Genomic DNA, 113,932 nt, shown 5'->3' with positions numbered 1-113,932 from the left:
GTAAGCAGGCTCCATGACTTATCTCTTGGATGTATACCTGCATGTTCACCTTGAAATCCCGCCTTTTTTCCTCACTGAGGTGAGATGGCACGGAGGACAGAAAGAAATAGACGCCATACGACAGTAAAGGGAGATATGAGACATAGGTTATAGGGGGGGAAAAGTGTTGACTGCTCTGAGACTTTTTTCAATAGGGTGTATTGAGAGCCTTTTAGATCGAGCGGGGTTAAAGCGACTCCCAGCTCTCTCACAGCTTAATTTTGCAGTGATGCTGGAGTGTGGAGATTAGAGTCTGGGGGCAAGGAGGGGCACATGGAGGCTTGGGTGAGGGATGCCAGGGTTACTATGGGGGACTATAATCTTGTATTAGGTGCCTGGAAACAGCAAATGAAAGACTGGGTTTAAAAAGGGAAAGTTCATGTGAATTGCAAGGAGAAATAAAATTGTCTTACCCTATTGACATCTGTACTAAAAAAAAAATCCATTTCAGAAGAGTATAATGCTTCGGAGAAGCAGAATATGGCGAACAATGGAGTCTGTCAAAGGGATACATTCTTCTCTCTGTAACAATCTTCTGCTAAGCGCTCTACTTACCCATCCAGGTTATTAGGCAATCATGCGATCTGTCGGTGTAAGCTGATTGTAGGAATGTGGAATCCCTTCGGTGAAGATCAGACACCCGGGCTCAGGTACATAATGTATCCTGGAATAATTATGGGATTTAAGGAGATGTTAGGCTTTGTAAGTGCTTTCTTTGTTACGTTTTCAAGAGGTTGACACCGCAGAGTTTCTAAAACATAATAATAACAGCCAAAGGAGGGGGCAGGGGGGTCTCGTGGTGAAATTCTTCAGACATGTTTTAATCAGTCTGTACCTCATGGCATGTTCTTACCTCAAAATAACAACGTGTGAGTGACCCAAAATACTCATTATCATGAAAGAACCACATCCCAGAAATTCTTTAAAAACTCCCTCAGTTGGATAGTCAATTCTTTCATAGATATTGGCCATTTATTTAGTCATTATGTAATTAATTATTTTCTTGTTGCAAATTATTTTAGATATCAGATTTATCAGTTTTTGTTCACAATAATATTGGGAAAATCTGGTCCCACTTTATATTAAGTGGCTTTAACTACTATGTACTAACATTGAAATTAATAATTTGATACAATGGACTAATTGTGTACATACATGTTTTTACATTGAACTTGTATTTTAAAAATACCTGCATGTAATTACAGCTGTAATTAATTTATGTAATTACATTTGTAATTACACCGTTGCCCCTTCCTTTACACCTTAACCCACCCTTAAACCTACCCAATCCACCACACCTGTCCCTAACCTTACCCGTGTCACACCTCAATAGCAGCAAAAGTGTTTTACAATGCAACATGAACACAAAAAGTACATTGTACTTATTTTTAGATGTAAGTACATAGTACTTAAAGCCACTTAATATAAAGTGGGACCGAAAATCTCTCTCTCTTTCTCTCTCTCTCTCTCTATATATAATTTTAGACATCAAGTACTGATCAGATTATCTGCAAAAATATAAATATACTGTAGTCCAAATTTATCAATAAATGTTCTGTCTTCTGTATTTTAAGGTCTTTATAGTTAAATAAAAATAGATTAATAGAATAGAATAAATATAATATAATATGATATTAAAAAAATAATCATGACCATCCAAAAAGCAAGTTTCAGATCATCCGAGCAGCTGCTCCCATAATAGTAATATTGGAAATATCTGAAATGACATTTTATGACATCACATTACATTGAGGACAGCTGAATCATAAAGAGGATTCCTCAGTGCAAAATCACATTCCAGAGACATTCCCTCGCTGTGTGAATCCTTTAAGTGAACCCAGATGGCCACACTCAAACTTGTTTACAATGAATATCCCTTTAAAATTCTTAATTAAACACAAGAGTTTAAAATCCATCATCAGAGAGGAGCTCATTCGGATTGGAGGTGCAACTCATCTTCCCCATCTTGAGGCATTAATGCCGTTACACATTGGCTGGTATTGAGTGCCCAGCCTGTGCCCCCAGAAGAAGTGCAGTAAATTCCCTCAGGCCCTGCAGCTCTTCTGTGAATGCACAGCTCTGAGAGTCTCTGTCGTGACACTGTCTGCAACACTTCACTCTATTCACTCCCAGCGCAACTCAATTACTGGAAACTGATATTTTTAGTATCTTAAATCACCACAACTGTCATGATGCTCTTGACTTCAAAGTGGCTATAAAAATACAGCATTGTTAAGATGGGGATTAAATCATGATTATAGCTGACAGCGACATCAAAGCAATGAAAAGAGTGTATATGATAAATGCCAATAGATTTTCATGTTTTAAGTATTACAGAAAATGAACATTACAGATTAAAAAGCTCTACATAAATTTAGTAGATGGTAAAGCAAGTGTACAAGATACTTCTTGCCATATATATCATCATTGAGTGAACTAAATGCTTTAAATAAGTGTTTTAAATAAAATAAAAAACATTAACAGATATTGTGAGCATATATTTGACTATTGTATGATACATTTAGTGAGTGATGAAAAAGAAAGAAGCAGTCTGTGTTTCTTTGTCCACTTTTTTGAGCTTTAATCCATAACAGATATGCCAGTGCTACAGTAAAGACACCAACAGGCTGAAGGTAGTAAATGCCAATACAAGTTCCCACTACGCTAGTATTTCATACAGCTGAATAAATTATGCCATGATAATATACACACATGCTGAACGGAAATATATCAAAGGAAAATACATATGAGCAAAAAGGTAAACAACGAAAGAATAAAGAGCAACTGAGTTTGAAACGATTTGGAAATGTGTATCGCCTAGTCAGATAGTGCTTTATATATCCCAAAGATAGATTAATGATTGCAGTAGAAATGAGTGCTACACACTAAAAACATGATTTTTTTTTCACATTTCTTTTTTGTCTTTTTTATTTACTAAAAATATTTTAAGTGTTAAAATGGAAATGTCCTGTTGGCACATGGTCATGTGTTCATGTTTCAGTTATCCTCCTGAAATATATATGGCATTTTAGGGCACGTCTGTAGTGACACTGGAGCACAGTTCAGTTTCAGTTCATCTTTGCCACAGAAATCGTCTCTGAGGTTTAAAACACAGCTGAGAAAAGGTGGAATAAGGAGCCATTGTGGCAAACATTAAATGTAAACACAGATCCATAAATGTGGTCATATATTCCATCTCTCAATATAATAGCTTGGAAATTTTTAAGACAGTTATTCAGAGACCATCACACTTTTGAAATGTAACCTGGCATAAGACTCAAAAAAATCAGATTCCCATTGTAGTTTCAGTCCATTCTTTTACAGTGACCACAGAGACAAATGAAGTTCCTCGTGAATTAAAAAAAAAAGTGCTACCAATTTAGTACATCCCCCTTCAAAATATCCGAGACATGAATTTACAAATCGCCCTTCAGCCTTTAGATGGCTAATATCAGATTGCTTTTAAGTTCTTTGATAAGTTGCAAGCTATATCAATACTTTCCATGAATAGCCAAGAAGCATATGGGAAAGTATATAAAAAGCCATAAAATGCTAAAAATGGCATTTGCCCATCAGGGCTCATTATAATGGTAATTATAGTGACCACAGAGAATAATTTAGTCTGTGTTCATTGCAAAAATTAATCAAAACCATGTAGCCTATTTTTGTCATTTGGTCATCATATTCCAGAACAATGTATGTTTTTAAGATGAAATGATCATAAATAACACTGATAATTTACCCATATAGAGCAGGTCACAGACTGCTGTTTAACCCTGTATCAAGGCTCCTCCAACCCAGATGCCCAGGTTTTGTGGAATGTAAGGTTTAAGATCTAAATAAACCAATCGTAGACGTTCGTTGTAGCTTTGCAAACAGCCTGCCTGTGTATATCCATCAGAAATGTAATGTTGCAGAGCAAGGCCTTGTGGTTAAAATAGAAACAGGAACTAAACATGAGAAAAAATAAAAATGAAACATGTAAACAAAGAGTAATTAATTACAATAGTAAATGCAACAGCAATAGGAACAACCACATTTATAATAACAAATATAATTATAATACCATCATTTTTCAGTTCTATAAACAACATGGTCCGAACAGTTTGGAATGGGCAAGCAGTAACCTATGTGTGCTAACACTGGATGCCGACAGGCAGGGCTTTAGTGATTTGGGATCAGACAATTGATGCTCATTTTTCCCTCAGCTTCTTTCTGAAGCCCTGAAAGGGTCTCTTTGTTGTGAAAGAGAGAAAGGATCGGGACGAATAAGGAGATGCGGCACAATAGTGTCTTTTTTTTCAATGTGGAATGGCTTTTGTATTCACACTGCTATAGGTAGAAAGTCTAGGACTGCCTGTGTTTTTATAATTTCTCTTGGTCTCGTTCACTCCTAGTCAGATGGTCCACGTGTGGGCGCTGCAGAAAGAATGGAGGGATGCTGGTGAAGCACATGGGTGGATGTTCAGTTCGAGAGCCATCAATACGCCTGTCCCGTCTCCACCTGTAGCAGTCCGAGCACAGCCGAGTGCTCTCCGAGCTTCATCCTTCTCTGCGTGGACAAGCTCACATTCTTAGCCAGGTAATCCACCGCAGCTGCACACAGAGACCAAAACAACACATTCATTTCTCAGAGATATGAAACTCATGAAGTGACAGTTTTTGCCTGGATCTGTAAGTGCACGCAATTCATACAGATAATTACCTGAATACACGTTCTGAGATGAACAGATTAAAATTCTGTTTATTTTTTGTGACTTATATAATATAAAATGTGTAAGTTATTAAAATGTCTGATCTCATTAAAAGGCTAAAAGTCTTGATTTTTTTGTTGTTGCCATAAACATTCAGTCAATCAAATCGATCTAAAGTACACACAATTTATACAGTCAAATACTTGAATACACCTGTTAAAATTCAGTTTTGTTTGTGGCGCATCTAAAATTGTTATGAATTTATATAATATTATATATATTTAAAAAAAAAATCCATATATTATTCTTTTTTTTACTTGAAAAATGTTAGTGTGGTATAGGCAACATGACAGGAAAACCATAAAATGGAGAGATGAAGTTGGAATGGACGTTTAGTTGAAAGTCAAATGGAGTAAATCAGAGAAAACAATTATATTAATATAAATAGATTTCTTTTTTTTTTAATAGATATATTTTTATTTTTCACCTTTTAAAATTTTAATGAATAAAAAATATTATGATTAAGGTTAAGAAAATATTATATTACTGTTAAATGTAGGGTTGTACCACTGGACATTTTTTAGAGCCTTTGAATCTAAATTAAAATTAAACCATGAAAACAAATGTTGCATTAATTTTGGACATCATTATTTGTCAGTGTTTCATATGAGCAAACTAATATTTTTATTTTTACATCTTTTAAAAACATTTTTGAAAATAATGATTACATTTAGGAAAATATTATAGGCCTACCACTTTTACTTCAGGGTTACACCACTTCACATTTTAGTGTCTCTGAATCTTACCCAAAATGTATTAAATCCAAATAGAAAGGGGACATTTTAAAATTTTAATCTTGGACACTTTATTTGTCACTGATCCATATAAGCAAACTAGGATGGGTTTAGTTTTGGGGTTGAGTTTCAGAGCAGACATTTCGCATCACTGAGCTCTCATGAATACACTGCTGGTTCCAGAGCACCTGTTCCCCACTGTCACTCATTCCTGTCATAGTGAGTATTCATCAGCACATTCCTCATTATGTCTGTCATCCCTGTTCTCAGAATTCCACACTTTCTATCATATAACATCATATTGTGACATGCCAGTCTATTCCATCTATCTATCTTTCTTTTAAAAATGCCACCCAAAACACCATAAACAAATGCAAAAAAAAAAAAAAAAAAGCCATTTCAAAGTTTTGTTTAGTTGATGTAGCTAAAACTTTTTCAGCTGTACTGAGTAGATTTAGATAATAAGTCCACTCGATTTTCTACGCCTGTGAAAACGGTTTCTGTTGATCAAGATTAGTATCTGTACGGCTACGCAAAATGCAATAGAGAGGGGAGAGACGGCAGAAAAAGTGAAGAGATTCCCACCAGATAGGTGTAGCACACAAAATGGTGTGACTAACATATCACCTGAGGGCATGACTCTCATTGGATTGATCTGGAGTCTGGCTTTACTGGGAGATCTTTATCAGGAGCACGTGTCGACTCTATCCCGCGGGCTAATCCAGGGTCAGAGGGCACCCCGAGTCCCGCTCGCAACCCAGGACCTCAGCATTGATCTGCCTCCCATCTCACACTGCTTCAATTTAAATACACAAGCTAAAGACATTAGGGACATTTGATTGGTGGAAAAAGACAAGTGAATTGGGTTTGGGGTTGCGAGGACATACCAAGGACAGGATGGAAGTGGTGCGGCGCAAAAACCGAGGAAGCTCCAATTATCCCCTCTAGCCACTTCCCTTTTAAAACAGAAAAGCAACCCTCGCTGAGTCCAACTGGAATTGGCTAACTTATTAAGTTAGCACAGCGCAAGCTGTAACCTTCAGGTAATTATTTGCATAGACGTTTCCCACCTACATCCTCAAAGCTGAAATGGAAAAAAATGAAAAGTGGAAACCGTCGAGCGGAGGAGGTTAAACCTGAGGGCTTTGCATTTTGAAACTGACAGGATTGACTTTTCACTACTTTTTTTGTTTTTTTGGAGTTGGCATTGCGAACACAGCCACTCCTTTTCCGACAAGCGGTAAACACAGTGATCATTTGATCAAAATGTCAACAACAATGACAAAATGCATCACGACAGAGACGTCTATGACTAATGGATATAAAAAGGCTTCTGAAGGTGAGCATTAGCTCACTGGCATTAGCTTCTGGGATGTCAAGTCTCTCTGATGTTTTTTGGTCGGAGGCCCTTTGATTACCCCAGTCGAGGAGGTGTTATTTGAACCTCTACTTCCTTTATTCATCATTAGCAGAAGTGTCAAGGCGGGGCAGAGCGAGGGGTGCGTGCGGACGGTGCCAGACATCTGTCAGTGTGACAGTAAGCGCCGCACGTTAGCGTCTGTAAGCAAGAGCAAAAAAGGAAGCTGTCAGGGAACGGCGGCGCGTACGGTAGCTGCCGCATACCTGTGGGTGGGCTAGCTGTCTGTACTGGAGACACTGGTGCTGACAGCTAGCAGAGAGAGTAATCACAGCTCATTTAACCTCTCTCCCTCAGGAAGCCTTTCTTTCCTGTCAGCACCGTTTACTGCTTAAATCCCGCTCAGACTGAATCTTTACCTTCCCTAAGAGAAGCACAGAATCTGCTCTCTGACACTCACGGTCACAGCGAACACACGCAAACACGCGCCTCTACAAAGTGCGCCCCTAAGCTGTCTCACGAATTTCAATGAAATATTAGACAGGTTGGGCTAAATCAGTGATTTCGCACCCCATGGAGCATTTAAAGGAACAGTTAAACCAAATTTCTGTACTTGACTCAAATAAATTGTATAACTGAATATAAAATAACTGATTGTAAATGATTTAATGAATAACTTACTAGGTACACTTTTCCATGTAATAGAAAGTGAAACCATAAAAGTGGTTCATGACACATTATACTGCAAGTCTTCTTATTTTAAATGTTAGCTTTGTCTATAGGAACAGACCTAAATTTTAAGTCAGTGAGTTGAACTCGAGAACCAGATCTGCTTATTTAATGAACGAATCATTCATGTCAGTTTCGATCTGATCAACTGATTCATTGAAAAAATCTGTTACTTTTCTCATGAACTCTCATGATTTCATTTGACTTAAAGTTCAGTCTATTTCTCAAACAAAGCTATTGTTTGGCTTTAAAATACTTAAGATATAGTACACTATAGTGCACAAGTTGTATGGACCACTTTTATTTAGATTTTTTTATTGTTTTTTTTTTGTTGTTTTTTTTTTTTTGATTTTGGAGCTTTACAGCTAAGATATTTAACAAAAAATTGTCCTTTAGCTTCCCGTAGAAGAAAGAAAGTCATACGGTTTGGAACAACTCAGGGAAGAAATGAATGAACTATTTCTTAAAAATGGTCCCGGGGTCAAAAGTTTATACACTGTAAAAAATTTCTAACCCTCCCAAATCAAAAATTTCAAGTGACCGATAACATCTAAATTTTTCAATTGGCCCAAGTGAAAATCTGTAAATTATAAAATTAAATTTACAGATTTTCACTTGGGCCAATTGAAATTTACAGAATTTCACTTGGCCCAAGTGAAAAATTTAGATGTTATCGGTCACTTGAAATTTTTGATTTGGGAGGGTTAGAAATTTTTTACAGTGTAATAATTATTTTCAATTTCTTTCTTCTTTCTTTCTTGTTTAACCTTAACACATTCAGTTCTTTTATGGAAGTAAATCCAGTATAACTGCAGTTCTCAACCTTTTTGACGTCCACTGTCAAAGACAATATTCAAAATACCCCAAGATATTCTTGGTACTTATGCTTTTTCAAATATTTGTATTTACAGAAACTAAAAGTACCGAAAATAACTGCATGTTATTCAGGGTACACACTTTTTATAACCAATGAATTAACATAACGTTTCTAGTAATTCGTAACTGTTTTTTTTCCCTAATTATTTTTTTATAGACAAACTATTCGAAAAATTATTTTGAGCTTGAAGTGACTAGAAAAAGGTATATTTATTATAAAGATTTCCATGACTTTTACAGGAAATCACACTTTTAAAATTCCCTCATACTGTATATCCAGCTTATATCCAAGACCTGCAAAAAATACTTTCATTATTCTTTTTTCTTTTGTCAAATCAACTTAAATGAACTAATATTTTTCATATAACATAATTTTTTGAGTTTTTGTTGATTAAATCAATCTCTGTCTTTGTATTAACATTTTGAGTTCACTGAAACGAAACATTTTAAGGCAACCAATTAACTTTCTTTTTAAGTTAAACCAACCAAAATAAATTTAATCCCAATTGTTAAAGGAACAACAATATAATTTCATAATTTCATCTTGATTTTTAGATGTTGTCTTGATCAAGTCATCTTAAAACCCATTTAGAAGTTTGCCTTGGCCCGATAGTGGGTCTCGGCACCCTGGTTGAGAAATCACTGCAGTATAATATTAAAAAGAAGTTACTACTTTAGGTTTGGTGTCAATGAAGGGGTAATTTACATTTATTCATTTAGCTGATGCTTATTTTATCTAAAGCGACTTACAAATGAGGACTACAAGTCCTACCGATGGAGCTGTGGTGGTAAATATGACAAAAAAAGCAATTTAAGTAAAGAGTAGAGAGGCACTTACTCTGGCCGTACTGACTGTATTGGTAGCCTGCAGTGACGGGGTCCACGCTGTAGCTGGTGGTGCTGTACGTAGGGTGGCAGTAGGACTGGGTGGAGGTGAGGCTGTCGGCGGTCTTGATAGGCTCGGAGCGCTGGCTACAGCTGGCTGAGATGGGGTTGGAGGCCTCCAGGCCGCTGTGCAGGGGGGATATGGAGAACTCATGCTGGGACTGAGGGGCCACAGCACTGGGGTTGCTGAGGATGCTCATCACCTGGTGGGGAGAAAGGAACGAGAGGCAGGATCAGCAAAAACACATGGAAAACACTTCATATAGGCAGTAAATCTGTGCCACAAATCATTGTTGGTCACTGCATGTCACTCAAAGTTCAAGGCCTCATCCCTGATAGGGGTTAAACATCTTCACAACGACCCTTTTCCTGCATCCCAAGGGAGCATTTACCAGCCTGAAAACAGTGTCAGTCTAAATAACAGAGACAGAAGGGACCAGTGTAGGGCTGGGTGGTAGAGGGGGGTGTTCAGAGAGTGCCAGGATTGTCTGTCCTTAGGCTTTTCTTTATAACAAGCTCCCAGGGTGAGTTTAATCTGAAGCCTTCAGCCATCCCACAGTCTCAACCCTCATGAATGATTAAAATAATAAACACTCATATTACAGTAGATGCCCCCAGAGATTGGGAGATTAGACACTTGACAAGGTCTGTCCTTGTTTCATGTAATATTGTTTACAGTAAATGTAACCCAGTAAACTGTGCAATAGTACTGTATAATAACTATAGTAATATTTTAATATATTCTACCACCATCCCAAATTTTGGAATCATTAAGGTTTTCCTTTTAAGAAGCCTCTTATGCTCACCAAGGCTGCATTTATTTGATACAAAATATAGTAAAAACAGTCATATTTTCAAATATTATTACAATTTAAAATTATTTCTCTATTTTAATATATTTTAAAATGTAATTTCCTGTGATGGCAAAGCTGAATTTTCAGCAACACATTCTCACTCCTAACTCGTCACATGTTGACGCTTGGCCTTAACTATTGGTGATCCAAAACATATTCTTTATAAGGAGTATGAGCTGATGCCCTTGATATACAGTACCAACCTGTTAGTTGAATGGGTATAAATTCTCTCTTATCCCATTATCAATTAAATGATTGTGCAATAAGTAAATATTGGTGTGTGTGGGTAGATGTGTAATGTGTTGGGCATTGTGTAATGTCTTATTTGTAGGTATAGTGCAATATTAAAATTGTGAAATGACTGATATGCCATTTGGAAATGTTATGTGTGTTGTATGGATGAAGTGTGACTGTATTGTGGATTGTTGGGTGTTGACCTGCTCTCTCGATTGTCCTGCTCTCTGGTGTTTGAGACAAATTTCTCCTAAGGGATACAATAAAGGATAAACTGACTAACTAACTAACCAACTAAACTAACTAAACTACATATATCACATTTATATATTCATACATACAAACACACACCGACACACACACACCTATTCACAGAAGAAAAAAAAAAACTGAAAACCAATGTGAAACAACCGGATAGAAGGGGTGGAGACAGAGGGGGAAAAAAGTGTGTGAAAGGAGGTTGCTCTGCCTGCCACATGCTCCCCATCCGCAGACTGAAACAAAGCATCCTCCTGAACATCAGGTTCACGTTGTGGCTCGCTACGCCCCGCTGCCCTTTGGCCGTCTCAGGACCCAACCTGCTAAACCAATTAGCCCATCACAGAGCTGCTGCGAGCGAAATCAAGCCCACATGCACCGCTCAAAACAACATCCATGGGCTATTTGTTGAAGTCTGATACAACCCAGGAGTTGACAGAGGACTCCAGAATAGTCAGCTGCACATTGGGAAATAAACCAATGTACTAACGCAAGGAAACAACCCACCAGTGTGCATACATGCTCAGACGCATGGCCTAAACAGATAAGTGAATTTAGACTAATATCCTCCCAAAGCTTCCAGGAAAATATGGAGCACTTGAAACATATTAAATACATAAAAGGGCACTTGAAACAGTGCATGTTGGGCTATTTGAGTGCGGAAAGTCCCTCTTCTCAGTTGTGGCGCATGTGATATATGATATGAGCTGGCCAAGAAGACTTCCTGTGATTAAGGTAGTGGAGAGAGAGAGGGAAATGTGTTAATTAACGGGGCAGCACATGGCTGGCTGTCACACCGCTGAGCGCTGGTGTTTGACCCTGGACACGGGGCGATGGGTCAGGGGCAAACCGCCTGCCCGACAGGGGGCTGAATGGGCAGATGGAGGGGAGACAGACTTAACAGGCGCTTAATTGAGGTCTGATTATATTCAGCTCTAGCCGTTAAATGAAATGCTCAGGTCTGAATGCAGCACTATTGTGTTGGATGCAGTTTTAAAAGTCGGTATGAAATTAAATTCAACCTGTATATTTTCTATATGCATGCTTTTGATCTTATTGTGAACATTTCATCAATGCAGGTTTCTTATATTTTTCAAATTTTTCTCGTCATTTTTAGTCAAAATGTCATAGATCTTACAGTAAACCAATTGTTTAAACCCGCCCCTTTCTTACAGCCAACTGCAAGCTCGCTTTCAGATCTGCCTCCATCCAATCAACAACCGATGGATTGAACCATGTCACCACATTTTTCACTTTTCTTTTAATCCATTTCATTCAGATATACATCACAATACGAAAGAAAAGATCTGTCTCTACTTCTGTTTTATCACGACTTTAAATAACAGAGTAATGTCTTATTTGTCTTAATAATATGTCATCTAACATCAATGACATTTAATCATTAGACGAGCACTGACATCCAACCTTCAACCTTCAAATTATCACAAATTGTGTTCATCACAAAAAGTTATTAAATGACTTGGGACATGGACATATTATGCTTTTGGAGCTTCCAAAAAAAGAAAAGAAAAAACACCACAAAAGCATCATAAAGGTGTTCATATGACTCAGACACTATATTCCAAGTCTTTTGAAGTCATATAATAGCTTTTAAATTGTGAAATTTAAATGTGATGAACACAGTCTGATTGACAGATGTGGTCACTTTAAACACACTGGGGTGGTCACACTACACATTTTGTTCCACCGACTTCCATTCATTCACATGCGAATGCGTCAGATTGGAAACGCAAGCTCCCGCAAAAAGTGTCGCAATTTGCTGCATTCCAAAGTTCAAGTTTGGCGAACTCTGACCTGTGAATTCGCATCACAAGAAGACGTGTGACCAGTAGAAGATCGATACTTCACGGCGTGACCTCTTGGCTGAATTAAAAATCGAGTAGATTGAATATATTTATACATTTTGAATATATTACTATTTGTTTATGTTGAATTCATGTTTATAAAAAAAGTGTGACATCATATCACGACCGTTACCGTGTCCATAGAAATGTTGTGTGCTTAAAGTCTAGTGTGACTGTAGCTGTATGGGAAAGTGCTGCATGAAGATTCTTCATTTTGTGTTTTGATGGGGAAAATAACAGCAAATGGGTTTTGAAAGAGATTAGATCAAGAAAATAGAGTAAAAATGACATTTATTATGTGAAATACTCTTAATATTTTATACCTCTGCTCATTTAAACTAGGAATAACAAGAATTTCCAGCAATCCGCAATGAAGTCGTGAAATTCTGTAATCCTCTATATTCCCCAAATACTGACGTTTCACTGTAATATGAGGTAATTTGAGCTAATAGTAAAGCTTGAGCCTATGTAAGTTCAGCATCTCCCCAGGAGTGGAGTTTTAATCAGATGAGCGGGGGACGCTAACACAAGGGGTGTCAGCCCAGAATGTGGGCAGAGAGGTGGGAGAGCGCCGGGTGCCTGACACCTCCATTCAGCCCTTCGCTTAAGCAGCCTGTAGCCTGGGTGATGCCATTATTGTGCTGGAAGACAAATTATTCAAATCTTCAAATTTAGCATAACCTTATTGACATCAATTAAAGTGGCAAACGGAGAATATTCCAGCCCGGTGAGAGGTAGAGCCTGGCTTTTATCACGAGAGGCAGCACGTGGTGAGGCTATTGTCAGCTCAATCCTCTCGCCGCACAGTGCACCGCGGAGAGAGGCCTGCCTTAAACCGCTGCGCCCAGCCAGCTGTAATTAGGACATTCAACTTAAAGTGCACATGGAGCCACAACACAAACACTAACAAACAGCAGGACTGCCTGTGAACTCTTTACATGGGCTACTGCACTCACAGTGGGACAACTGCAAAACAGAAGGGCTAGAAACGACAGAGTCTGGCTCTGTTTTAGAAAGGGCTCATTTCTCAGCCACGATTCTGTCACGGGAATCGTTGTGCTCAATTAAAAGACAGCTTTTTTTCAGGGTTTGTACAGATACTGTAAAATGAAATTCCAGGACTTTCAAGGGCTTTTCAAGCACTGCTTTTTTGGTTTTCAAGGACTAAAATCAGAGATCGCACTTATCAAACAATATCTTTAGTATTTTTTAAAACTCAAATTACAGATTTATGGTATCCAAAATACAACTTACAACGCATTTAATAATATATTTTAAATACAAAGTTTATAATGGCTATTATTGTTCATTAAATAATATTTTATATTATAATGTTGGCATACAGTACTCCGTATCGGGGGCCGCAGTGTTAGTTTTGCGCGTAAAGATTGTATTTGTGTTTTTCGAAAAAATTTAAATTTCATATATCTTGTATTTAGATAAGTCAAGCACTTTTCAAGTACCTCTTCATGAATGTGGCTGTTTTCAAGGGTTTTCCAGGACTTCATTTTCAAACAGTCAAATTCAAGTAGGCTACTTTAAGCACCTTGTACGAACCCTGTTTTTTAGAAGTGGATGAAATTAAATGTTCCAGGCTAAATACAAGTTAGATGATTAGCATATATAGAAAACAACGTTGGCCCTCAGTTTGAAAATAAAATAAAATTATGAAATGTATATAAAATATATAAAATAGTACATTTGTCCCCATAGACATTTTTATGTATTTGGGATACCATGTGTATCAGGGTTTTGGAAAATGATAAATATGCAAAATGTGGTATTCATTTGTCATATTTATCTGTATTCATTTTTTATATTGTGTAAATAAACTGAGTATCAGTCGAAGATTCTGTTAAAGGGCAAAAATTATAAATAATAACTTGGATGACCTTGCCTGCAGTTAGAACCTATAACCGAGTGGAGTCGACAGCCCAGCCAGATGCAGAGTTGTAATCTATTATTTCCTGCCATACTACCATTGCTAAGTAAAAATCAATATCCTTTCCACATGTGTAACCTTTTTTGTATCTGATAGGGCTGGTGGGAGGAAGCTGGAATATTTGCCAATCAATCTGGCTGACAAACAACATCCCCAGGCAGTGCGACTCTCCAGGCCAACAAACACCAGAGGACAAATCCAGCCCGGCACACACAAGCACACAGTACGTACACCCTGGCTGAGACACACTTAACTTTCTTGAGCCCTTTCAAAGGAACCCCTCACCCCCACAACCCTCAACCCCCCCACCCCACCCAACTATTTCCTCTTTCTCTCACTCGTGCGCTCTCTTTCATTCTGTGAAGCATCCCCCCAGTAGCTAGGCTTTCATTTGTTGTCGGTCTGTGTGAGAGCTGCTAGTGCAGATAATGCCAGGCAGGATCCAGTTTAAAGGACATAGCTGCAGGCATTTCTCCTTTCCCTTGCTCCTCTTCACTTTCTGTCTCTCCACAGATAGATTACTTTATAAATAATAATGAAATGTAATTAATTCTCTCAACTTCAGAGCCCTCTAGCCTGCAGCAGTGTAAATGTAAAACTGGAAATTGATACAATGTGCATCCTTTCAGATAAACAAACAGTGCAGAGGCAATAAAAAGGAAAGCTTTTCACACTACCATAATTTCCTTAACTGTCAAATTATAGTTTTTTGTCTGAGTCAATGTTTGACGTGACTTGGTTCTTTGTTGGAATTTTTTTTTTTTTTTTTGTGCCGAAATGGAACCAGGCTCATGCTTAGCTGGAACAAAACTGAAGTGTGATGACAGTGATTTTGGTCTCTAAAAGGGGGAAAACAGAGAGGCTAATTTAACAAAACTGGAACTAAACACTTCCACAGAAGACGGCTTAATAACAGTACACCGTTAACAATGTGATATATCAATAATCACTAAATCACTTCATAAACCACTGTAATTTGGGGAATTAAAAAAAACAGAGTTTTAGGGCTTGCTGGAAAAATGGTACAATACAATGTTAAAGTAAATTTGGGGGTTACGGGATTTCAACCCCCTGATGTTAAATAAAGGTTAAATAAAAGCCATAGAAAATAGCTAACTCAAAATCTATAAATGAATACTTAAAATATATTTAAAAAAAATGTACATTGTAAAAAAAAAAAATATATATATATATATATTTTTTTTTTTTTTTTTTTTATGTTAAATAAATCCAAAATTATTGGAGTATACATTTTACAAGAAAATACTATTTCATTCTTTCTACTTCAAAACTTCACATGTGATTCAATGGTTGTTGTTTTTTGATATTTAAATTTTTACTCTAATGTGACATTTACAAGCAATTTCTACATTGTATCCTGCACCATTTTTTTTGTTCAAATCTGTGTATACATTTACACTGTTAAAATATAATTTATATAGTAATATAATTTATATAAAATATCTGCTTCCAGTTATTATGTCAATAGATTATATGTTGTATTTAAACGAAAATACACTCGTAACATGATTTGTCAGAGAATAACAAGTGTTATGCTGTGGGTTTTTCATAGGTGAGTTTTCTGTAGAGAGCTATAATAGCATAAAAAGACTCCCTGACAATACAGCCCAGAATCTGGCCTGTCCACCTGCTCTGAGAGAGAGAGAGAGAGAGAGAGAGAGAGAGAGAGAGAGAGAGAGAGAGAGAGAGAGAGAGAGAGAGAGAGCACAGAAGGACAAATGTGGGTGGAGACTCTAGGAGGACAGTGTGTGTCTATGTGCCAGCTAACTCAGCCCTGCTTCTGCACACACACAAAATCTCTCTTTTTACACACATTCACACTCAGCTTAATCTGTCCAAGACTGGATTTGCTGGTGTGTAAGAGAGCAGCTCTCGTTTCCTGGAATATACACAGGCATGTTGGGAAAATGTCACCTGTACAGGAAGCTGGAATTACAAGGGTTGATGTCATAAGGCTATCTTGCACAGCTAAAGGTTACATGTCCTACCCTTCTAGACCTCAAGTCTTAATATCATACTTACATAGATCAGCTGTAGTAAATAAACTGGTTTAAGGGGGATGTATGCGGTATGAATACAGTAAATACATAAAAAAAGGCATTGCTTCCAAAAATGATATTGGATTTGAGGATTAGGAAACAGAGCACAATGTTCTCTTGAGTGACACGACTATAAAAACACTCAGCGACTTCGGCATTACATTTCAGGGGCAATATGATGCAATGCCACCGTAATTAAAGAAGCACTGCCATTCTTTGTCGGGAAGTCGCTTTCCAGAGAGAAACCATAATCCTTAAACATCCCAACACCCACAATGCCAGAATCAACTAGCAGACAATGCCAAGAGGCAAGAAAGCAAACAGGCAAATGCATAAATGGAAATGTGGACATTTGAGCGTGGTAGTTCCAGAATGCTGTGATGAGTGATGCAATTCCACCCAGATATGGGCAACACAATCATGACTCAGTGCTGATTAGTTAAAGGTAAAGTGTGCCTTTCTGTGTGAAAGTGAAACCATACAGAATTGTAAAAACAATTTGTTACAAATAATAATAATAGTTATACACAAAATATAACTATTTAAAAAGAATCTCTATTATTAAGTTTATAAATATGTCTTTTGTCCAAATTCACGCCAGAGGACAATATCGTTACACTATTGTTCAAAAGTTTTGGGTCAGTACAATTTTTATAATGTCTTTGAAAAAAGTATCTGCATTTATTTGATCAAAAATACAGTAAAACAGATTTTAAAATAACTTTAAAATAAGTTTTCCATCTTAATATATTTCAAAATGTAATTTATTCCTGTGATGCAAAGCTGAATTTTCAGCATCATTACTCCAGTCTTCAGTGTCACATGATCCTTCATAAATCATTCTAATATGATGATTTACTGCTCAAGAAACATTTCTTAATATCTTAAAGTTGAAAACGGTTTAATATTTTTGTGGCAACAATGATGCATTTTTTTTAGGATTTTTTTTTTATGTATAAAATGTTCAAAAGAACAGCATTTATTTGAAATGTCTTTATTGTCACTTTTGATCCATTTAAAAGTATTATTTTTTTTAAAGTGGTAGTGTATGTCAAATCCATTCAGGACACTCAAACTAACAGATTGCAATTCCAGAAATTACACCAATCACTTTTAAACATGCATTAACCATTATAAATACTTTATATAAAGTATCTTCTGTGATATTGTTCACTGTAAAGCCTCAAGATATCAAGAATGCAAGGGGCTAATCATGCAATATAGATTTGTTTCCACATATCATCCCCAACATTAGCTGGTACCATTAATAGGGGAGACACTATGAGTCTTCTAAACATACATGCACTCACACAGCAGAATCAGACCATCATAACATCAGTGCAGTCGCCTTGAAAGATGAGCAGCCTGAGACACAACGCAAGACCCCCACCTGAGAGACAAAATGGCCATTTCTGAAATAAACACTATTGCATAAAATCAATTAGTGGTTTTGTCACGGCTGGAGGCAGAGGTGGGTAATTAGAAGACCCGTCTATTTACAGGCGGGACCTTTGTGGGATCTCTCTCTCCCCTAGTGGCAGGGAGCAGATGACATAGATGATTTCCTGTCCTGGCTCGATGTCACTGCGTTAATTGGCCACAGCACATTAATTGAAAGTGAAAAGAAGAGTCGGCCAAAAGCGGAGAGGGTGGGGGTGGGCGTTTGACTGTGAGAGACTGTGATATAGAGTGGAAGCGGAGGGTGAAGTGGCTGGGGAGTCTTTAATTGTTTCAAATTAGGCATGTGATTGACAGTGACAGAAAGTGGGCATTGACAAGCTGGGCCCAGATGAGAACGATTAGCGTGCGACCAGACAAGCTGTCACTTCTCGCAACATGTTATCTGTAGGAAATATTATGCATATGGCTCTTTTAACCCTGTATAGTAACCCAGGGCTCTGAGAGTACATGATAGGAACCAATACGATAAATCACTTACACTGACAGTTGCATAAAACAAGCATGAAAAACAAACATGGTGGGTAAAACTTTACAATGACGTCCAATTTGTTAACGATAGTTAATGCATTAACTAATATCAACTAACAATGAGCAATACATTACAGTATTTATTCATAATGTTAATGTTGGTTCATATAAAATGATCTTTGTTAGTTCATGTCTGCTCAGTTCCATTAAATAACATTAACAGATACAGCTTTTGATTTTATAGTAAATGTTGAAATTAATATCTAAAATGAATAAGAAGTATTTTTCATTGTAAGTTAATGTTAACTAATGTAGTTAACTAATGTTAACCAATAGAACCTTATTGTAAAGTGTTATCACATGGCAAATAGGTGCAAACTAAATTATTACATTATTATGTATGATGTAAAGCAACAAAATGCTCTGCAGAATTCCATAAAATTGTAAAGTTTAATTAAATATGTTCTAGATATCATCTAACCCTTGCATGTTTGTTAGTAGTATTTAGAATGATAGAAAGTGGTATTTACAACTCCATTTTACCAGGTTTACATGCATTCCACAAAATTTCACATATTCTCCACTCAAATCAGCACGGAAAACTTGGAAGAAGTCTGCAGATTCTATATATTTCTTTTAAAAGGAAGGAACAGAGAGCCATGTCTGGTTCTCTGCCCAGTGTCACTATAGGCTACAACCCTTAGTTTTATTTTTTATTTTATTTTGTTGAAATATCTTGCATAACAATCACTGTTAAGCGGCTCTAGTGTAATACGGACAAGGCTTTTCAGTACCACTGGACCCTAAATGTCCCAAAGTGCTACAAGGCCTGGAGTTAACCAAAGGTTAATGAGCTGATATAGGAAAAAGTGTGAGGTGCAATCTGATTATTTTATTCAGTGTTTGCGGATGTGTGAGATAGATTCAGTCACAAGGAAAGAAACATCCCCCTCTGACCTCTCATCCCACCCGCCGATCTTTTCACGCCTCGCGCTGCCGCCGCCTCCGCTTCTGCCAAATGAAACGTCTGCTTTAAATGATTTCACAAGGATCGGCTCGGCAGCAGCTAACGCCGTCCAAGAATAATGCAAGGTGGAGAGTTGGCATAGGAGGCGGGAGGAAGGGGGTGTTTGTTTGCTAAAAACAGCAGGGAGCAGGCCTAGTGAAGAATGTCAAGTCAAATTGTTCTTGACAGAGTTAATATCTGCACCTCATAGGGATAATTACATGTAAATAAATAGTGAAATAGCTCTCAGCTGGAGTCTGAGGGGAGAGAGCGGGGCAGTTAGTGTCAGCCAGCTGGGGACTCCATCGCTAAGGATGGTTAGGGAGGGGGAGGGAAGGATACAGAGGTGAAAAAACCTCTGATGTTATAAAACCCACATCACAGAAACTGTAAAACTATTGTAGCTTTACATACAAAATCCTAAACAATGAGACAAGCGTACAAAAGCCTGTCATAATCTGTGGAGTGGGCAGGGTGAGTGGCAGTTGTAGTTTTTGCGAGGCTGTAGTATTAATCATAACTTCACACCTGTCAGACTGGCATCTGGAGCTAACAGGAAGCATGTGCACAAAGCTGACCGCCCCAATCCATGGTGTTTTGAGCAGGTTCATAATTGTTGGAAGTTTTCTCTGCTCATACCCAGTGACCCTGCACACACGCTCACTGTATGACAATAAAATGAAATAAAATAGCTAGATTGCTCATTTTAAAGAAAAGTGGTCTCACACAAAGGTGCACGTGTTCAAAGTGACAAAAAAAAAAATTCACCTCCGAAAGATTTCTGAAGAATTAGGTTATCATTCAGAAAAAAAATCCATCAGTCTACCCTTTACATTTCTGTTTATGAAATATTTTACCATGTTTAAATCCATCCACACCAAAGTGTTCCCTCCCAACTGTCAAATGTATTGTTCCTTGTTTAGAAACATGTAAACACTGAGAAAAGTACAGTATGCCTTTTATTTTTTTATCAAAACAAACCAAATAATATACTTCAATTAAGTTTTATGAAAATAATAGTTGTAGAAATGTACGTTCATATTGTTCAAGCACTTTTAATAGATATAAATAAATATATAAATAGGATTTCCTCATTCATACATGCAAACAGCTTTGGTTTTTTTTTTTTTTTACTTAGTAAATGCTGAGCTAAAAGGTAATATTATTTTTCCATCTAACAGTTCATTCACCCACAATGCAATGAGAGTATTGGCCTCAAATCCTCATCTCTTGCGCTGCCTCCGTGAGATAAATGTAAATCATGTTCTCTTATATCCCGTATTTTTCAGGATGCAGCAGCTCACTTTCTCTCACACACACAAACACTCTTGAATTTATATTGTGCTTTTATTGTCTTCTGCAGCCTTTCATCTATATAAGAGAATAAGAATCCCTCTCTGTGTAAAAGAGAAGAGAGAGTGAGAAATAGATGCTGTAAATGAAGAAAATAAACAAAGGAAAGAAAGGATGCTGAGAAATTAGACTGTTTGGACCATACTATACACGGCATGTATTGTAAAATGAATGAAAACAAGACAAAAACAAGAGATAGACAGCAAAGTTAAAAACGTTACAACATTACAGCCTTGTTCTCATTCACGAAAAATTACAAAAGGCATTTGCTATCAAAATAATAAGACTCATGCATTCCAGATATTCAAATTCTCTGACTCCCAGTGCTGAAACTTGCCTATGTTGTGGAGATCATAATTAAATCATCCCTAATATATATTTTTTTTCCTGTTTTTCCCCACATACGGTTCAACAACAGACCCTCTGAAAAACTATTTTCCATCTAGAGCCATTGGAGATGTTGAATGTGAAATTTACATATGTATTTGAGTGACCTGAGAAACCTGCTATGTTTCATTAACACATGCACAAGACTCCAATTTCACTCAGCTTGTGCTAGAAAAAGAAAAAAAGATAGGATGAGAGAGAGAGAGTGAGAGAGAGAGAGAGAGAGAGAGAGAAACTAAATAAATTCATGCAGAAAACATTCTGCCAGTGGATATGATTTAAATTCCCCTGATTTTCTTGGCAGCTTTTGAGCAGGTCTCTTTTTTTTTTTTAAAGCCTCTTACTTTTTAACTCTTGCCAAATTGAAACAGCATCTGTATTTAAGACGGGTTCTAATTAACAAGTATTTCTCCTCTGCTCTCGGAGCACAGGGGGTGATGTAAATATGCATTTATTTAGTCTTTTGATTTGTCGATGGTGACACATGCCAGCTGACACCGTGCCCGGCGGGCGGCTTAATGCCGCAGTCGTAATAATAGCAGAGACGGCACATAGATTCACTCGCTGACATTCAGGTGCACAAAGTCTAGTCAAAAATCTGCACCAAAAAAAAAAAAAAAAAAAAGGAGTGCACCAAAACTCAATCTTCTTCTTCCTCTCTCTCGCTCTCTTTCTCACCCCCTCTCTCTCACTCATATAATTTTTTTTTTTTTTGGCAACCCCTGTGCAGGCTTCTTAAATATAATTCATCCAGTTTAAAGTGGCTGCTGTGCTAATGGGGGAGAGGAGAGAGGTTGGAGTCCCCCCTCCCTTATCTCTAGCAGACAGTTGTCAGGAATCACTGGTGAGGCCTGAGTTTTGCGCGTGGCTCAGGCAGGGAGGCCTGGGGATACGGATCAAAGGGAGTGCTGGTGAGCACTGCTCTGCCTCTGATCCCCCAGTGCTGAAACCCAGCCTATTCGCTCTCCCTTCCTAACATCAAATGCTAGCCAAAGTTCCTTCATTCCAAAACACAAATCTTCCAACTGCAATGGAGAGGCGCACAAAAAAAAAAAAAAGAAGATACCTTTGCCATTTTTCTTTTAATTTTGTTACAAGTGTGTGGATGTATTTGTTTGATAGAGGACCCCCCCCCCCCCCCCCTTAAAAATAGGCCAAATTAATTCAATGGAATAACACTTAAAACACATTAAGCCAAAAATCATAGCACATTATACATATATACTGTATATATATATATATAAAAAAAAAAAGTTCACTTGATTCAGGGGCCATTTACACGACACCATTTTCAAAATGTATATGCATTTTGGCCATTCATACGGTGGCCGAGAGAGCTCAACGCACTGCAACTGAAGAAAACACATGCAAATAGAAAAACATCAACATCAAATTAAGAAAACATCTTCATCAGTTTTACAACATATGTGCCACAAATACTCACTACACAAACAAATGCAGAAACGCCCTGCAAAAGTTCACAACATCCAAATACAGAAACGCGCCGCAAAAGTTCACAACACCACCAAATACAGAAACGCGCTGCAAATAGCACAGAACACACCGAAAATGTTTCCAGAGGACCCCAGTAAGTGACGGGCTTATTGCTCGTGAGCATCCCTATGCCCTACTCCCTTCGAAGGGCAGAGCCCTTGAAGTGGGGACTTTGGAGTGAGCAGGGCACTCGTGAGCCATTATGTAGCCGTTTGGATCGCACTTGGTGAAGGGAACAACATAAAACAACGTAATTTCCTCATTATTTTCACCTGGGATGTTCCCATGACAACGCAGCATGGTGTCCATCAGCTGAATAGCTGTTTTTACGACAGAAATTTCATATTATTGCTGTTAACATATCTGTTGCAAATAAATATATATTTTAAACAAAAAAGTTTTTAAAATATGCGTTATGTATCTGTGTGTGAATGTCTCAACTTTAAAACTTGCCGTCTCATCTTTGGACCCTGCATTACCTAACATTTCTTATGAAACTTATTTAAACATAACATGACAAAATTTGTGAAACAGATGTATAGATTAAAATCTTACCCTCATGTTCTTTTTCTCTATCTTTTTTTGTTTTTTTAGTTTAGTTTTCAGCTCATTGTTAACTCTTCTTTTCTCATTTGTATTCTGGTGACATTGAACATATTGTAGGCTATACAAAGTTATATGTCATAAACATGTCATCGCTGTATGTTTTGCAAAAAAATTAAAAAGTAGACTTTGAGCTATAAGCACGTCCCAGCCGGGTTCGTCATTATTAGTGTCCCCTGGAAACATTTCCATTGTGTTCTGTTCTATTTGCAGCGCGTTTCTATTTGGTTGTGAAGTGAGTGAGTATTTGGAGCACTTATGTGTTGTAAAACTGAGGAAGATGTTTTCTTAATTTGCGGGTGTTTTTCTATTTGCATGTGTTTTCTTAAGTTGCAGTGTGTTGAGCTCTCTCAGCCATCGTACATTCATTTACACGACAACAGGGTTTTGGGGGCATGAAAATGAAAACTTTTGTTGTTGTTGTTTTACAAGTTTTTGACAACGATACAGTTATCGTCTTTGTGTAAATCATTAGAATGTGAATTTGTCAAAACTGTGACGTCATGTGCATGGGTATTACGCGTTCAGTCTATACCTGTAGGCGCATAGTGTTTTGTTACAAAGTGGCATCGCCACCTACTGGCCTGGCAACAGAATACAGCGTTTTTAGTTGTTTTCCCAAATCCGTGTGAACAGGGATCAACGTTGTCGTTGTGCGCAAAAAATGTGAAGGAAAAACTTTGCTGTTTTTAGTACATCCTTGTCTTGTAAATGCACACTCACTGGAGAAGTGAACAGTATTACTAGAATTTTTTTTAATTCTTTTTTACATTTATAGTAGCCTAAATTTTTTAATTTGTTACTGTCTGTTTATGATGAATAACTTGTTGAATATTGTTTCATTTAACAGTTTTAGTCCCTTTGGAACTAAAAAGAATTTATATAAAAATATATAAATATAAATGTTAATAAATATAAAAATCTTGTATGAGAATAAATATAAAATAAAAAATACATATAAATATGAAAAAAAAACCGTATAAAAGATTAAATACAAATATAAAAAGTCTAAAAGAATAAATATAAAATGCAAACATAAATATAAAATGTATTATATGTATAATAAATATACAAATCTTCAAAAAGAATAAACAGAAATGACTAAAATAACAAAGTAGTTTGTTAATTTTGTCAATATTGCACTCAGACATCATTACTAGGGCCTAATCAACCTGACACTAATGTTGCAGAGAGCAATTGCAGTAATGCTCATAATAATAATAATAATAATAATGAGACACACTAGAAGCTTTACTAGATGACTCGTGTGCCTTGAGGGCTGGCGTTGTTGCTACGAGGCCCAAAACAAAAAGCATGACTGATTATACTGAATGGTTGGTTTTAGTAAAACCTGTTCATTAAAACGGGTGTGTGTTGTGTTCCTCTCCAGTTACGACATCGAACAACAACAAAACAAACCTGCACATATCAGACACACCAAAGCAGAACGTCTCCCGTTGTAAAACCCAATCACCCGCCTGCACAAAGCATCTGTTGTAGGAGGAGGAATGACTGTAGTAGTAAAGCAGACTACAGCTTTATTACCGCATTCATTCCTTCTCCACGTGTCCAATGTTTGGACTGGTCTCAATGTCCACCAGAGGATGAAACACTGAAAAGACATGCATTCAAGGCCATAGAAATCTGTCCATAGCTCTGACCCGGTCCAAAAGCGGGCTTAATGGAGATTAGGTCTGGCATTGCATAATTTTCATCCAAACTAAGCTGCAGTGCTGTTTAATGTGTTTTCCAGAGGTTGCAGTGAGAAAGCGCTCTGGTTCTGCTGGCACATGAGAAGAGTGAGAGCAGGGTGTGCACCTGTTGGTGTTGTGAACCCAGCAGGGTTGCATTTCATTCTGGCACACAGCCATCATAGCACATTTACTGATTCACAGCACATTTTCTCCACTCGATGGAGGCTGTAAAGCAGTCCATCCACACAATTGTGCAAAAGCGCATCTAAAAATGAGCATACCTCTCTCACATTTTCGCATACTAAAAGCCAGGTCATTTCTATCATGCAGTGCCTTTTTTAATGTAATGTAATGGATAAAATATTAAACGTACTGATAATAGTGGTATATTTTAAAGCATTTTAACACCGTCTTTGAGTGAATTTTGCCATTTTTGCTATATGACCCCTGCAGGCTTTGTGCTCTAACTTATAAAATAAAAAAAAGGTAACATTTTCTAGTTGTTTCTACATATTTTTTTTGTCTTGGAAATATTGTCTTAATAGTTAATCAGTGTGTAAGTTCCTCACTTTTACTTTGCATCGTATTTGTCTTATGTAATTTCTCCAAATAAAATGTGCATGAGAATATTTTGAAAAATGTCAACAAAACAAAAAAAGTTTCTGCATAATAAGATTAAACCAGTGGCATAGCAGAAATATTTGTTTTATTTCTGCCCATTTCTAAGCATGGGACAGTGATTTTACAAAGGAGTCAGGCACTTCAGAAGTCAGGATACTAAATAAAATAAAACATAAATCAGACGGAAATTGAGGTAAATGGAAAAGAATAAGCAGGATTATTCTGAAACTGTCAGTTAGATGTGCCTCAAAGAATCAGTGAACCAGCGTCAAAGAAGGGTTTGTCCAGACAAATGAGAGAAGGCCTCTAGAGAATTACACTACTATGACAACAACTTTAGGCTATAAAGCTTTTAAAAATGGCTGATAAGATTTCCCAAGCAAACAAAACCAAACAAAAAGCTCTCTGTGCAATCCCACAATCCTCTACTATTTGACAAGCGTTAGAAAAAATAATTGACAACTGTACTCTCAGTATTCAAACTACACTACATTAGACTCTACAGAATCTTGCACACACTAGCTTATTTGCATTGATTTGCATGAACTGTCTTCGTTGAAGGCTAAATTAATGTGTTAAAATAAATTAGTCGAGGGGGCTTATAAGTAAAAGAAAGACAGTAGAATAGACAAATGATGGAGAAAATCGTCATGTACAAAAACAAGCTTGTGTTAGGACTGCCATGTGGACTCCCTGTAGCTGAGAAGAATGGGGGGGGGTTTGGCTTGTGGGGCACTGGCGGCCCTTTCATGGACATTGAGGCACAGTGTGATGCTTGGGTTGAACTATGATACTCCTGTCAAAAAGAACATTAATTTTTCCTACAATAAGGGCCTGATGGAATAGCCACATGTGACATGTGGAGATGGGTGAGAGGGGCTGGACAAGGGTGGGGAGGTTAGGGGGCTGAGGAGGGGTCACATGGAGGGTGAACCATCTTCATCTTAGTGAAAAATTCTTGAAGAAAAATATAATTTTCACAAGTAGAATTGCTCTTTTATCCTCTTTTAAACGAGGAAGCAGTGCACCATAATATGATTAATAAAAGTGCACCATAATTTTTTGATTAATTTCCTATGCTGTAGCAATAAAATAAAGTAAATAAAACAGTATATTTACAGATGACATTTGTATTTATTCAGAATAAAACAAATTACTTACATAATCTATAGTGCAAAACAACAGAAAGCTATTATTTTATATTTTAGCCATTTCTGGCTGCAAGTACTCCCCCCAAAAATGTACAAAAATTCTCCAGCCATGTTCAGTTATTTATGCAGGTTTGCAGCGAGAGCATTAGTACTTAAAGCCCCTCCACCACGATTAACAATCAAACATGCTGAGAAACGCTTATGTTATCCCCAACTCCGCAGTACAAGAGAAAATCTCTTTTTTGTCATCAAATCCCTAATTCTTTCCTCTCTTTTGGAAAAAATGGAGTAATACCAGTTTCCAATCTGCTTTGAGAAATATTTGGTGAGGAGGGGGGAAAATGGCCATAAAACATGTGAACAAGGGGGTAATTGTGGACAAATGCAGTATTGAATTTCATCTTCAACTCCTTACACACCATTTCAATCTTATTTTCTGCCTGTTAGTCAGATCTTCTTGGTTATGGTGGGCAGAACTGCCCACTAATGGTGAATAATTGCTTGTAATATACTCTTCACCAATAATGTGTATCAATAGCAGCCATTTTCCTATTATTTAGCTCAGTGTAGGATCAACCCTGAGCAAAGAGTCTTATTTTTACACGCATTGTTCAAGGTAGCAGGTAACAATGCTATATAATGTCTATAACAAGAACCTTCACACAGAAACACTGTCAAACTGAAACAAAACCTGTCTATTTAAATTCTATGAAACAAAGACAAAAAAAACGCCACATGCCTTAAATTGAATTTACTGGTTTCCCATTTTATACTTTCCTCTATGGCATACTGAAATTGAATAGGATTCAAAGATGTATCAGACTTTGTACTTTTTTGCTCTGTTCCGGTTAATTAAAACATCTACACTTAGTTAAACATCTGTTAACTCTTGAAAATTACTTCCAGACAATTAAACATACAGATCCATTAGTTTGGTGAGATTATGCTCTTTTCTGAACGAGGCGCAGTGCTGGCAGCTCTTTGACTGCATTTGGGATTTCTTCTCTTTAGGGTATCCTGTATTGTCTGAAACTAATTTTCTTAGAATCAAACAATTAAATCTTTATTTTAATTAGGAGAGTGAGTAAAACAAAGGAATATTAATTAGAAAACATTATCTTATGAACACTTCACGAGCACAAGGGAGGTATCAACAACTAGAAGGCTCAGTACACATGAGACGCATCTAATCACCGAACGAACACGGTAGCGCACAAAGAATATGCTGTTTTATCTTCAGAGAGGTCTCATAATTCCACTTGAAAGACTCCTTGACTAGGCTATAGAGAAGAGTATTTAAACACTGTGGCCAGTGACCCTTACTGACCTGTGGAGATAGTCCATTGCTCACGGGATTCATGTGATTACTGGTCGCTGACTGGCTCATGAAGGTGTCGGTGTAGCTGGAGAAACCGTGGCGGTTGGACGAGAGGCCATAGGCGGAGCCGCTGTCGCTCGAGAGCCCGCCCTGATGCATGGTGGAAGGAGGCAAGGGCTGGGGTCGATGCACTGTGCCACTGACATCTGGATAGAACAGCGTATTTAATTAGATCAGAAAACTATTCTCAAGTGCATCATGGTAGCTTTAAATGTATTGCCATTCCTGTATTAGATAAGTTTGAGTATTAAAAAAGGTCAAATTCTTCACAAAGGGCCTGTTTACACCTGGTCACTTCATGCATTTTTACTGTCTGGATAGCTATCAAGTTTGTTAAAACTGGTCCATTTACACTCGGCCACAATAAATGCATCTCTGCTAAACGAATATAAATCCGATCTTCAGTTCCCATGCTATATGCAAATTTGCGTCAGAAATTAGCTGCATTTTATTCATCAACAGCTAATTTCAAGATCAAGACCGCAATAGGAGAGATAGATGGTAAGACAATGAAGTCTCACTATACTTTTGATGAAGATGATTGTGTGTCGAGCTTCTGGATGCGATGCCAAACTTTTAGTTTAATTTGAGGCAGTTTGCGCATCAGCTACTCATCTGAAGCGGGCCTTATGTGTGGCGAGTACAGCTGTCATACCTGGTTACCTGAGCAGGTAGCCTATAACACACCCACAAGTTTATTTTTAGTTATTTTTGCCATTTTGGGAGGAGTAACATTTACATATGTGTCTTCAACAACCAGATGCATTTACACTTACCCAGTTTTATCTGGAATGCATCTCAAACCACCTCCTGAAGTGGTTTGAGTTATCGGATTTAAATCCGTTTCAGAGGGAATTTACACTTGGTCTTTTCACGACCTGATAGCTATCTGATCAGAGAAAACGCATGAAGTGGCCAGGTGTAAACGGGCCCAAAAACAGTGATTAACTTACCTTGTTGTAATGTTGATGAAGGGTAGCTGGACTCAGGAAGCTGGTATGTTGGTAGAGTGCCCATGCCTGTGGGTGGGAATCCTCCAGGTAACAGGTGGTTAAATGCCGCCAGTTGATTAGCTCCAGCTTGTTTACGCCACCTTGCTCGTCTATTGCTGAACCAAACCTAAAATTAAAAAGTAAAAAAAAATCAATAATAATAAGTGCACTGAATTCTGGCCGATATGATAAGCTAATTATTTTCATGTTCGATTACCAATAAATGGGTGATATTATACATTTATTCTACTTGATTTTTGAAAAAAGAATGAAAATGAAAACACTGAAAAATTAAATGGATTGTTTGCTAAAAGGGAATTTAGGCACCACAATATTTTCTTTTAAAATCTGTAGAAACCAGATTATTAAGATTTATATATATATATATATATATATATATATATATATATATATATATATATATATATATATATATAAGATTAGAAACCAGGTTATTATTCATTCGTTAACTAAAAATAAAACCATTAAAAAAAATCATTATTTGAAAAACAAATGACCATTAACTGAAATAAGATAAAATGTAAATAATAATAATAATAATAATAATAATAATTCAGTTAGTTGACAAGGCAACATGTGTCATAAAATGTGATAAGAAATATAGAGACATTTTAAAAACCAATAAAAGAACAAAACATAATTACTAAAACTTTTAAAAATAAAATCAAAATATTAACACAAACTATAATAACTATAAAACTATAATACAGTGTTACTAAAATAACACTGATTAGGAAAAAACTAAAACAAAAGACCTTATATTAGAGGAGGAATATAACAGGGTTACATATATTACATTGTTATGCACCTCACTCTGCACCCTCAAGAGGTAACCCGTAAAATGGGTCAAATCTTTGCCAAAATCTATTAGTATCCCATTTATTTTAGTATCCCAAAATCTATTAGTATCCCATTTATTGCAAAGTTATCTAAACCTAAAAATCTTATAATAAATATCAAACAATGACAGAGAATGATGAATTAAACCTAGCTAACATTGGCCGAGAACCAATATGGTGCCAACTAAAAGAAAAAATCAAATGAAAATATCTCTGGATTTGACGTGTTTGAGATATTTAATGAACAAAAAGCCTTTCTTTATAGAAAGAAAGAAAGAAAGAAAGAAATGCCTCTGCCACATTAAGACACATTTTCAAAGTTTCATTCTAATGTGAGTCATTGAAAGGGGGAGCACGGCCAGTAACCTGCACCTCTCTGGGGCCGAGGCGCTGCCCCTGTGTATGCAAAAGAGTGAATGACATTGATCTATGCCTCAGAGGGGCCATTCTTCAGACTTTAATACACTGGCAGTGCAGTTAATCTACTGTTGTTTTTCAAATGGTCCCCTCCATTGTGAGTGGAAGTGAAAGAGGGGGACAATGGCCCTTCAATGAATTGGACCACAAAGAGAGGGCGTCCCTTTTTAAACAGCTCCTCAAGAATGACGCTTTCAGCCCGGGCATTGATCAAGGGGCTGGCATAGACATACTGTATGAGTACACACTCTTTCTCTGCCTCTCTCTCTTTTATCCTCCCAGGCTGCCCTTCACTCTTTGTATACATCGTGACAAAGAAAGAGAAAAATTCTGATTATTTTTCATAAAATCTGAAATTCATATGGTAGCTAATGCAGGCATAGAGAGCTGTTTACAGCAATATATTTTTGATAAATTCAATTGATTCTCAAAAATATGTCTTTATGGTACCTGGATACAATAAAATGAACTAAAATAAAAAATAAATAAAATAATAAAATAAGATAAATAAATAAAATAAAGCCCCACCCATAAAAAGCAAAAAATTTGGCATTCCTTTAAAAACTTCCTGTTGCATTCCCATTTCTAAACAAAAACTAGGAAACACCTATAAGACTTGGGGAAACACCTATAAGACCTATATAATTATTAACACACCGGGGGACTAATTACACACGTGGTTAGCGACTGCTTTGAGTAAACCTGTTCCCAACACCCATCCTTACCTCAACATTAGTCTACTGGAATTTTTCTAGATAGGTTTTCTTTTTCAGTATTAATCAATAAAAACAGTTTAAATCAAATAAAAGTCACCAGTACTCAACTATCCCACACTGCTCCTTCAACAATGCCGTGCATCAATGACCCTTCCCATAAAACCACAAGTCCCGCTGACACAAGCCCCATTACTTTACATGTCTTAGGTTAGGATGGCTTCTGGTATTAGTGAGAACTGGAGAGTAGCACAAGGCATTAGAAAGCGTGTATCTCAGTGTTAGAGGCTAGAGCGCCTGCCGCCCCGCACTCAATGGATCTCCTAAGAGGCTTGCTGCGAGCTGGGGCTTCTGAATGCGCCATTCTGGAACCCGATGGCAAAGGCACCTTGAGCGGGGATTTTCTCTCTGCCGCTCCTTCTAATTCCCCACTCTTCTCATTTCCCTGCTCAAGCCGAGACACAAAGCACACTGCCCAACTGAGATGGCCAACTCATTTCGTATTTCTGAAAGAGTTCAAAATAATTTCCTTAAAAGTGAACGGAGTCACTTGGCGAAACATTTAAGAGAGGAGATTTCTTGGAGTGTGGCTGAAGGAGCTGTTGTCTGATTGCATTCGGTTCGGAGGGAATGGAAGTCGAAAAATTCAATTCAATATACTCTCAATCTCCGAGTGTACAGGGGGAGTGGAAGAGACAAAAGGAAGGGAGGTAAATGGAAGACAAATCTGATTGTGGACTGTGTCACGATTTCACATTCCACATTCGGCCAGCATCTCATGCTCTCATCCAATATCAATCACCCGGGCCACCCTATCAGTTCCTCTTGCTTTCTTTTTCTTTTGCCGTCTCTCTCAGATGACGATGGTTATATGTCTTCCTAGGATTACCGTTTGCCATGCACAGGGCGGTTGGTGGACAGACTGGAAGACGAGGAGTAAAACCTGGATAACGTGATTGAATTTCACAGCAAAAAAGAACATAACAGTGGCTGAGAAGCGTAAAAAAGGCCGACATCAATCTCAGTGCAGGGCTCCATCCAGGGGTTTAGGGAATCTGGATGGGCAGTGGGACAGGATGGGTTGGGATAAAGGGTTGAGACGGGCTGGACTGGGTCCTGAAGGTAACAGTGTAGCAAGACTTTATAAAATGGCATGTCTCTTCAGCAGAAACATCTGCGAATTTTTCAACAATTCAACTTTTACTACATCCAGATGCCTTGGTTGAATTGTAGAAGACTGTTAAATACATGCACATCCTCTTTATTCCTTTTGTAATCATAAATATACATGCGTATATACATATATTTATTTTATCTATTCATTTAAATCCCAAATTTTTTCGTAGGTCAGGAGCATAAGAACAGAATTATTGGCTCCAGATTTTGCAAGGATCAATCAAAACGCACGTGATATGACTTCACATCAGGCGGCTGACACTTGTGCCCTGGAAATCCAGATTGGATCAAAGGGGGCTGGATTATAGAGGGGAAGTGGAGACATCTTCAAACCTGAGTAACACGTGGAAGGACTAACTCTCCTCACTCCGTGCCTGACAAGTATACACTACCAATTTTTTATTATTATTCTAATAATATTTCACAATATTACTGTTTTACTGAATTTATCAAATCATTTTTAGCTGTATTTTTATAGAAAATCTTGCCAACCTTTTGAACGGTCAAACCTAAGCCATAGTATCTAGTTTAATTCATTATTTATAATATAATATAAAGAGGAAGTTTTCATTGCGATAACGTAGCACGTCTAAGTTCTTCCCTCCATCTGTCGATCCTCCATGAGTTGTCATACACACAACCCCAAACCTGATACTTCAGCACATCACAAAGATTTCATGTCTAACTGAGTTTATAGTGACATAACTGCCACTGCCTATGAAATTTCCTGTAAATCTCAGATAATTCATCTCGTTTCTTCCTCTGGCCTTACAGATTGCAGTAAACCAGACAGACAGGCAGCAGTGCAGTGAGACCTGGAAGCACTTATCCCTTTGCTTAGTCAGATATGGATCACTTCCTCTGATTTGTCATACGGAGCAGTAAAACAGTGGAAGCATGAGTAACGTGTCTGTGGTTAAGAATAACCACAGTGACAGTGCTCAATGAAGACAGATGATATCTAATAGAAAAGCACCAAACACATAAATTAACACCTTTGACATCATTACTGATCCATGTCTGACTTCCTCTCTTTGGCAGCAGGAACACTCCCTCCCTCTCTCCCTCTCTCCCTGTTTCTCCCTCTCTCTCTCAGACATCTGGATACTGTGTCAGCGCAGCTGCACTCAAGTGGGTTGACACTGAGGCCGCGGGGTCTGCCAAAAGCCAACAGGGTCAGACACCTTCCCCTCCACAAAAGCAATGATCCCAGAGCCCTGGCATCTCCTTGCGAGCTATCTCGAGCCAGAGATCCTCACACATCCTCTGCTTGGCCTCTCAAGAACCAACTGCTGGGCTGTGACAGGGTTGAGAAAACAAAACATGCACTGTTGGGCCAATATATCAAGGATGTGGTGGTCTCATATGATCTTTGAATGATCTGAAGATTCCAGTCAAAATGGTGCAAAAGAGCTTTTGAATTCACATTCATGATTGGATTATCAGTTTTTACAAATATAACTCAGGTCTGACATACGCAGGTCAGAAGTGATATAATGTTTATTCACTTGTCTAATTAGCATCAGTCACCATAAACACACAAAAGGGCCAAATGTCCCATGGGGCTCCTTTCAGGGAGAGCTGAATCACTGACATGGCCAGCGAGAGATGTTCTCTCTACCAAAAAACCTGCCACGAGGCTACTATGGGTCAACTTCTTCCAAAATTGATAGATTAGATCCTTTTTATACCAACATTTGTTTTGATTGATTTGATTGTTTGGAACACAATTCATAAATCCAAATGCTGCTATTAAAACAAAGCAATATAAAGCGTATGCAGCTAATCACAGAAAGAGTAAGATATTTGGCAACTTGAAAGGTGGTGACGCCAATTTTGCCAAATGTGGCTGAGAGGGAAAGAGAGAGAGACAGCTGCATTTCAATTATGCAATGATGTCATTTAGGCAGCTTGCAAAGATCTGACATACAGTGTCAACATATTAAAACATATAATATTGTATCACAAAATCGAATAACCAAGTCAGACTGACCTTACATGGTATTTCACTATACATTACAACATTAATGTAATGTCCAGAGCATTAGCATTTGAAGGGCCCAATCCTGTACCATTGCAGAGGTGAAGCAGGCAGCAGGGGCATGGCGAGCGGTCATATTTTTTACAAGCTCTTGATTGATTAATGTAACTGGTGGAGAAGGGTTCCCAAGAGAGTGTGTGGGATGCTCTCTGATATGCAGCAAATTTTACAAGGAGCGGTGGTGGGCTTGAAAGTGGTGGGAAGAAAAGATCTCAGCCAAAAGCTGAAGTGAGAAATCCATCAGGAATGCACTCTCGCTCTTTTTATCCCCCTCCCTTTGCTCCCAACAGCTGCTGCCATAACTCTACTGTATTTTCCCCCTCTCATTGTTTCAACTATCCACATGGTTGACAAGCTGTCAGGACCAGTGGTGGGAGGAGCCAAAGTTCAATGCACTTTTATCCCTCAGATAATCTTCAAAAAAGTAGTTTTGTAATTTTGTCTACTAGTGTTTAGGTTCCTCTAACGTGTATTTTAAAAATATTTCTATAAATAGAAAAATTCAAGAGTTCAAAAAGTTTTCCATCAAAAGGTGCAAAGGTATAAGATCTTTTCCTCCATATCGTGACGTATATCAGAGTGAAACGGGTCATCAAAAAGAAAAGAAATGTAGGGCAGGACATGGTTCAATTTATCAGTCGGATGGGGGCACGTGAATGCGAACTTACAGTTGATTGCAAGAAAAGGCGGAGTTTACGCAAACTAAATGATTGGAGAAGTTCAGAAAACATCACCAGAGAAGTCTGTTGTTTCACTGGAGGATCGAGTTATGACATTTTGAAGAAAAAAATTAAACGAAACATGCATGGATGAATCGTTCACACTAACATCAATTACATGCATTTAGAAAATAGATCAGGTGAATTTTCCTTTCATGCCAACTTTAACAGATGCAGTGCCATGTTAGCCACCTGATTGTGTTGCTCTCTGATATGGCTGACAGGAAGAGGCCCGCTGTGTTTTTTAGCACTTTCTTTGAGATGAGCAGTTGCATTGTTACACGCATCATCAATCAGAGAACCTTAGTCCAACAGATCCAGTGACACTTTAGAGCTCTATAGACCTCAGAGCACATAGCTGAACTCTTACTGAGCTCACATTGTGCCATCTACATCTCCAACTGAGAGCATCAGTCTTATGAGTACTATATTAAACTTCATAGATGAGCACAATTAAAAGAATAATACACCCAAAAGAATTAAAATTCTGTCAGTTACTCACCCAAGTGTCGTTCCAATGACTTTCTATTTTCAAAAGAAGATATTTCAAAACTAAATGGACAACATTGGACCCCATTGACTTTGATTGTATGTATGCTTTCATGGTCACCATGATTTTGCCAAGTAAGATTTTTGTTGATCCTGGAACAACATTCCTTTCAGAAAATGTAGTCCTAACCCTACCCCTAAGCCTAAAGTTATCCCAAAAATCAGAGGGAAATGATAGGTAAATAACACTGATGTAGAAGCATCTAACCCTGGTTGTAAACCTAAACTAGACATAAACTGTAAACTTGCCCACTCAAATCTGACTGATTAATTGGAATGATATTAATCCTGCCCTAAAACTCCCCTGGCCTCAAGTGTCACCCCAGCGGCAAGAGGCTGTGGTCTATTGTGTCCTTGTTAGCGCACCCGCCTCCCACGCCAGAGACCCCGGTTCGAATCCTGCTCTGAGCAGGTAGAGTAGGACCGGTGACATTTGGTGCCGTGACCCGGATGGAAGTGAGGTTTAGGGGGGTGAGTGTAACAGACGTAGGCCAGTAAGGGCTGTGCATGTAAACCTCAAGAAACGCGCTAGCAACTGACGCTAGAGGCTGCCCACCTCCCATTCAACAGCAACCCCGATTTGAGTCCGGGTAACACACCACGTGTAACCAGTGGCTCGCGACACCAGTTACAAACACTTTAGTTCTGCATTGTGTAGCTTGTGGAGTTGTTGGACACAGGGCAGCAGGCAGCAGTTTCTCTGGATCTTTCATTCCCTCTCCCATGCAAGTACAATACAAAAGGGCCAGAAAAAGAGGAGCCCGAAACAAACTCTCCCATTCAGTTATAGTGCAAAAGGGAAGAGGCGGAGACAGAACAGGAAGTTGATTCTTGACATCACATCAATTAAAGGAGAAAGCACTCATTTCGGGCAGCTACATCATCAGGAATATGTAAATGAACAATTTTGTGTGATTTCTACTAAACAATACATACAATTAACAGTATAATTACTATACCCATTACTTGAACATGTTGCACTTGGTGAAAATTACCATGTGGGTCATACATGTTTGGAATGACATGAGGGTGAGTAAATTATTTCATTTTAGGTGAACTATCCCTTTAAGTTTTGTATACAGAATGACAATAATGGCTCTTGATTCAATAAAACACATTTTGAACTGCATTTCAGTCAAACCATGTGTATCTCTAGCAACTGCAGACACTACTTTAGTATTTGATAGTGTCATACCTGTACTCTGGCCTCGGTGAGCTTGGTTCTCTGGGCTAGTTCCTCTCTGGTGTAGATGTCTGGGTAGTGTGTCCTTTCGAAGGCCTTCTCCAGTTCTTCCAGTTGCTCGGCTGTGAAAGTGGTCCGACTGCGCCTCTGCTTCCTCTTCAGGGGCAGGTCCGGTTCAGACTCCACTTCCGAGCCTTCGTCCATTCGACCTATCAGAGAGGATAGAGAACGAAAGAACTGAGTGCGATGTGAACGCCACTATAGGAGTACAAGGCATCTACTTTCCATAGAGATGCACTTCCCAGAAAGCTCTCTGCTCATGAACACTGTCATGATCATACTAATTTTGATGTGTGAATGAATGTAGACACCCCCCAAAAAAACAGATGGATGGCGGTATGGTGAAATGTAATGGATTCATGTGGCTTTCAAGCGAATATTATTTCAATGCACAGCTATTTATATAAGCGAAGCTCTTGTAAATACAATCCCACATCAGTGCGCATCCCAGTTCGCCCCGAGGCCATAGAGGGAAAAGGGGGGAGTTAATCTCCACAGACCACCTTAGCGATCCTTGTACCGGTATTCTGTGCTAAAAATGAAACAAAACTGGCACTTTGCAAATAACTCAAGTATACGATTGAGAACATTTCATTAAATGCCATCCGCAATATATTCAATCTAGTCTTTAAAATACGAGCGGTGGATTATCTGTCAAATGCAGCCATGTCAACTATAGCATTTCTGTTTAGTGGTTAGCTGGAGAAAAGATGAGAAACAATAAGCCCAAATCTGATCTAATGCAAACCAGAGGTGTGTGGGTGGCAATTCAAGCTGAGTAGCTTAGTGATGAAACAAAAATGACACATTAGCTTATCCGTGCTGTGCAAAACAGTGACCTTTATACAGGTGTGTGAATTTCATTGCTAACTTTTTTGCAGCAGGCATTAATATTAATAGGTCTAGATTGATAAGTATGCTGGCAAAAAAACCTCACTAACAACAGAGTTTCCTTCATCCCATTCTTTAGTCACATCAAGACCATTTCCACATATAACAGGGAAGATCTTACAGCCTGTTTTTATCATTTCATTTGAGTTGATTCCTTATTTATTTCCAGTTTGGCTGGCACTGGGCTGATCCTTGAAAATCCCTTCAGCAGCATTGGGGGCCTAGCTCGGCAGACACTGGCCTTAATCCAGGCCATGACTTCCCGCTAAATTGAAGCAATTCTACATTAGTGATGGCTGAACCCTAGCTTCTTATTGGCTAATGCTGGTGTGGGCTTCCAAGACTGGCCCCTCTGAATATGGTTGATTATATAGGAGCTGAGTGGGCTGCGCTCTGCCTTTCCTTATACGTTAGGGATGTTTTTTTTCCCAAATAATCGCAATTCATCTAAATGAATCTGATATTGATTTGTACAAATTTGAAAAAAATCTCTTAAAATGAACATTTGACATTCATTGAACTGTTTCAATATACAAAAGGTTCTTTATAGTGGAAAAAGGTTCTTCAGATTATTAAATTCTTTACACTAAGAAAAATAAATGTTTTAAGAACTGTTCCGTGAAAGGTTCTTTGGGGTACTGAAAATTGCTATTCTATGGCTTTGCTGTGAAAATATCCTTTTGTAACCTTTTGTTTAAGAGTGTGTGTTGGCTGAAACTCTTCTCTGTGTACTTTATAGCATTAGCAGAATGAGAATTCCTTCAATTTTTTTTTTAACAAAATGGACATTATAACTGAAATGAATCTGGAATCTAATCAAAATTTAATTGAATCAGGAAATCTATATCAAAGCCCAGCCCTACACAATTTAACAGTGAGCTTCAAAACATATATTTTACACCCTAAACATTCGCTTTTTAATAGGGTCATTGGAAAGACTCGGTACAGTAAGAACTGGTTTTTCAGGCTAGGTGAAACACAAGAGGGATTTGAGAAGCAATTCAATGACAGTAAAACTTTTAGATGACAGCAGATCTGTTCATTCTGATTCTACACCATAGGGCACCTTGAGGCAAGTTAGAGAAATATAAATTCTTACAAAAAATCATAATGTTTGAAAAATTAAAAAATTGGTTTTATTCATTTAACCAAAAAAAGTTTTTTTATTCCCCAGATATGAGTTCAAATGATTCTTAGGTATACTTTTTTATATGAAAAATGTCATGTTTTTTCTTTGCCAGTGTCACCTGACATTGGTTTGGTTACAACAACAAATGCTAACCAAGGGCAACACCAGATTACAGAATGAATATGTTTGCAAGTCACTATATTTGTTTGTTGGACGATTGGACAGAAAGTCCCAAAAATAGCCTCCAAACAAAAGCCCAACAATGAAAGAGCCATCAAAGTGGCTTCGACTCCAGGCCAGCTCTGTCTTTTAATTAAACAAGGAATTATGGGATTACAGGGAGGTTCTCATTACAGGCCACTTGAGGAGTCCTCTGGTAGATGTCTTTTTGTCTCCCAGAGCTCACGCTCAGGAATTCTCGACGGATTACACATGGCCGTAGGACATGAGGCCGCATTAATTAAATCAATTCCTTTGCCTTTTCTTTTAAGATTCATTTTGCCAGAATTCTCCCCTCATCCAAACACTCAGCTAAAAACATACTCAAGTATACATATATATTGGAACTCATGTTCTTTAAATCCCTTTGTTGGTTTTGGAGAAATTGTGACAAAATGATTTGGTTTTGACTCGCCATGACGACCACTTAAGGCTGGTGCAGTGATCTATACTGATTGTTTTTTCCAAAAGGTAGCCACCACTTTCATTGAAGACACAACATGGAATTTATTTTTCTTCCCTACATGCTGCTAGCACTAGTAACTACCCAGAAATAAAACCCATCATGCCATTTCAAACCTGCATTTCTTTTCTTCTATGGACCACAAAAGAAGAAATTGTGAAGAATGTTTTTGTCCATGCAATGAAAGTCAATGGGGTCCAAAACAAAACTGCCATATAGACAAAAAAAACATATCTTAATTTAATTTCAACAGATGAAAAAGTAATGAGGGTGAATAAATAATCCAGTGAACAATCCCTTGTGGTAGAAAACCAAACTTGACTACTGTTTAAAAGTTTGGGGACAATTTTTTTATTTAAAGAAATTATTACTTTTATTCAGAATGGAATTCAATTGACCAAAAGTGACAGTGAAGACATTTAGGTTACAAAAGACTTCTACTTCAGTCACGTTCTTTTGAACTTTCAATTCGTCAAATTTTCGCAAAAATTTTATTACAACTGTTTTCAACATTGTTAAGAAATTTTTCTTGAGCAGCAAATCAGCCTTTTACAATGATTTCTAAAAAATATATATATTTATTTAATCTTACATACCTCAAACTTTTAAACAGTGTATATCCAGCCACAATTACCAAAGTAGATTTGTTTCGAGACAAGCCATCAGCTTCTCGGTTTCCCGACATTTTTACCTTCAGACAGATGAATGAAAATCAGGGGGACAAATCTAAGAAACCCAATTTGAAAGTCTACAAGCTTGATCCAGTGGTCCCTGCATGACTGATGACTATGTATTCTGCCACATCTCATTCTGCCCTTGTCACAACAATTACGATGTCATTTAGCTGCCATAACAGAAAACCCACAAGCTGCTCCTCAGCCAGCCCTGCAGAGACAGATAAAACCAGAATAAGTTTGACAGCACTCTCCTGCTAAAGGTCAGCATCTATCGCTCTCCTACTCGTAGTATAATGAGGACAGGATTATGGAAATGAAACAGACGCTGATGCAGATATGCGTCTAAACCTGGACCTCATCTTTGTCTCTGCGAGATCCCGCGATTGACATGCTGGGTCCCATCACACAAATGAGACCATGGCAAGTACCCAGATCTGTCGAATGTGCAGCGGCATAAATATAACGGAGTATGAAACATTTTGTCTCTGGTGGCCTGGAGCAGACAGCAGCGAAAGCTTTTGAATAAAAGGTAAATAGAGCAAAAACTGGGTTTTAAAAATAAAAAGAGCACTTTGGCCAAACCACTAATCGGAAAAGAACAGGAACATTTAATTACAATAAGACAACACTCTTAAATCTATTAAAAAGTTGAAGGAATGCTGATAAAATGTTTTTATCTTAAAATGTGGGCTTAATTAAAAATATTACCCATATTATCCTTTATCCATGTAGTCCTCCAGGGTTCCCAAGATATTGTTCAACTCAATATGTTTCAAGCAAAAGGATGCAAAAACACAGCATGATTTTCGAACCGAACAAGATAATCTGACAGCAAATGAGCGATGTTTTCATTCAAACAAGCTCTGACAAGAACCCAAATCCTATTATTTTACGAACTTAAAATTGTCTCTTTGCATCCCTTCAGTTATTAAGAGTGAACGTGCCCCATGGGATCAACCTGATTTGAAGCACTTACACATCAAAGGCAGTTAATCAGAGGAGAATTGGCCTAATATATCTTGAATAGGAATTCGATTAAAAGCCCTTTGGTGAAACTGAACCAGAAGAGTGGCTGTAACACTTTCAAACTGATTCACGTAGATTTGCTTCATACAGCCAACCTGACTGACTGAGCTTTTTTGTTGACAGCTGGGCATAAAACTCCCCGAGAGGCTACACGGCGGACAGTGATTAACCGCTACGGGTGAGGAGTGACTAAGGCCAAAGAGAAGTCATGACCACCCAACATAAGCCTTCAGACCACTTCCATCACCGATGAGCCTGTGAGCAGATGGGATATTCATCATCACGGCCACACTCAGACCTCTTTCTCCTCTCTGTTGTCTTTTTATTTTCATTCCCTCGTTCTCGCTCTCTCTCGCCCTAACCTTTCCTGCCACATCTCTGTGTAAAGAACTAAAGGGCCTGGGGTAAAGTGTTCGTCCACAGCTGCACATTCCACTAAGCTTAGCATGGTAGCACACATTTACACATTTGTCTTCATCAGAGTTGGCTCTCAAAACAATATTGTACTCAGGTTGGTCTGGTATTTCTGAGGCACACAACTGGCCTCCTTGTTTCCGACACATATGTACTCATCTTTTAGAGTCCAACTGGGTAAATCACACCGATGATTGTCCCATTTATTTCTAAATTATTACACTTATACATTCATATGTGGATCTATTTACAACTACTGTTTCATTCAAACTGTCATCCAAACATATCTGCACTCTCAGGCTATATGAATAAAATACTGTATAGATATATTCTTGCAGCCGCTTAAACATTCGTTTGCTCTTGCTTCCAAACAATCTCTGCGATTTAAGGTTATAAAAACCATAACTTCTAAAGAAAATGTCTGTGGTGTTTGCCAATCTCCACAATGCAAGGAGGTTCTAGGTAGTTACCATTTGTGATACACCTAAATTTTGATAACCAAAAACCAATTTGACTGCAACAACAAAAAATAATTTTCCGTTTAGCTGAAATCATTGATCGAAACAGTGATCAATGACACGTTTGGACTATATCAGTGTCTATTTCGTACACACAACATGGACTACAAGTAAACATGTTAGCAGAGTAGATGCATTACACAGTGACCAAAAATTATGATTAATAATTCTTATAATAAGTAAAATTTGTACAACTAAAATATCAAGAGGCGGCTCATTGCTGAAAAATTGTACTACGACTGGTTTATCATCTTTAAACACGACACCCTGAACAGCATAAGGAGTACAATCACCCAATCACCCAAATTTAAATACAGAAAATCTATTTCCAGTTTTTGGCTAGAGCCGAAACGTTTGTCAACTTTATCTCCTGTCTATAATAAAAGTTTTTTAGAGTGCAGACTTTTTTTTGCAATTTTGGTGTATTCATTTAGCTGTAAGTTGGTTGCTATGTGGTTTACTTACTGGCCCAAGTCAAAAGATGCCATCCCATAGTCTCTAATATCGTGGGCCATACATATGACTGAGGACCCTTCTTCAGTGTCAGTCAAAGGGATTGTTTCACTGCCTTATTGTCCAATAATCATAAATTTTATTTAAAAAACCACACAGTTTGATGAATCATTTATGTTTGCAGCACAGTGTAGGATAAGTTATGTGCCACAGTTTAATACCTATATGGTTAGGAATTTACATAGTAAAAGTATGAGCAAAGGTAAAGTATTGGTGATGTTACTAATTCATTTGGGTTATTCCAAAGATGAATCAAATCAAATACATTACAATGCTGAAAAACTGATGATGGTCAAACTTAATAGCATTTATTATTCAACACTAAAAACTATAACACCGTTAATCGTAATGAATCTTTTTTTTTTTTTTTTTTTTAACTGAATGCTACAAAACCAAAACACAATAGTCCAGCTCAGTTCAGATTTGCTTTCTGCTTCACATTCATTAATTTCTTTCCATGGAATAAAAGAGGGAAAGCGGCGTAATTTTGGCTCCCACAACAAACAATTAGCCCTCTTTTCTTTTTTTAGCATTCAAAAACATTTGAGAGAAAGAGAGGGAAGATGTGAAGGAGAGGTGATGGGTGATGCTCTTTTATAGGTCCTGTCATGTGTATGAAGGCTCAGTGGGCTTTTTGTCCAGCATGCCTGTGTGAGAGTGTGCTCACCTTAAACAACAGAGAGACTCGGGGGCCTCCGTGGCCTTTCAGGCCCAATAGAAGACGCACCTTAGGGGGCCATTTAAGCCTGAAAAGAGGCCTGACAACCCTGTGCAGCTCTGAGGGCATCAATAAATGCTGACATATTGACTCTCTGTGCCCAAGCGCCACTGGAAAATGCTGCCTGAATATGAATCCATTTAGGAGCAGGGAAAAGGGGGTGGCAGTGCAGAGAGACAGCGAGAGGGAGACTCTAAGGATGGCTTGTGTCTCTTGGGTTTTGAACGTTCTGGAATGTGGTGACTGAAAGGGAGTTTTGACAATGAAACTATAACTATTGACAGATAGGATAGAGAATGTGGAACATGGAATATGTTAGGATAATAAGACCTACTTTGGATATCATGTTAAAGAAATCATGTTTTGCTTTAGTTATCAGATCCACACAACATCAATGTGAAGATCACATCTGTTCTGCTGTATTTCGCTACACTGCTATTTAAGAACAACTCTGAAATGGTTCTTAAAATATCTTTAGGCAATTGGGAGGCGGGGGGGTGTTCTTTATAGATATGTGCAGCGCTGTCAATTTGGTGGGAAGTGCTGACTTAACTTGGTCAATGGAAGCCGGAGAGAGCTCTAATTTAGTTTCTAGCTGCGAGAAACTGAAAGGCAGGTGTCCGTTTACTTCCCATCTCATTCTTTCTTTTTCATATTGAGTTTTCATTTCCTGGGATTGAGATCCCGCTAATTGAGGTCAAAAGCAATCAGCACCGTAGAACTTAATCAAATATCTAAAAGGTGAGAAAGACGACAAAATCAGCCATTTAACCTACCGTGCCTATAGCTTATTAAACTACAGTGTGTGTGTGTGTGTGTGTGTGTGTGTGTGTCAGAGAGGACTGAAAAATGAGCATAATTCATCCTTCAGCACATTTCAGTTGGAACAGGAATCTGTACACCATATAAGATTTTAACTGCCCCACATGATACATTATAAGCAGAAAATTAATTTACTCATCTTCATATTGTTTCAAACTGAAAAAAAAAGTGGTGTAGGATTTACTTTAAAACAATTTTCACCCAGAAATTGCTAGTAAATACCCACAAATAATTACAAAGAAATGGCAAGTAACACAGTAAATTAATCTTGAAATTGAAGTAGAAAGACTGCAATAGTATTTTCTTGTAGAACGTACTCTAATAGTCTTTACTTTATTCTCAAGTTAAAATATATATATATTTTGAAAATTTTCATTTTTGTCCGTACAATAAAAGTTAATGTGGTACAATGTCATTTTGGGCCCATTTTCTTTCATTGCAGAAGAAAAAAGAAAGTCATACAGGTGGAATGACATGAGAGTGAATAAATACATTTTCTGTTCCCCAGTCATAAACATTAGAACCAGCTCTGACACAAAATGCCATTGTTAATATCCAATGGCCTCAGATAAAAGTTTCCTTGCATTACTGCAATAAAGTAAATTTGCAGAAAACTTTATGCTTCTCCATGTGAGGCCTTCCCTGTAAATACTTACAGTAAAACTGCAGCTGAACTTAATTCCATCCTCACAAAGATGTGTGTGTTATCATGGCTTTATGTCTTAGCAAACTACCATTTATTAAATGCAAAGCCTTCATCCGCTTTTCCCACAGCGGTGGCGTGTGTCTCTTCTTGAGATAAAACAGTTGCATAAACAAAAAAAATGCTGAATGTCAATTTTACCACTGACTTAGCTTATGGGAAATAAATCTTAATATATCAATGTGAGCTTTAAGTGGACAGCCTAGGGCTTAAATACAAATGCCAAAAGTGAAAATAAATAATAATAAAAAGGCATAATCATATTTCCTAAAGAAAAGCAAATAAATAGTCAGAGATGAAGAAAAAGTGATTTGAAATGCATCTATATATTGCATCTTAAAGAAGAGGTAAGCTTTTCTTTGAGCGGTCTATCAAAACACAGACCCTATAACATAAATGAGGGGCTCTGATGTCTTTACGTGCAAACCCGCTAAATACAATTCAATGGGGGGGCCATAATAACTCAACGCTGCACCCAGAACAGTTTTGAAATGACAAATCTCATATCAAGAGATGCAAAAAACTGTGTGCAGTACTTGCTTTTGTATACTGCAGGGTGAGAGAAAAAAGTCCATGTGGAAAGAGTAGCCTGAAGAAAAACTGACAATGGCTGCATAAATAAGCCCATTAGTTAAAAATGTACGACAAGTGCCTTGTTTGAAGCCAGCATGGGGAGAGGGGAGCGGGCTAGACTCCCTCACAGCTGCCCGGCCCCTCTGCTGCTCTCACACTGCCCAGCACATTCACCATTTAAGTTGGTGGAAAAATCTGAGCAAATTTCTGATTTGCAACACTCTAGGAACATGTTTATTGTCTTTGTGTGAGTGCAAAACACACATATAAATAAAGCTAATGAAGAATCTCGGGGTGAAGCCGCTAAAGAGCATAAAATGAGAAATTTTATGGCCATAAGTAGCGTGGGCTGACGCTGATTTTTAAGCCATTGGACCATGTGGTTCGGCACTAATCACAGGACTGATGCAGCGCAATTGCCCTCCTCACTTAATTACTGTTACCTATAAAATGGGCCATGCTTCTTTAACTGGACAGATTTCTAAGGGGTTTTTTGTTACCAGAACATATTATTATGGAAGTACCAACAGTTATTCGTAATCATGGTCTTTAGATTTAAAATCTAACTTCCACCATGAGAATTTTTAGGGTTAAAAGACCTTTTAAAGGGCTTTACATAACACCGTTTTCAACTAAAAACAGAAACTTTTCATCTGTTTTGGCCGTTCATTTACAGAACAGCGTCATTTTGGGGGCCTGAAAACGCAAACTTTTGAAAACGAAGTGCACGTTTTTAAAAATTATTCAGTTATCGTTTCCGTGCAAACTACAAAAACATTAATTTTTCAAAACATGCATATTACGTGTTCAGTATATAGGCGCATAGTGTTTCTTTACAAAGTGGCATCACCACCTACTGGCCTAGCATGCATAATACAGCGTTTTTAGTCGTTTTCGCGGATCCGTGTGAACGAGGATCGTTTTGACAACATTGTCGTCTGCACGCGAAAAACGATTTACAATTACACAATTACACAAAACAACTAATGAGGAAAACACATAAATCACTTGTTTGTACACATCGCTCTGTTTCTGAAAGACTTGTTTTTGGAGCTGGCAATGTGAAAGCCATTCTCGAAGTATTCTAATTTTTTTGCCAAAACTAAATTGCTTTGATTCATGTCTAAACAAGAGTCAACATTGTGGACCGGAGGAGAATGCAATTATACTTCTCGTGCCAGACAGAAAGCAATGCATGCTTCCTCGGCTTTCACTGGCCTCTTTATGGGTCCTCAAAAAATTACCCAATATAGACATGATATGTTGTTTGCGTAAAGGGACAAGTAAACAAGGCTGCTTGAAAACAACACAGAGAAGACAACCAAAGGGTATAAGTAAATGCTAGTATAAAACAAAGAAGTTACAGAAAGAAAAAAAGTTTCTGGCCCTATATTTGTTTTCAACATCAAACTGCCTCAACCTGATCTGTAAACTCACAGCTGAAATATTTAGTTGTAGCACATCGCAATAAACTCAAAATAAAGACAAACATTGCCAATAATCTGAACCATTAAATAAATAAACGTTGTGTCTCGTGCTCTTTTAATTGCAAACAAGCATTTGAAAATAAAGCAATAAAATCGATTAAATGATTTGGTAAATTCCTAATTCATTCAAACAGTTCTATTTAACCAGATATGGCATTAAAGTTGAAAAATTAAACACACCGCGTGTCTACATTTTGAAACCTTAAACCTTTACATGGAAGCCCTATAAATCCCATTGCCTGCATTAAGACAAAATTCAAATCCTACAAACAGGCAATTTCAAGTCATTCACTTGGAAAATGCTCTGTTTAAAATGTCAAAAGGAGGGTGACTCTTTTCTTGTGCTCTTAGATTACCATATTTCTCTCAGGCTTGTGACACCTGCAGCCCACTGAGGGCGTGCAGAACATAGGACTTTACTTCAAACAGCCCAAAGGGCTGTGGGTTTGGGTATTGACTGGGACTGAGCTCGTCCAGCTTGGACCCCTCCTACCGCAGATGTACATTAATGCAGGAGAAATACAAATCTGGGCAGCAGAAAGAAAGGCAGTTCCTTTTAACATGCTGTTGTCTAGCTTGATCGTGTCAGTTTGAGGGAGCCCATTCAAAGGTATTCATGCATCTGCTTTTGAGGAACAATGGCAGCTAGTTTATAAACTGTCTCTTTTGGCTGCCTAAAGGCTTTAGACACCATTGTTTTGCTCCTCTTAATAAACTTTTGGAGGAGTTCATCAACTTGCCTGAATAGCCTACGCAGAGAGGCCAAAGACACAAAATAACAGACGGTTGGCTTTCCCCTTTTCTTTCTCCCTTTTGAAGTGACTGTCTTTAAATCAGGAAAGAGGGCTGTCAGACACCAGAATAATTTTTGGTCAAACAAAAAAGCAAACCGCAGAAGGAACAAAAGTTAATTCACAGAAGAATGGAGGACTTGACTTTTTTAATGAAACTGATAGAGGTGCACCTTGAAACATGGTTTAAACTCTCTAACATCACATGGTCGATTTGTTCCTACATTAATTAATGAGCTAAATGATAATTAATGGCCTCCATTATGCAAATCTTGATGGGATTTTAGTCAGAGCAGCTTGAATTCAAGTAGGCTACTTTATTTAAAACCTTTTGTCTTATAGGTCAAGTAAAAACGTTTACTACAAATTAGTCTAAGCTTCAGGCCAGAAAAAAAACGACACTGAAATAGACAAAAATGTTCGCTTTTTAATTTTTGCTTATTTAAATTTTATTTATAAAATAACAGAGACATACTTTTTATCTTACTTTTTTTCATTAAAAATAAATAAATACACATTATGGCCAATAGGCTATTTCGACTTCCATTTTCAAACAGAGCCAATCCCGTTATTTTTGTCTATTCAATGACCCTGCATTAATAGTGTTTATTTAGCGCATTTGTACACGGACACCTGCAGTGGATAAAAAATGTCGGAGCAAATTCTCATTTGCCCAAAACACATACGTGGACCTATACGTTTCAACATTTGTCCTCAAAAAGTTATCGACAAATGGTTACTTTTCCTTTGGTCTGTTTATGAGTGCCCTGAACCACGTTTGGCACTCCTTCTTTGTGGAAGGATTCCCTTTTGTTAGATGATCAGTCTCCCATTGGGTCTCCAGACAGGATTCTTGGCATTTGTCGGCAAAAATGAAAGAAGGATTAAGGAATGGCTACTGAACACTCCATGGTAAAGGAGTGGGCAGCAATTCCCCCGATTCAACCCCCCTTCTTCCACTTTGGTAACTCCTCTTTTCGTATATTTGTATTCCCAAAGAGGCCATTAAAGCTGGTTTGAAAGCGATACGAACAATAAGATCAAAATCAACAAGTCGAGTCGTATGTTGAACGTTTGCAAGTCTTTGCTTGTTTCCTTAATTTGAACACCCATAAGAGGCAATTAAAGCATACATATATTAATTTCCTTTTTGCCAATAATTCCGTCTGGTTTTTACGCATATCCAATATTGTTGAAATGCGTTTATTTTACAATTTAGTCGTGTTATTTTTACTCGCGGCTACTCAATATATTCCTAATATTTTGCAGCTACAGCCTGCTATAAAATATGATGTATAAAATATTATATAAAATATTATGTCATGCTACATTCACGTAGTTTCAGAAATAAAGTAACAATTGGCTTAGTTACATAGCCTAGTTCTCAACCGATCCGCGTTGTTGATTTCGAAATGGTATTTAAATGTCTTTTGGACTAATGAATGAAACATAGAGGTTTTTTTATGGGTTTCACCAAGAGTCCCGTGCTCTTCCACTTATACAGGGCACCGTATACAGCGCAAAAGCGATGGCGAGTCCAGGGCATCAAAAACACTTTTGTGACATTACATAGGAAGCCCGGAGGCCAATACATTTATTAGTGTCAGCAGGAGTTTTCCCTAGTCGTTTGTTCGTTTTGTTCTTCTGCTCTAACAGGATGCCAGCCCCCTCAACTCTATAGCACAGTGCAAATCTCTGACATCTAATTGTATGATTGCCCAAAACATCCTATAGGTTGCAGGTATGTCAGGACTTCCAAAATGAAAACGTATTGGTTTCATTTTTATTAGTTTTGATTGTTATTGAGTGGGAAAGGATTGTGCGCTTACTTTTTATGAGAAGGGGGGAAAATCGCCATGTCTTCTACAGTGGACATATGAATTTCACTAAGTATGCCGAAATGTAAGATTGTCCCTTTCACAAAATAATAATAATAAAGAGAAAAAACAGCTGATATCCAAAAGCCATTCGCCTATGTGCACTGAGATAGTCCTTGTCCCACATGGCAAGAAATATTTTAATTAATAGACAGGCCGTCTTGAAAGCAGCACTGGCAGTCTGTAATATGATGAACTCCCATTGTCGTGGTGTCACCACCAATGTTTCCGATAAGAAAAAGCACCCAAGGATCAAAGACTATAAGCCTCTCAATTTCCTCCAGACGCCTCGACTTTTCTGCACCTACTTTCTATTTTTTTTTTTCTTCCTCTCTCCCTTAAACATCTGAAACACACAAAATCCTCTTCATTGCATCTATAGGAACCGCCCCAGGTTAACAGGTCAGCAAAGCTGTTGAAAATAATTGCATATTAATATTCTGTTCAAGGGGACTTACGCAATCTTTTGACATTTTCTAAATGATTAACGTCAAATTTATATTCTTTAAGACTGGCTGTGATGTGACGCTATCCAGACACTTTGACTCGAATATTTTCGACTATTTTTGCCGTACACAATATTTAGAAATATTTATTAAACAATCCACATACAACATGCTATTTAATCAATGATAGACGGAAATAATCTATCAAAACGATCCCAAAACAAATTCAAGGAGAGAGGTGTAAGAGATGATTTTTAAAAGCTGTCAAAAGATGTGAGGAAAACAGAAACTGTATTCGACATTTTCCGACATTCGATTCGTTCCACGAATTAAAGACCTGGATTTGGCGCAGGCCTAGTTTTTGTATGAACTTCATCCTGGGTGTACGTTTGGAAAATAATTTCCTCAGCAAAGTGCAGGACTGAAGTTAACTAGCATGTAATTCAGTTACACTGCAAATGTTTCACGAGGCAATGCCGTTGACACTAAACAGGCGCTCTGGTGTCATGATCTCTGGATTAGCATATTTCACAGCATAGTCTCATCATTAAACGATGATCTTGCAAAGAGATTGCTTATACAAACGCCAGACAGATCGGCAGAATTCTTACTGTCTCTCATTACTGTCCAACAACAGTTTTATTATATTAGGCATATATGTGCATTTTAATAACATCTGCTAAGCATTCGAATAGCAGGACACGCTTATAGAAGTGTCCACGTTGCAACATATACATTTTACTTTGATAAATTATGTCTACAAACAGTGAAAAGAAAAATATATAATTACCAGAAGCTACACATAATACTTGCACATGAACTTATTCTAACGTATTTTGTATTGAACTATCATTCTGTGAATACATATTTATTTGAATACTGTATTGTATAATACTAATAATAATATTAATATTAATATGAATAGTTATTTATTATTATTATTATTATTATTATTATTATTATTATTACAAAACGCCCCCCATCTCAAACTTCCAATGAAATGTGTTGGGTATAGCAGTGTAGGGGAAAGGGGAGGTTAATCCGAGTTTAATACATTGATGCACAGCGCAGGACCGCGGCTGTGATGATTGTGTTATCTCTTCCCAACATTTGGGTCTCCCTCAATTTCAGCCCAGCCAAATAGCTGCGAGAAAGTGCAGATGGAGTGACTCTCGATGCCTGAGGAAAAAATATTAATAGCTAAATAACTTCCCCATACTTTCACTAAATCTCTCTCTCTTTCTCTCTCTCTCCCCCCCATTCCAGATGGATTTGTTTGAAGTGGTCTCTCGACTCATCCCATGGTCTTCTTTCTTCAAACGAAGCTTATTTCAAAGTCTCAAGTATACAGTAACTTCGGTTTCTCTACAAATATCTGGGAACTACCCGCTTGCCAACGCTTTGCATTCTTTCGATGTAATTGGTCTTTTGCAGCATTCTCGAAAGGAATGACGAATGCTAGTTAAACATTCATCAATGCCGCCTTCATCTGCTATCGGAATTATCGTAAATAACCTACTAGTTTCCTAGTTAAAAAATTGGACATGAACGCCCTCTCAAGTCAAAATTTGAATGCGATGAGCTCGTAATCACGACTTCAGAAGTGGGAAGTAGGAAATTTCCTATAGCACGTGAAGGCAAATAGGCCTATCCGCCCCACAGCAAAAAAAAAAAGAAAGTAAGAAATGCACGTAATTCACCGATTTGTTTAAACGTTTTTTTTTTTTTTTTTCGTTCTTGTGGGATTAGTCCCTAAACGCCAATTGGTTTAACCAACTGATGTCAAATGGGCAAATCAGTCAATCTCCATTAATTGGCCGACAAATTTTTCTATGGGTCAAATGACATTTTATTGGTCGAGAAGGCTAAAGCACCACATGTGCGCCGCCTTTCATACTCAGATTCAAACACTTATTTAAGGGTTATGTGAATGTCAGAACGTGAAAAATAGGAGCACAACAACTGTGAAAATTCGTTAAATACAAAATGACAGGTATGCTTTGGGGCAGCTCATTTCAGAAGTTACTAAATAGACAGACTTATGTTTTAAACCAGCATGATTAGACCCATTTATAGACAAAGAGTGGAGTTTTGGCTTGGTTATGAAGCCAGGACTCACTTCTCTTTGTTCAATAATTTCACACCCATAGTAATACAAAACTGCCCAATTTGTCCACAAATAGTCTGCTTGGGGTCTCATTCATTTGCCATGTATTTGTGCGTCAAATCAACTAAAATAGACCAAAAAATACAATAAAACAAATATACGAACAAGTGTGAGAAAAAGGAAAAAAATCTCAAGAAATTGTGCCGAAGGCTAGCCAGTGAGGGCCGTTTAAAGATGAAAGCGAAGAGAAAGAAAAGGCTCAATTTAATCTGCTTTAAAACCTTTCAAAATAACGTTGTGCTTGGAACTCAGGCAGTGAGAGCTGATTGGGGATAAATAAGTTTCTTGCTATGCCTGTGAGCTATTACACCCATCTCCAACACAGCCGCTTGTTCAAAAGACACGTTTTCATTACGAACTCTAATAAGTCTTAACATTATTAAATGCCAGTTGGATGATCAAGTGAAACAAGCCCTGAGAAAAAATCTTTTTAAGTCTTGAAAAATATTGCACTTTAGCCCCATCTCTCTTGTATGACACTGGATAAAGCTAAATGTGAAAAGACATTGCAAAAAATGTAAGACAAATGTGGAGTAAATTGGGAGATGTAAATAAACATTAGGCTACTGATATTTAGGCTACACAAATTATTAATGAATCCTAGCAGAAATGCATGCATTCATAAGTTTCAAATAGGCCTATTCATTTTCTCAACCCACAGCGTTTAAGGCAATGGCAAAAATTTCTAATCACGGATTGTCACTTCGCATATCCGTAATCCAATAGCTGTGGCTCCCGCTGGCCTCTGAATAAAGTCCACAGAGGTTGTATGAGGGTTTTGAGTTTGCGCGCGCGCGCACACACTCGTAAACACAAACGTGGGTTCTAAAACGATACAAATCTGAGATCAATCGAGCACACAGTCATGTTAAAGGCCATTTTAAAAAGTGCAGAACGCATCCTCTGAATAAAAAAAAAGCCCTTTGCCATATTTTAAAATTGAAAACATTATTATTCCATGTAAAAAAAAAAAAAAAAAAAAAAAGACTGAATACGAATAAAACCGACGAATTTCCTATAGCCTACCAATAACCGATTAATGTTGCATTCATTTTAATGTTGAAATAACGTAATAGCGTAATGACGGGCCGAGCACCTCCTATCTAAACCACCTCTCTAAACGTCAGCTATATAGAAACACAATAGTGATTCCAAAAAGAGCAGTGGGCATTTCCAAACAAGAATAAAACATTTTGCACCCTCCAAATCTCATTCTATTCCAACAGACGATTCCATAATATTACAAAACTATCTACCAGCAGGGTGTATTGAATAATTCATCTCTCTATAGTCCTCCTCTTGGCCTTTTGTTAAAAGTTTTTCCCCCCTTTACGGGTTTTTGAATGTGAAAGGAAGGCTTCATTCCTTCTTTCGAAGCCTTGCTTTAGATTCCTCGCTCCAAAAGAACTTCAGTGAAGCAGAGTTCTTTGGACTGAGGTTCATCTTCAAGTGTAAAAAAAAAAAAAGTGTCTCAAAACGAAAATGTTTTTTAGCACTATTATTTTAAGCAAACAATACGACTTGTCTTTTTGTGGTTAATTATTCTACCGAGATAAAACAATGGACACGGCTATTTCATAATAGTGAAAAAAAATAATAAAATAAAATCGAAACCACCCGAAAATTATTCATATTATTACAGTGTTGTTAGGGGAAATGCTCATTACTCTTTGCCAGATGCAAGGTCTGTTAACGTGCGAATAAGCGTGCCGAATTATCGCGAGAACCAGCGGGCAATGGTGAACTTATGGGCTGTAATTGATATTGATTGCCACATCGGTCATCTGTCAGTTACCGTTTCCTCGGCGTCAAATCAAATGAGTCTGTTATACAAATAGATCAAGGCCTAAATACCATCCGTCAGAGCCAGTATAAATACACACTAAATCAAATTATAAATGACAGTTGAACAAGCAGAGAAATCTCAAGCGATGGGAAAGACGCTGAGCACTGACACAAAAAGCACACACCGATTTATTGTGCAGATTTAACAGATGCCCAATAAACTCAAGCGCAAAATTTATTTAAACAAGTAGTCAGGTGTTTTTCTTTTTTTTTTTTTTTTCTTCTGCATATAGCCTACAATCAGAAGACAATTTAAATGATTTACCTTTCTCTCCCAGTATGCCGTCAATGCTGTGCTTGGTTTTTTTCTCCCCACTGTCATCTTTTTTGTCGCAATCGTCCTCATCGTCTTTTTTGCCGAAACGCGCACGTAGAACCCGGCTGATAGAACTTACTGATGGGATAATTAAAATAATAATAATTATTATAGTAGGGAAATAATAATAATAATAATAATAACGTCAACATTACCTATACTTGTAATTTATAATTAATATAAACTATTATAGCCTACAAATAATAATAAAAATAATCTATTTTTATTTTCTGTTCAATTTGTTAAATTATGTACAAAATGATTGTGATAGAAATTACGCTGGAGGACATGAAAAAAAGGGGGTTGCTTACCAGATGAGGCCTCACCTGAGGGAACTGTACTTCTGTCACACACACCGTCCTTCAACAGTTTATCCCGAATCTCCCAACTAAACATGCCGGGATTTTCGCGCTTGTATTCTTCGATTCGTTTTTCGACGTCAGGTGTTGCCACCTGCTTTTGTGTTTGATAGAAAAGGAGAGGAGATACAAAGAAAATGGAAAAATAGAAAGTGTGGGTGAAGAGGAAAAAAAGAACAAATTTTAGAACAAATTGTAGCCTAGACTACATTAACGTGCTCAGTGTAAATATCCTTTTCTTCCTTCCTTCTCAAACGTAGGTTTTACGAAATCATTCATAAGCTAGACAAATAAAATGCACAAAATACAAAATACCCAGCTAATGATAATAATAATAATAATAAACTTACTCTGGGTTTACTTCCTCCTATTGCTCCAGGACGGATCGAACCAGTTTCTTGATACCGGCAGAGGATTTTGGACACACAACCGTGGGAAACGCGAAGTTGTCTGGAGATCACGCAGGGACGGATGCCGTGGTGAGCCATTTCAACTATTTTGTGACGGATATGATTTGGCAAAGGCCTGCCATTGATGAAAACTCCGCCAAGCTGATTCACTCGACCTTGACCCAGAGGAGTTGAAACTGCAGTAGAGAAATGGGAATTAAATCTAACTTTGGCTAGCTATCACTAAGAATCCAGACATACATTTTCCTCTTTTTTTTTTTCGTCAAAAGGCGTCAAATAATAGGCTGTGGTTATATATAATAAATAGGGTAGGCTACTTGTATATTTGATAGGGTATACAAATATATCAAATAGCCTACACGAGAAGCACTTAATGGAATCAAAATTTTTAGTTGAAATCTGTCTTACAAAAACACAATAACAAATATTTTTTTTTTTTATTCTTCTAATTAAAAAAAAAATGCAAATAAAAATAAATTGAATCAACTTAATGCTCTTGCTACTTACATTTCTTGACAAGCTGTTTGAAATTCGCAGAAGTTTTAAATTGTAGGATTGTGTTTTCTGTCAATTACTGAAAGAAAATCTACTACAGAATTTTGCATTTAATGTAATTTCTCTTGAGTGGTCCTCTCGACCTGCTTCATTATTCGCACGATGTTCAAATTATTAGTAGGCTATAATTCTTTGTGCATTCTGGATTCACTTGCGCCACTATAGATCACGTCAACAAATACAGTGACGGGTATGGCATAGTATTTTAAAGATTTATTTGAACCACTTTAATACGATCTTTGCCAGCAAGAAAATGGCCCTGAGAAAAAAAAATGTATTCTGATGCACTGAATCGCACGCTGATCATCAAAATGTAAAAAAGCCACAAAAAAGGGGGAAAAAAAACTTTCAGAAGCGAAATCTCGGACGCATTTGCGTACAGCATCTCAATACATTCGATCATTTGGTACACTCGCAAGTGAAAATATAGGCCTAAGCTACACTTTAAAGTATTTTAAAAAAATAAGCCATTTTGACTAATAGGCCTAAATCTGTATCTTGCAGCCCTGATATTGTTTGCAACAATTAATTACAACAAAAGAAGTTATGCTACCCTACACCTGTCCAACCAACCTTCCAAGGGGAATCCAGTGCGGGGATAGTTCTGTCCCGGAGCCGGTCGCATCATTCGCGGTACTGTTCCCGGTAAAGATGACATTCTACTATTAACAAATGACGAGGCACAGTAAGGCTGATGATTAAACTGCGAAAGCAAGTCCAGACTTGTTGATGAATGTTTCCTTAATAACTAGAAATGCACTTAAGTCCTCTTTTCAAAAAAGGAGAAAAAAAAAAGATATCCAGCCAGACTATCGATGGGTTTGTGAAACCTCCAAAAAATCAAACAAAGATAAACACTGTCGTTTCGTGCGGAGGGGGTCATGAGCCAAATAACTACCGCAAGAACAAGATGCAGCGCGCGCCAGGGAGGGGGTACTCCAAACGCTCTCGAGTGAACAAAGGTTACTTAATTCTTTGCAGTGTTTTCTTAAAAGGTCTGATAGTTTTGGATGACAAAGTCTGCTTAGGGGTTGGGAGTAGTTGAAGTGGATAACTTTAGCGCGCGGTGTAGGAGGGGTGTCGCGCGCGCCGATAGGCTCTCGCAGTCTTCTTTTATTCATGTGGGCATGGAGGGGAACAAGCAAGTTTTTTTCGACCAATCACAAAAAGCACAGGGTAAGACAAACACGCACGAACACGCGGAGTGCCCAGCTTTTCATTTACTCCATCAGATTGCCTTTGAGCAGAAAACAATGCAAACATGTGATTGATCGCCTGCCATTTGTTGACAAGGGATAAAAGTCATAAGCTAATAAAGCAGCACTTGTTAAGATAGGCCTAGGCATACTTTAAAAATATATATATAGATAAGTGTGGTTTGTTCATTCATAGTGTCAGTATATTTACAGCCTACTTGGCCTTTCATTCTAGGTTTTCATATAGGCTCATGTTAGTTTACCCAGTCCGTCGAATAAAATAAATCTTGTGCCTGTGCTAATTGAATTGTTCTGTTTTACTGTAACATAAAACCTTTAATTAAAGTAGCCTACAGATAAGCTAATAATATTCCCGGTAGGACTTGAACGTTCAAACCGGGAATTGCCTAAGCAATGCAACATATGAGTCGTTTTTAATCGTTTTACATTAGACATCACGACTGATAGAAAACCAAAGGAAAAACTTATTATAGTTTAAAAACAATGAGCAGAAACTGAACACAACAACACTACACGAAAAAGACAATTTACAAAAATAAGACAGGCCAATAATTCGTTTTGCGGACAAGAAAAAAAATGATCGTGAACCTCTTTTAAAATGGCATAATTATCAACAAAATAGTCAGTCTTCCGATTAAACGATGAAAAAGAAAACAAAGCTATTGTATTTTTTAAACATGTGCGGCTCATGAAGGCGATCGCCTTGTAATATTTTTCAATAATAAATCATAACTACATTATGATAATGAACATTATTAATTTACAGTAAAATCGCAACAAACATTCCATTACATTTTCTATAGGCCTATTGTTTATATAATTGCATAAATGTGTTAATGGTATCTTTGAAAGTTATATCAAGTGTCTCCTGAAAGTTCTTAAGTCCTTGAATCAGATAGGCTAATGATTCATTATCATAAATTCTTCCATGTCTATGCACATTGACAGTTCAGCCTTCTTCTTCTTCTTCAAATCAGGGAGAATAGCATTGGATTATAACGTTTAGTATCCCTGTGATTAACCTCTGCCAATTAGCAGTGATTGTTTAGGCGTCCCTGTGTGTGCAGGAACATTAGAATTCAACATAAAGAACAAACATGCAGTAATGACTTGAGAACTTTGCATTGATGTCAACAATGGTATCGTTCATTTGTGTGCATTGCTGGCTAATATATAGGCATAGTTCCACATGACTAAGCATGTCACATCCCAAGGGACCAGTAATGCCTTTGTGGTCTCTTAAACAGACATTGGAGTAAAGCAAGAACTCCTGTTGCCAGGAGTTATCTTCACCATATCAGTCTATGAAGAGTGAGGAGATTGATCTAGTGTCTACTACTTTATTTGTGGCAGAGGTGTATAAGACATAGCCTATACTGTCTGGGATCATCACTTGACACTTGCTTTAACGTGTCCCTTCATTTTTTACATCGCTTCTATGGCCTGCATGGCCCATGTCAACATGTTTTATGTTATTCAGTAAAATGTGAAAAAAAAAATTAAATTACAAATGCCATTAAAAAAAAAAAATTTGGTTTACCAACACAATTATCAGTTTAGTGAACAACGTGTAGCTATGAATGGAATACAAACCTAGATTACAAAATAGATTGAAAAAGTCTCACATTAGTTTTTTCCAATTACGTTCCCTGTGCCAGCATTAAATATAATATAAATATGGTCTACAACAGATATACAACACTGTAAAAAAAATTATATGATCAATAAGTGATGACAACATATGTTTTTAAATTACTTTAATTCATCAACATATGTTAAGAAATGTTCAACTTTTTTTTATAAGTTATACAAGATTCAACTCAACAGTTTAAGGTGAAATTACTTAAACATCCAGGCTGACTGTAGGCTACTTAAAGATTTAAGGCAGCAACTTTTTTACAGTAAGGAAACACCACTTGCTGAAAACTATATTTCCTCTAGACCCTTCTTTGACTTCTTTCTCCAATCATACCAGATCCACACAACATGTACATACAAATATATGTAGATTCACACGTGGCCATTGTCTTCGTCATCGAATGACAAAGTTTAGGACTTGACTATAAATTATACACCACTAGATGGCGATAAAGGACCAAATATAATTCCTCATGATTTTCTCAGTTTTTCACTTGGATTACACTCAATTTTAGTTTAAATGTCCTATGATGTTCAGCATACACACTTCATAACATATACTGTATATGGTTCTGTAATCATAGTTAACCATTAATTTTATAGTTAAATTATTTAATCATAAATATATCTCACAAGTTTTGTTTTGTTGCCCTATATGTACAGTGAGAAGAAGAGCAAATGAAGTGAAAGTGTGAATGCAAGAGAAGCATGAATGCAAGAGAAGGAGAGAGAGAGGCTGAGGGAAAGAGAGCAGGTGCACCAGAGCACACAAAGCCCAGCAGACTAAGGTTGAGTTCCATATGACACTTTTAGCATTGGGGCAGAATAGCATTCCAGCTGGAAGCATTTAAGAGTGTTAAATCACTAGCTTGGTAATGACATTTTGTCCCCATACATCACAGAAAGCGAGGGAAGGAATGTCTGTCTTTCTCACTGGCATTCCTACCCATTTCCACAGCACAGTAGCGTAGATGAATGTAGAGATACTTCAAAATAACTAGCAAAACAGATGAGGTCTGGTGCAGCTTTTCACACCCTTTATATTTTACTTAGCTGCAAATAACAAATCCAGTCTTTAGAGGTATACTATTAAACCATAATTGGCTAAATTATGCAGTACTGTTTAAAAGTATGGGGTCAGTAAGATTTTTTTAAAATATATGAATCCTTATTGTATAATAATATTAAATATATATAATAGGCTACTACTTTGAAAATATGCATTCAATTGTTCAAAAGTTAAATTGTTAGTCAACATTTGAAGTTCATCAAGGTTGTCCTAAGACAAGAACGGGTATTCTTCAAAATTGATGTATAACTTTGTTGAAAGGTTTTGATCCACTTCAGATATATATATATATATATATATATATATATATATATATATATATATATATATGTGTGTGTGTGTGTGTGTGTGTGTGTGTATGTATGTATGTATGTATGTATGTATGTATATATATATATATATATATATATGAAGAGTTCAGATGCAAAAGCCTCTAAGTGCCATCTGAAATTTTCTTCTAGAATGATAATTTTTTATCAAGCTTGTATATTTAAGTTCAGTAATTTGACTTAAATGACAATTAATAGGTCATTTTCATTGCCATTTAAGTGAAATAACTGAACTTAAATATATGAGCTTCATAAAAATGATCATTCTAGAAGAAAATTTCAGATGGCACTTAGAGGCTTTTGCATCTGAACTCTTCATATATATATATATATATATATATATATATATATATATATATATATATATATATATATATATATATATATATATATATATATATATATATATGTATGTATGTATATCAGCAAATCAGCACATTAGAATGATTTCTGAAGGATCATGTGACTCTGAAGACTGGAGTAATGATGCTGAAAATTCAGCCATCACAAGAATACATTTCATTTAAATATTCAAATAGAAACGTTATTTTAAACTAAGTCAAGTCACATTTATTTATAGAGCGCTTTATACAATATAGATTGTTTCAAAGCAGCTTTACTGCAGGAAAATTATGCATTTCGACTGTTGTTCAGCTGAAGTCAGTTCAGTGTTGATTCAGTTCCATTGTAAAGATCATAAATTATTAAATTAGTTAATTTCATAAAGCAGTTCTGCAAAAAAATTATTTCAGCGTCCAGCTCAATTCAGTTCTCATACAACAGCGTCAGTACAGTCAGATCAATAATATTGTTGAATATCACATAACTGTACACAATGTTACTGTACTATTGATGAAATAAATGCAGCCTTGGTGAGCATAAGCATAATAAAAACATTAAATATCTCGCAGACAGACATTTGAATGGTAGTGAAAGTCATAAAACATATTTTAGGCAAAAACAGACAAATCAGGTTAAAAAAAAAACATGAAAATAAAAGGCTTTGAAATAAGCAGAACTAATACTCCATCACAAGCATGTCAGTCAGTCGATTTTTGGAATACTGTAAGTACGGTTAAATTGAGGTACACAATGAAGAATGCCACTATTTTCAAACTATCACACATTTAATCCAAAAAACAGTTACTTTAAAATTCAAACATTACACTGTATTTGAATACTACAATACTGTCTACACTGTATTTGAATACTACAATACTGTCTGTGGTTTTATTCTCTTGCAGGTACAACTCTCATCTTACAATAAAATAATGGAATTTTAAGTTTGGTGCAATGGCAGATTTATTATTCTTTATCCTTCCATCTTTTATTCAGACATAAAATGCACCATGAAGGCTCTCTTATACCAAGCATGTGATCTTGTCATGGAACACCAAACCACTGCACTATGAACTCTTGTGTCTCGTCTTCTGCCATGATACCTCCCCAGCTCCCCTTTCATGTGCTGGTGAGTGCTGTGAAGTCTGACGGGGGGCATGTGTGAGCGTGAATAGGTCGTGACCAGGAAGGTCATGCTGCATGGAGAGTTTCTTTCTCCCTTAAACCTGAATACACTGAGACTATTAACAACATACAAATCAGGGGTCATGGGCAGGCTCAGTAACACAGCTGATTTGGAATCACTTTGTGTCACTCATGACTTTATAAATAATATCATGTTGGTATTGGTATCATGTTGAGGTAATTGACCCTAGATGAACAATCAGTGCATTTGACATATTTTGGACTCCTGCAAGATATATTGTAAATTAGGACAAGTTACAGGCTTATTTGGGTCAATGACTCATCTGAGTGTCCATGGAGAAGTAAAAAAAAGGAAAAATCCGAAAACTGTAATGCACAATACTACTTAAAGGTGCTCCAAGCGATGTCACGCGTTTCTTAAGCCAAAACATTTTTTGTAACATACAGTAAACATCTCCTCACTATCCGCTAGCTGCCTGTCCCCTGAACACACTGTAAAAAAACGCGGTCTCTGTAGACAGCCCATGCTCCACAAACGGCAACAAAAACAAACTGGCCCAGACTGGACCATGAAACATAACAAACAGTGTTCCAGCCAATAACCGACAAGAATGATTTGGGAGTTAGTGAGCTAGCCTCCGTTTTGTTTGACAATACTTTGAACGTCAACAAGAAGTAAGTTTATGGGTCAATGACACATCTATAACACATAATCCACAATACAAAAGGAAACAAAACAAAAATCAATATGGAATAAAAAAAAACTTTTATACCTTTTTAAGTTTCAAAATGTCATGTGGTTTAACAATCAAGGAAACAATACATTTTAATGTACACATCTCAATCTTATTTTTCAAAAAACATTTGTTTAAAGCAAAAAGTAATTATTAATTCATAAATATAATACGCTTTAGGGTCACACCACATGATATACCATCAGTTTATAGATTTTATTTATATATTTCTTTTTTCACTTCAATTTTAGTTAAAGTTTGATAATAATAAAAAATGTTTTCTTGAGCAGCAAATTGCAGACTCCAAACTTATGAACAGTAGTGTAAGTCATAAAACATATTTTTAAGAAAAAACAGATAAATAATAAAAGGCTTTGAAATAAACATAGAACGAATACTCCATATCGCTGTAGACTAGCGGTAATAGTTTTTTTGTTCATTTAATATTTAAGTCACAAAAAGGCTTTATGGTTTTAGATTTAGTTAATGATATAATAACCCTGCACTACATGACATTTTGCCACCTGAACTAACCTTGATTTTTTATATTTATCTTTTATATTAAGAGACTTATTGACCTTGAAAAGGGGTATTCATCTTTCATTGTATGGGAGAATTGCATTTCTAATGCATTATTGAATAGGACAAACAGAAAAACGAACGTGTGTCCCATAATTTACTTAAATACTGAGAAAAAAGTTATGGTACAATATGATCTGAATCTCTTCTGTGTTTAGCGGTACGGTGAGGGGAATCTAGGCCTGAATGGGCCGCTCAGTAGAATGAGAGTGGAGGATATACCTCCTCTAACAAGACATGTCTCAAGCTTTATCAGCATGTGATAGACTGGTTGTTTTTTGCCGTAATCAGTTTGTCTGAACCTTCCCAGAAAATGTCAGAGAAGAAAGAGCTCTGTTTCATGTAGATGAAAGTAACATCCCCAATTTTACATGCTACCCCAATTGGTTTCACTAAATCAATCTGAAAGACTAGGGCATGCAGAGAATCATTTGATGCCCCTTGTGGCTCTCCTAACTGTGACTTTTGCCCCTTGCGTGTGTACTTGCTCTTTTAAAATTTTATGGGAAAAAAAGAAAACGAGGGCATTAAAAGGATGTATGATATTCTAGTGTCCAAGTTTTATCAAATGATTTGTAAGTTCCTGTTTGAAACAAGCGACCTATTCCTCAGCTTGACCACTCAAGTTCCTTTCTAAAAGGCTAAGACAGAAAAGACAAGAACCTTGATGTTTAATCTATTCATTTCACAGATTTATTTTAGTCAATGTTATATTTTTTATGATTAAACATGTAGAACTCAAGAGTAATTTCAGTCACATAACATGCCAGTAACAATGAGAAAAGAAAAAAGTGATTGTTAAACTAAATCAATATGTCTAGAAAGCCTAAACATTGATTTAATCCTCATTTTTACCATAATTCGTCTGCCCTGTTTAAGGCATGCCAACTCACTCATTGACAATGAATCCAATCAAATTACTCTGCAAAATTGGTCTCAATTTGGTGTCATTCACTGTTCAATAGCGTGGAGGTTACAGCCAAACACTGAAACACAAATATTAGTTCAATTGATAATCCAATTGAAGAAGAACATTTCCCAAATCCCCCAAAACTCAAGAAGGCCTTAGTTCATATTTTAGAGATGGGAGTTATGGTAGATGCATTTATAAATATCTAAAAAATGACTTTAAGTAAATAAATACATATTTTACAATCTTGAATGACCTTCAATTTAATTCTGAGAAATCAGTCAGGATTGTAAAATAAAAAAAAAATTTTACAGTCTTGACTCACCTTAAAAATGGTAAATGTGAGATATTTGGCTCCGAGACAAAGTGTGAATTTTCATTTGTTTGCACTCACAACTAATCACAATCATATTTGTAACATTGTGAAGGCAGAAATCACCAGATGCAATGTGAATATAGCAATCAGACAGGACTCATGTGTAACTTTTGCGAACAAGCCAACTAAACACACAGTCTTGTGTTTGCGCAGGCGTTGTAAACATAGCTAATTTAGTACGGTGGTGTATTTTTTGCGCTTTTCAGGGTGTTATCAGGTCATCCCAGCATCTCGAAGTTGTTTGTTCATAGATGATTATGACTGGAACAGACAGCCTTGGAATCCAGAAGAGCATGAGACCTTCATGCGGGGCTGAGCCACCTCCGGGATCAATGTCTGCATTTTGTTGATCAAGAACTGCAGATCCACCATGCAAGATGCATTTTGTTTGCTAAATAATTATCTGAAGTCTCTATTCATTTGCAGATTTTTCACACACAAACAGAATGCATGATAATGACGTTGTATGGTTGAATAACATCTTCAGTCTTTATTTGGCACAATAGGTGATTAACATAGTGAGATGGCTTCTGGTGCTTCTCTATTTACTGCATACTTTGGCTTTGCTTTATTTGTATGTCTTAATGTCAATTTCCCACTAAATAAGAGTGCAATGTAGAAATATTTTAAAGTATTAACATGTTTGAAATGATTGATGCACTGGCAATTAAAATGTGACTATTCCACTAGTCTATAGGGTCCGCCATCAGTGATGTAAATATAAATGTAATATGTTAGTCATTTTTTAAAGATCCATGTATACATGAAGAGTTCAGATGCAAAAGCCTCTAAGTGCCATATGAAATTTTCTTCTAGAATGATCATTTTTTATAAAGCTTGTATATTTAAGTTCAGTAATTTCACTTAAATGACAATTAATAGGTAATTTGCATTGCTATTTAAGTGAAATTATTGAACTTAAATATACGAGCTTGATAAAAATGATCATTCTAGAAGAAAATTTTAGATGGCACTTAGAGGCTTTTGCATCTGAACTCTTCACATATTACTTAGAGTTGTATGTGCCTTAAAGGGATAGTTCACCAAAAAAAAAAAAAAAAAACATAATAATAATAATAATAATAATAATAATAATAATAATAAATCTCACCCTCATGTCATTTTAACCATTTTTTAACCAAATCTTTTTTTCTGTAGAACAAAAGATGATATTTTGAGAATTTTTTTCCCCATACAATGTAACCAAAACTGGTTCATATATCTTTTCTCTTCCGCAGAAAAAAAGAAAGTCATACAGGTTTGAAAGTACATGAAGGTGAGTAAATAATGAAAGAATTTCCCTTTTTGTGGAACTTGCATGGCCATAGCTATAAATTAAGTTACATTTGCTATGATTTAACTGTTTTAAGTCTGATTATGTGAGAACAGAAAGAGTCAAAACACAGAGTATTAAGTTAATACCATCAGTTTGGCCAATTAGAAATGATCAACGGGATGAATTAGGGCATAACTGTAACATTTGTATCAACAGCACGCTTTGCATTTAAAATGAAATTACAAACTTTATGGACAAGCTGCCCGATTTTCACTCTCATTTATAGCAGACAAATATTGGTTAAAATATTACACCACTTTCTAAAGAAGAAAGATTTCTGTATAAAGCGTAAACAAAGCTATTTCATATCGTGTTTTGTGAAGAGTTCAACTTTATTTATTAATAGTTGCGTGTTCTTTCCTGTTGCTTTTTAACTAAACAGCAGGTGCCCAAATTGCTTCAACAACACACATGCCTGGAAGTTTATAGCCTATTTAGTAAGACTTTGAATTGCATACACACTTCCCTACTATATAGTAGGCGAAAAACAGTATGTGACCACAGAAGTATGTCCAAATGTTCACACATTCGGACATTCGGTTCACTCATAAAAGAGTAGGCAAAAAGTACCCGAATGTCCTACTACTTCTGAACTGTGCATACGATCACATGATTCAAAATAAATAGGCTGCCTATTCAAGAGTGTATGCGATTTCGGACGCAGCCCTTGATTAGCTGGTTTAGTCGTGTTTACTGGGGTTGGAGCAAAACTCTGCAGGACAGTGGCATCCAGGAGCAGGGTTGGACACCCTATATACTACACAGCATGAGAATTCTGAACATAAAACAATGTTTTACCGCCATCTACTGGATAAAGGCAAAATACATAGCACAGTGACATTGACATTGACATTGACGAGAGTTTCGTAAGAGAGTTTCGTAAGGGATACGAATCTTATTAAACATTACTGAATACATTACTGAATACTGTTAAATAAATAATTATGCTTTATCTGCCCGTTAATCTCAAATATATAGAAAAATAATGAATAAATAAAGAAGTGGACATGCAGCATTAAAAATAATGAGGAGGAGGATTGTGTTCACTGATTACTCGACTGTAAATTGTCACACAAAAAAAAATATCTATTCATTAATTCATCAGAATCAAACTATTGTTTGGCCCAAAAAAAAAAAAAAAAAAAAAAAAAAAAAAAAAAATATATATATATATATATATATATATATATATATATATATATATATATATATATATATATATTTTTTTTTTTTTTTTTTTTTTTTTTTTTTACGAAAGCAAATTACAAACTTTAAAACAAAACGACCACTTAGTCTAATAATAATCATGTTTTACTTGCCCAACAGTTAAAGAAAAAATATGTCTGTAACTTTAGTTTGGTATAATATCATTCACAAAAACAATCTAATTTAAGACATTTACTACAACTACATACTGATATACATACACTCAACAATATTCCCGTGTGACAGCTAGCCCCGGTTCTTCCTACCTTATCATATGTCATGTAGGCTACGTTAAGCGTGGCCTTTCCCAAAAGCACTACAAGCCTAATTCGATCGTAGTCCTTCAAAAGCATCGTAACTTCAGTGGGCTAGACTACTTGAAAACCAACAGCAAATATAAAAGCATGGTGAATCAAACTCGTGCACCTGCAGGACAACAACTAAACTTACTCAGTTCGTTTTTATTTGCTGACACCTAGCGGCGTAGATAGAATCACGTGGAATAACAAGTTTTGAGTCATCGATGCAGCAGAAATTCACTAATCGCCCACAGTTTTGATTTATTTCAGAAGTGAAAATGTCCAATTACTGTAATTACGGAGATATAGTTTAGCCTTAGACGAATCCCACTGCAAACCATGGGCGTCGGAAGAAAAAAAAAGTGGGTGGGTCCTCCCCCAGAAAAATGGATTATCCCGCTAATACCATGGTCATTTGCCAGCAATGACTACTTAAAGCTGTTATTGATATTTGCAACGCAATATTTGACTGGAAGGGTACAACGGGCGGTTACTTTCGTCAGTTGCGGCTCGTTTGAGAAATACAATGTATAGCGATTCAGCAGAAATGGAGTTTAATTTATTAATTTTAATTAAAAAAAATATATTAATTTTAATTCCTCAAGTGGAATGGATTTGACTGACGGCGCTCTGAAAAGCAAACAGACAAATGCGCTGAATTAGAGACGGTAAAAGTGAGTGTCTTATCATTGGTCTTAAAAAGTGGGTGGGTCTTGTCCCACCCATATACAATGGCTCCGACGCCCATGCTGCAAACAATTCTCTTTTCTGAAAACTATACAATGGTCACCCTAAACAAGTTAATCAGAAATCCCTGTTTACATGGTAGTTTCTTAATCAGAGTACTTGTCTTAATTGGTTTAATATCGGAATATTGTTGTCCATGTAAACGTAGCCTACTAATTATTACACTAAGGCTTCACCCCGCAAACTTTCAACACAGCTAGCTCAGTTAACTAAAATATGTTCTTAGAGTGTTTCGCTAACATTCCTATTAAGTAATGAAAACAACATTTCTGAATGTTTTCTAAACTTGTAAAACATCCAGTTTTTCTTTTTTACAAATTTTTTTTTCTTCCCAGACAGCTACCCAGCAAACACAGAACGTTGGCGCAACGTGGCCAACCTTCTAACAACGTTTTAACAACATGGCCAAAAGGTTGCTATAACTACGTTGTGTAGTGAAGGTTGTTACAGCGTTGTCACAATGTTGACATTAAACCACCGTTCAGGGCCATAGCTTAAGGTTGTGCCGGGGGTGTCAGGACAACCACTGGACTACATATGTACTCGTCACTGCCCTGAAGCGGGAAAATCAGACTTTTTAATTCCAACCACCTGTTGTTGGGCTCATTATGTTCTCATTCATCATCGAGCAAGGATACGTGAGTATTGCGTTTAGCCTACCTCAGCTATCAAACACAATCTACAACTTTAATTTCTAATGTGATTAATGTAGCCTCGCTCACACTGTTTAGTTTGTCATTTGATTTTTCCGCTATTTAGTCTCATTCGTTTCCTCCTCTGGATTTGTGGATGTTTCCCCGGTGACACCTGCTTTCTGCTACTGTCCGCAAAACAGACCCGGTTTTGTTCATTAAATGTTCTGATCTGCCTTTGCTTTTTATGTTTTATTTATTATACTTAAAATAAATTTGTATATTCGTTTATTTCGTTTTTTTTTTTTTTTTCAACAAATGTATGACTTTTGGAAGTACAATTTGATTAAATGCAGTTTTAATAAAGTTGAATTAACGAAACCTTCTGTCATTTTTACTCTTCAAAGTGTAGGCTACACTTGAAGGTGTTGATAGCCCCATTAAATAATAATATAGATAAACAATAAACGATAAAAGTATATAATTATCTAACAAAATGTACCATATAAAAATATTGTCAGAACGTCGTCTCTCAGTTGCTGAATGTCGCGCAACAACGTTGCTACAGCCCTGTCACGTCTTACAATTCTACGTTGTTACAATGTTGCGAGCATGTAGACAGCGACGTTGCCATAGCAGAAATGCAACGTGCCAGAGACGTTGCCACAACGTAAATGTGTTTGCTGGGTATAGTGTCGGCACAGATCCGGGCCACATCTGGTACATGTGGATTCCGCGCGTACCAGATATAGGCCTGATCTGGACTGACACTAATTTGCTGTCTGGGTTGCACGAATGTTAAGGAAACATTCCATTTTATAGCCTAATCATTCACACATTACGAGAATGTTACTTTTGATTGTTCTCTGAACATTCTGGATCATTAGCAATATTAGACAAATGTCCAATCGTTTCAGAAAAAAATAAAATTATCTCATAATTTATTCACCGTCAAGTCATCCTCTAACTTTCTTCTTTCAGGCAAACACAATCGGAATTATATAAAAAATATCCTGGCTCTTCCAAGCTTTATAATGGAGTGAATGGTACCATATTTTGAAACCCAAAAGAGCAAATCCCTTAACTAAAATCACTGCTTCCGGTGAAGGCCGTACACGAGTCAAGTTCCAGCAGAAGACTGAACTCTGGCGTTAGGTATGACGTAGTTTAGGTGAGAGCACTGATCTATCAGTGGGTGAGAGTAGACGCCTCTAACGGTTAAAACAGCCAGGGCTGGGTGACAAACTAAAGCTCCTCTGACATTTCTCTTCTCTTCAAATTCTCATTCTAGACTTCTAATTCGTGACCGGTGTTTTGTTTTGCTCCATCTTCGTGATACGTCATGCGCCAGGTCAGCTAACTCGGCTCACGTAAGGTCATTACCGGAAGCCAGTGATTATAGTTTATAAAGTGAGAAATATGGATTTTATATGTGTGTGTGTGTGTGTGTGTGTGTGTGTGTACAAAAACACATTGCTTAATTCTCTTCAAAAGGCCCTTCTCTTTATTAACCCCTTGGAGCCGATTGTGTGGCTGAAAGAAGAAAGTTATATACCTATGGCTTGAGAGTGAGTAAATTATGGGATAATCTTCATTTTTGGGTGAACTAAATTAGGAGGCCCATTTTTCTGCACACATCACGTTAGGACAAGAGATGGCGCTGATCGACTGTTTCAATAAGGCTCCCCAGAATTCAAAACTCTATTGCTGATGAGCTGTAGATGGCGCAACTTGCTATATAATGGTAAACGTTTAGCTTTCAATTCACATACAGTTTTACTTCTACTTAAAAGAAGGCGATGGCCGGTAGTTATAATAATTTGATAATTATGTGGTCACACACATGATCTGGCAATAACATAAGGGAAATGGCACTAATTTTAGTAGTCCACGCCACACCACAAACCCTAGACGACAGCGGTGACTCACTGACGGCAGCTTACATTAGAAATCTTCCACTTCTCTGTAACATTTCGCACATTGATGCGGTCGTATTTTAAAGGAAGTGACTCAGGCTGAAGTTCCAAAAGTTTGTCCGTCTCATTATAACAGCTTTGAGCAAACAGCAGAGATAGACACAGCAATCACAAGGAAACGGATATCACCTCTCTACATATCCTTCATACCGATAAGATGTAGGCGCCAGACTTGACTTGAACAAAAAGAAATACCTGTATCATTCACTGATTTTACATAGATAGATAGATAGATAGATAGATAGATAGTGTTGGCATCTGGGTTCAGCCCTTTGATAAAACAAGATTTGCTGTGATCTGTAAATTTGAATGTAAAAACCAAAGGTATGATAAACTCAACACACTGCAATTGAAATGATCCAAGAAATCTGTGTACAAATAAGTTACTTTATTTAAATAGTCTGGTGTGAAAAACTACACCAATACTGTACATTTTAGAAGTGCATGTTTCCTCAGCAGATGAAACAAAGTCAGTTAACATTAGCCTTCTCACAGAAAACAAGTCATTTTGTTGGATGAACAAAACATAAGTAGCTGAAAACGTAAACAGTTACTGGTCTGAAAAATGTCAAGATTATAACAAGTTTAACCAAAAACCAACAACAAGTGTGCTCAACTTTTGGTGAGAAATACATGAAATACAAGGTCAGGACCAGTCATGAGCTTCCATTTCTTCCTTTCATAATTTTCCTTTGTGATAAATGCTTCAATGAAGCAACTTAATGATAAATGGTACAAAGATACAGCAAAATACCATTCATCAACTACCCACTTACAACCAGTGTCCTGCATTTGGACACCAAACGGCAAGGCAGTGGCATTTCTACCCTTGTAACAGAGAAATGAAACTGCATGTGCCATTCTTAAAAAAAAAAAAAAAACCTCTAATGGATTAATTTGTGTCACATATGAATGAAAAAAGCAAGCAACGGAAAACAAAACGTTTGGATTAATCTTCTCACGAAGACTAGAATACTAACCCCTGTGCCCAGTCCCTTCCATTTATCACTATAGTAGTACTTGATCAAGTAGTTTTGATCATCACACTTCTCATTGCTGTAAAACACATGGCATAGTCCTTGTCTTGGCTTTTAAAATGATCCAATAAATGTTGACAGCTCTTTTAATTATCTGGAATTCAGGTGATCCCTATAGCTAATACTAGTCAGTTGTCATTTTTCAGCAATATCTGAATTTATACTGTTGGTGCGTAATTTCTTAAAAAGAAAACCAACATGCACCTTTCCCAAACCATATTACAGAATGGAAAGAAAAAAAAAAGAAAAGAAAAAAAATCATAAGACCAGCTTATACTCAGGTTACACAGTTCATCCCATTTCTTCATAAAAGGATACTGTACAGTCTAATTTAACATACTGTAAGGAAATAGTAAAAAAAAAAAAAAAAAAAACACCAATACATAGGGCAGCACGATTTGGGGGAAAATTCTAATTGCAATTTTTCGGATACAAATTAAACCATCTAGCTTTTATGGCAGGTGACCTTAAATCTCTTGTGTTGACAAGTCATTCCGCCATTTCAGTTTTATTTTGATTAATCGTGCTGCCCTACAGTAAAAGGACACTTTTAACAGAGTTGCTCTGCAATTTCCAGCAGTGGTAAAACAATTATTTTAGTTTTTCTCTGCGTGTAGTCCGAGGACATACTGTCCAACCCCTAAACAGACCAGTAATTCATAACACTGAATAATCAGTTCAGTCAAACAACATATCAGTTTATATCCGCCTCCCTTATTTCCACTTTAAACAAGGGAATGATTTCAGATTCTAACCGCTCAGTCCCTAATAATCACTATGAGTCTGACTCTTTAAAAAACCTCTCAAACTTGTCCAAGTACCCGGGTCGATGAGGGAGGAGGAAGTAATGTGTGCTGCTGACTTTCTTCCCATCTTCCATGATGGGCAGAATACAGGGGCTGCGAGGAGCCGGCAAGCCCTCACAGCTCTGCTTGTGTTGAGCCTTACTGACATACTCCGGATAGGGAGCAAAGCTCTGAGTAGGAGGCATTACCCCGTTGATGTAAATCGGGAGACTTTTTGGACTAATGGCACGTGGTATGACCTGAAGGATGGGCTCCCTGGGTGGAACTTTAGGGGGTTTGTCCGTATCAAAGTCATCGGATGATGGCCGCCTGCTGTCCGTGCTCTCGCTGAGGCGAGCGCGGATTGGAGCACGAGGTGGGACTTCGGGTTTCTCCTGCTGGAGGCTGTGGGGAGAATGGTGAAGGCCGGTTGGCCTGAAGTTGGTGGCCTTGAAGGATCCGGCAGGGCCGGAATGGGAGCGATGTAGCCGGCGTTGGTGTCTGTCTTGGTTCTGCGTTACCGCCTGCTCCCACTGAGGCTTCACCCCGCAAAGTTTCTGATGTTCCTGTAGCCCTTCGTAATACGCAAAGTTTATCTGACCGTTTCGCCGAAAACTCCGCCTCCCTGGCAAGCCGTACTGGAAGGATGAGGTTTTAGGCACCAGACACTGGCTCTCAGAGGTGCTGGAGAAAAACTCCACCTCGTTGTCTTCTGCTTCATCAGAGGACAGGTCGCCTATGTCCGGGAGGGGCGGGAGGGGCTTAGTCGTTCTCCTGGGCGAACAAGGGGGTATGTGCTCATAAACAGACAGTTTTTGTAAGGACGGAACCACCTGGTCTCCCTCTGGTGGGTGGCACTGGGAGGAAAACAGCAGCTGTGTAGGATTTGGAGTCTTGGGAGACAAACACGGAGGAGAACAGGAGCCAGACGTCCTTCCTATGAAGTAAAAATACAGAAAAGAAATGAGGATTTAAGCTCAGATCAACTACCGTATGACATACATGCTCAATGGTGTCATAAACATCATTTAAATAGTCCTTTTTCAATGGCTCTATCTCTTGAGATGGATCTATCACCAGCCTCAACATAGGGAGCTTATCAAAGGATTCACTTATCAGACTTTACAACTTCCTATAACCTTCTGCGCTTCCTGAGAAACATCCGCATCATGCTCCAAGAACAGAGGGTGACCAGACTGTGATATAGCTGATATAATTCAATATCACTACTCACTCACTTTCAAAGCCCACGTTTGCAGAGTTTTGCTGATACATTCTCAAGCTGTGATCCATGGACTCCGAACCAAATCCAAAAAACAGCCTGCAAAACACAAAAATGGAAAGCGTCAAAATCTGTTGACTAGAGAAGAAGGTCTCTCATAATACACGAGTTGGTTTAGCTGAGGACTGCTTTCACACTCACTTATCCATGGTGTCGTGGTCATGGTGTTGATCCCAGTATGGTTGGGCTGTGGCCATAATGTTTAGAAGAGTGGAGGCTAGTTCAGGCCTGTGGGGGTCTCCATTATTCTTGATCCTGCAGAACTCATAATCCAGCCATGGGTAACCAAGACAGGACTTTTTTGCGCTCCACTTTTCCGACGGCAATGGGAAAACCTGCATGGGGGGAGGGGGATTATTAGGCCACTTTTTCAGTCATCTTAAAATGGTTATTGTTAATGCAACAGCTTTTTGGTGAGAAAGAAAGACACAGACATAAAATGACCATTACAAACTAAAAGTTAGTTACATGTTTCATTGTAAAATTTAAGATGTTTAATATACAGTACTGTTCAAAAGATTGGAGTTAGTAGGATTGCATTGAATTGATCAAAGGTGACAGTGAAGACATTTTTAATTTACAAAAGATTTCTATTTCAAATACTTGTTCTTTTGAACATTCTATTTAAAGAGTTCTGAAAAAATAGATCAGTTTCTACAAAAATATTAAACAGGTCAACTGTTTTCAACATCGACAATAAATAAATAAATAAATGAAGTAGAAGAAAAAGAGGAGATTTATGAGCATCAAATCAGCATATTAAAATTATTTCTGCATATTAAGATTAATCAGCATATTAAAATTATTTATTTTAAATTGTAATTGTTTTTAATTTAAAAAAATGCAGTCTTGGTGACCGTAAGATATTTAAAAATACATAAAAATTTGTGCTGGGTAACGATAAATCGCGATTAATCGCATCCAAAATAAAAGTTTCTGTTTACATAATATATGTGTGTGTACTGTGTATAATTATTTTGTACAGTATATATAAATAGTAAATACACACATATGAATGTATACATTTAAGAAAAGTGTTATTTATATATATATAAAATTGTTTAAAATATATTTATATATAATGTATAAATATATACAGTATACATGAAAACATTTCATATATATATATATATATATATATATATATATATATATATATATATATATATATATATATAAATAATGTAAACACAAACTTGTATTTTGGATGCAATTAATCGTTGCCCAGCACTTATAATATAAGAAGAAAAAAAAAATATATATAAAAATATATCATATTATTATTATTATTATTATTATTAGCAATAATAATATATAGCAACAAGGAACTATCACTCTTCAAGCAAGTAATCATCTGTGCGGACAAAAAGAATCTCCACTCGAAGCAATTAATGTCAATCTAAATCACCCATTTAAACAGGACAAAATCATTACAGAAAGATAGATTATTGGAAGAAATGCAATTTCTTGTAAAAGCCACATGTGCCTTTAGATGAATATGCAGTCTTTCCATTGTTACATGTGAAGGCACATATAACAAACAGCTCAGCTATGAAGCTGCGGTGATGCAACAGTTCCTTAAGACATTACACCAAAACACAATAAAGCATCTGTGCTAGAAAACAAAACCATTCAGTGAGAAATGTGCTGGAATGCTTGGGCACAAGTCAGAATGTAATCAATGAAATACCCATGCAGGCTACATTATGCAACTTATCACATGCTCTGCCTCTGCTTTGCCTCAGTCAGAACCGTGAAAGGCAGAAACTAACAATCGTCAATTCTCCCAGTAAAGACCTCAATGCAGATGCGACGCTAAAGCATAAATGGTTCTTTGTGCGTTTGCGTTGGGGTGAGTGCCTGTGCATTTTCAACATCAGGCAGCTCTTATCCGTGAGGTTAAAGCCCTGCCATAAAGGCATGAAAGAGGTGTGAGGCAGGAGGACGTCACCAGCAGGGCCTGGGAGAGGAGCCAGAGGACGCACTGATCCACTACTCAGAGGAACACCATCAACATGCCAAATAGTACAGTGGTGCAAATTACATCTTAAAAAGTAACACTACAGAAGAACACAAAAATATAGCTTTCACTAGAAGATCCTATTTGAACAGAAGTAGTTATTCCTGAGGAGATAAATTCATGTTTTGCTGTCCAAACAAAGTCTGCATTTACTTTGGTTTAATAATTAAAAATAATAATAATATATACACATATAATATTTTAATACTAATAATTGTATATATATATATGAAGAGTTCAGATGCTAAAGCCTCTAAGTGCCATCTGAAATTTCCTTCTAGAATGATCATTTTTATCAAGCTTGTATGTTTATGTTCAGTTATTTCACTTTAATGGCAATGAAAATTACCTATTAAGTGTCATTAAAGAGAAATTAATGAACTTAAATATACGAACTTGATAAAAATACTCATTTTAGAAGAAAATTTCAGAATGGCACTTAGAGGCTTTTGCATCTGAAGTCTTCACACACACATATATATATATATATATATATATATATATATATATATATATATATATAAAATGTATACTAACTACTGTATGACTACTATATCAATGCTGATTCTTCCATCCTGAATGGTGTTTGCACATAGACATTTTTTTATGGTGTTTGTACAGACATATCTTTTCCATTCAATTATTTTGATACATCACCTTACCTCACCTTAATTATTTTTTTTCTCTTAATTATGTAATTACGTAATAATATATGCAATAATATATCATTAACGCCTATAAGACAACACTCCCTCTTCAGTAATTATTAACTAGAGATCCCAATCCCCTCCAAATTATTAGGCCTGCTACATGGCAGGCTATAAGCAACAAACATGAACGCCTACGGGGGAATAAAAATACGAACAGAAAATATATAGGCAGGCCAGCCTACAGAAAAAGCAGGATCATCTGGAGCACGAGGTTGTCAGGCGCACTCGCGAACAGGAGATGAATTACTACAGAAGACGTGCAAGAGCTCAGACATCTGTAAATGATAAACCAGGTTACTACTACACGGCACAGATCGTACTCAACTGGTTGTTGTTGTCTTGTAAACAGTTCTATGAGTGACGCAGGGCCGCTTGTAAAGTACGAAATTACAGTGCTAATAAGATCCTTCTGATAGATGGACAGTTTTCTATGTATCTATTTCAACACACCCACTGACAAACCCTTTCTGACTCAGGTGCGACTCATCTCATATCCCGGTCCAAAGAACAACTATAAGCCTATAAGGAGTTGTGAATTACACTTAATAATTTGAAATTTCTCTGAAACGTGAACAAAACATAAGTAACTTCAAAATACTTAAAGCTACTTACCGGTTAAATGTTTCGTAGGGTTTGTGATTATTGCTCTCTTATGTCCAGTATAACTAAACGAGTGCTGTTAGTAATCCAAGCGTATCTTTGTAAAACATTCACCACAATTTATTATTAAACAAAACGCACGTGTGGCAGAAGATGCTGCCGCTCAATAACTTATCGCTCTCATCATGGAAAGCTGAGAGCTGGAAACTATTTATAAGGACTGTTTACGTCAGACCGTAGGCACCGCCCACTGTCTTAAAGGGGCCGTTTAGTGCGACCTTGTGACATGCAACACCTCTGGTTCAGATATGTACTAAATTATTTAATACTTAGAAAGATTCCCTGTATTGAAAAACTATTATAAAAACAAATTTCAGTCTCGCATGATAATAATATAAATAGCCAAATAGTCTTTGAGATAAGCTAGCATTAATAGGCCTGCTATTCACATTCTGTTGCATGTTGCATGCATCGACTTTGAGCTTGTTTATTTAATAAAGCCCAAATATGGGCAGTTTTTTTTTTTTGTGGGATTATTTCCAGAAATACAATTGCGTAACACAAAATGACCGCTTGGTCATTATTCAGTGTGAAATATCAGATGTTTCTCTCTATAATTTCGGGTTGTGTTAAGATGAGCAAGATATCAGCTCCTATTTCAACTATTTGCTGACATAGTTCATTTTTGTTCATTTTTTAAACCTATGATTCAAACGAACTGTCATGATGAATAACCATTAAAGAATGAATTTAAAGATTTTTCTGCAGATCAATTCTTCAGAATTGATCGACTCATCTCTACTCGTGAGAGATCGATGAAACTGTGAAACGTTTTAGTTACGTACGTTTGTAAAAGGATGTAACTGTCATAAACATTTCTTTCCAGAAAGATGCAGTTCTTCACATAATAAGATCAATTATATTAAGAAATGTGAGGTATGCAAAAACGGGGTCACTTTTGGTGAGGCAAGCCGTTTAGTCAGACCACGTCACTTATTCTTCTAGCAAGATCTGGAAACACTTCTCACATCCAAACCGCTGCACGGATGTTTCTTTAAACTCTCCACAGGCTGCAGTAGGGAGGAACACGTGGGCATGTCTAGCTGTCATAGCATGTGGGCGTAGAAGGTGGGAGTGTGAGGGTGGAATATTCTGTGGAGGTTCGGTTGCACGTTTCCGCTGGATCTCTCTTCCACATGGAGATGTGTGGTTTTGAATCACTTCTCTAGAACGCAAACAACTCATGAGTCTGAGGCTACAGAAAAGGGTTATACTAACGTGTGATGAATCACGTCCACTGAAGTCACAGAAGGCTTTACATAACCCATTAATAAGATTGAATAAAACATTCAGACTCAGACATAGCCAACATATTTTCACTCTGAAGTGTGGATGAATAGCCTAACTCATTCTGACAAATCATGTATGGGAAACAGAGTCACAATCATTGCCAATAAGAAATACAGCATGCTAACTTAACAGATGAATGCTTGAAGCTTAAATGATTGTGGAAAAACACCCCCCTCAGCAGCCAGCATGTTGATGTGCTGTGCTGTTTGTGTCCCTGAAGCCTGTGATGATGGTTGAGAGAGGCTGGAGCCACAGGGGGACTGAACTCCAGGGAGAGGGTCAACTCATTTCCTGTCCCTGGTCCCACACAGCTGCTGGTGTCATGCATCCCATGTGAACAGTGTCCTTAGATAACTATATCAAAGTTGACCCACAATTCCTCCAGGAATGTTTCTGTATAATAATATCATTGTTTACAGACCAACTCTATAAAGATTATTACATCATTCATCACTGCCTTCTGTGATAGGAAGTTTATAACATTTTAAATAAGGAAGGTGACAAGAAATCTAGAAATCTAAAATATATATTTACTCTTTCGTTGTTTCATTGTATGTGATGCCATTTCTTTTTTAATTCGATTTGAACACACTGAAGTTTGAGCTGTGAATGTTTTGAAATTCTCTAATTGGGAACTGATTGTTCTACTCAACGTGATATTAAAAATTACACATAATCTCTCATAATCATCTAAATAAACAGCAAATGATTATGGTTTTAGTTATCAGTGTGACAAAATAGGTAATAAGTCAACACAGGGCAGATAATCCAAAAAGACAACAGGGCAGAAAAACACAGGCAAACCCAAGAAACCAGGCAAAAAGTCAAAACCAAAACGTGTACCCAAAGGACACGCACTCAGAAATGCAGTGTGACACTTTCAAGACTGGGCAAAGAATGATCGAAAAATCAGAACTTAAATAGGCAGGCATTAAATCTACACTGTGTAATATTTTAAGTTGATTTTTAGCAAAAAACACGTTGTTATTTCAAAATTATATTCTCATTAATGTGTAATCACTTCAACCAACTATTAAGTATTCTCGTGAGTGTATAATCTGCAGTTTAGAATACATACGAGCGAGTCGCTCGAATGGCGGAAGCCATGTTGCGCATCCATCTTGAAAATACATTAGACAAAGAGGGACATACAAGCTTCGCCTTTCGTGTTTTTACACGCAGTGGCACCATGACGAATGCGAGAGGGAGATTTGCTCGCGTTTGCCGGCAGATTTGAAATAATACGACCACCGTAGGAGTTAAAACGCCTTCGGAATGGGAGGAGCTAGAAAGTAATATTCAGTTGGTTGGTAGTCATATACAATTTCACCGCTAGATGGGAGTAAATCCTACACAGACAACTTTAACAAGATAATGAGACACAGGTGTAAGTAATCAAACATAATAAGTCCAGGCAATGGGTTCTGGGAAATGCAGTTCAAAATTATATAACTGCTATAATGTCTTTGTTGTCATCAGTGTTATTTTTGTACTATTTATATACTGTAGCAGTATTTTAAAATATATTTTTAATTTATATTTAATTTTAGGTTTAGTAATTTTGTTATGTGCATTTTTATGACTTTTATATATATATATTCCTGTAGATTTAAGTAATTTTATTTTAGTTTTAGTTATTTTAGTACTTTGACTTAAAATTTACACTGTTCCAAATTATGATGCAAGTGACATATCAGTAGGATTTTAGTACAATAAGCATTCAGATTTCAGTTTTTTTTTTTCAAAGAAAGTGTTTGTTTGTTTGTTTTATTTCTCATTTATTTTTAATATATTTTTATCTTATATTTTTAAGATAACTTCAATCTCAGACAGGTTTAAGTAGTTTGTCAGGTCTTATGTAAATGGAAAGAGGTTATTCCACATTATTAAGCAAGTCACAGTTCTCATGCCACCTGCAAAAGATCTTTCTGAAGATGAAAAGCATGAAATGGTGCAGTGTCTTGCAAAAGGCATAAAAAATTATAGTTTGCAAAAACTGAATATTTGTGATTGTCTAAAGATTTGTGAGTGCACAGAACAACCTTGTCAGATAAAGGGATTTACATAAGAATACCTGGCAAACTACTTAACAAACTTGTCTGAGATTGATAGTTATCTAAAAAGATATGAGAAATAAAACAAAAAAAACACTTTCTTTGAAAAACTCTAAAATCCCACTGATATGTCACTTGCATAATTTGGATCACAGTGTAGTTGCCAAGGATTTTCATCTAATATTTACAGCTTTATTTATTTGATTTCAGCTTTATTTCAATTACTGAAAATGATTTTTAATAGTTTAAGTTAACAATAACAACACTGGCTGTAATGTAAGCATATAAATCTGAAATCGCATAATATAACCTTGCTAGCAATTGTGAACAGAATCCAACATCATAGTCTTGAGATTTAACCAACTTCCTGTGAAAGCCGTGAACAATAGACACCCCGTGGGCCTTCGTAACAACCCAGAGAAACAGCTTATCTGGAATATTGGGCCTTTCTGGAAATGAGTTGTGGGTGTGTGTGGTCAAAATGAAGTGCTCCCAGGTAGGCGAACACAGTGCAGAGTAATATCTGAAAACCACAAAGTGTTTCTACAGGAACTCTATATATAAATGCTATCTCCTGTTGCAAAATACCAAATGTTTCCACTATTTTAGCCATGCTTATCTGAATCATATTGCATACATTTGGTGTACACGGAGGAATTACATGCAAGGCAAGGCAAATGTTTTACAAGGATGATTGCTTTCGGTGCATGTTTTGTCGATTCACAGAGTGCTTCCCTTGACGTACACATACATTTCGCCCTCTGTGGATGTTCCGCCTGAGTTCTCCACAACATGAATGATGGCAGCTTGAGAATCCTTTGCATGTTCTCTAGAGAGCAATAGAAAAAGGAACAGCCCGGTGACTGATAGTATTTCCTCTGTCCTGATTATGCGCTCCAGAGATACTCTTTATCTCTAAGCGCAATAGAGGAAAACAACTGAATGGAAATGACATTAGAGCACAGGAGGAGATCTCTGCAAATGAGATGTGCAAAATAAATGTTCTGTTAATGCTTAGTTGTTGGTTGCAAAAGACTTTGTTTGGATTTTTTTTTGTTTTTTTTTTTACCCCTTATACATGATCGACTTGAGTTAGTTTAGGTGGAGGAACCTGACAGGGCTGTTGAGTAGCTTTCTCTCTTGTTGTTTTAATGGGTCACGGAGGCTCAGATCACCCACTGCATTTTTTCTTATGAGTAAGTCTCTTTGTAACCAAGTGCACCAGTGAGCTTCACTGGAAAGGCAGGGTCATGCAAACACACTGGCTGCCCCTGTCACTCCATAGCACCACTGTACAGCTATACACGTCTGTGTATGGACACACACACACAATGTACAGAATCTAATGAAAGGAGGTCGAATAACTGAGAAATTCAATAATGCCCTTAGATGGATCCACAATTTCCTACTCAGAATACGATCATGACTATAGAGCCTTATTGTGTTATACGCAACTGTTCAAAAGTTTGAATTATTAGAAAGAAATTAATACTTTTAATCAGCAAGGATGCATTACGTTTATCAAAAGTGACAGTACAGACATTTACAAAGTCACAAAAGATTTCTATTTTAAAAAATGCTGTTATTTTTAACTTTCTATTCATTGAAGAATCCTGAAAAATATTAAGCAGCACAGCTGTCTTCAACATTGATAATAATCAGAAATGTTGCTTGAGCAGCAAATCAGCATATTAGAATGATTTCTGAAGGATCATGTGACTGAAGACTGGAGTAATGATGCTGAAAATTCAGCTTCATCACTGGAATAAATTACATTTTAAAATCTAAATAGAAAACAGTTATTTTAAATTCGATTAAGATTTAACAATATTACTGATCCTTGGTGAGCATACAAGAGACTTTACAAAACCCCAAACTTTTGCACAGTAGTAAGTATACATAAATAACATACATGTATATTATTATTTTGATTGTTAATTCATTTTCGTTTAAAATAACTTGAAATGTTAAAATCCCGTATTAGTATAAATAAAATGAACCAGGATCAATGCTGTAAAAGTATTACTCATTTCATTAATGAACAAAACAGCCCCACTTTTAGGATATGTTGTAAGACAAATGGTACCAAAGTTGCACATTTAAATAGTCCCAAAGGTTGATTTGGAAATATTTGCATTTCATCATGTTCTGTGTATTGAACAAAGGTTGTTGGGATGTGTCAGGCTGCCGCACACAACTCCAACGACTAACAAAAAACGTGAAACACATGACTATTGTCAGGCTTGTAATATTTAATGAAAAGGAAGTTTAAATCTACACAGGAGTTCCTTCAATAAATGAGCAGGTTTACTTGCGAGGAGGATCAGTTTCCTCTGAGTCACTCGAATGTGACCTTGAGCAGCGAGAGCAGCTGCGGCGACAGTAAGTGCGGCACTATCAACCACAAGCAGGACCAAAGAGCAAACGGAAGTATAGATGTGTATTTTTATACCAAAGCAGCTGCTCATACAAAAAAAGTGGTTGTATTATAGATAACAAAAACATGAGGCAAAATGCTTATCTATTGCCCCTTTCATTAAAGTACTTTAGCTTGCAAAAATCACAACGGCCACTCTCAAGAGGAGTCTGGGACAAACACACACACACACAAACACTGAGCTCCAGTCACAGGAATACAAGGGCATCCATTCTCAAGTCACGCACACTTTCCCAGGATGCTAAGGGAACTGAGACAAAGGGAGTCATTTAATTGAATAAGTGTGCTAGGAAGTAGCAAATGATTTGAGGACAAAAAAACAAATGATTTCATGGTAACAGAAACTATGAAAGGCCATTTAGGCATGAGCGTAGAAAAGAAAGAGGTAATTACTGCTGTTTGCCTGGGATACGGCAATAGAAGGACGGGTCACTCAATTACCCATGGTCCTAGGCAACAGAGGGGCCGTGAGGTTTGCTCACCCAGAGGGGAGGTTTCCGCAGTGCATTGTGAAGAAAAGACCAGCACATTAATCTCCTCGAAAAGTGCCTTTTGTCTTTAAGCTGAGCTCCAGAGACTCAAACTCAGAGAGGAATACAAAAGAGGCAGATCTAGAGGAATAAGAGGAGAGAACAAACTCCCTTGGATCATTTATAAGGAATTTGGTTACTTGGGGCGTGTGTTTTGACTGCTAAAAAGCATTCGTTTTATAGTGTAAAACATTGAGATTAATGTTGTGCTTTTAAGGACGTTTATATTAGTACCAAGGCATCACCAAAATGTGCACATAAAATAAAAAATACCACAGAAAACATTCAAATGACCTGATATATTGTCACCCTTCATGACCAGTGTGGGGCAACAACTCAGCTAAGTTCTATCTGATGTTGAAAAGGCAGAAATAATAAGAAACACATACCGGTTGTGTCTATTTGAATGAACTTTTAAAGGAAATTAGTAACATTCAGCAAGGATGCATGAGACTGATCAAGTGGCAGTAAAGACAAAAGTAAAGGTAACACTTTAGTTAAGAGTCCAATTCTCACTTTTAACTGTTGCTTATTATCATGCATCTCAGATGACATCTGGCCCACTTGTGGCCCACATCTCCCACATTCTTGTGGCCCACGACCGCACAGAATGACGGCGATGACTCAACCTGAGTGTGGTTGGCAATACCATATCCGGGTATACATATTCAACTATGGCACATACGGCTCAGTTAGAGATAAAGTTCACATGGGTCACATCTGGGCCACACACAGCAAGCCACAACTCACACTAAAACCGGCTTGATGTGTGTGGGCCAGATACAGCCCATATGATTTTTGCCGCCGCCAGAACTGAGCCATATGTGCCATATGTGCCATAGTTGGCCCAGATGAGGCCCGGATATGTATGCTATCTGGGATACTACTAGGATTTTAGCTGTTTAATAAAGCACATATTAATGCCTGATTCTGCATGACGATATTCTACATCCCTTAATCCTAAACAACTATTAATAAGCAGTAATTAGGAGTTTATTGAGGTAAAAGTTGTAGTTAATAGTTAGTTATATTGAGAAATGGACCCTAACTTTCTATTTTAGAAATGATTAGTTTCCTTAAATATTAAACAGTTCAACTGTTTTCAATATAATAATAATGTTTCTTTAGCATATCAGAATGATTCCTGAAGGATCATGTGACACTGAAGACTGGAGTAATGATGCTGAAAATTCAGCTTTGCCAACACAGGAATAAATTACATTTTAAAATATATTCAATTAGAAAACAGTTCTTTTAAAGTTTAATAATATTATACAATTTAACTGTTTTTACTGTATTTTTTATTAAATAAATGCAGCCTTGGTGAGCATGAGACAATTCAACTTTCAAAAAAATCATAACGACAAAATCGTCTAGCGTTTATGGCTTTATCCTTACTGAAGGCCAGAAGAGATTAAAAAAGTGCGAGGCATTGACTAGCCGTGTGTGGAAAGGAGCATCCGGTTGTAAATACGGAAGCGGTCTGCCTGTGCCGTCCTACAGATTTCCTCTGAGGTCCCAGCCAGGAACTTGTTTTGGAATCTGCTGCTGCTGCCTCCACGTTTTTCAGCCAACACTCACCTCACAAGCTACATCCTGTGACTCACCATATCAGAGTCATGTTGAACAGTAACATTAGTTCCTGACATGGCTTTTTCCTGATTCCATCAGCGTGACCTACATACATCAAAAGAATGGATTCTGAGTGTCATTCAGAGACTTCTTTTTTACTTGGGTTTTCTGTGGCTTATAGTTTGCCATACTTTTAACCTTTTAACTCCCACTAACCAATTATTCAGAAAACACACACTGCTTCCACGAACTGACCACAAGAAAAACAATACTTCTGGATGGATGATTTGCTGTTTCAACTCTGTTATGACAGAAAACATGATAAGAGCAATTTGAGGATTATTTAGCAAGCAATTTTCAGTTTAAAACCTGAATTTCACAATAAAGTATAGTTTTGAATGACTTTTGTACTCGATAGAAACCATGAATCAACATAATCCAGATGAAAAAATAAGGTGTGCAACTTTGAATGTACAATAAGTTATGCACCTCGACACGTCCTAGTGACATCACTAAACCTTGATAACTAGCTAAGCATATCACACAGCTCAGTAAGAATGCGATTGTACTTCCAAAGGATAAAAAGCCTGCTTTTGTCTGAGTCAACAGCTGTATTTTATGAGTCACAAGGTTCTCAAAGCTGAGCTCATGATGATGCATGCTGGTTTCGAGTGGAAATAATTTGTTCTATGTTTTAGCCTCACTGGTCAGATGGTCATAGCGAAAAGAACATTTTCTGTTGGCTAAATAATCAAATCCATCTGTGCAATGCTCATGTTAGAGGTGGGAGCTAGCCGTCATCCGATTCATTACACAACCAGTGAGTTCAGTGCTCACCCTCCCTCACAGTCATAACGAAACTATGCTTGTTGAAAAGTGGCCACTGAGCAGAGTGACGCAATGTGGCATATCCTGTATTTTAGGCATTGTGGCAAGGTTGAGAGTATTAATTTGATATTTTGTGAGTCAGTTAGGGCAGAGGTATCAAAATGCACTAAGATTAATAATGACTTCAACAGTGGGCCTTAACCACAAAGCTTAGGAAAGAGATATGATAAAGTTTCATGAGCTCTACCATATGGACATCAGTTATACCTCAACCATGTAAATCATTCGTACATCCATTGAATTGACATCAACTATTTACTTAAGAATGGTTTTACACACACAGTACCATTCAAAAGAAGTAGGGTCGGTAAGATTTTAAGAAGTCTGTTATGTTCACCATGGCTGCATTTTTATTCATAAAAAATGCAGCAAAACAGTAATATTATGAAATATTATTACAATTTACATTTTTTTTTTTTTAAATGTAATTTATTCCTGTAATGGCAAAGCTGAATTTTCAGTCTTCAGTGTCACATGATCCTTCAGAAATCATTCTAATATGCTGATTTTCTGCTCAGGAAACATTTATTATCATAAATTTAAAAAAAAAAGTTGTGCTGCTTAAACTTTTGTGTGTGTGAGTGGAAACCGTGCCATTTTTTGTTTATTTCAGGATTTTTCATTGAATAGAAAGTTCAAAAGAACAGTATATTTGAAAACATTTCTAAACATTAAAGTACCATTATAGGCACTTTTGATCAATTTAATGCATCATTGCTGAATGTAGTGTATGATTAACGAAGTTCATTCTGCCAGTGTTTCAAGGCCCGTATTTAAGAAAACTAAATGTTTTGTAAAACAGTCACAACGTCCCTATTTACAGAGCATTTTTAAAGGTGGTACGTGGTGTTCATAAAGACAGTCATAAAGGTTTTTACCTTTGTGAACGTCAAATGCAATGCTCTTGTAATCTGTTCAAGTGAGATAACCTGCCCACAAAGTCACCAAACTAACAAGGTTGGGAACTGTGTGGACAGACTGCAAGGTTACGACACCCTACAACTGTGACACTACACCTCTCCTCAGTCTGAAAATACATTTACATAAAGTGACCGTTTGTTATATAACTATAGACAATTTCACTATCACACCACCAGTGTTTACATTTCAATGTATTTCAATGATTATTTGTCATTGCCATTGTTTTAAAATATGGTGCTAAATGTTTTGAATTAAGAAATATTCACTTTTTATTTCATCAAAAATGTGAATTATTATTATTTTTTTAACGTTATGCAGAGAAGCCTATTATGCGTCTTTTGTTCTTGTACAAACACAGAAGAACATTATTGGAGGAAACCACTGAAAGATAAACAGAAGTTGAAGATTTGCACTTTAATTGTCATTGATTCTGTAAAATCCATATTTTGTTTTCTCAAGTTTTGAATGGCTGTTAAAACAATAAAATAAAATAAAAATTCCATAAAAACTGAACAAAATGGCCAAAATATGATTATTTTTATTTAGGTAATTCATAATTCCACATGATTAGTTTGAATACATGGTCACATAACTTGATCTAGATCAATTTTAATATGAAACATTAGGTTTTACATGAATAAATACGGGTATCTTTAAGGTACATAAAATGCATGAAATGTGATTCAACAAGTACTGTTTAATAAATCTTCTAAATAAAACAGACATGATTACGTTAAAAAAAAGCACATTTGGTCTATTTCTAAAATCACTGAATGAATCACAAAAGAATATAAGTGACGTCTAGAATGGAATATAAAAGAAGTCGACAATGTGCAGATTTGGTTCTCTTATTTATCTGCTCTCGCCATCACATGGGTTCCCACAAATCATAACTCTGTTTTCCAAACGGGCACGTTCAGCTGCAAACACTAGTTTATGACTCGCTAATGTCTCCTTAGGACCTGACCTAATCAGAGTTGGGTCCTTATTCTATATTGAGAAAGAGAGAAACATTGGGAGTGATCAAATTACTCAAGATTCTACAATAAATACAGAGAAAACTGTCTTACAGATCTATCGTCTTACCATCACAGCTGCAATGAAGGAGTCGATCAGGTGATAATCTGCAGAGCCGTGACCTCCTTTACCAAAGTTACCTGGAACTCTCGTGTCGGCGGTGTGCTTTATGGTCCTATTAGTGAGGAAGTCGAACACTTTGATCTCATGTCCATCATAGGACAGTTCCCCCTTGTGAGAGAATAAACAAATAGGTGTTAAACCCCCTTGCAGTCTTCAAAGTGTTGGAATATTGACACAACTGAGCAGGAAGTCCCACCTTACTACCATGGATAGATGTTCTGCGTTTACATATTTCCTCTGTAAATGCTACCATGGTGAATGCGGCAGTCAAGCCTCCTTCAAATTCCATGGTCACTACCTGCAATAAATGATTTAACAATAAAACAATATTCTTTGTTAATGGCAGGAAACATCATTACAAGCATATAGAAACTGTATGAGATTCACCAACCTGGTTTGAGCACACATCATTGTCACATTCGTAGACACAGCGGCCGTAAGGTCCTGTTCTGAGGGCTTCAGTCACAGATTCAATATCAGGAACCGAACTGCGGCAAATTACTGAAACCGGCCAGCCATCATTCCCCTGATTTATGAATAACATAAATAAATAAAGTAAATGTTCATTTTGTGTTATATGCATCATATGACTATAAGCTTCAAAAAGCAGAGTAAATAAAGTTTTGGAGTTGGTAAGATATTTTAATGGTTTTAAAGGAAGTGTTATATGTTCACAAAGTCTGCATTTATTTGTTCAGAAATACAGTTAAATTAGTAATATTGTGAAAGATTATTACAATTTAAAATGTAATTTATTCCTGTGATGGCAAAGCTGAATTTTCAGCATCATTACTCCAGTCTTCAGTGTCACATGATCCTTCAGAAATCATTCTAATATGATGATTTAAAGTCCTTACATTACTTTTGAGCAATTTATTTCTTTAAAAAATCGTACTGACCCCAAACTTTGGAATGGTAGTGTACATAAACACATTACTCTTTTCACTCGATCCAGGTAGATTTTCTTTGCAGAGTACGCACAATCCCCCTCTACAGGACAGTCTAAACAGCGATTTGCAGCCTTTGCTGGCTAGGAAAATTGAGAAATAGTTATATATATTTTTCCAGAAATCTCACAATGGCGATGTTTTTCATTTAATAGTTAAAAAAAAAAGTAACAACACATAATAAAAAGTCCAACCTTGTTCTCTTTTGTGAAGTGGCTAAGCGACCCAAATGATGAAACTTTTAAACACCTGTAAAATAAAATCCCAAAAACTATTATTTCAAAACCATCTAAACCTTAAGATCTACCTTAAAATGTCATGAATATTGATAAACAGAGAAGCTGGAAAAATGATGTTTTACAGAAAGAAGCAGAAGCAAAAATACAGAGCTAAAACTTTAGAGCCTTTTCTATATTAGTGACCCACTAACATGAGGTTAAAAAAGACCCATCCCATGCAATCTGTTTGAACATATAGAGAAACACTGATAAAAGAAGATAAGACATTCCATACATTCTTTCTACCATTTCACTATTACTTAGTCTTCAGCTCAGCAGTGCACGTGCGCAAGTCATGTTAGATTAAGTGTACCTTCGTCCGCCAGCCCAATGATGAATCAGATCCAAATCATGGCAGGATTTGGCTAACAGAGCAAAAGAGCTTTCTGCCTCGTTTCTCCAGTTCCCTCTGACAAAGGAGTGAGCAAAATGATAGAACCCCACCTATCAGAGAAGACAGGGCTGACACAACACAACCGCACGCAGCACACGCACACCGCAAGTTTATTTAAACACAACCTACCGGTTCAAAATGTTGAATGTGGATGACATCTCCAATCACTCCGCTGTCAATCAGCAGCTGAATTAAAGAAAAGAAAAAGTACATGTTGTCTTGTGCCTGAGAGCTAATATGATTGTTTATTAGGATTCAAAGGAAAGTGTAACTACTTTTATTTTGTGGATCACAGGGTCGTATCGGAGAACATGGCACACCGTGAGCATGACACCACTCTGAATGCAAGTCTCTACAATCTCTGTGCAGTCCTCCTCTGTAACCTTAGACACCAATAAAATATAAATAATAAAATATTAATACAAATATTAATCGTTTTTTATTTAATAACAAAAATAAAATGATACCCAAATTACGAACAATACCACAGAGGTTTGTGTGTCAATGAAATATAGTAAGAGAGTGAAAAATCTTGTTTATGCACTCTTTTTATTAATGGTGGTTTAATATGCTTTTGAAATCATAATATACTATTTTCAAAAAGTTTAAATTTAGCGATGTGGTGTAACATCAATACATTTTCCTTGCACCTTTTCCAACTTATTAATATATATGATGTATAATAAATATTTTATATATAACAAATATTTCACATAGTACTTTTTTTTGGGGGGGGGGGTCTTGTTACATGACATTTTACAGCCTAAACTAGTTAGAATATATATTTTTAAATACAAAAATTAAATAAAAGTTAATGACAAAACTACTTAATAATAATAATATAGGATAATATAATATTATAAACTATGATAATAGTTTTTTTTTCTTCATGATGATAGCAGGACAGTTGTACGGTACCATTTTTCAACTTTATACCCCCCAAAAATATCAAAATGAATTTTAATTTAATTCAGAAATGAAAAACTCATACTAGAAGAGGTGTATTCAAATAATGTATGTAGTATATGAAATGCATTTTAATTTTTAAATCAATCAACAGATCCCGTCCAAAAAAAAATCATAATGTCGTCATGGACAATTAACCCAATCAGAGGCCCTGGGCATTTAACTACCAGGGGCCCCAGGCTGCATGCAGACCCAGACATTCCTCAAAAATGCACACTATTGCCTATATATAGATGTGGATCATTTCCATCCTTACGTTACCGGTATGCAGGGTAGAAATTAATGGATGGCTTTGGGCAAAAACGCCACCAAAATTCAAAATAATGCCCCTTACTGAGTTTTATTGTTTTTTTAAATGAATAGTTTACACGAGCAAGAATGCTGTTTTCCCGAATATCAGCACAATTGCAAATGTGATATTGACTTTATACAACAGTTCAATAAACAAGAAGATAACATAAAATTTCTCACATTTTAGATACAATATTGTCTTTTTTTGCTCTATCTCGCCAACGAAAATAGTTCTAAATGGCAGAACTGTTGTGCATCTCCGAGCAACACAAAGTGGTATTTCATTCATGAATGAATTTGCGTTTGGAAAGAATCGGTTGAGTGAATGATTCAATGACCCATTCATAAAGTCAGTCACTTGCTTGAATAAGCCGTTTTGAATGAATCAGTCATGGAGCCTTTTGGCAAAAATACACTTACAGCCATTGGTTTCTCCAGCAATACATGGTAGCCTTTCTTAGCTAAAGCCACGGCAGGGTCCTGAAGAACAAAACAATGATTGGACACTCACTGAACCCATTTAAAGCAGACAACTTGAAGTGCAAGTTATGTCATTCATTAACGAGTAAAAAATAGCTAAGCACACCATGCTGATTTAAAAAATGTGAACATTGACCAAACGAACCTTGTGAAGACGATCGGGAGTGCAGATCAATACAGCATCTGCAAATTTCTCTCTCTCTACTATAGAACGCCAATCTATGTAAAAAGCAAACAAATGTACTTCCAAAAAGAAACACATCCTACACTTTTATTGTAACATAAAGCTGGGAAACAAAGCTGGACGTACCATTAAAAGTGTTTTGATCAGCTACTTTGTGATGTGCCTGAAGCTTCTTTCGAGCAAAATCTCTGGGGTCAGCAATTCCTACTACCTATGAGGAAACTGTTATAGTTTTTTTTTCTGGTTGTGATGAAATAACAGAGTTGCTGACTGTCGATATGAGATTAAAACACAAATAATACCCGCATGCGGTCAGGATAAATCACAGCATAGTCTGAATAATTTTCTCCTCTGTTACCAGCTCCAACCACGATAACATCCACAGGCGATGGCATTATAGCAGATCCCTGCAGATTTAACAACATATAGACTTAATGTTTTTTTTTAAGTTTCATTCTTCCTACAACCAAATAAGCAGTACATCATTTGATCTGTATATTACATAGCATTTGACATCTTACCATGCAAAATTCCTAAGACTGAAGATCTGTGGTTGGGACTTTGCTTTATCTTTAACTTCACAGGGTTATAAAGTACAGTGACTTTATGATAGGTTAGATACTGGTTACCAAACTGCAGTAAATTATTAAGTCCAAAGAGGCATTTTTGCATGGTATTGATAAATCAAATCTTTGCAGAGACAAACAATAGACTGTGAATCTGAATGGCAGAGACTTTAAAGTCAACTTGTCTTTTGTAAACAGATCAAACGCTTTGTGATATTATCTGAAGAAATAAGGGACGGCCGTCGTGTTTTCATGCGTTACCTTACATCGAGCTCTCAGCGACTCACAACGGACGTCTTGGTCCTTAATCGGATTACAATCATATATGTGCTTGATTACGTGTATGAATACGCCTGTGGTTACATATGAATATATGTAAAACAAAATACAAAGACAGTTTAGGCTGACAGCGCTCGGCTCATTCACAATGGATTTGTTACTTCCTTGTTTACGTTTGAGCGATGACGTTCAAATGACGCAAGAGCAACGCTCGAAAGAACATGCAATGTACCAAGTCATTTTTTTCAACGGAACACATACAATTTTAAGGACACCCTGGCCTAAAATTACAACAAAAACATCGTAAAAGCACTTTCGGTACACGGTTCGTGGCCTATAGTATGAGTCTTTGTAACAATCCAATTGTGTTAGGAACAGACCGATATACTGAACTCTTGAGAAAAATGTTGATGTGTATGTAGTAATGCTAAATTAACGAATAAACGGATTATTTGAGTCGGGTCTTTTAAATTATTATTTTTTTTTTAACCTCTTTATGTTGTTCTGTCCAAGTTATTCTTTCTTATTTCATTTCGCATTTCTCCTTTTCTCCCTCGAACTATATCTGGGTTTATATGTTCTTAAAATATTCTTTCAAATATTATTGTAAGTATACTGTTTTTCAGGAAATGCATATCTGATACTAGAGTTTTTTTCCACTTCTTTTTCAGTCCATGTCATTACTTCACTTTGTTCATTTGTGAACTGGATGAATGTATCGGTTTTATGTAAGAGATGTAGGGGTTTGCATCAAGTTCACCAGTACTCCCTCTTGTGGACGTAGTGATACAGCTCTCCGAATTGAATCTGTGATGTATAGTGACTTTTAATTTATTTTTAACAAAATCCATTCACACTCAAAAGGTGCAATAATTTAACAAAAACTGCACATTTATTTTGTACTCTCTGTCTATGACACACACTGGATTTCTTTTAGCTCTTAACTGTTCACAACTCACCCACAAGTGCGTCACTAGACACCTAGCAGCCACTTTATAAAATTTGCTGACGAGACAGTGGTGGTGGGTGTCATCATTCGAGAGAGGTACAAAGAGGTGAGAGACATGTGGTGTACGGAGGCTGGAATCTCTTCAAAGAAATAAAGCGATAATGACTCAACTTGAGTAGACTTTGTCTTTGCAGCAAATTAGCATATTAGAATGATTTCTGAAGACACTGAAGACAAAAAAACTGGATTCTTTGATAAATAGAAAGTTCAAAAGAAAAGCATTTATTTGTGTTGGAACATTGTAAATGTAAATGTCACTTCTTGCTAAATAAATAAATAAATTTCATAAAAATCATACTGCCCCAAACAAACAGTAGTATACATGTCTGACAAGACTACACCAAAGTAAAATTTTGACAAAACCCTATAGAAATTCTTGCCATAATGTTTGCCTGATTTAACAAATCAATATAAAGACGTGAGCCATTCTGTCACCATCAGTTCACAATTAAACATTTCGAGCATGTTTCATCTCTAGTGGACAGTACATGGACCAGAGACTTCTCGTTTTATTCTAGCCCTCAGTCTGCGCAGTTCTACGTGGCCACTGTCCACTTTAAGCCCGGTCTCTGTCAGAAGCCAAGCTTTGTCAAGTTTCTGCTCTCCATAGTTCTGCAGGGCAAAGCGCAGGAACTTTTCAGCAAGGCGTTGTGTTCCCAGACCAGCCTCCACACACAGCAGTGCCTGTCCCTCATGCAGATCCAGGGCTTGAGAAATGTCCTGTAAGCCAGACTCTTCACGGGAACACAATAGCAGACTACGGCCTCGGCGGCAAAGGTCCTCTGCCCAAACCTTTGGCTCCTCACTGCCATCTGCATTGTGGCCCTGAATGACCTTATTCAAGTCAGACACAGCCCTGTCATGGAGGCCCAGGTGGGCCAGGCAAGCTGCACGCTGCCTGAGGTACTGAAGCTTCATCTCACTGACCGCTCGCACTGCTAGCGTGAGGAGGGCTAAAGCGTGCTCCCACTGGCCACTTTCAGACACAATGGCGGCCTGCTGGGATGCTGCCTGGAAGCACAGAATCATTTTATGAGACACTGTAGAGTTAAGTAAGGTCTTCAATACAGAAGAGAAAATTGAAAAAGAACAGAAACAGTACTTGTACTAGGGCTGTGAGCAAGGCCAGGGCCCTATACCATGAAGGTAGTGGAACAAACTCAGGGTTACAGGATTAGTTTCGAGCTGACAAACCAAACCAATCCAACCAGGCTTTGTTAGTACCATGATGCTGATCATCAACTTTCTCTGTCAACTCAGGCTTTGATCCTGAGTTTAGGAGTTTAGGTGTGACATCAGTAGCGAACAGCCAATCACATGCTGAGAAAGAGTGAAACTTCTCTCTTCTCGAGAATATTACGAGATTGGAAAACATTAGGAATTTAAACAAATTTACACAGCAAGAAGAAAATAGCTGTCTATGAAACAACAACTAAAAGAAAAAGTCTTGCTATATCAGTGCAAGTAAAAGTTGTGAAGTTAGTTTATACAGTTGATAAAGGTATAGAGAGAATTGAACATTTAAGCTCACATGTAGTCATTTTATAGCTTTATCTATTGATTCTAAAGCGTATTTATATTACCTTTTATATATTCATTCCTTTAAACTGTGCCTGTGATCTATTAATAATTACATAAATAACATCTAAATCATACAAAATTATTATTCTAAATAAGCGTTACTAAAAGCCAGACGATTTTGTCTTAAAAATAATTTGCTATGCATTGACCTTTAATTTGGAGTAGAAACAGGTGGAGTGACTTTATCGCATCAGACATGTCAGTTTGCTCACAGCTGATTTGCAACCTCTTACCTGGAACATAACCTGCCCCGGACCAGGTTAGCCGTGGAGTGTTAGTCACTATGGCGATGAACACTGCTAAAAGCCAAACCACTTTCATGGTGCCTAAAACCCAGGGTTGGCGCAAACTAAACTGAAACATATCTGGCTAGTCACCTAAACCGGCTTCATGGTATAGGCCCCAGTGCTGCACAATAACAATATCATTTCTGTTTTCAAGTATAAAATGAGTAATTTATGTGCAATTTAACTGTAATGGGTTATCTGTATCTGTGGGTGGTTTTTGCATGTGTTTTAGTTCTGTTTCCTGTGTTTATATAAGTTCCCATGGTTTCACATTGACACACACACACGCACACACACCGGTTTCCATGTTTTATACTGTAACTACACTACACTATGTTAAACCTACCCATCACAGAAAACTTTCTGCATTTTTTGATTTTCAAAACACTTAATTTAGTATGATTTATAAGCTGTTTTCCTCATAGGGACCAAAACAAATGTCCCCATAAGGTCAAATTTACTGGTATTACTATCCTTGTGGGGACATTTATTCCCCATAACGAAGGGAATACCAGGTTCACACACACCCATGACTAGTGATTACCTGTGCCAAGCGTTTTCTTTGAGCTGACTGCATGAGACAGATTAGAAAGTCTAGAGTTGCTGGATCTTTCTCAGCCACCACACTCAAATAGTTGGTTGCCACTTTGTAGTTCTGCTGCCAGGCCTTCACGACACCCCACCTGGCCTTAGCTGCGACATCTCGAGGCTCTTGACCAAACACCTGCTTCAGGTGCGCTCCTGCAGCATTCACCTCCCCTTTAAAAACATAGTTTCAAACGCCAACTTTATAAAACACAGACATGATGTATATATTTTTAATTTGTCTAACACATTTGATGTGGAATAAACAACCTACTGGCCCACATACTTGACTCTTTTATGCTGTATACTGCTCCCTTACCTTTGGCAAATAGTGTATCTATGTACAGGAGGTGCCACCTGGGTTCCCTGCAGTCAGTGTTCATTAGTGCTCCACCAATCAAAAAGGCCTCTCGGAGGTGCTCCTCCCGGCAGGGTACAGGGTTAGCCAACAGAGTCTCTGACAGGCTGCTGCGACAGTGCTGACCTAACCATTCACTGACCAGTCTCTTTGCTTTGTCTTTAAGTGACAGCATGCTCTGAGTGACCTCCTCAGCACCACACTGAAGGGCAACTAGTATGTCTAGTGTGCATTCCTGGTGAATTATTGATATTAATAGTGTCAGTTTACAAGAATGTAGGAAATATTACTTTAAGTGTCTGTTATTTCAGCCACTGATCTTGAAATATTGGTAACACTTTACAATTAAGTTCAACTTGACATATACATTAAATAATACAGTTTACAGCATTTAAGTTATTTTTTATATAATGTCATATGTATAAATATAAATTAAAATGTCTGAAAATGTATTAGTATATGTAGAAGTTAACATTAATCAAGATTATTAAAAGTTTTTTTTTTTTTGGTGATCTATTGCATTTACTATGCGTTAACCTTATTGTAATGTGTCATGAACCCATCTTTAAAAACACTTTTTGGCTCCCATAGGTCTTTGTTTTTGCTACCACACCTTCTGCTGGTTCAGCATAAGATACGTGAATCCTCTTCCACACAAAGCCTGCACATGGTCTGGGTGCTCTTTAAGGATCGCAGTGAAGTCAAAGATAGCCGTCTTCCATTGGCCCAATAGAGCATAACATTTTGCTCTCTCCAGCAGGGAATCTATTGCACCACCACCTAAAGAATAATCGGAAGAAGCACTCAAGAACTCAATTAAGAAAATAGCAGTGTTCTGTTCTGAGTTACCTTTATCTCTTTCTTTACAATATAATTGCTGTAAGTGATTATGAGAGTTACATGAAACATAAAAGTCAAGATCATATAATGGAAATCAATTACAGAACAAAGTAAAGTAAAATTGCAGAGCTGAAAAGGAAACTTTTTTTTCCTCTCCATTTGACCCTAATAACCATATATATTTTGTAATGTAAATTAATACAGTATATTACTGCATGTGTCTGAATTTAACATACCTGAAGCCATAATGGCAATGGACAAATAGGCCACAGCTTCCCTTATTGCACTTTCCGCTTGTTGGCCACACAGTATACGTTTGGAAGCGGTGTGACAATGTTTTTCTAGAAGTGCTCGGTCTTGTAAAGATGTTACAGAGAGAAGGGGACGTAGACAGCTGGTGTCTCCTGAATTAATCAGCTTTTTCAGTAGCTGTAAGACACCAGAGATATTACTTGATATGAAGCAGAAAATAAATAAACTATTATCATAGAAATACTTAATTTATACCTAATTTAATACCTAATTGAAATGTGATAAAACTAAGAAATATAATCTGGCACCTGATAGGCATCATAGAGGAAGCCTCGATGCAGCTGCAGTATTGCAAGACGTGCGAGAATCGGTGGACGTGGTGCTGTGTGCTCAATGTTGAGAAGAAGACGGTAAGCCTCCTCAACACGACCCAACTGGTACAGAGCATCTGCTGTGAGAATCTGGGGTCCATCGGCACCGGGCTGTAACTCCATTAGTAGAAGAGCAAGAGCGTGCACTCCAACGGAAGACCTGAAGGAAGCACAGGAAAATGAATAAGACAGTGGTGTCCAATCCTGTTTCGGGAAGGCCAATGGTCTTGAGGTGCGTTCAGGTCATGTTGTAATTACCGTAACGATTCTGAACTGTAAAAAGCCTTCACATGCTTGAATAACTTGAAAATTAAAATGTGTAAACTCATGATTTTCTGAGAGCTATGACTTGTGCAGATTTAAAGTGTGTCCGATCGGTGTACGACATCAAAGTACCGCGAGAGTGAATTTGAAAGCATACACAGCTTTATTTACAGTAATTATGACATGGCGTGCCGTGAACACAGCTACAACACGAATTAAACACACCTGAACCAGCTAATCAAGGTCTTCAGGATCTTTTGCTGTGTCTCATTTCGTAGACTGCACCCTAGGGAGGTTGCATATGTCGGAAACATACGTCAACAAGGCTGTCTCATTTCAGAAAAGTAACCATTCTAAAATTGATTGTTATTGATTGTGAGACATACATTACTGTAATTTACTTCTTACCTCGTAATCTAATGGTTACTTTTCTGGAATGTGACCTCTGGAGGGTGCAGCCTTCGAAATGAGACACAGCAACTATAAACTTCTAGTCAGTTAGGTTGGAGCTAAACTCTGCAGACAGGAGGCCCTCCAGGAGTGCTTATCGACACCGATAAGCCGATAATTATTTTCATGTAATGGCTGATTCTATTCTATTTTGTCTAAATACATAAAAAATTCAACACCAAAAACTAAAACAATTTTAAATGCTCCAAAGTGTATTTAGACATGACAATATTACAATTCACAGGATGAATAGTGCATATAAGACAAAAGGAGAGATTTTGCAAGACAATTAAGTTTCATTCAGAATCTGAAAAACGCAAATGTACCTCTGTTTGTTGTTGGTGTGACCTTCCTCATGCTCTTGTTTTGCTGTAGGATTTGAGTCAGCTTTTTGTTCTTCAGTCCCCTCAAGCATAACCCTTCCCTGTTCCAGCAACACAGTGCACAGCAACCCACGGTAGTTCCATGGCACCAGGCACCGAACAGTTACAGCGGTGTCCTGCAGCTGTAATCGGCTCGCCGTAACGTAATCTAGAGCAGTAAGGTAGTGTGAGCCACCCATCATACGCAGGACACCCCTGCCACAGAGTGCACGGACACAGCTGGGTGGGTGAGGAGTATTATGCTCAATAACCGCTTGGAAATCTTCCAGAGCACCTTTATGGTCCTCGGTGAAGAGTCGGGAAAACCCTCTGAGCACTTGCACGGTGTTCTGGTAGCTCTGCTGGGCTGGAGCTGCAGCGGCTAGCTGGCTACTTATGGAAAGGGCTTCTTTATGTTCCCCATGCAAGAGGAGGCAGTCTGCCAGACGCACCCGCAGTTCCCTACCTCCTCCGTCTGACTCCAAGTGGCAGAGAGCTCGCAGCTGAGCAATAACGGGATCCAACAACTCCACTCCTTTTGAAGACCGAAGGTCAGGCCTTATGAGAACTGCATCCCTGAACTCCAAGACACCCTTCTCTGCCTGTTGGCGCAGCTGGATGCGGGCAGCCAAGCCTATGCCATTGTCTGAGAAAAGGTTTTGGAATTGCTGTCTTGCTGTCGCTGGATGAAGTGCAAAGCCGTCACCCAGGTCTTTGCAGACTTCTGTTGCTCGTCCTCCTGCTGAAAAATGAGCAGCTGCTCTGCCCACCAGTAAACAAGCTCTTTTCTCTGGTGCCATTACATGTTCAGTCTGTGATTCATCTAGTTTAAGGGCCAGCGACAAAGCTTCTGCACTTTCTGTGAACTTTCCTGATGAAAACAAGACTGCAGCCTGAAGCTCTCTCACCTGGATGTCATTAGGTGAAATGGCAAGTAAAAACTCAACCGTTTTGGTGGGATCCATGTCGTCACTTGCTTGTGTAGGACTCGATGCTTTCTCTATCTGCCCCTTAGCATGAAGTATGGAATATCTCAGAGACATTTGCTGGTAAAAGGCTTTAATTAATAGTTCCACATGTTTAGTTTGCCTTTCTTTAACAAGTCTAATAGTTTCTGGTTTATTTCCATTAAAGGCCTGCAGATAAAGCTGAGGGCCTTTGGGATTTTGAGGGTCTGAGAGCAAGCAGGCTAGAGCTCTAGTCAACTCCAGAACTAACCGTGTGTGACCCGCAGGTTGGGGCATTTGTTTTCCCCCTAGAAGAGCGGAACACCGTGCAAAAATCTCGTCCGAGGCATGACCTGTCCCCTGCAGGACAGACTCCATTTTATAAAGAGAAGCAGAAATATTATTGGGGCATAATGTAGAGAGAAATACAGCAACAAGACCTTTGCTCAGGCCCTCAATTGAGTTGTGTGAGACGCCATCAAGCCAGGCCTCCAGAGTAGAGATCACCTCCTCTAAGCAACCTGTGTTAAGGCCACGCATGTGTCCAACAGTGGATCCTGCATGATTTCCAAAAGCATGGGTGTACAGAGCAGCAGCTCTGCCAGGGTCCCCAGAGAGCAATATTTTGTCCCCCTCTCTGCACAGTTCAGCTGCACCTTTATGCATGCCATTCATCTCTCTTCTCTGTAATGCTATTTACATTTGGACATTTCCTCCACAAGGGTCCTCAAAGACCTTTGAAAGAATTTGAAAGCACATTATTAAAAGGCATCTTTCTCTTGCTCTTATTAATATCATGCATTGAATGAGTTACTATAAATATGAATTGCATAAATAAATGACACTAAATTGCTGATTTAAAATGTCTTCCTTTTAAAATATAACTAGTATATTTTGTATGTTACTAGTTTATTTTTTAAAGTAGAGTGATAAGTATATATTTTCTATTTTACTAGTAACTGTTCATAGACAATAGTATTTATTTATTCCAATATTTACTAGGCTACCTATTAATAGTCCATTTGTACCAGGTACTTATTCCCTAGTTACTAGTATTCCAGTGACAAGTATCTTTTTGTTACTAGTTTATTTATTAGAAAGTAGTAGCTTGTAACTATATCTATCCAATTTAACATTTATCCCATTTAACTTGTTTCCTTGTGGCATAATGGCTAGTCAGGCTACTTTATAGTTCAAGTAGGAATCTTATTAAAAATATTACTAGTTCTATTTCGGATAGTGACTAGCAGCAAATGAAGAACTAATATCCACCAAACAAATTTAGGTATAAGCACTGGCTATCTAATGAATTGTTGAAACTTTTTTGAAACAGATACTAGTCAGTAGTCAATGATGGATTATCAGTTCTAAGCAATACATTTTAACATGGCTTCCAGCAGACACCAAAGCAAAACAGATTACAAATTTTCTGAAAAGAGCAGGCTACTATAATTTACTCACCTTTCTGTGTCTGTGAGAGTCTGAGAGAGAGGGTACAGTCCACGCACTTTTGGTCGGCTTCTCCTGTCTTATCTTAAACGAGTTAAACATTATTTTCTGAGATGTACCGCATATTAAACACTATTTAGATGGACCACATATTAATCTTTGTAGACTTTTTTTCCCCCCTTCAAAATAACTGTCAAAAGATGCGATTTTCTGGCTAAAGAAAAGCTTGGTCCCGAAAAAAACATCTTGCTGAAACTCAATATGCCGACCCCATAAGTGAAAGACGATAGGAAGACGAAACAGAGAAAAACAAAACACTTGAACACAGAGAAAACACAAAATGTAAAACGTTAAGGAATGTATAGGCTTGGGCAGGTGCTCGTCTGTTCTCTAGTAAGAATAGCCTATTAATAATTACTTACGACTGTGACACAACGCGTCAGTCTTCTTCATTAACTACTTATCTTCTAATATCTTAGCAACGTATAGGGCAAAAATTTAATGAAGTCTTCAGGGTCTTTATTCGGTCACCTGTTGCGCGACTTTGTAACATCTAAATTCCAAAAACTTTGCTTAGGCAAACACGCTTCGCGCTGCATGTGTTCACTGGTTGCTATGGAAACGATCAACTAACAATGTGTGGTCTAATAAGAAAGTTAACATTTCCTAACCATTACGTTATAGAACCGTTATTTCCAAAAAAACTCAGGGAATGTTTAAAACTTTTTTTTTAAATGCTTTGAAAACGTTCTGGTTATACAAACGTTCAAGAATTTCGTTCTAGAAAACGTTCTTATTATGTAGCCTACATCCTGTTGGTATTATCCCACGAACTTTGCTTATATTCATGTTGTTTATGCACCGAAATTGTTCACAAAACGTGTTTTTTTAAATTGACTTTTAAAATACACAAACTTGATTATGACTGAAATTGCGACAGTTAAAGAGGATTAGACAAAAGCAATTATAAAACAGAACATAAAATAATGAAAATAGTAGAGATAATGGAACACTCTAGATTAAATTAAAAATGTATAGGCTATATCAAATAAAAATATATAAAAATAAAAAACTAATTCAAAATATTAATAAAAACTATAGTAGTATCTCGATAATGCTCTTTGGTGGGTCAGATTCAGGGAATGGGTCCTCAGGCTGCAGAGAGAGTAGAGAGGTGCTGATGAAATAGAGACAAACAGGATGAAAAATGTAACACTGGACTTAAGCATCATCAAGAGTTGATTATCTATAAAGCTGTCTTTATAATACTTACAGACAAAATAAAACTCAGAAACATGAACAAAATGTTTCTATGTCTCCCCCTCCCCCTATTTTTCTTCATCAGTCAAATGTCAGATTTCTTCATCACTGACAAATAATTGATTGTAGAGCGTGTCCTGCAATACTAGAGGAAATAGTAGGCGCGCACAAGGCATGTTAGTTAAAGGTGCAGTAAGCGATTTCTGAGAAATGCTGTTGAAAGTGGATCTGACCAAGCACCTTTACCATAACATTAATACATTATGACACAACTCTTATCTAAGCAAACTTTATGTCTCAAAGATAATCCAGTCATCAAAACTCTGACAACGCCTGACAGGCGCTGTCTGGTTATGTCAGTATGCAGATCATGACACACATCCAAAGTACTTCAAAGTACCATGTAGACGTATTACTTTCATATAAAAGGCTAACAGGGCTGTGTATCACAAAATAATGGAAAATAACAAGTATTACAATTAAGCTTTCATGTCGGCCTGCACAGAAAAACAAACATGCAGTGCGAGTGTAGTCTGAGTCACGAACAAAACAAAAAAATTATTTTACTGATTTGCTCAAAGAGACGAGTAACTTACCGGTTCGAATCAGTTTGACTGCATTCACTATGTGATGTTACAGCAGGAATGTTTGTTCATAACTTTGACAGAACCTTTTGAACAATAAAATGTTTTTAATTTTAACATGGGAAGAATACATTTTACATTAAAATACTGTATATACATTTTTTTTATTAGTAAAAAGTATTAGTTTACTATTTGGAAGAAAAAAAATACATTTAACAAGGCAATTCATACAGTAGGCCTACACTAAATATAATTAAATATTCTCACATTTATTTAATAATCACAATAATGGAATCATTTGGAATCACCAAAGTGGGTTTGAGGGGTGACATTTCACATTTCTCAGAGAACATACATTTCTTTGAACTGACAACTAGTAAATAGGTTGTGGTAGTAAACATGCCTGGAAAAATGAAATAAAAAAAATGCTTTTGATGTGGTTTAAACAGTTGTCAGATGAACCTCCACAGTAGGGGAAATTCCTCGTTCAGAGGCCACAGCAACTGTTTGCTGACATTCACTAAACTTAATGTCAGAACTTTTCTCTTTCTGCACAGCAAGGACACTTTCACTGTCATACCTTTTATTTTATAACCACTGTCAAGATCTGAACCATACATATTCCACACATCAATCAATTATGTTTTTATTAAGAAAAGTTACAAATATACACTGGTGTGACAATGTGAGTGAAGTAATACTAGCCCACGTACAATATGACTGAGAACTTATAATAACCTTTAGCATGAAACATATACTGTATATATAAGCACCTACGTTTATCCCGAAAACCAGTACTGTACGTCCTTAAATTGATAGTGGATGATAAAAGTCTGGTTTCACAGACAGGGCTTAAACTTAGCCAGTAGTAGGCCTTAGTTAAATTAAGACATTTAAGTAGGTTTTATAAACGTGCATGCCTTAAAAAAACATTGCTGGTGTGCATTCAGTTAAGACAGCTCAAACATGCATTTTAGTCTGTGAAACCAGGTAAAAAAAAAAATTTAATTCAAAGTTAGAATCGGTTAATTATTCTATAAATATTCACATTTGTATGGTATAGTGGCACAAGGCAGATTCAAGTGACCAAGGACAAGGATTATAATCAGTTATTACAAAGCCACTGATGCACTTTATAATTTGTATATATTTTACAGTATGCTTAAAAAAATATTTTTTAACCATGACTGAGCGTTTCCTGTTAAAAGTACCAAAGGCATTGCATCTGCCTTGCAGAGTTCCCTGTAAATGATTGTGAAATTCAACTGCAGCCCTCCCCTCACACATGAGGAGATGGAGTCAAGATGAGGCAGATTACATGCTAGCCTGCAGTTGCTCTAGCTTCTCTTGCAGTTCCTGGGCACAGCCTGACAGGTTCATGTAGTGTAATGTTGAGTAGATATTCTCCAGCTTCGCTCCACTGCTCTGACTCCACAGACGTAGCATCATGTACTGCTTTTCTAGATAGGATGGCCCTGCCTCCAGTTCGATTCGATCCATCTGATCATCTGACACGGAAAGCAGTCGCAGAAATTCCTTCCAGCGTGTCACGGGAATCTCTCTTATGATGGTGTAGAGCACTGGTGCTGGCCAGGACTCCTTCTGCAACACCTGCATCACTGGGGAAAATATATAGATATGGCCTTTAGATACAGAGGAGATTGGATTAAACAGAGTAAAATGGTTTTAAGTGTAAAAGGTCAAGAAAACCCCCGAGCTGTCAGGTAAAATCTCCTGTTGCTTGCTTTTGATATTTGAGTTGAAAATACTCTACTTTTTTCATTCAAAATGAACTAAATTTACATAACGAGTCAAAACATCATCAATTAAAAAGTCCCGTAAAAAAAAAAAGGAAAGTCTGTTGGCAAAAAGAGAAGGCAAAACGAGAATCAACATTATTCATGATTCGTGATCAAGCTTGGCTTTTCGGAGATTTGAAATGTTGTTGAAACAAATAGTCCATTACAAGCTAAGAATCGGTCTAGCAACAAGACAAACACTACAACAACATTACAGTAATATAGGCCTACTGCAGGTCATTGTCACCACAATCCACAAAAGTCCATGAAATAGAGTCTAATGTACTGTGTTAATATTCATTTAAAAATAATCATTTTCCACAGGTGCTTTCCCTGTATTTTGAATTTTGTATTTTATTGTGTAGTGTTTTAGGGTAAAATGAAATGTACGTAAACTTAACAGAAAATGACCAGTACCTTCTCTGTTTTTGTACAATAAATAAGCCAAGTTGCGTTTTTATGAAACGAGAAAGAGCGAGTCCGCAGTGTGATACAAAAGACATGAAAGTAGCGCCGGATGAGTGGACTGATATACAGTGTTTTAGCAAATATCAGACCGTTGAATACTGCAATATACCAATCAGAATTAAGTAGAACTTTTAACTGCAAATTTAATATGCAGTTGTATCATTCTTTTTTTTTTTTAAATGTGTGCCTAGTAAATAAAAGAAAAAAATATTAAGGCTGTTTAATGAGAACTAAAACAAAAATCCCTCCTTTTTTTTATTCGTATCTACTCTGAAAATGATCTACTGTATTCAATCATTCATTTTTAATGCCCTTTTAACATATAGTTGTGAGGCTCCTACCACACCGCCAAGGATGCAACTAAAAAGTGTGCGAGTTATTAGAAATTACTATCTGATTAGACAGTTCTCAGAAGTTCTTTGACTTTGATTGTGATCACCTAGCCTCCAGGCTTAGCATACAATTTCTCATACGCCTACACGATTAGCAAAGGGATAAGACTGAAAGACTCGAAATGATCAGAAAAGCAATCACAAGATTCGAACGGTTTTAAAACAGAGAGTACACCTAGGCTACAATTTATTAAGATTTGAAATATCTTAATTTTTGATATAATTACATTTTGGGTTTCCATTTGCTATCAGGGGTGCCATGATGCTCTGTAAGTCTCCACTGAAGACGCTGTGTGGGAAGCTGGTCACTGGTGAAGGTTTGATAGAGGTTTCATTGCAGGCTGAGGTATATCTTTCCTTTGAAGACAAACAAATGATTATCAAGGAGATGACTGTCACTTGAACATGTCAGAGATCAACATTTCCACCTTGTAATTTCATTGTGCATAACAGAAAAATGTAAAAAAACAAATACAAACCATTGCTATGGGAATGTTGATTACATCATTAGGTTGATCTGCTAAAACAGACACAAATCTTTGTCACTACATACATTATCTGGAATATAACAACATACAGATCTTCTAAATCAATGTGCATTTCCTATTTTAAAAAAGAAATCGGTCTCAAATCACAAAATTAACAGAAACAAAACCACCATCCATCCAAATTGAGTACATGTGAGCGTATATGAACCTGGTTGAATGTGAACGTTTGGATGTTCGCCAATATGCCAGGTTTTGGACTCGCAGCAAAGCCATTTCCATCTACAGAACCGGATGAGTAGAAGACAGAGAAGACCACCTAATAAGGCCACAATGATGAGAGACACCAGCAACAGCAGTTGAGGATCTCCTAAGATAACGGACAATTTATTTAAACACACAAAAAAATAAGATTAGTATTTCTTACTTATAAGGTTTGTATAAATATTTTTAAGTGCATGTTAGGATGTTGTGATACCTTGTGTTTCAACTTTGGTACAAAAAGATTTACACGACTCGCTCTTGCAGCTAAACCTGAAACAAATTACATTAAGCAATATGACAATTAACATTTACTGTGCCTTAAATCACTTTCATGACAAATGTCTCCAAACTGTAGGCGCAACTTTAAAATAACTACCTATGTATTTACCACATAAACATTTTTACAAGCTAATAAAACAATTTATTCTATTCTTTGGTGAGGTGGAAACTGAAATGCGATTTTTCTTGTTAATATCATGGGTAAACAATAGAGACGTGCCCGAAGCCGAATACCTTACAATGGCTTCAAGACGAATAACGAAGTATACCGAATAATTAAAACGATTATTCGGCAGACAGTTACCGAATAACAGGTTAGCCAGAGGATAGCATAGCACGATATTATAGCTGCATAAACCTCTGAAATCACTATGTAATAATTAGTGTGTGAAGTAAATGAGTTACTATATGAATTGAAAAGCTTGCGACAGCAAATCTATATTAATTTTAAACGGCCTACTCATATAATTTGACAAACTTACGGTTCAAGCCCCACTCACTTCCGGATTTATCCGAATACAGATATAGATACATATAATTTTGAGACAGTTACCAATACAGATACTGGCTCCTCTCCATACCCTTAGAAAAAAGAGTCACAAATGCAGGAAATTCTGATGCTGATGTTAAACCTTATGCACAGGAAAACCACAACCCATTAACCTACATGCTAAAGCCTAGAATAATCAAACCAAAACGTTCAGAAATCCTTATTATCCATTAATAGAGTAATTTGAAAGTACAGAAAAATGTGAATATTCAGCCACATACTCTACACAGCTTTGGCATCGTCCACCATCCAGAAAATAGCCATTCCCACAATCTACTGCTGTGGTTGTAGTCGTAGTCGTAGTAGTCGTTGTCGTAGTAGTCGTTTGACGGTTACATTTCTCTGTACAGTTCAAACCTGAGTGACAGATAAAAGGGGAAAAAAAGATTCAGTCATAGTTTCCTGGCCACAAGATGTTCAGCATTTTTTAATTACAATAGAAAGCATCATCTGTGTCCCTTGGTCAATAGTTTGTAAACTTCCTTAAGTAGTACTTACATTCACTGCATTTTGGGCAATTCTGACAGGGTTTACAAAAATCATCTGATTTGTAATACCCAGGTTTACAAACGCAGACTCGGTTCTGTGTTGATGTGCAGGTGGTATCCTCTACTTCATTAGCTGTAAAACCATGCTTGTCAGAGGCTTACAGTATATCGAGATTTAATGGTCATCCTGGTACAATTACATAAATAACAAAGAGTGTATTCTAATATTTTACTTACCACGACTATCACAATGTAAACATCTACGGCAATAGGTCATTTTATTTATGCCGTCCATGAAATGATCGTCCTCACATTTTACACAGACATTTTCTTTTTTGTAAAATCCTGCAAAATAATACGATAAAATACTTATTGCAGTTTCACTGTGGTTTTACTATTACATTTATTTTTACCAGCGCAAGGCTCTTCTGTTTACCTGCTGAACAAAATCCATTTGCCATGGGTTGTACTGTTGTACTTTGGCATTGGGAGGCAATAAATAGTATAAATACCTGAAATAAAGACAATTAACTGCGATTAAATAAAAAATAAAAAAAAAATAAAACATGCGGTTTAACAACCTGTCAATGTCTTCTGAACATTTGAAATACCATCATATTTGAATACCCAGCATCTGAATATCCTATCTACCCGGCATCATACATCTGAATATATGTATTAAATCAGGGGGTTTCAAATATTTGTAAATTTTCATATATACAAAGATACTTTTTTGTGAGAAATATTTGAAGTGTGATAAAGACAACACTATATACATTGTAGTATCAACATGGTTTTTCCTGAAATAAAAGACAACTGTTGATATGCACTAAGAGAACAGAGCTGTTAGATTAATGTGAGTAGCATAGCTCATATTATTCGAAGAATTTGATGAGAAATAATTGAGTTTATACTGTAATATCTGACTTGCTTCGGTATTTGAACAAATTTTAGAACAGTTTGAGACATTGTTGAGATTTATTGTAATTAATGTCATGCTTTTCAGTAATTACATTATTAATCTCTTGACATAAACACATCCTTAGTTCACCCTCATGTTGTTCCAAACCTGTATGAGTTTCTTTCTTCTGTTGAACACAAAAGAAGAAGAATGTTGATGATGATGTAGGGAAGGAAGTAGCCACTGACTTCCATTTAATTTGTTTCCTACTATGGACGTCAGTGGCTACCGTCAACTGTTTCATCATCAACATTCTTTAAAATATCTTATTTTGTGTTCAACAGAAGAAAGAAACTAATACAGGTTTGGAACAACTTTAGGGTGAATAAGGGATGACAAAAATAAATACAGACAGAAAGATCTCTTCAAAGTTAGCCAAAAGCACATTATAGCACAACATGTCTAAGGAAAAGCAATGCAGGTAAAAAATCAGGACTTACCAAATCAAAACCCAGTGTTAACACGGTCATGATGAGATGTTCAGTTTCAGCTAAAGAGTCATGAATGACGAGAAATCGTATGATTTGAATTCATAGACTAACAAATTGATGAAAACATGAAATATTCCAACTCTGCTTCATGTCAGCATTTTTGGCATCCACCATCTGCCTCACTCTGACAGAGTATCTGTGCAGACAGGAAAGTGAGTAACCAACCAAGAAAACTTCATGTACAAGATCTAAGAGAGTGTGACAGATGAGAAACAGGAAAACACGTCAGACCAATAACCTCAGCGCGTGGTACAGTTGAATATCAGATCGTTTGGTTAATAAACTTATTCCATGCATTCATTAATTTTATCATAAGCTATATCACATTCCATAAGATAATAAAAATGAATGAAATTATGAATTACCAAATTATAGTTTGAATGGTGGGGTCCCAAGTTTGAATAGAATTTCGATTTGATATAGTAAAACTATGCTAGTTTGTTCTGTGTTTTCACTTCTAGGGGATACTCTCAATAGGGTTAAATGTCCTATACTGTAGCTAAGCAAAGAAGACAAATTGGTTCTCTTGTATCTCTTGGTCTAGCTGGCTGTAGCTTGGTGTCTGCTTTAGGCCTAAAACGTGCTTCATATAATAACATTTAAATGTATACATTTATATAATCTTTTGATACAAATCTGTTGAATGTATGATTCAATGGCTCACCCACAAAGACAATTCACTTGTTGCCACCTACTGGGTGAAAAATTCGAATAAACTGCAGAGAGAAACCTCACCACCTCTCTAACACCACAAGCGGAGTGATACATTCGGTGAAGAGTCCGAGTGCTGAGTGAACGCCGTTCAGCCAATCAAATTTGAGAACTGGAACTAACTGTTGTAAACGTTGCAAAAGATTTTACTAAGTCTAAATATTCAACCTTAATACATTAGTTTACACTGATAAAACTAAATTTAAGGTAGAATTAAGATAACAACTTCAGGTTACCAGTGTGATAAAAGGGAATACTATAACTTTGAAGTTTATGAATCACCACTTGTGGGTTTGATCATTACTGTACTGAACAACCACCAACACACAAATGCCTGTAGGCATGACTGAATGTCAATGAGAATACATTTCATTTGATGGTCTTTCTGTGTTTTTTAGTAGGGCTTGTAAAACCTTTAAACTTCAAGCTTTTAAAGTCACCATGCAATCAAATGGAGATTTTTTTTACTGAATATTGCAGTATTTAGCCAATTGTCAGCAACTGTCTTTTTCAAGACACATAACAGCTTAAAAAAAATCACGAGTGGGGTAATACTGATGTATTTTATGTCATAGAATAAAACTTAAAAGTGTCTTGAGCTTGTTTCGACACAGACTTTATATAAGCCATTTAATCAAAAAAAATAAATAAAATAAAATAAAAAACATTGACTTTGGGGCGATGGAATCGAAAGTGCTAAAATGCTAACTCGTTTCTGCGTTTTGGCCCAAAAAAAGTGATGTCATACCTGCACCACTCAATTTCAACAGTTCTCAGAAAACGCTTACTGCACCTTTAAATTTACCAAAACAACCACAGGCTACCAAACTAGCAACTACAACATAAATAAAACCAATCTGGCTTAACTTGCTAATTAAAATGTCTTTAAGTTAAAAAATATTATTTTATATTTGGAACTATAGACCTAAGTATAGGAAATCTGGTTACTATAGTCAATTTTGCATGGGAAAGTCTCAATTCTGTGTCTTTCTTTCATAAATAGAAGCAGCTGCGCAGAGCTAAAACAGATAGAGATGCCTGACCAACTGCTTTAGCCTAAAACAATGATCAGTAGGAAGCAAAACAAGCCTCAGATGAAGGCGACCAGCTAAAATGAGAGATTTTGGTGTACAGCACCCAGAAGTGAACAGACTGACCCGGAAGCTGTGCTGTCTGGAGGCGCATAGAGAACATCCAGCCTCTTCACTGCTTTATTAAAGCCTCTCCTGCGAGAAAAAAAAAACACTCTGACTGATCGATATAAAAGGTTTGTGCACTCATATCGTCTTTTTCTTTTTGCCCACACTGAGCAATCGTGCACATTACTGCATTGTACGAGAGATAAGTGTTCGACGGGAGCGATTTATCGCCTTTGATCTACCACAGGTTGCACAAAGCGGAATATAACATTAGAAATGGCATTATCTAAATGCATTGTACATGCATGCACTTATGTTTTAAATGTGCATTCGCTATAGCGCTGTTATAAAGCGATCGGGACGGCAGATGTTGTAAAAAATGACACAGCCGCGCGCAGCGTTTCGCCAATTGTAAGACATTTTTGCACGGCATGATTGTCGGAAGTGTCAGTTTTTTTTTCAAGGGGGCCGGGCAATTCAAAGGTGCTATTCTTCGTAAACAAACACACACACACACACACACACACACTTATAACCACAAACATCTCGAGCGGTTCCTCCCTGAAAAAAATGGCCCGACTTGAGTGTGAATTTTTAGGCTCTGCAGAATATGGCGTCCTTATGAAAATATAACAGGCTGCCATTTTTGTTTTTTTCTTTTGTCTGAAATGTTTTTGGTGAAATTGTGCAGGAATTAGTCCGAGGCTCTTGGTGATCAGTAGATACCGAGATAACCATGTTGTGCAGCTGCTGTATGGGGAATCAAATCACAAAAGTTTTGTGACTGTGGTTTTCCTCTAAAGAGGCGTCAGGATTTGCTTTCTACTTCATACTGATCTGTTGAATTCTGTCACTTGTTTAAAATAGTTTTGATTATGCTTTCAAACCTAAAATTCAGATGTTTGCCAGGATGTTTACTCATAAGAGTTGAACTCGAGTCAGATTATGAGTCACGTATCAAATATTACAATTCTTGACACTTCACTTGAGCTGATGATGACTCAAATAATTTGTTATCAAATAAAAATAAAAACACTATGTTAACCATCAAGGTCAGAAATGGGTAAAAAAAAACCTGATATTTTAAATAGTCCTCGAATGTGTAGCAAATGTTGTTTTATTTCACTTTATAGGTAATTGTTTCGATTGAGTGTTTATTTAAGTTACGATTCTTGAGGGTTATTGAAATTGCCCCTTAAGAAAAAAGTTAATTTCTGACACTATTAACAATAGTTTTTAACAAAATATCTGTTACTACAGTTATTGTTACTTGGCTATTAATCCACCACAGTCATTAAAAAAAAACTGATTAATGACAAGAAAGCTTCTCACGTCAGAAAATCCCAAATCAATTCATTTTGGTTTTACAGTAGTAACAACTCAAGTAATTACAGTGTGAATTTATGTACAGGAAACTTTTTGGCAAAGCATTACAGGAAGAGTTAACACCAAAACAGAGCTTATGTCATAATGTACTCACCCTCATTCCGTTCCAAACCACTATAACTGACTTTTATCTGCGGAACACAAAAGGCAGAATGACAGCCCCAGTCACCATTCACTTTCATTATAAGGAAAACATACATTTAAAAATAAGAAAGACATGCAAGATTTGAATGACATGACAATGAGGACAGAATTGTTATTTTCATCAATTTGTGAACAACTGAAGCAAGCATATCGCATACAGTTGAAATAAATTCAATAAATCATCTGACTGAAAACAATAAAAACCTTTAGTAAAGACCTGAGGTTTTGGGTTTATATTTTTAAAATGTACTTTATATTATAGATATGGCACTGGTATGTATCGTTTTTAATTAAATTACTAAAAAGCAAAACTAAAATAAACGTGATTTATTTACATCTCATTGGTAAGAAATGGACTTAATTCCTAACTATACTCAATTTGTCTTATTAACACTGAGAATTAGTTTGTGAAAGAAGCTTGTGTGATTTTAACCTGTGATTTGACCCTCACTCTGTTTTAGTAGAAGGATGGCAGAGCCTCGATTCAATAATCCATATTTCTGGCCACCACCTCCATCTATGCCTGGTCAAGTGAGTATTGTGTTTTTTAAGAGTTGTGTTTTTTTTTAGGATAGAGTGGTTACTTGGACTTTTAGTCATACTGTACTTTTCATTACAGAGCAAAACTGTGGCATTTGAATGTAAGAAAGCATGACAATAGGCATTTTGCAAATCTGTACAAAACAATGTGGTTTGCCAAACCATGCACCGAAACCTAGATAAAAGTTCCCCCCTATGTTTTCTTCGGATGGTTTAGTGTCTCATGTCACTTGATGTCCCCTGTCAAACTTACCTGATGACTTTTTACAGTTGGATAACCTGGTTCTTATCGACAAGATCAAAGAGCAACTGATGGCAGAAAAGATTAGACCTTCGCATTTGCCGCCTACCACTGTTCCCTCTCAGCAGACCCTGCTGGTGGCCTCTCCGCCTACAGATGTTGGGCAACATTTAATGTCTCTCCCCAAGCTGCAGCAGGCCCACAATTCCTCTCAGCCTGACATCGCCCTGCACGCCCGCCCAGCATCAAGCACCATTGCAGGTACCGATAGCCCTTCACAAGTTCACATGTTCACACTTCATCATTATGTATTGTACATTTTAGTTTTGTGGATGTAGAAATCTTTTATGTGGGTCAACAATGTGATGCATTTTTTTTTGTCAAATCTATTAGAGCTGCACGATTAATCATAAAAAGATTGCAATCTCAATTCAAACACCGACACAATGACAACGATTAATTTGATGCTTAAAAATAATGTTTTAATTACATTGTTATGCCAGTAGGTGGCGACAAGTGACTGTTAAAAATGTATTTGTCATTGAATCATTCATTCAATAGATTCGTTCAAAAATGCTGATTCATCCAGTAATGAAGTCTTTTATGAGTCATATTTTTTTTTTAATTCATTCAGATTAATTAAATATACTGCAGGAATTAAGATTTTGTCGGAACCTCTAGTAAATTACATGTTTTTTGTTTAGTGGTCTATTCAGAATCGTGGGAGAATCGTGATTTCTATGAACAAGATTGTGAATCAATTTATCCAGAATCGTGCAGCTCTACTATGTATTAATTTAAAAATGCATTAAAATGCAATTCACATACTGTATGTCATTATTTTTTACACCTCTTCTATGATGTGAATGTTTAAGTTTCTAAATTAAAATACATTTTTATTTTATTTTTATCAGGGCAT

The 113,932-nt window shown here is 37.0% G+C and overlaps 6 protein-coding genes and 1 long non-coding RNA gene across 13 annotated transcripts in view; 2 read left to right on the top strand and 5 right to left on the bottom strand.

The window, feature by feature from the left end:
- Nucleotides 1-2,603: 2,603 nt before the first annotated feature.
- Nucleotides 2,604-56,909, bottom strand: pax7b (paired box 7b). 2 transcript variants are annotated; one of them, XM_079849597.1, is made up of 9 exons: nt 56,406-56,909; nt 55,218-55,453; nt 54,820-54,964; nt 54,458-54,586; nt 36,866-37,062; nt 29,157-29,322; nt 28,153-28,349; nt 9,328-9,577; nt 2,604-4,635 (listed from the first exon to the last, which is right to left on the bottom strand). In XM_079849597.1, the coding sequence occupies exons 1-9, from the start codon at nt 56,488-56,490 to the stop codon at nt 4,520-4,522; spliced, it is 1,521 nt and encodes a 506-aa protein (XP_079705723.1). In that variant the 5' UTR covers nt 56,491-56,909; the 3' UTR covers nt 2,604-4,519. The 2 variants fall into 2 exon arrangements, with proteins under 2 accessions (XP_079705723.1, XP_079705724.1); XM_079849598.1 differs by having other exon boundaries at nt 54,835-54,964.
- LOC307145947 lies at nt 4,543-61,527 on the top strand. Its single transcript, XR_013819028.1, has 5 exons — nt 4,543-4,621; nt 14,624-14,750; nt 55,247-55,346; nt 59,351-59,475; nt 61,421-61,527. It is a non-coding gene; the product is annotated as an uncharacterized lncRNA (long non-coding RNA).
- A 9,206-nt stretch (nt 61,528-70,733) lies between these two features.
- Nucleotides 70,734-76,986, bottom strand: errfi1b (ERBB receptor feedback inhibitor 1b). The gene is made up of 4 exons (XM_079849594.1): nt 76,812-76,986; nt 73,611-73,804; nt 73,426-73,508; nt 70,734-73,124 (listed from the first exon to the last, which is right to left on the bottom strand). The coding sequence occupies exons 2-4, from the start codon at nt 73,664-73,666 to the stop codon at nt 72,178-72,180; spliced, it is 1,086 nt and encodes a 361-aa protein (XP_079705720.1). The 5' UTR covers nt 73,667-73,804; nt 76,812-76,986; the 3' UTR covers nt 70,734-72,177.
- A 9,960-nt stretch (nt 76,987-86,946) lies between these two features.
- On the bottom strand, nt 86,947-92,252 carry LOC307145761 (putative oxidoreductase YteT). 2 transcript variants are annotated; one of them, XM_079849253.1, is made up of 14 exons: nt 92,059-92,252; nt 91,534-91,638; nt 91,358-91,442; nt 91,193-91,266; nt 90,988-91,047; nt 89,586-89,693; nt 89,440-89,496; nt 89,230-89,360; nt 88,833-88,887; nt 88,629-88,721; nt 88,083-88,217; nt 87,888-87,989; nt 87,638-87,799; nt 86,947-87,541 (listed from the first exon to the last, which is right to left on the bottom strand). In XM_079849253.1, the coding sequence occupies exons 2-14, from the start codon at nt 91,624-91,626 to the stop codon at nt 87,404-87,406; spliced, it is 1,293 nt and encodes a 430-aa protein (XP_079705379.1). In that variant the 5' UTR covers nt 91,627-91,638; nt 92,059-92,252; the 3' UTR covers nt 86,947-87,403. The 2 variants fall into 2 exon arrangements, with proteins under 2 accessions (XP_079705379.1, XP_079705378.1); XM_079849252.1 differs by having other exon boundaries at nt 92,064-92,249.
- Nucleotides 92,253-93,286: 1,034 nt separating this feature from the next.
- ttc34 (tetratricopeptide repeat domain 34) lies at nt 93,287-101,446 on the bottom strand. Of its 3 annotated transcripts, XM_079850224.1 has the most exons (9): nt 101,254-101,446; nt 100,844-100,915; nt 98,400-100,117; nt 97,297-97,519; nt 96,973-97,165; nt 96,510-96,676; nt 95,858-96,131; nt 95,498-95,712; nt 93,287-94,096 (listed from the first exon to the last, which is right to left on the bottom strand). In XM_079850224.1, exons 3-9 carry the CDS (start codon nt 100,055-100,057, stop codon nt 93,560-93,562), a joined length of 3,267 nt encoding a protein of 1,088 aa, XP_079706350.1. In that variant the 5' UTR covers nt 100,058-100,117; nt 100,844-100,915; nt 101,254-101,446; the 3' UTR covers nt 93,287-93,559. The 3 variants fall into 3 exon arrangements, with proteins under 3 accessions (XP_079706350.1, XP_079706349.1, XP_079706351.1); XM_079850223.1 differs by lacking the exon at nt 101,254-101,446 and having other exon boundaries at nt 100,844-100,972; XM_079850225.1 differs by lacking the exons at nt 100,844-100,915; nt 101,254-101,446 and having other exon boundaries at nt 98,400-99,742; nt 99,823-99,884.
- A 1,320-nt stretch (nt 101,447-102,766) lies between these two features.
- Nucleotides 102,767-112,273, bottom strand: LOC307145613 (tumor necrosis factor receptor superfamily member 25). 2 transcript variants are annotated; one of them, XM_079848954.1, is made up of 12 exons: nt 112,183-112,273; nt 110,721-110,789; nt 108,802-109,040; nt 107,837-107,912; nt 107,638-107,745; nt 107,411-107,533; nt 107,134-107,269; nt 106,298-106,353; nt 106,031-106,189; nt 105,814-105,854; nt 105,562-105,691; nt 102,767-104,294 (listed from the first exon to the last, which is right to left on the bottom strand). In XM_079848954.1, exons 3-12 carry the CDS (start codon nt 108,829-108,831, stop codon nt 103,990-103,992), a joined length of 1,164 nt encoding a protein of 387 aa, XP_079705080.1. In that variant the 5' UTR covers nt 108,832-109,040; nt 110,721-110,789; nt 112,183-112,273; the 3' UTR covers nt 102,767-103,989. The 2 variants fall into 2 exon arrangements, with proteins under 2 accessions (XP_079705080.1, XP_079705081.1); XM_079848955.1 differs by lacking the exons at nt 110,721-110,789; nt 112,183-112,273 and having other exon boundaries at nt 105,814-105,851; nt 108,802-108,921.
- Nucleotides 110,566-113,932, top strand: part of znf362b (zinc finger protein 362b) — an 11,199-nt gene continuing 7,832 nt past the window's right edge. Inside the window, exons 1-3 of one of the 2 annotated variants that reach the window (XM_079848953.1) lie at nt 110,566-110,830; nt 112,694-112,763; nt 113,043-113,274. In XM_079848953.1, coding sequence (XP_079705079.1) covers nt 112,701-112,763; nt 113,043-113,274 — 295 coding nt within the window. In that variant the 5' untranslated portion in view covers nt 110,566-110,830; nt 112,694-112,700. The remainder of the gene's footprint in view (nt 110,831-112,693; nt 112,764-113,042; nt 113,275-113,932) is intronic. The other variant, XM_079848952.1, reaches the window with a different exon arrangement.

This window comes from Squalius cephalus (assembly GCF_949319135.1).
Source record: "Squalius cephalus genome assembly, chromosome: 18".
In the NCBI taxonomy this organism is placed as follows: domain Eukaryota; kingdom Metazoa; phylum Chordata; class Actinopteri; order Cypriniformes; family Leuciscidae; genus Squalius; species Squalius cephalus.
Note: the sequence above shows the minus strand (reverse complement) of the source record. Positions and strands in the feature narration are given on the sequence as shown.

Bases quoted from the DNA above. Each gene is read 5' to 3' on its own strand.
- errfi1b (XM_079849594.1), bottom strand. From the start codon at position 73,666: ATGGCCACAGCCCAACCATACTGGGATCAACACCATGACCACGACACC. The intron at 73,509-73,610 runs GTGAGTGTGAAA...TGTGTTTTGCAG, and splicing joins GACCACGACACCATGGATAA to GCTGTTTTTTGGATTTGGTT. The intron at 73,125-73,425 runs GTGAGTGAGTAG...TTTACTTCATAG, and splicing joins TGCAAACGTGGGCTTTGAAA to GAAGGACGTCTGGCTCCTGT.
- pax7b (XM_079849597.1), bottom strand. From the start codon at position 56,490: ATGTCATCTTTACCGGGAACAGTACCGCGAATGATGCGACCGGCTCCG. The intron at 54,587-54,819 runs GTAAGCAACCCC...TTATCCCATCAG, and splicing joins CTCAGGTGAGGCCTCATCTG to TAAGTTCTATCAGCCGGGTT. The intron at 37,063-54,457 runs GTAAATCATTTA...CCTCTCTGATAG, and splicing joins CGGCATACTGGGAGAGAAAG to GTCGAATGGACGAAGGCTCG.
- LOC307145613 (XM_079848954.1), bottom strand. From the start codon at position 108,831: ATGACCGTGTTAACACTGGGTTTTGATTTG. The intron at 107,746-107,836 runs GTAAACAGAAGA...ATTATTTTGCAG, and splicing joins AAATGGATTTTGTTCAGCAG to GATTTTACAAAAAAGAAAAT. The intron at 104,295-105,561 runs GTAATTATATCA...TATTTTCCCCAG, and splicing joins AGCAAATGGAAACCCAAAAT to TGATGCAGGTGTTGCAGAAG.
- ttc34 (XM_079850224.1), bottom strand. From the start codon at position 100,057: ATGAATGGCATGCATAAAGGTGCAGCTGAACTGTGCAGAGAGGGGGAC. The intron at 97,166-97,296 runs GTGCCAGATTAT...GGTGTCTTACAG, and splicing joins TCCTCTATGATGCCTATCAG to CTACTGAAAAAGCTGATTAA. The intron at 95,713-95,857 runs GTAAGGGAGCAG...ATGTTTTTAAAG, and splicing joins AGATACACTATTTGCCAAAG to GGGAGGTGAATGCTGCAGGA.
- LOC307145761 (XM_079849253.1), bottom strand. From the start codon at position 91,626: ATGCCATCGCCTGTGGATGTTATCGTGGTTGGAGCTGGTAACAGAGGA. The intron at 89,694-90,987 runs GTAAGTGTATTT...TTGGTGTCTAAG, and splicing joins TGCTGGAGAAACCAATGGCT to GTTACAGAGGAGGACTGCAC. The intron at 87,800-87,887 runs GTGGGACTTCCT...TTCTCTCACAAG, and splicing joins CATCTATCCATGGTAGTAAG to GGGGAACTGTCCTATGATGG.